The following is a 144,179-nucleotide window of genomic DNA, read 5'->3' as shown; positions in this document are numbered from 1 at the left end:
GGTTAATCTCCAACTATCCATTAATGGATGGCAGATATAGCCTTGGAGTACCATATACCATAATCCATTGAGATTATGGCTATTCTTTCCCTTCGGATGATTGCAGCTGTAAGTCTGTAACATGCCTCTATAATATGAGAATGTGAGAATTCCATGATATAGTCTACCAACCGAACTTTAAAAAATGGGTACATCACAGCGAACTGGAGAGAGAGAGAGAGAGAGAGAGAGAGAGAGAGTTCCTTTGCCACCTTGCTCACAGTTTCTACCCACCAACTTATTATAAGTCTGACTGACTCCTCCATTCCCTCCAACCCAAAAAATAGGTGGATGTGGGGAGGCGTCCAGTGACCGGCCTTCGCCTCTACCTTGAGGGCAAGAAGAGCAACCGCCTTGCGATCCACCTTCAACACCTCTCTGCCCTCCCTTCTATACTCCACCTCTCTGACACTCTGCCCCATGGTCACGGCCCTGGCCCTGGCCCTGGCCCAGATGATCTCTGTCAAGACCGCCGCTACTTCGAGGCCCTCCAATGGCGCCACTTCTCTCACATATGCACTGCTCCTGTGGACCGTGGAGATGATCCATGGATTGTGACTGGTGCGCAACTTTTGGTCCACAAAAACATCCTCTTTTTGAGGCTAAAATATTCGGCAGTCAATGCTAAGATTCGCCGCTCAGATTGGGAACGTTCGGAAGGTTTAGGGCATAAGTCAGGGATTTTGTCTACTCTGATCAGTACGCATTTTACCGGGGTGGCACGTGCTCCCACTCCGAGGCCTAGTGATGTGGTTGTGAACTCTGCGGTGTACCCTGGAGGACCACCAGTGCCAGTGAGGACCCCACGCATGCTTAGCTTTGTGGATGCGGCAGAGATGGCTCGAGGCCCTCAAGATGCTCCCGGGTATTGGGTGGTTACAGGTGGTAAGCTTTGTGTTGATAGGGGGCGGATTTCGATTAGTGTGAGGTATTCATTGCTCACCATTGTGCCTGAGGTGGAGGATGAGGAGTGAGGTGTCTGGGTGTGACATTCTTTGGGGGTTGAGAGAGAGAGAGAGAGAGAGAGAGCATAGAATTGCAGATAAGGGAACGTAGAGTAGGGATTCCTATGGGAATTGTAGGAGAGATAGGGATGTAAACAGTGAGGATATTGATGGCGTAATGGAGAGTAGACATGGATGGGATTGTAGACACCACCTAGAGGGAAATGCGAGCAGCATTGCTAGCATACGGCATGATGGGGGTTGGATAGTGCCACGGTTATTCTGGAGAAAGTGCAAGAGCTGATACATCCAGGTATTTTATTTCTTATTCCTGGTTTGTGTTTTCGGGTAGGTGTTGTGTTCTTATTAGGGGAAAAACAGGAGATGTTGAAGTGATTGGGAAAGGAACCACACAGATGGGCATGTATAAGAAAATGAGGGAAATACTATGGGCATTATCAACTCCGAGAGGATGCAAAAATGGAGATAACCATGGTTTGCTTTAAGAATGGTGGAAGATTCTATGTTAAGTTTGTGGGTGTTACGATTTCGTGCTCTGACAGAAGTAGGCAAAGGACTGGACGAAGTGAAAGGATATTGTTCATTTTGGTGTTTTTGGTGGGTTTCGTGTTCTGTTGTTCGATTATAACTGTGGTCGTGTAGATATATTGTTTGAATGTATCTTGAAATCTTGATCAATATGAGCTCTGATGTTGAATAGAATGCTTTTGTATGCTTCCATGTATTTATTCTATAGATTAGTCATTTCAATAAATGTCTTTTGACCAGTGATTTAAAAGGTAAACAGGCGGATTTGTAGGAGTCGCTACGTGCGATTTCAACCGGTAAGGGTAAGAGCTCTGGAAAGTTCGGGGCAATTTCAACCAGTAAAGGTAAGAGCTTTGGAAAGTTCAACTGGTAAGGGTAAGAGCTCTGGAAAGTTCGAGGCGATTTTAACCGGTAAGGGTAAGAGCTTTGGAAAGTTCGGGGCATTGTTACTCGTATGTCAAAGTTCGGCACTGTTGTTCGTACGTCAACGGGGTTCATAACATTTGAGTATTTGAACTCATCTCCAGAAATGGAAAGTTCTGGAAAGTTGTTCGTACATCAACGGGGTTCATAACATTTAAGTATTTGAGCTCATCTCTAGAAATGGAAAGTTGTGGAAAGTTCGGGGTGATTTCAACCAGTAAGGGTAAGAGCTTTGGAAAGTTCGGGGCATTGTTGCTCGTACGTTAACGGGTTCATAATATGTGATTATTTGTAGTGAGCCGCTACGGGGGTTCATAACACGTCACTCATAGGATTTTAACATGAGGTATACACCACACACCTGCACGTATATTAACAAGCAGCTACCACAAACAATTTATACTAATCAAATCTTCTCTAAAACTTCAATGTGGGATAATTCCCATCAAACAGTGTGCGTGCAAATAAGGTATTCGTGCTATGTGTATAAAGGTGTATATGTATAAAGTAATTATGTACTTTATGAATAACTCTCTTTCGTATGTATAATATATAAAGTAAATTACATATTTTATATGTATAAAATAAATCACATTTTATAAATACCTCTCTCTCATATGTATAATTGTTTATAAATTAAATATTTTATAAATAGATCTTTCTCTTATACAATGACATCTATCAAATGAAATAGTCTATAATTCTTTTTAAGATTAATTATATTTATTTATTTTTAATATTTAATCTTTTTAAAGATTAATTATATATTTATTTCTTTTTTATGATATACAAATATAAAGTACGTATAATATTTAATTACATATAATTACAAAAATAAAATTCTATATAATAATTTATAAAAATTACAAAATATATATGAAATTGTTGTTTGTTTATGTTAATAATTTAAATACAATTATGTTAAATTTATGTCAATATAATTATTTTTATATCCACTAAATTATTTTTAAATTATATGGAAGTTTTTTCTAATATTTGTAAAAATTCTATTAGGCTATTATCTCATGGGATTATTTTATTACAAGATTAATAATTAATTAAGTGGTTAATTGAGATTAAAAATTAGTACTAGCTCATAGGATATTAAGAAACAAAAAATAATATTAATTCTGGTTTATTGAATATTAAAAAATATTAGTTTAGAGTATATTTTAAGAGAGAAAAATAACACTAACTCATACCACTTTAGAATTTATTTCTACATTAATAATCAAATATTTTATTTTATTTATTTGCATTATAAATTGTGCTGTACTATTTTTTTTTACAGTTGTCAATAATACATTTTAAATTAGATGATATTATAAGATATTTTGGATTTGTTATTATTTGTATAATAAAATAACTATAAAATACAAACCAATAATTTCAATTTCAATATATAATATTATAGTTAGTTAGGTTGTAATAATTTTGAATTATAATTAGTTAGGTTGTAATAATTTGGGTTTTTTTTAACGGATTAGGGTTTTTCACCAATTCGAGATTTTGGTGGCCATTTTTTTATCGATTTAATCCATTCTTTATTGTAGTCTATGTATATACTTCATAACGGTGGTTTAAAAAACGGATCTGTACCCCAGATTGCTCTCCCTAAAAACCCATTCGGATGGGTGAATCGACGATCCGGATCGGGAATCGGCTGAATCGGTCCAATTATGCCTTAAAAAAATCTAAAAAAATTATTAAAAATTATTATAAATATTATTTTTTAGGAATCCAATAAAAAATAGACGTATTACATTATTAACTTTCATTTTTTTCATCAATTTGGAAATATTAAGATATTCTTTCCATGTAGGAACTTATGTTAACCATTAAATTTGCATCACATAAAAAAAAATCCTAGAATCATCATGGATAAAATATAAGAAAAATTTCGTATATAACCTTAATTTTTCTTAACATTGATTACCATTGCGTTATCATTTCCATTTATTTCCCCAATTCTTTTCTTCCACTACTAAAAGGTGTTTCAATCTGCATTTAATTCCAAAATTCTTTTCTTTGAAAATTAGCTCATCTGTTCAATTATATTTTTTGATGTTGAACTCTTAATATGATGGGAGAACTAAGAAGTTAGTCAAAATGAATATCAATTAGTCCGTACATTAGTAGGAAGATCCAAGCTTTAAGATGTTGAGGCACAGTAGGGTTAAACTCTCTCACCACCCTTTTATGGAAACAATTGTATAATGGAAAAAATGGAAAGGAGAAAAAATAAATATGTATTTCATTTTTTTTTTGTAGAAACCATCATTTAGAGCGTTTCTCAAAAGGAAAAAGTTTATATGCGGGCATGTTAGCATATAGACTTTAGCTATCCACAATCCAACTTAGTTGATCGGGGCCTTCTCAAAAGGATAAAGTTTATATGCGGGCATGTTAGCATATAGACTTGAGCTATTTACAATCCAACTTAGTTGAACGGGGCCAACCAATTTAAGAGGCTCTTCTCAAAAGGAAAGTATATAAGGAGATAATTTACCTTTGATATAAGATGGTCACAATTAATCTTAACCATTGGATGTAAAATTGGGTGGTTACATTTATTTAATTGACCAAGCTCAAGTTTAAAAGATATTTTTTCGAACTTTGTGACACACTCAAGCTATCAGATTTCACATCAAATAGTTGTAAGTAATAGTGACCTTCCTGTATCAAAAGTAAATGGTCTCATTATATACAATACCCTTTTATTGATAAGCTTTTTGAAAGTTCATCACTCCCAATACGTAAAATTGTAATGAGAATTATATCTCACATGCTCTGATATTCCAATTTATAAAAAAAGAAAAGAAAAACAAAGTTTATATAGTTACAACCATGCTAAGATAAAGTTATATTAATCTATCTATTTTATTTTATTTAGACTGTGTAAATTTGATATTATTTTAAAAAACATACTATTTTTATATAATTTAAAAGACGTGTTGAATATACACCATCCAACTAAAATAAATGGGATAAAACAATAATTTACTTCTACAAATATGGTTGCAATCTTATATAAACCACACAAAAAAAAGATATTATTTTTGTATAGATTGTATACTATAAAGATATCACAATTATCTACTTTTAATTGTTGAATGTAAAATTCAATAGATAAAAATATGCCACATCATTCAAAGAATTTTATTTTGAATTTTATGCATAAATAATGCTATATCCTCAACTACCCAATTTTAAATCCATCAGTTAGTGAATATTGGGATAGCTTGTATCAAAAGTAATCGTCTCATCATATACATTTTTGTTTCTATAAGATTAGGCTTATTAAAATAAAATAAAGCCTCCACAAATCAGGAAAGCACTTTGGGCACCATAAATCAACATGATGGCGCTTAAATAAATTCCCAACACAGTCGATAAAAGTTGAAGTTAAAATAATATACAAATCTTGCAAAACCATGAACATTTATTTTTAGGGTGAACTAGACGGTTTGAATAATCTATTTTTTTTCACAACCATAATAATTAATGCCCAGATGAACAATTTGAAAGTTCTTTGACGCTAAAACTGCAATTTTCGGTGAGTTTTGAAGCGATAATTTATTTATTTATTTTGATTGGTGCTACAGTGTCATGAAAAAAACACTAGTGAATTTTAAGTCGAAAGATGTCTTTTATCGAAACTGCTACCACTAAAATCCAATGTAACTTCCACCATTACGTTTTCAAGAGCCATTTCAACAATATTTTGACATTTGAAACGATTGCAGACCACATGTACTGCCTGTGGAAATTGCAACCACTCTCTCTCTCTCTGATGTTGAAATTCATGGTATTCAATCCAAATCCAATTAAAGGAAAATTGGTTGCTTTCCTTGATAACGGATATGGTTCTTAATGACAAAAGACCAACGAATCCCAGCCTTTTCTATCTGTAGTTCTATACAATATCTTGCCAAATGTCTCCCCTCCATCTCTCTCTCTCTCTATCTCTTTCTCTCTCTAAAGACCCCCTCAACAATCCCCCTCCTTTCTTGTACATATAAGTTTTATTCTAAGAGGCAAGGCCATTATCATGGGAAGGCCAAGAAATCCCTTCTCTATTACAGGGCAAAGGCGCAGGGTGTGCAATGAAAGTAGGAATGTCTTGACCCGGCATCACCACTGAAAAATCAATCGTGCTTCCAACTGAAACCTGCAAGTAACATCTCTTGAGATCATAAAGTAGAAAAACTAAAACTTGCAAAAATACAATATGTACACATGCAACCAGTGTTGGCGAGTCCTGCACGAGTTACTCGGGCTCAGCAGCCTGTTGAGCCTTGAACTAAAATCTTGGGAACCCGCTGAGTCCTGCAAGTTCCCAACGTTTTGTTGTCGGCATTTTAACGCTCAGCCAAGTCTCCACAGACTTGACTGAGAGTGGAGTTTCCTTACTCTGGCTGGGGATCCCTAGCAAGTCCTTTAAACACTGCATTCGGGCTGGGGATCCCTAGCAAGTCCTTTAAACACTGCATTCAGGCTGGGGATCCCTAGCAAGTCCTTTAAACACTGCATACGACCCACGTGACACAAGTACATGATGTGTGTTTGAAAAGAGCATATGACAACCTACATGTGTTCACTTTATGCATGCGCGTGAAACCCACATGACACCAGCGCACAAGACAATGTGACATATACAAACAGATGCTATCCAAAACTGTGCATTTGTGTGAGGTAAGGTCAATTACATTTTTAGATGAGGATTTATACAATGAGATCGATTACTTTCTACAAACACACACACACTTGACAAACCCGAGCCATTAGATGTCAATTAAGGACAGTGGGCATTATTGTTCCTCCACTCAAAGTTCGACTTTTTTTGTTTTTTTGATGAACTTCGAGTGGAGGAAAGACACCCCAGCCGTCCTTGTGGACAACTCAGACAGAGAGTGTGTGATGGGGACTGTATCAAAAAAAGGAAGATGTGCTCTCAAGTATACACAAGCCCTTCTAGACCCTCAGATGTGCCTATTTCTTGGGGCGAAAGGGGATAAAAAAAAGATGGAGCCAGAGATAAATGGTAAAACAAAGGCACGTTTCAAGTGTCAAGGGGGTATGATATCACCCATGAGGAAAAAGCCCCACCTACATAGGACACCAAATGCTTACCAAACCAGTATCATTCACCAACAATATCCTTTCTACTTCTGACCAAAAAACATTATGTTTGGCACCTAGCAGTGAAGGGCATTAAGGGCCCAAAATTGTCCGAGTTGGGTAGGAGAGTTCATGATACATGGACCCCCAAAAACATGGGTTTCTCGGGGTTAAAGAGGATTCAACTGTCAAGAATGGTTGCAAGAAAGGTAAAGTGTGTTAGCAGATACATGAGCCCACCTTGGCTTTTAACAGACAACAAATCTGAAAACCCATCCTAAATCACCACAAATGCATCCCTGCCTTAGATCTATAATTTTCCACCTCAATCACTGCAAATGCATTTCCTCCTTAGATCCATGATTTTGCACCTTAAAAAATAGTGTAGATATAAAGATCTCTGAAGAATTGAAATGAACAGAAATCCAAAATGGACTACTTTTCGACTCGTGAAGTTCTGAATCCAAATTCCATCTCTAAGATGGAATTTGGAAGGTGGGAGCACTAGAACAAGTGCATTAGCTGATGCACCAAAACCCCACCTATGGCTGTCCACTTCCGCTTGGTATACATTGACAGATAACAATTGTCTAAGCATTTAGAATCCAAAGAAATTACAACCAGAACTACCTCAATGAAAACAAGAATAAGAATGTACCAATAATTTTAGCATATGGGAGTCTAGAAAAATCTCACAATCAAGAGTAAGACAGTCATAATTAGGAGGGAGACCACCAATATGCAATCAATTAAAATGAGAGAAATAATAGCAACGACAGGAAATATACCAAACTAAATCAGTCCAAGCAAAAATAGTTACCCCTGCGTGTCAGAGAGAGAGTTAGCCATCGCTAACGACAATCCATTGCACTTAACGACTCAATTTTGTATAAAAAGCATGGCCGTTACTCGTTTATAAAGTCATGATCAACGGAGACAGCTTCTTTTGGGCCTCTATCCCTCTTTCTCTCTCTCTCTCTCTCTCTCTCTCTCTCTCTCTCATACACACACACACAAAAAGACCATTTATTTCCTTCATAAAACTTGAGGTTCTTTGGTGTTACAAGTGCTCATACTACTCTAGTAGACAAGTAATAAGAAATCGTTCGTTCTTAGTAAGAGGAGAAAAAGGAAAAAAAAAAAAACATTTGTTCCTGTCTCATTTCATCCTCAAGAGTATTAGGGGTCCAACACTATCTGCAGACAATGAAATTAAAATGTGCCTCAGACAAAAAACATAGTTTCACCATATCTCCTTATTGAGCCCCCTTTTCATCCCTTTCTAATCCAAAAATTACACAGTTCTATGCATTTCCACACATCTAAAGGGTTTGAATTGACAAAATATCCGCCACAACATATATTTAGCAAGCTTTCCTATAGTCATCATGCTTATCAACACAGGCAGCAGCACAAGCATCAAAGCAATCTCCAGCTTTTTACCCTCAGTGGTCCATTAAAAGCCCCGGGAGAGAGAGAACTTCTCTATTGCTTTCAAGATAAACAAGTTTAAAGGAAAATGATACTTTAAGAACATGAGAGATAGAGAGAGGTTTCTCTAGTGGCTGAAAAAGTAAGAGAAACTTACAGTGCATGGGTTGCCAAGTTTATCAAGCATATGGACTCGAGGACGCAATCCTAAGGATCTGTCTTCCCCAGCCTGAGAAGAAGGAAAAGGTGGTGGCCTTGGCCTTAACAGATGCTCGAAGATGGCCATTATAAGAAACATGGATATCAGAATGGCGGTGGCCACAAACCCAAAAGAGATTGCATTCACTGATGTGTCGAAATTCCTCCATGGAACAGCTCTATTGCCACTCTGAGGGCTTGCGCTCTCTTCGTAAGGCTTTGGTCTTCCAGACCTAAAGCCACTAATGGAGCTCGGCTCCATACCGTAGCAGTGGAAGATTTGATAAAGAGCTTCGCTCTGCCAACAAAAGCGAGAGATCAATGCCAAAGATATTGAATCTGTGTGTGTGTGTGTGAGAGAGAGAGAGAGAGAGAGAGAGAGCTTCTTGGTTTCATGAAAGGACATGGAACTTTTTAAAGATCCACTAAAACCATGAATGGATATACCATCCACTTATCTTGGTTGAATGAAGTGATATAACAGGGTTCAGAAGACCCACTCAGAGAGAGAGAGAGAGAGAGAGAGGGATGGTCACTTGGTTCCATGAAAGGATATAACAGGGCCAAAACATCCACTTAGACTATTGAAGAATATACTGCAGTCCAAATTTGTGCTCAGAGAGAGAGAGAGAGAGAGAGAGAGAGAGAGAGAGGAGCAGTGTGTTCAACGAAGGACATACCAATTCCCAAAAAAACGCTTAAATCGTGGCGTTCGTGGAGCCAACCTGTTCAGGAATATCAGTCCATTATCAGTCAAAGCAGGACCAAAGAAAAAAAAAAGTTTCATCTATAACTCGCTTAAACCAACAAATTCTCTAAAGAATTTACTGAACCATGTGTAGCCATTATAATCAGTCATTATGAATCTCTCACATGCTTACCTCAGCGCAATACCAATAAAAAAGAAACCAACAAAAGAAGAAAAGAGAAGAACAACTTACCTCATTTTTATCCACACCAAAAGGACATGAAACAATTCAACATTTCCTTAGAAACTCCATAACCCATTGTATGTAAGCTCAAATTGCAGACCCAACATCTCTGAAGTTCTCTTAAGCAGGCCTAAATTGATAGAGAGAGAAGTTGAACCAGCAATTATTCAAGACTGCATCATAAACAATGACTTGAATTTCAAACTATGGTGTAAGAACTAAGGGCATCAATAAAGAGAGAGGCTCTGTGCCGATCAGAGCAAAAAATTGTGGCCGCAAAATGAATTATGTATTAAGCCAATTATTCAAGATTCAAATTATGAACTAAAGGCACGTATATTGAACAGATTAAAAATGGTGGTCATACATTGAATTATATAGAGATTCTTTTTGGGTGGGTGGGGGAGTTTTTCAGTGAATTTTAGGCATGAGATAAAACTTGAAGATGATGGAATTCATGGTGATCATCAAATCTTACTCAAAGTGGAAACAGAATGATTTTCAGGGTGGAATTAACATAGTGGTAGAAGCAAAAAGCCCGACGCCTAGTGTCAGCCAGCACAAGCGGAATCAGAGACCAGTACTATATTAGCCTACAAAAGGCATACAGAAAAAAACCAGAAGAGAGAGAGAGAGAGATACAGTGTCAGCTAGCAAGAGGCAGTATCCAGGAACAGCACTATAGCTGCAGAATACAAGTATGGAGAGAGAGAGCTATTCAAGGGGTTACCAAAATACCCCAACTCTCCAGAAAGAGGAAAACCAACAAAACACAAGTTCTAGGAACACTCGAGAGGCAACTTTTCACGTGGCCTCCCCATGCTCAGAGAAAAGGATGAGTGCAAATACATGCCAAAACAATTTTATGGATAAGTTAAAAACATTGAAAAAGACAGTAAATCAGGACTACAATTTCTTCTCTCTGTAATACCCATGTACAGAAAATAGTAAAACTGCATATCTTGTAAAGTATTAAAGTAGAAAAATGAGGCACAGGCCATCCATCTGAAATTTATAAGTAACTCTGAAACATCCCCTCCCTTCCCCCCCTCCCCCCTTCCCTCTAACTAAATAAATAATTGTACACATAATATTTTACTGAGGAGAATGTAGAGAGGTAGATTTGATCAATGTTGAGGATCTTACCTATCTGCAAATGCAAGAGCAACAGAGCTGAAAGGGTAAAAACTTCATTGATTTCTCAATTTTCTCAATGCAATGATGACATTTTCTCTGTCAAAAGGAGAACACAACTTTTGTCAGATGCATCACAAAAAGTAAACCCTAATAGAACCCCACTTGTTTTTTTGACTGATAAAATTAACCACTGACTTAGAGAAGGGGGTGAACAGATAAAATATGATCTTGGGAGAACTTTCCAAAATAGATCAACTGATAATCTGTGGTTGTCAAAAGAAAACATATACAGGGGTTGTTTTTCTTGGAATTTGAGGTGGGTCTTTTGTCAAAGGCCAGATTATGATGAAACAATTAAGCAAATAGTAGTATTCTTGAAGGAAAATGTCCAATAACATTCAACAGAGAGAGAGAGAGAGAGAGAGAGAGAGGTGCATGGAATCATGAAGAAGTTGGAAAATGGCGTCACTGAAGCAAAAGTTACAAGGAGTGTGTGTGTGAGAGAGAGAGAGGGGCGGGGGGGGGGGGGGGGGGGGGGGTAATTATGAAGAAGTTCAAAGAAATGGCACCAAAGGAAGAAAAACTACAGTATCTCAGAGCTTCACCTTTAGCTAAGAAGGCATGAAACCAGTCCTTAAGATGTAGCACAAATCATTTCACTGTGAATAAACAAAAATGGTTTCCAAATTCAAAATCACAGTAGAAACCATGTCACTCTGCATAAACAAAAATCTTTTCCAAGTTCAATTCAAAGGATTATTATCTTCAACGTTTTGAGTTTCACTTATTTAGGCAAAAAAGAAAGAGAGGGGCTTATTCCTCAAAAAAAAGAAAGACAGGGGTGTTGCTCAGATTAAAAAATGGGGTGTTTGGGGATCCTTAAAAGAATAGAATGGGGGCATCTTGTAGCCTTCTCATCCAAGAAAAACATGAAAATAAAGCTAACTATCAAAGAAAAAACAAAGAAGAAAGAAAAAGAGAAAGGGGATTCCTTTTGTTCCAATGTTGCTACGAATCTCTCTCTTCTCTCTTCTCTCTCCTAGGGGCTATACTTTATGAGTTTTCATCTCTCTCTCTCTCTAGTTTCTTGTACATGCGTTTAATCATGGTCAATAAAATACATCCAAATTCTTGTTTCCATTTTCCACAGTTGCTTCAAACACTAGGGCCCAGGAATAGAAAAGGCAGGAAAGAGGAAGTGATAGAGAGAGAAGCTCAAATAAAATAGAGAGAGAGAGAGAAAGGAACCTCTACAAACTCAAATAAAAGAGAGAGAGAGAGAGAGAGAGAGAGAGAGAGAGAGAGAGAGAGAGAGAGAGAGGAAGGAACCTCCACAAACTCAAATAAAAGCAGTTCTCTAGCTTTCATGGATTCAAGCAAAAAAATCCAAAGTCCTGAACTTGCATGGATTCAGACAAGAAATTTTTTATGCACCCTGTGTAAAATAACACTAACAGTGATAGCTAATGTTAGAGAGAGAGAGAGAGAGAGAGAGAGATAGAGAGAGAGAGAGAGAGAGAGAGAGAGAGAGAGAGAGAGAGAGAGAGAGAGAGAGAGAGAAGTGTTTAGCTGAAAATACCTCCATATAAACGTTAAATCAGCAAACCTCTATGTTTCATGGAATCAATCATTCAAACAAGAAAACCAAACTCCTTTAAATGCAACTCTCAGAATAATAAACAAATAACTAAATATCAAACCCATGGCCCAAAATCTTTCATTATCCAAAGCAGTCACATTTGCATCAAGGAAAATAAACTTTTTGCAATAAAACAAAGGAACCCAGAAAGTAAAATACAGAAAATAAAAAACCCAGATGAGAAAACAAAATAAATAAAAAGGAAAAAGAGATATAAAAAAGAGAGCATGTAGAAGACCTCACTTTTTCAGATTCTCGTTGAATAACAGGGCTTAGAGTGGTCTAGTGTCTACTTTTGCACTAAAAAACTTGAGAAATTTGAGTTCTCAAGGATCCCTTAACCAGGAAGCACGAGTCTCTCTCTAGGTCCTGTTTGTTTCTCTCTCTACTTTCTCTCTCTAGCGCCTGCTCCTGCTCCTCTCTGGTGTGAAATGATGCCCCCAACCAGAAAGCCCTTTTGCCTTTTTCAGGGATTTTCTCTCTTTTTCTTTTAGGAATATATTTCTCTGTTTGTTTGCACTGCTTCCCATAAGCCCAGCAGGGGTGGTCACATGCTCCTCTAATGATGTGACCACCCCTCTCTCTCTCTCCTTCTCTCTTTACAACTTAAATGTTTGCCTTGCGCTTAGAACCCAGGTCTCTTTTTCTCTCTCTGGAAATGAAATCTTTGCCTTGCACTTAGAACCCCTGTGTCTCTGTTGAAATGAAATCTTTGCTTTGCACTCAGAACCCCTCTCTCTCTAGAAATGAAATCTTTGGCTTGCACTTAGAACCCCTTGTCTCTCTCTTTCTCTATCTTGAAATGAAATCTTTGCCTTGCACTTAGAACCTCTCTGTCTCTCTCTTTCTCACTTGAAATGTAATCTTTGCTTGCACTTAGAGAGAGAAAGTGCAAACTTTACCCTCGCACTCCAAGGAGATGAACTTCATGGCATAGTAGTGCAATGAAATGTAGCCTCTATGACTATGGTTTTGCCTTTGAGGGGATGGAGCTCTAATTGGGAGGAGAGAGAGAGATGTGAGCTCTTGGTAGTATGAGAAACTGGTTATTGTTGTTGTCTTCCCTTAGAGAGAGAAAGACGTGAGCTCTTGGCAGCGTGAGAAAGTAGCCATTGTCATAGTTTGCCATTAGAAGAGAGAGAGAGAGAGATGTGAGCTCTTGGTAAGTGGCATTCTCTTATGAGATTAGAGAGAGAGATGTGAGCCATTGGTAGTGCGAGAAAGTGGCCATTGCTAAGAGAGAGATGTGAACAGGTTGGTAAATCTTTTAGAGAGAGAGTTGTGACCATGTTAAGGAATCTTTGCCTGTACTTAGAGTGAGAAAGTGTAAATTACTTGACTTTTACGAGCTTGACTTTAAGAGAGAAAGCGTGGTAGAAAGTTCTAGTAAAGGGAGAGGGAGTGATAGAGATGTGACTTGCCTGTTGAAATCCTTCAATCCTAAACACTAGAGGAGTAAATTATTAAATTTTAACTGCTGAGATTTAAGAGATGGAAACAACGAGAATGTACTGGTAGAGAGAGAGGGGGAGGGGCACTTACTAATTATTAAGACATAAGAAGACTTTGGAGTCAGAAAATGTCATATATATATATATATAGCCACATGGTGAGAGAAACATAAAATACAAAAAAAATTACAAAAAAAAAAAAAAAACACTCTAAAATGGATATCTATTCAACTTACCCACGTCAATCTTTTATCTCATTTTTTTTCTCAAAACAATATTTCTTCTTAAAAACCTTTAAACGCAAAAAGGTGTTATTTTTTTTTGAACGAAAATGCACTCTCCGTACACACCAAATCAATTCATGGGTCCCAAGTAACGTACTTCTGATAATGCCGGAGCGCTGTGGCTCAGACCTGCATTGCCATATCGCACATTCAGAATGCCGAAGCGCTTGTTTATACTGCCGAAGCGCGGTCCTCCATCGCTGGAGCGTTGTAGATCCAGAAACTTCATTGCCGGAGCGCGTCTTTGCACTACCGGAGCGAGTTTTCGTAATGCCGGAGTGCTGCGGCTCAGACCTGCATTGCCGGCGCACATTCAAAATACCAGAGCGTGTGTTTGTATTGTCAAAGCACATGTGAAAACAGGAGAGAAGAGAGAATGCTATGTGAAAACAAACAATGATAGATGGGTTTGGGGGTTATTTACGAGGAAAAGTTATTTGAGGGATAAAGTGAGAGAAAAAATTGGGGTGGGGTATGTTGCATGATAGTCCATTTCAAGGTGTTTTTTATATTTTTCCCTAAAATACGACGAGCTTACTAGATCTTTATTCTGAACCTAGAGTGAATAAGTGTTAATAACGTTTCACTAACACTATAAAAGATAGAGCGAGAGAGTGCTAAATATGATATGTGCACCGCAAAGATACTGGGGAAATTTACTCGAATATCTGTTTAATTTACTATATTAAAAAATTATCCCGATAATATTGATATCATGTTCATATCCTTTTTATAATTTTTTTCTTTTCCTCAAAATGCCCCTAGCTTTGGAATCTGAGATTTTGAAGTTTTCTATCTTTTTTTGTAAACTCTAGAAAAAGCTTTGGATTTTCAAAATCAAGAGTCTCTTTCAGATTTTTTTATGTGCTAATACATAGAAAAAAATGGATTAGAGTTTTTTTTATGGCAGCCAAAAAATTTAAGAAAAAACTTTGCCTTTTTAAAATCAAAACTTATTTTTGGATCATTTTAGTTGTGCATCAACCAAAAAAATTGAATTTTTAAACTAAGAAGTATATTTAGTCCTCAAACGCAACTAAGTCAAGATTAAGCTTTGTTAAATTTCGGATCTTCAAAATCCAAAATCTGAAAAATTTGAGAAATTTGTAAATAACAATACATAACATTTGAAATATTACTCTAAATATTACGTGCCTTAAATAAAGAAACTTAAAGAAAATGATAATAAAGATACGAGATTATAGATGATTGAAAAAGTTGGCAGGTGTGGACTAGTTGCACTTTAAACGGCATATTCTCAGTGAGTGTAATCAGTATAGCCTTCATTTTCTGTAAATGACGATGATACCCCTTGTTTGTTTGTTGAGATTTGATAATGTATTGAGTATCCTAAATTTTCACAGTAAAATTTTAGCAAATTTATTTTTAAAATTAATTATTGGCAGAATCGGGTGATTCCAAAGTTTTTTATTCTAGAATCGTCTGCTTCTGCTTCCGATTCATGCCCAAATATAGAATAATGGAGGACAAGCAATTTTTTGAACATTACAACGAGCGGCAAAAAAATCATAGTTCATTGGAATCCTCAATGTTTAATAAAAATCATTGAGGTCTAACTGAGAGGGTTTGGTTCTTGATAGAACTGAATGGTAGGATACTATTTGTGTAGTTGATCTCAAATAATCGGGATAAGGCTTAGATAATAATGATGATGAATTTTTTTTTCTTATATAAAAGCACATTCACAAACTGACCAAACAATTTGCTCCATTAACAAACTTTTTCAATAAAATTTAGAAAGTCTTTTGGTATGAAATATAAGTCCCTCAAAAGGTTTATGTACTCTCTTCGTAATGGTTCATGGTATAATCTCCTATAAACTAAATGTCCTTGCATTTGTCCAGTTTAAAAATTGTGACCGGGGATTCAAACCAATTACCCACCAGTTTCGAGTTAGATTTGCCCATTCGACAATCCGGGTAGCCTGTTTCAACCAATTTTTTTACAAAAAAATTAATTAAAAATTTGAAACAAAGTTTAGAATAGTCAAATCACTTTGAAAATAATATTTATATTCACTAACACGAAAAACTAATTTTTAAGGGGTATATAGAGCAAGCAATGGGTAGGGGCCTAGGCAGGGTCAGGTTGGATTGTGCTGAAGGGGCTTGGCCCGGACCTAATATACTCAAAAGAAAAAATAAGAAAATATGTTAAACATAAGATCCGAGCCAGCCTTTGTCATGGCCTTGAACTAGACCCAGCTCTCGAAACATATTTTATGGCCCATGCCCTAGAAAACTAAGTCAGGTCACCCGGGCCGGGACAGGCCGGGCTGCCACATTACAACCTTGGGGTAAATTGTCTGGGTCCCAATTCCATTTCCAATGGGGGAATTTGAATGGTCCCCTTTGAAACCCTGCTTTTGTTTGAAGTTACAAACGAGTTACAATTTTAAACGATTTACGATTGCAATCTCTCTCTATATCTAAACGATTTACAATTACAATCTCTCTCTATATATCTATCAATTCATATCCTCTATCTTCAATATTTGACTGTGGTGTTGTGTTTTCTCTCTTCTCCCCAGAAAGAGCTTTTCCAGTTTTCAAACGATATTATTTCACTTGAGCATTTGATTCTCTCGGCATAGCGTGCTGTTTCTTGATTTTACAGAAGTTGTCCTATGTGTTTTCTTTTCAAACTCGAATTTATGTCATGAAACCAAGATTCTTAAACAGGGACCTATGTCACCCACCATCTTGATATTTTATGTGAAAAAAGTTTGTATTAGTGGTCGACTTTATACTTAAAAAAGTAAGGTCTACCGAAAAATCACTCGAAAAAGGTTGTTTTGATGCTAGAAGATATTCAAATTGATCATCTCGCCCTCATGGTGTATACATCATCGTCATCCGACCCATATCATGACTATTTGAGACCGGCTAATTCATGATAGGGATGTGATAAAAGTTTTCTGTTGACCGCAAACTTAACACACCCCCCTCCTTTTGCATTGGGGCTTAGTACCGGCAATGGAAGAGTTGATAATATATAGATATGAAAAAATATGTTTTTCAAACACATTATCTTGATTTTTCATATTCAAGATTTTTAAGTGTTTATAGATATGTTAAATCTGTATCATTTTTAAAACTTTAAATTTCATAATTAGAGGTGGATATAGATTTTTAAGTTGTTCATAAAAACTTTCAAAACTAAAAATATATCTTCCATGTTACTTTGATTGTTTAAGATTGACACCACACACAAGCCATACCTTTTATACAAATAACATATCTTTCTTAAGGAGATTGCACACCATACACTAATTTGAAATGACAATTTATACCGCAGTCATCCTTATTATAGTTACATGTACAATATACAAGGACTTAATATCCACCATCCACTCGAAAGGTGAAGATCATTGTAAGGTTGATTGACATGTACCTCGAAACTGTAGTTGCGTGCGAGTTGTACAATGCTATACACATGATGTGTATAAATTATTTTCTATTTTTTTACATTGAAACAGTGTTATGAATAGGTTTTGGATCAGTGATCGGGATTGATTCAAATATCTAGGTAAAAAAAAATCAATAAATTGATAATATTAAGGGATTTTATGGCGATCAAAATACCAACCCATCAATGCAATGCAAAAAACTTGCATTATTTGCCCTAAAAATCATGCTACAAAATAAATCATTATCAGAACTTCAGATATGTTTTTTTTTTCAAAAAATCCATGATTATTGACATCAAGATGATCAACTTAGTAATTTTCTGGCAAGATTTGATATTAAAAGCTGTCGTCCTACAAAATACTTGAGTAAAAGCAAAATAGCTTCCAATTTTACAGATAAATATAATTCTAAAGCATCACATGGTAAAGTAATTTTGGTAAGGGTGATCTGGTAGATTGTAAGAGCGGTGGTATTATGGGAGATATGGCTAGAAGGTAACAGGCGGATCTTTGAGGGTGTGGCTTTGAAGCTAGAGATGGTGAAATCAAAGATAAAAAATTCCATTTGGAGTTGGTTCTCTACAACCAAAGTAGGTTTTGGAGTTACAAAGGTGGACGTGAAAGTAAATTTCCACAATCTGATAAATTGAAAATTAGTGAAAGTGAGACAAAGGGGGGGATGGATACCACCTGTTATAGACAACATGAAATTAAAATTTGATGGTAATTCATTGGGTAATCTTGGTCCTTTAGGATTTAAAGGTATTCTTAGAAATTCAGAAGGAGGTATTATCTTTTGCTATGTTGAGCCTTGCGGGGAGGTTAGGCATTCTTAGAAATTCAAATCAGGTATTATCTTTTGCTATGTTGGACCTTGCGGGGAGGTTGCAAGAGAAATTTTAGAGAGAGAGGAACTCTTGAGAAAATAATTATGCCCCATACTAATCTTATGGTGGTTCTTTCATTGTATATATAATAATACAATGGTGTAATATACATCTTTATATATTATCATATGCAATATACACTTTCTTATACAATATGCATTTCTTAACTTGTTACTTTCTTATCTTTCCTATCTTTGCTACAATTTATGAATTTTATTTCTATTAATTACTGCCAATGTTATAGAGCTTGAGGCGCATGAGCAAAGATTGCAGTTGATAGTTCAACGGGGTTTGCATACACCATGCATCTTTGAAGGACATTCCCTCAACGTCGTTAATTGGTGTAACCTAGGCCTCCTTGACAATTGAGAAGAAAATGGATAAACAGCATGGATCAGTGTGCCGCATTACAGATATCTTTTCAATATGTTTATAGGGAGGCGAATGACATCGCGGATGATCCTGCAAAGCGAGGAGTTCATGTACATTCTCTTTCTATTTATGATGTATTCATCTCTTGAGATGTGGTATTCCATGATTGATTAATAAAATTAAATAATATTATCAAAAAGAAAAAAGAAAAAAAAGGAGTCGAATAATTTTGTAAGTCGGACCACGGGGATGTCGTGAGAGGCAAGCACCCATATGATCTGGACCACCGAGATAAGGTTATCTTTTTCCTAGGCAACAACAAGAACTATTGTACTTGAATATAGCATCCAGAATAGGTATTTACAAAAGGTACGAGTTCCTTCCATTGCATGGCGTTAAGCAGTTGAGATGTCCCAAAACCATTATTTTAAAACCCGACGATTTTCTGATATTTTTGATCTAAATGGGAATAGATTGAGACTAAACCGATTTTGGGATGATATGGATCCAAGCCCCGTACCCCATAAAACCCCCCTCTACATCTCTGACGCATCGATGAAGAGCTTATCCAATGTTTTTTTTTAGCTTCACTCTAAATCTCCACCCATGAACCCCTATTCTATTTTTATTTATTTATTTAATATTTTTAGGATCGTTAATTCGAATCGATTTAGGTTTGATCTAGATTACCGATCCAACAATCCAACATTAATTTATGGATGAATGATCTACCCTAACAGTCTGAGTTTTAAAACATTACTAAAAAATCAGTGGCCCTTTGATCTTTATTGTATCAACTACGTCAACGTAGTGTTCATTTTCTTTGATTTATTGAATTTATAATCGTTTATTTTGCTGCACAAAAAATGCTATAATCAATAGACTTGCATGGCTAGTGCAATCCCGTAGGGGCAAATTATACACATCCCTTGGACAAAAGACCTAGGGTTTTTTTAATCCAAAATTTTGGGATCGACTTCTAGAATTATTATTTGTACTCATTTCCATTCATATTTATCCCTTATTGTGTTACGATCCAAAGGCAACATAAATAATGTTGGCGATTATTTGTCTTCTTCCAAAGTTTTGTATTATTGAAATTAGCATTTGAGTAAAAGAGCTTAGGGTTAATTGGTTAGTGCTTGATGATTTGCAACGCCATGTTTTAGGCTCAATTCATATCTAAAGTAGGGGAGTTTCTACCAAAGGTAAGGGACTCTCCCCCACTTACTCACCCAAAAAAAAAGAAGCATTTTACCTTTGTGTTTTATTCCAACGTTCTAGGATCTATCCTCTTTCATTGGCCTAAATTTTATGTACTTCTACAGGAACATATCACTCTCTTAAATAAAACTTTATTTTGGAGTAATTTTACCCCATCTAGAAGTATTTTTAAAAGTAATTTTAGGACAACAAAATTTAGAAATGGATTATCTACAAAGAATATTTATCTTTTGTACATGAAGGTCACATTCATTATTGTCTCTCATATTTCAAAATGGGTATTGTATGAGTATCATTGAATAGACACAAAATTTTAAAAAAAAAATCTCAGACTTCATGGCTCACCCCAAGCCTTCCAATTTGACATCTAATGAATGAGAATGATTGTGACTTCCATATACAAAAGATAAATGGTCTCTTTATAGACATTCCTATTAAAAAAAAGAACCTTGATAACATAGTCGCTAACCTCCAAAAAATAAAAAAAAAATTGAAATGTAGCCAGTATGTGCTAAAAAGAAAGGGTCTTGATTGTTAGGGTTGAGTGTTCGGAACTCGAAACATGTTTTTTCTAGAAAATATTTATTTGGTGATTCTAGAGTCTGTTCCAGACTTTCTTTCAGATCGAAAAAGAAAAACATCCTTCTCATGTGTATCCCAAGATTGGACATTGTATTTTCGAAAAAAATAAGAGTGCATATAGTATGCTCCCATGGCAGCATAATGTATGTCTACTCCGTCGGTCAAAAGACCTACTTGGGATGATTTATTCAATATGAAACTTTGGGAACATCTAAAAATTATTAGATGATCATTTTCGAAATAAAAAGAATTTAGTTTTGAGTTTTCTAACACTTAAATCTCCCCTTCTAAAAATTGGACGGCCTCTATCCAATTTTGAGACTTTTTTAAGTGCATATATAGGGAAATTAGGAATTTTTATTTTATATTTATATTAATCTATGGCTTGAAGGTTACATCCCGAAATTTTGGAGTCCTAAATTTATTCCTAAATGGAGTATCCAAGGGAGTAACTGACCAATATACTCCCACGTAAGCATAATATCTTTTGGAATGAAATAATGCAGTAGTACTTATCATCTCCTAGGAATGAGCAAATGTAGGCCATACAATCTCACATGTGTGGCTCACCATGCAACACACGTGTGAACTAATGACCTAAAATAGATGCCAATCCTGTCCTTTAATAATGAAAAGGGAAGAGGAGGCAAAATGAAAAGTTTTATAGTGATGTCTTAAGGCTCCTCTTTCATAATTTCATTCACCCTTGTCTGGTGACACCCTTTTGTTTGAAGCAAGGGGGTTTTCCATGTGAAGAGAGACAAGGGAGTTAATGAGTTGAGGAGTTGATATGGAGGGGGAGACACACAAGGCCCTACCTTTAGTGATGGGGAGTGAACAACTTTGATGTCTTCCTTCTTAAAACAATGTTCTTCAATTAAGACATGAGAAATGTTTTTAAGAGAGAGAGAGAGATGTGTGTTTGATAATGGGAGTGATGGTGCTTGTCACATCTTTTAGGTGTGTGACACTTTCCTAGTTTTGTAACTCAATTTCAGGAAGGTTGTGGTTCCTGAGCGGCCCAGGATGCATGTGGCCGCCGCCCCTGCACGATCCGTTTTATTAAAGGGCCGGCGGCTACTTTCATCCCGGCTGTGCGAAAATATTTTCCCCTCCAGAAATAGAAAATCTTAAATGGTCTGAAAACAATATCCTAGTTTTTTTTATTGGTGATATGTTTTTTCTTTTGGGTTAGGGCTTGTATAAGGTGTCAATTTTAAACAATCAAATTAAGGTGCTTTTCCAAACTCTATCAAAAACATTAACGCTCTAGTATTGGAAGTCTTTATGATTGCTTGAAAATCTATCTCTGGTGCATAACAAACATATCTATGTACACTTGAGAATATTGAAATACACGATGTAGGTAATATGTTACAAGATGCACTATTTTTTAGACTCTAAATCATTTTTTCTTCATATTCATGCATTTTGAGGTCAGAATAATCGGTTCAAGGGTTTTCAAGCATCGGAAGAAACTATTGAAATGAGTTTTTAAGGAGTAGAATAGTTTTACAGAATAAGGTTGATGCCTACATAAAAGTTTCTCTTTCTTCCCCCCTCCCCCCCATTTTTATTAGAAAATCTCCACTATTAGTCACTTTTTGCTGATAAGTGATGTTAGATTCCTGAAATTGCACCCTGAGAAGCAACTGTAAGAATTTTATTCCCACAGCCGAAAAAGTGGGCGACCAAACAAGGCCAAAAATTAGTATCATAGTTAGGGCAGTTGTCATAGTTATTTTTACTCGTTGTCTCGAGGTAGTTTGTAAAATTTAGGTAGTCCATTGATGGCTATAACCCATGTGTATGAGTTCAAAGTTCAAACATACACAAAAGATTTTTTTTTTTTTTTCAGAAAATATTTTGATAGGGCTCCTATCGAAACAAGTAAAGTCTCATCTCAAAACTCATTGAATATTGCAGTTCGGGTGTCAGAAAACCTTCAAATCGATCATCTTAACGTTGGTTGTGGGGAAAAATAAAAGATTTTAAGTCTTAAAAATAGTGTATATTCTAACATATTATCTGGACCATCCATTTTTCCCTAAAAATAAGTGTTTACAAATTCACAAGATCTATACTATTTTTTTAGCTTTAAATTTACCGAAAATTGATTTTAGAGCATCATGGAGATTTTCGATGCCCAAAATACTTTCTAGGAGAGGATTCATTGTGAGCTTTACTATGTTTTCATAAAGAAAGAACGATGGAAATGGCGGGCAAGAAAGGTAAGAATTAGATGGTTAAAAACTTGATGGCAACTTTTATACTTGTTATGGTTTGGAATGCAAGCCTTTGAGGTGAGTCTTGGTGGTTAAGGGGGATTAATTTTAACCCATGCGAGAGAGAGAGAGAGAGAGAGAGAGAGAGAGAGAGGTGATGTGATGTGATGAGTTGATTACCATTGAGACTAAGAAGTGCAATTGAGGCCAAGGGCCAGGGGGCGTGATTGGAGGAGTTGATTATGACCAAAAGTGGAACGGTGGGACTCACATGCACACATACATGCATGTGTATGTATATATGTGTGTACACTAGTTGAAGGGCTCGCCCCGCGCCCTTATCATATTTGGAGAAGCCGTGCGCCATAACGCCACTATAAAATGCAGTTTTGGCACTAGAAATACTTGTGATGGTCTGCAAATCAATATTCACCCCTCAATATGAAATATGAAGCTCCAAAAATTGTACAAATCTAGCAAATCGGTCAACACTTGAAATGGTTAATTAAAAAAATGTGCAATAATATTGACCATTTTTGTAGATTAAAATCCACCTTATTTTTATCTATGATTTTCGAGCTTGAGATGACTAACTTGCTAGTTTTTGAATGCTGGAACTGCAATGTTTGGTGAGATTTTAAGTGCACTTTTATAAAACTGCAACTCTAAATAACATGTTCCCCAATAGGTATGGTTATACATATATGCATGCATACATTCCTACATGCATGGCTGCAAGTATTTACATGTTCATGTCATCAACATTCATATGTATACATATACACAAGTGCAAATATATTATCGAGACACACAATACACAATGAGCAGAGATTTACCCCCCTAAGCCAGTCCTGAGTGATAAAGTCTCAAGTTTTTCCAAAGAAAACCCTCATAGAAACACTCATTGCACTTGCACTCTCTGCTACTGTCACCTTAGCATCATGTTGAGTTTGATTGAGAGGCTTAAAGTAGCTTTTGAAAAGAAACTTCCTTATTAATCAAACCCATATCTCCAAAGAAAAGAAAAGTTTCTCCACAGAGATGGATATTTTTCTAAGAATAGGCCATTTCATGAGGTGACTCACACTATCATCTCAAGAGATTTTGGACAGGGGTATCACCAAGAAAAGCCCTATATTAAGAGAATTAAATGTGAAACTTCATGAAAACCATGTCCATGCATATAATTTTATTAAAATCTATTTTGACTTATAGAAAACCTAAAAAATATCAAAATATCTAAGGGGCACCTTCCTTGTACTACAAAGCAATGCACGTTTCTAAATTTTGCTTGGAGATGTCGTTCTGGTGTTGGAACCTTATGATGGCTCGAAAATCAATTTTCATACTCAGTTATAAAATTTAAGATCCCAAAAATGTTATAGCTAGAGCAGATCTACAAACAATTGACAATCTTGCGAATAGACGGTCTAGATACCTTGTTACAAGATCCACCATTTTTAAGACTTGAAATTCGTCTTTTCATCATATTCATACATCTTGAGGTTGAGATGATTAATTGGAAGGTTTCCAATATCAGAACACTCTCTTCTAGAGGATTTTTGAGGTGCATCTTACCTATGTATTTTGTAAGTGTGATGTTGCCACCTTAGATAAAATTTTCCAATATCTCATTAAAAAATTGCCCCTTAGATTGAGTAGGCCAATTTAACATAGAAACTAGGAAGTATGAAATGTTTACAATGCATTCTCAGGCACACCTATTCATATGTGGTCCCTTTCCTTAGATCTATCTTAGATATGGGTTTAGGATATGAAACATATCTAACTCACTCTAGATATATTTTCATTTTAGATCCATGTTAGTGCAGCAGAAAAAATTGTGCAGATTTGATGATCTGCAAAGCAAATCAATGGTCAAAAAATGAAGTTTAAAATAGTCTATTTTTAAGGAACAAAATTGATTTTTTTTTATATATAATTGGGATTATTAATATACAAAATTTAAGGTCCAAAGTTCAATTCGAAGATGAATTTTGGAAGGGGAATGCATTTCAATGGGTGTGTCCACTGACACACTTAAACCCCACCCATTATAGAAAGAACTTCTTATAACTTGATTACTCAACCTAACTAAAATTTAGTTTATCAAGTGAAAAGAGAAAAAGTTGAATCTAAAGGAGGGAGATTAGAAACCTTTTCTTAGTGTCTTAGAACCTTACATCTTTCAGCCCCAAATTCCTCCTAAAAGTCAAAATTTTCTTAAATGTGCCAAAAATTAGGCCCCTGAAAGCTAAGCCAACAAAATAGATTTTTGGGTTTGGAACTAAATATGTGTGTAAGCCAACAAAATAGATTTTTGGGTTTGGAACTAAATATGTGCATGTAGGTGTATGGACTTCTATTTCTAACATTAATTCGTAACTCTTTTTTTTGAAATTAGTTACTATGAATTTCGTTCACCCATGACCAGTTACAAGGAGGTTCAAGAAGAAAATGATGCAACCACCAACGAATGTTGGTGCATACCACCCTTTGCTTAAGAATCAGCTTCCATATTAACCTCTCTAAAACAATGAGATAGCTCAAAACAATCACTACTTAAAATAAAAAAGATTTTGTAAAAAATGCTAACTAATCTTTAAGGTGACTTCATTTCTCCTTTTGCAAGATATGTTTAATCATCTTTTGGCCCTCGAGATTCTTTATTATATTTAAACCTTCCAAAAGAGCTATTGCCTCACTTTCGTTCATTGTTGTATGTCCACATGGTCCCGAATAGGTGAATTTATAATTACCCATATGATTCGAATAGTACCGGCATAACTTATTGGGCTTGGGTTTCTAATCGAGCTTCCATCAAAGTTGAGTTTTAAGCAATTTTCATGAAGAGACATCCAAATAGCATTTCGAACCGATCTGCCATTATTAAACTTAGCAATTTCAAATGGTTTCTAAAAAATATGTGACTTTGGGATAAACTTATAATCTGTGTTTGTTGTAAACCATTCAGCTGATGTAACTCTTCCTTCTAGAAGCTACGAAGCAAGTTAACTCGTCCTTCACGAAGCTGGGAAGCAGGGCTTGGGGTTGTAAGATTGCATTTATGTACTGAGGCTACTACAAAGGAAGTATGGGCTTACCAAAGCTACCGCAATTCTACAGTGTTAAGGAGCTCAACTATCTTTTTCTAGAGCTACAAAAAGATGTTAAGGAGCTCAACTATCTTTTTCTAGAGCTACAAAAAGAGGTGATCGGTATCGAAGATCATGAAGGTTCATAAGTGCGATGAACAATCAACGAACTCCTATTTTTTTCATTCAAAGAACCTTCAAAGCCAGCTTGTGTAGGTGATCAGGCGGGTTGGTATGAGTTCAATCGTTAAGCATAACGAGGCTAAGTGCGAGTTGGATTCAGTCTCGCTGAATCGCAATGAGTTCAGTCGTTAAGCTAACATTTAATTGGGTTTGGAATTGAGAAAGTGATTCAAGGGATGGCTACAGCAAACTACCTTTTCCCAATAGTGATAGTTCTTATCCTACACCTCGAGAGTAGTTTCCAACTGATAAACTCTTCCACCCTTCCTTCTTGCGCTTGCGCTTGCTCTAGCGAGTGATAGTTCTACAAGGTAATGGCTCAGGTGTTATTGGCTGGTTGTACAACTACTAAAGCTATGCTATTTTGCTATTTTGCAGCTTGAAAATTGCTCCTAAAGTGAGCTAATATAAACTATCAACAAATTAAAACCAGGTCCGTTATTGGACTATATTGATTCGCTAAGCACATCATTATTGTATAATGTGTGTAGCCCAATCTTTGTTTTTCAAATTCCTAATTAACCTCCTGACCCTTTCTATATTGTCATTTTTTATTTTTTGTTTTGAAACGACATGCTTGTGGACCCTCTTCAGCTAAGACACGTGGCAACGTTAATGGGCTCAATTTCAAAAGGGAACAACATGAGGAACTTGTTTGTTATTTTCAAACAAAGTTGAGAATTATTTTCCCAAAAAAAAAAACAAAGTTGAATCGGTTCTTGCTTCGTACTGTTCTTTCCACAATCCTCCCTACAATTCCCTGTTGCTAGTGCTTCCCTACACTTAATCCTCGGGTGAAAGAGTCACTAGGGAACATTGCTTTACAATCACTAAAAGAGTATTATTGAAAAGAAAATTCCGATTTTGAGTTTATAAGCACTTAAGATTTGACCATCCAAGAATTTAATGATCTATATTCATTTGTTTGAGGCATATATCATTGCATGTAGCTTTTATTTTCCCTTTCTTTTTTTAGTTATATTAGGTTGAGCAGTTCAAATCCCTAAGCTTTGGGATCCTAAAAATGCTCCTAGATAGAAATTTACCTCAAGGGGTGAATGGATGAGATGCACTCAGGGGTGGCAATTGAATTGGGTCGACCTACCAACCCGAATTAGGTGCAGTTCTAAGTCCGGTCCATGTCTAGGTGTTGGACTGGGTGGGTCGGATCCGGATTCAAATGACTTTAACCTAACCTGGGACAGGGTTTGGGGTCTTGGTCTGGCTTGGACCCTATTACGTTAGGTTGTGTCCAAGTCAAGGTTAACCCGACCTGCTATATATAAGTAAAAAATGTGTAACTATATAAATTAAATAATATTAACTGTATTTCATGTGGTAGGCAAATCCTATTTTTTTAACTAGCTTCTTTACTCGCACTTGTCCATTAAATACATAGAATAATTTTATTTATTTCTAGACCCAGATCTAATTCACCTGTCGGATTAAGCCCAGGTGACTTGGACCTGATCTGGTCCAGGTCCAAATTAGACTTAGTCAAGTTGGGGTCAACCCAAACCCGCCTCGACCCTTTCCCACCCTTATATGCACTACGGGAGCATAAAATATTACTTAAATATTAGAAATGTAACATAAAAATTGGAACTCGGACGTTAGGAGGCCATTGTTGGTTGCTTCTAAGAAAGTACTTGGGGAGAGCTACAAAACAATGGTCATTGATACCCATGACTTTAATAAGTTATTTGGTGGTGGTGGTGATGACTTGTGGCTGTTCTTTATGATGAAATTAAATAGCTTTTTAGTTTTTATATTCTTTTTTCAAAACTGGAATATTTCTTTCAATTAATATAATTTAAGTATTATTTTAGCCTTGGCAAAAGGGAATTTTATATAAAAAAAGTCCTATTTTAATTTTAAAATTTAAAAATAGTCTCTTATATTTCATATTTTACACTCAAGTCCAATTCTTTTAGTTCGTATCATATATTTTACTTTTATTTTTCCATACATCAGATTTTGCTCAAGTTTGGGGTGTCCGTTCTTACCATTATGCTATGTAAAAAATATAAAATAATTTGTAAAATAAAATTTACAAAAATACCAATTAATCCTGTAGGTGTATTTTTCTCATTTTTATTATATAAATATTTTTAAAATTTCTTTATATATGTTTGATACTAAGAAGTATAGATGCTCCAAATTTGAGCTTAATATAATGCATAAAAAAAAAATTAAAATACACCATAAGCTCGTCTTGAGTGTAAAAATATAAAATATAAGAAATTATTTTAATAAATGTTTATAAAAATTTCCCCAAAAATGGAAATTTTATGGAACAACTTGATCAATTTCTCCAACTTATCAATTTCTCAAATGCTAACAAGCTCCAAAACAATGTCATCTGCTAGACAATGGCTTCCTCATTACCTGCGACTCGAAAGCATCCATCATTGGATGGTGTAGTCCATAGGTCTAAGTTGTTGAAATCTTTCTCTCTTTTTCCTTTTTGTTTTTCTTCATTTTTTTCCTTTTTTTTTTTGGAATAAATCACAAGGCGAATCAAGAGATCTTTGGATATACCATGTACAAACACATGGACCAGCCCCCCAAAAATATGTTATACAAGGATCTTTTTTTGATCTACAAATTATCGTATCATCCTCAGATTTGTTACATTAAAAAACTTGTTTTGGAGCTAAAAGAATTGCTCCAAATCAATTCTCCCTGAAAACCTATCCATCCATTTTGATGGAGGACTACTTTAGGATATTAAGAGCTACAAAGCAGTTTTTGAAATTGAATTTTTATGGGATATTAACGCTAATGTCCCCATTTAATTATCATAACTAAAGCATGGTCCGATTTTATCTATTTTATGCCAAAGTCATACTTTTCCTACCTTTTTATCACTTTTTACTGCATTATTCAAAATAATTTATATCCATCATAATCCATGGAGCTATCAATCTTACTTCAAATGGCTAGGAAAGAATTTTTGAGGTACTTGTTTCCCTTTCTCATCTATATATGGATGAGAGTCATGATAAGCAACAAATTCTTTTTATTAAATTGTTGCTTAATTGTGTGATTCTTCTTGCTGAAGGGAGCCTTCATGTCATTATCAATCAAAGTATGCCTCTTTCTCAACTTGAATTCGGAAAGAAAAGAATCACTAACTATTACATTGGTTTTCTAATTAAAACTACATGAGTCTTAGCAGGCGTAAAATACAGTGAATATGGAAGTGTGACCGAAGAACTCAATGAATTTTCTATCGAATCCAGTAAATCTAGAAGCAACGTCCTAGATCAGCTTAATCTCATCTCATTGTTGTACTCCCTCGAGCGACAAATTCTTTCAAAGAACTAGCTGCTTTAACTCTTATGTGTTTCATCTCATCATTATCAACCAAACTTGGTCCTTTTCTCAACTTGAATTTGGAAAGACAAGAATTACAATATGCTGCACTAGTTTTCTGCTTACCTCTTCTTTTCTTCTTGGTACTAGGAATAAGAAGGCTTCATCTGAGATGGTCTTTTTAGTGTCATTGGTAATAGCAGTGCTTCCTATTGATGTCATTTTGTGAGGCTGTCCATCCAACTAGGGTTCATGAAATCTAGGTTTTCTCTATGAGTTGGGTTTGAATTGGGGTGAGTGCCTTCTCCTAGTGTTTATGGTTCATTCTTAAAAGTGAAAGCATGTCTAATGACAAGAGTGATGATACTTCTTTCTCCAAAATGAAGCCAAACAAAATTTAAATTATATTACGTAAACGATCTAACCAGTAATAGCAGTTGACAAGGGACTGCAACCTGAAACACGATCATTACCCATTACTGAATTTGATGGTTTTTTAAAAATTTCAAACCAATGATTCCCAAAGGCCAAAAAGAATAGTCAGTGATTCTTACATTATCGAAAATTGAAAACTCAGAAGGTCACTGAGTCAATAGTTGCGGTATATGAAAACTAAAACATGTTGCCAATGGCAGCTAACATTGGAGAGCAATCTACCATTTCAGGAAGCAATTTTGTTCCCATTGACTCTAAATGATTGCCTCATATGCGAGCTTTTTTTTGAAGAGAAGCCTCCTGAGATTTTAGTTTCAGGGCATATGTATTGTTATATAACCGACCCCAGGGAAAAAGCTATGATGATGATCATGATGCTATATGCATTGTTGTGTTTTGTTACCTATCAAAGAAGATCTTATAATGATCATTAAGGAAATCTGATACACAATTGCCAAGTCTTTATCTTTGGAGGTATTAACTTTAGGAATCATTTTGTTCTTTAATTAAGAAACCACCAAATGCTAAAAGCGAAAAGAGTGCAAGAGTGGGAGAAATTTAACTAAAAAAGTAGAGTTTTATTTGAGGTATCATGGCAGATTAACTCTCCTCCTTAGATCACCCTTCTGCTCATGAACTCCAGGGTTTCTTCTCTATTCAGTTTGAATCCAATCTCTTTCTCAACTATAATTACAAAAAATAGGAATTACCATCTATTGTACCAATTCTCTGAATAATTCTTCTCCCAATAATGGGGATGGAAAGGCTATCATCTGAGATGATCCTTTCAGTATCATTAGTAACGATAGTGCTTCTTGAACATTGCAAAGCTCTCAAATTTTTAGAAAAAAAAATTTCCGCCCACCTCTATTTTCCTCTCTCTGCTCACAAATTCTAGGTTTTTTCTGTATGAAGTTGGTTCTAATTGGGGTTAGTGCCTCTTCAGGATATTATGGATTACTTGGGTTAAAATGCCCAAGGTCAAGTGTGATGATACTTCTTTCCCTAAATTGAAGCAAGTAGTAGAAACCCTAGATTTCATGAGCAAACGAGAGGAAACCATTCATTCCATGATCTGAAACCCTAGATTTTGTGAGCAGAAAGAGGAAAACCCTCTTTGCGCTCATGAAACCCTAACATTTGTGAGTGAAATAATGATGTGAGGACGTTGTACTACTCTTGATTGGAATGGAACCTACGACTAGTGTCTTCACAACCCCAGGTTGGCCTCGGCTCCTCCCTCTTTTTTTCGCTTTTTTGTTTAAGGGATGGAGTAGTTCAAACATTATATGTCTGAATTGACTAATTAATTAGATGTCTAAATCGATTAATTAATGAAATAACTTATTCAAATATCAAAAGTTCAAACTATCTTTTTTTTAAAAAAAAAAAAGAAAAAAAAAACAAGACAAGTAGATGGATAAGATGTTTTATTTCTAAAACGATTCACATACCCAAAAAAAAAAAAAAAAAAGCAATTTGGAAGTTCAATATCCAAATTGCTTTTTAGCTAAAAGATTAACTTTCATGTCCACCATCCAAACCGGGGCTAAAACAAGTACAAAAAATTATGAAAAAGCAAGACTGAAATGTTAGATATTATGACTATTTTTTAATTATAATAGTAGAAAGAAAGTATGCTATGAGACACGGTATGCATGCGTCTCCTGAACAAGAAATGTTCCTCTTCAGGATGGACTTTAAAAAGAGGCACCCAACCAAAATCTAAACAAGGGGTACATGAAATTAAAAAATATCATTTTCATCATCATAATATTTTCTCAATTAATTAAGGTTGCTATATAAATAAAATAAAATAAAATAAATAAACTTTAAAACATCTTTTCTTTTATAGTCATGATCTCCATAGTCTTGTTTATAGATCCAACAAAAATTGGATCTAAAATCCATCCTTTAGGTGGATTTTGGAGAGGATACACCTGGTATCATCTATAGTAGGGACTTCAACATAACTTTCCCTTTTGTTAACTCTATTCATGATGATCCAAAAAAAATGATGTGCACACCAATAAAATACATGAAAAATTATATAATGAGATCATTTACTTTTGATACAAGGCGGTCACAATTAATTTTGACTATTGGTTGTAAATTTGGGTGGCTGCATTTATTCTATTGATCAAGTTCAAATTTCAAAATAAAATTTTTCGAACTTTATGGTACACCCAAACTCTCAAATTTCACATTGGATGGTTGTAAGTAATTATGACCGCATTGTATAAAAAATAAATAGTCTCATTGTATACAATCCCAAAATACATTATGTTTCCTCCTACCCTATCAATCCTTTTCGAGTGTCATATATAATCATGATAGCCTAAAGATCATTTGAGAAAGGAAATGAAAAAGAAATTGAGGGGAATGGTATCTGAGCATAGGTGGTTAGGGGATTGAATGCCTCAACATAACCTCTCCCCCTTTATCCCCACTATTAACGTATCAAAAAGCAAAAGGAAAAAGAAAAAATTAAATAAGTTTCATCCTACATTTAGAACGGTCGTTCATTTAAGAGAATCGGATCCTAGGTTTTAAGAATCCCCCAATTATGACTTTTAAGTGCCAGATCATGTGATAAAAAAGTCCCGAGCGACCACTAATATTTCCTAAAGGTAAAAAGATCTCATGATCTAATAGGAGCATATTATTATTTATTCCCTCTTCTAAATCGTAATTTAGGGCTCTAAATTTGGGATGTGACCATCCAAGATAACATCTCAATATTGAACAAACATCATTTGCAATCATTGAAATGTGAGATCTAAGTGCTGAAAAACCCAAAATAACATTCTTATTTTCAAAATAATCAGTGGATTGAAAAATGGTTGAAATTTATATAAGGTGCCCTATTTGCAATGTAGAAGTAAGGGCATGGTTAAATTTTGCCTCGAGATATAGTTTTAGTGTCAAAAACCTTGGATGGCTTGAAAATCCATTCATATAAGTTGTAAAATTTTAAAGTTAAAAAATAGTATAGATTAGATCTATTAACACTTGAATTCGTTTGGTTCAAATAACTTATTACAAGATGTTCTACTTTTATGATTTAAAATTTTACTACCTTGATATCCATACACCATGATGTCGAGATAATTAAATAGACGGTTTTTTACCCTCAGAACCTTGTCTTCTAGAGAATTTTTTGGTGCACCTACTAATAATGTCACCTTATATAAACTTTTCAAATAAAAACTATTGAGGGCGTGTTCCCAAAAAAAAAAAAAAAAAAAGAGTGCAATATGTTTCTGCGGGAGCATAGTATATATTTGCTCTCGCCCAATAGTTAAAGGGACGTATTTTCGTCCTTGATCCCTTTTCTTATTCCCATATTATATGGGAATGAGCGGAGAGTTATTCCTTCGTCCTTGAACTGAAGTTTTCGCAATTAGTTGACCGGAAATTGCAAAAGCTTAGCCGGAATCTTCGAAGCTTGGCCGGAACTTACAGAGCGTTGCCGGGAAATTGAGAAAGATGGCACTGGTCTTGATGTGTGGTCAGCCTTGCAGCGGGAAATCGACAGTCGCTCAATCGCTCTTCCGGTTATTGCTCAGCGAATCCTCTCAGCAAAATCTCTGTAACAATAAAAATGTGAGAATCATTGACGAGCCCTCTCTGCACTTGGAACGAAATGAAAGCTACAAGGGTATACAGTGCACCTCTCTCTTTCTCTCTCATCAACTCTTCATCTTAATCTCTCTCTATGGTGAACAAGAACTGTGGTCTCTCTCTTCAATTCTTCATCTTATTCTCTCTCTAGGTTCCTCTCTAACTAATCGACAAATTCCTCTCTGTCCATGGAACTCATTGTTTCCAACCTATGGTTTTCAAGTTTCTAGCTCTCTCTCTTATGAACTTGGGTTTTCTTCTTCTTCTTGTCTTTTTTTTTTTGTGGCTGATAATTTACATTCTATAATACCCTTGGTATTTGTTCTGCCTCTAATGATATGCCAGTTAATAGCACAATGATTTCATTTACCTCGATAAGCAATTAACTATATGACGTTTGTGAATTTGTGGGTTCTCTTTGATTGCTTTTGTTGATAATTGTATTCTTTTAAGTTGAGTGATACCCTATTCATCTGAGTCTTATTTCTTCATCAACCTCTTCTGAGATGCTACTTAGTATTAAATGGATTTCATTTCACAATATAAGCAATTCACGACTAAACTTCTATGAACTGATGTAGCATATTTATAATGTTGAAATTTTCTTTTTTTGGCTAATTTTAATATTAACATTTTCAAATTTTTTGTTTTAATTTTAATGGCAGACTCTCTCTCTCTCTCCGTGTCTATCAGATATGCCAGCAGAGAAAAACGTTAGGGGTGTATTGAGATCAGAGGTTGACAGATCCTTAACCAAGGATAGTATTGTTATTGTGGACTCGCTAAATAACATTAAGGTGAGATGGTTCTTCTTTAATTGTTCATACTTTTATTCTTTTTTTTTTAAACAAGATTCTTTTTGTTTGTTCATTATAGTATACCTAAAGGACTTTGTATGTATGTTCAAGGCCAAGGAATTAGCCAATGTTTTAGATAAATATTTCTTCAAAAAAAAAAACCATTGCTTTCCCACTGTATCTTCATCACATGTCGCATATGCAAATGACATGCTAAGGATTGTTGCTTCATGTAGTGCATGATTTTAACTCGCTCCTTCAATTTTATGGTCATTTGTTAACAACAACTTTCCTTCAAATTTCTGTATTTATATGGTTTGCAGGGCTACAGGTATGAATTATGGTGCCTTGCTCGAGCTGCTGGGGTAAGATATTGTGTGGTAAGTGTTGTTTTTGGCGGCTTGATTCTTTTTGTATTTATGGTAGTTTTACAAACCAGTTGAGTTGATCATACGTCATAAAGAGTTAATGACTCTTTTTGCTGTTATAATGTTATATGTTATTACTGAAATGGTGGAGTTGATAACCTGAAGTTTCATTTTAGTTCATACTATTTCTTTTTGCCATATCATTAGGTGAGCTAGTTTGCTGAGGTGTTGTAGAATTTTAATATCTTGTCCCGACTAGTTTAAGATGTCTGATAGGGAAGTCAGGCTTTATTTGGAGTGAGGCAGCTAGGTATGGGAATTTTCATCTCCCAATGGAAATATGCCGCCCCTTTTGTAAGGGGAGCATTTGGATGCAATCAGCCTACCCACGTTAGGCAAATTTTAGTCATTTTTATTTTGTTTTAAAATATATATGCATAAGATCTGTTGGATCAAATCTTCAAGTTCTTCTTGGATATTCATTAAACCGGCAAGGCATGTTCAGCTTTATGCCTGAGCAATGAATGCTGTTAGGACTGGACTAGGGTTTTAAGTTTTTAGTTGGTGAGGGCTCCAGTTTTGGTTGACTAGCTCTCTAACCTTCGATACATCTTTTAAAAAATAATAACAAATAAATAAAAAATTGGAAGAGTTCAAAGAATTCCGGCCCATTAGCCTCATTAACACCTCCTATGAACTTCTATCCAAGGTCTTAGCTTCCAGACTTAGAGCTGTCCTTGGTTGGGTCTTTTATCCGACCCAAGGACCATTTGTTATAAACTTCTATCCTGGACGGTGCCCTTGTGGTGCACGAATGTATCCATTCATGTCATCTTTCCAAAATCCCAAGGGTGATCATTAAAATCCACTGGGAAAAAGCTTACGATCACATGGATTGCAATATTCTTGACCAAACCCTGCTCAAGATGGGCTTTGGCAGTAGATGGAGAAAGTGGATCTCTGGATGCATCACCAACCCACATTTTTCTGTCCTTGTCAATAGATTGCCAAGAGGTTTCTTCCTGTCTTTTAGGGGCATGAGGCAGGGTGATCCCCTCTTGCCATTCCTCTTCTCTATCATAGCTAATGTTTTCAATCAATCTATCTCGGGCTTTTACCGAGCTGGCATGCTCAAAGGATTCAAGGTGGGTAGGGGGGACCAGAAGTATCCTACCTCCAATACGCGGACGACACTTTATTGTTATGTGATGCGGACCCCTCCTAAATTCACTACCTGAAACTATTCCTTAAATGCTTTGAAATAGGTACAGCCTCAAGGGTTAACCTCAACAAAACCAAGATTATGGGAATATTGGTCCATCTCCAAGTTCTCACATCTCTTGCAGAGTCCATGGGATGCAGGACTGAGGACTTGCCCTCTACATATCTCGGCCTCCCCCTCTGTTTAGGGAAACCCAAGCCTACCAGTGGAGCCACATTGTCGATAAATTCGACCTTAGATTGGCTGGATGGAAGGGAAGGTATTTGTTCCCCATCGGTCGCCTTACACTTATCAAAGCTACCTTAGCCAACATTCCCATATTTCAGATTTCTCTGTTCCTTATGCCTACCTCGGTGGCGGATCACCTAGAGCAACTCATGAGGAATTTCCTCAGGTCAGGGGAAGGGGAAAGTAAATACCATCTTATCTCTTGGGCTAGGGTGTGCTCACCTAACTCTCAAGGGGGTCTGGGTATCCGTAGCTTGAGGCTCAACAATTTGGCCCTCCTCGGAAAATGTTGGTGCCATTTTGTGACCCAGGAAAACCACCTCTGTCAGTCTGTGGTGCGACACAAGTACCGGTGCAATGCTTTGGAGTGGCTCCCTACCACCACGATCGGCTTAAATATCTTGGGAGTCTGGAGATCACTGCTTCGCTGCCTCCCCCTTTTTCTCAGACAAAGCTTCGTCTTCACCCCCCAGAAGGACATCAGGTCCTTTCTTGGTCCCACCTGTGGCCAGGCCACACCCCCTTCAGCGTGGCATGGGACCCTCATGTCTCTGTGGCAGATTGCTTTCAATTGTTGGGCCATAATAGGGTGTGGAATCCCAGCTTCAGAAGACCACTCTCAGATTTAGAAATCCCAGACTTCCTTGCCTTATCCACTATTCTCCACTCTGTTTTCCTCTCTGCCCAGGGGAATGACCAACCAATCTGGTCCCCAGCCCCCACAGGCACTTTTTCGGTCTCTTCATTCTACAAAGCTCTCCAACGCCTACCCTTTCTCAATCATCATCATTCCTTAGTGGCCAGAACCTGTTTTTCTCTTACTCCACGCATGATCCAAGTGTTCAGTTGGAACACCTTCTCTGAGAGAGCCCTTACCGTAGACCAGCTCCAAAGAAGGGCCACAAAATCCCTAGCCATTGTTCCATGTGTTTGGAGGATGAGGAAACAAACCCACACCTCTTCATCCATTGCCGGGTCGCTTTTGCCCTGTGGGGCCAGCTGCTCCAACTCTTCGGTTGGGTTCCCTCTGCTATCCCACAACTCATCCAGGCTTTTCTCTCTCCTCCCTGAACCAAACAAGGGATCTGCCAGTGGAGAGCATCCACTGCCCTACCACACTTTGGGTCATCTGGTTGGAGCGCAACTGCTGGATCTTTAGAGGGGAATCCTCCACCATTTAGACCTTGTTCCAAAAGGTGACATCCCTAGTCACATTTTGGGCAAAAAATAACAAGTCCTTCCTGCATTGCTCCGTCTCAGACTTCCACCTTAATTGGAGAAACCTGTTGTCCCTTGGACTGGCTAGGATCTCCCGTTCCTCTTTATGGAGACCACCTGAGCTGGGCCAAGTGAAGCTCAACTTCGACGGCTGCTCCCTCGGCAACTCTTGTCCTGCTGGAACAGGGGGTTTCTTCAAAGACTCCAGTGGCAACACCATTCTCTCCTTCTCTCTCTTCGTCAGAAACACCAACTCCTTGGTGGCCAAAACTCTGGCCCTCCTCATGGGCCTTTGCAAATTCGATCCCTCCTGGAGTAGCTCACTCGTTATAGAGAGCGGCTCAAAAAATGTCATAGCTTGGGCTACTAGATTGTCACCTTACCCCTGAAGAATGGCTCGCATTTTTTACGAAATCTTTCGCATATGCAGGGATATAATCTGTGGTCTTTTGGCTTATTTGAAGGGAGTAAAACACAGAAGCCGATGCCCTAGCTAAAGAAGGAGCCTCACAGCAGATTGTCACAGAGCCTTTGGATAACCTTTTTGAGATCTAAGCGTTCATTGTATCTCTTTTTGTATCGATGCTTGTATAGCATTTTTTGGACCCCTTAGGGTTTTTTTTATTGGCACACCGCCTTTAGGGTGTCCCATTTTTTGTACACTGTATACCTCTTAGCAATACAACAGTTAACACTTCCAAAAAAACAACGTTCTAATGGTACGACTAGCAGGTTCAACTGGTCTTTTCTAGCTCTCTAGTTTTTCTTGTTTTATTATAGGATTGGCTGGTTCTAGGCTAGTTTTCCACTTTTCCTATCCAATGGATTGTATTGGCTTTGTAACCCATTTAAGGACTGTTCCTTACGACATTTGGTTAGAACTGTTGGTGTGTAATAAAATGATGTGAGTTTTATTTTCAATTTGTACTATGCTACTTATTGATGTGCTTGAGGGTGCTTTATTTTATTTGAACTTGGACGTGCTTTTATTTTGATGTTACTATATCTTGCAATGTCGTGTCTACCTATTATATGTATATAATACATTTCTTTATAACATCTTTCTTGGAAATTCTATATATAATAATATTCTTAAGTCATGCGAAATATACTTAAGAAACTGACTTCTTGTGGTTTGCAAGCATAAAAAATGACAACTTAATTTAATTCAGATTTCTGTGATATTTTTCCTACGAATGCATGTTGGCCACCAGGCATATTGTTCTCAGTCCTCACGCTTTTTCATGGTTTTCCTTATGCACCTCTTCTTCCTTTATGTTGCAGTTATATTGTGATACAGAAGGAAGCTTTTGTATTAAATGGAATAAGGAACGTAGGGATACAGGAGAAGCTACATATGATGATAAAATGTGAGTACTCATTAGTTATTCTGATGGAGAGATAAAATATATATGCACAGATTAATATGGGTATATACACATACTCCTCTCGCTCTCTCTCATTAGCTACACACACACGTCTTTTTTGGCTAGGTAAAAGGGTTATCAAAGTTATACTGACTTTTATTCCAAGTGCTGAAAGATTGGTTCGATCACCACCCGGTCTTGATAACATGGGTATGGAACTTATAGTTACTGAGATAAGAACGCATTTTTTTGAGGAAGATTAACTAGTTATTTGTGTTTTTGTTGGTTCATCCTTGTGCATCCTATATAAAAAACATGTCCCTATTAAACGATTGTGTTTGTTTTTAGGAAAAAGTTTATATAAGGATGCAACCTTATAATGTAGAACTACGGATGCACATCAAAAATCCATCGGAAAAGGTAGTTTTAATGTTGAAAAACCTTTTGATTGATCATCTTGACATCGAGATGTATTTGACATCGAGATGTATGACCATGAAAAATAAAAAGATTTTAAGTCTCAGAAATAGTGCATTTTACAACATATTATCTGCACTGTCAATTTTCAAGATTTTCATATGTTTATAGATCTACTTGATTTTAACCTTTTTTGAAATTTAAAATTTTATAATTAGATATAAAAATAGATTTTGAGATAATCCTAAGAACATTTTACATCAAAATTATATACCATGATAAAATTTGAAGGTGCACCTTACCTCTACAGGTACGGATGCATCCGTATGCCAACTGCACCCTTGTTTTAACATGGAAATATGTGAATTGCTTAACAGAATGGATGATTTACTAAGGAGATTCGAGAAGCCTGATAGGCGCAACCGTTGGGATTCCCCACTTTTTGAACTACGGCCTCCTGAAGGTAAGTATTTCTATGTTCTTGCTTTTTTGCCAAGGATATTTTTTTTAGGGAAAAGTTTATATAGAGCCAAGGCTCTAAACAGTCAAATTAGAGCCTACCTCAAAAATTTCACTAGAAGAGATTGTTTTGATGCCCAAATATCCTCAAATTGATCTTCTCGACATCAAGATACATGGACATGAGAAAAAATGGATTTCAAGTTTTGGAAATAGTGTATTGCGTAATGCATTTTTGGACAGTCAATTTTCAAGATTTTCAAGTTTTCATAGATCTGTCGATCTACACTATTTTTGAAACTTTAAAATTTATAAATAAAGATAAAAATATATTTTAAGGCTATCACAAAGATTTCCAATGTTGAAACTACATTTCTCGACACTATTTGTAGGTAGGCTCTAATTTGATCGTTTAGAGCCTAGGCTCTATACAAACCGCACCCCTTTTTTTATATTTGTGTTTATAATCTTTAGCCGAGTAGTAATTTTTTCTTTAAGAAGCTTGTGTGAAAGTGTTTGTCCCTTTGGTAGTTTCAGACAATGCTAAGTCATACCTAGCCTTAGAAAAAACATGAATATGTTTGAATTGAGAAGAATGCTTTTTAGGTGTTTAAGGTGAACTTGTTGGTTTATATTTTGGATTTAGATGGAGAAATTAATAATAAAAAACAAACATAGTAATCAAATTTTTAGTCAATAAAATGTTTCGGGTAATTGTGAAAATCTCTGTAACATTTTATTCTCGTGGCTCTTTCAAAAATGGCCAAAATTCTAAGATTGCTGTTTTTGGTGCGAAGTGGTGTTACATGGACATTGACATGAATGTTGAATGGACATTGACATGAATGTTGTGGGTGTTTGATATGGCAACCCAAAAATCCCAACATGGCAGCACGTATGTAGAACAATATAAATATATGAAGAACATTCAAATTTAAACATTCACAATTAAAGGAACTTGAAAACTTCAACTTGTTACTGACGCGAGTGTTACGTCTGATGCATGTAGTGGGTGTCTGACATAGAAACCCAAAAATACTAACATGGCGACATACATGTGTAAATACAGAAATATACAAAAGAAATAAATACTATAAACAGTCATAAATTAAAGGAATTTGAAAACTTCATCTCGATACTACTCTTCGTGTTGGTTGCAAGTTTTGAGAGTTCTGATAAGGTGTCTGATCTTTTAAGAGAAATGTCGGGACTCGGCAATGTTTCTTGATAACTCTGATAAGTGACACCTATGAAAGAGTTGACAGATCCTTGACACTCCCATCAAAGAGTCCAACGGTCCTACATTTCCGCAAAAGGTTCACAGAGCTCTGGGCATTGCAGTCAAGTGTCATGAACTAATACAATATGTTGTAGGCAGACCCCTCATGTTAGAAGTGTCTACACGTCTTGGGGAGGGTCGGCTAGTGCCTAATTTGTTCGTCTTTGTGACATTTTTCTTACTTCTAAGGAAGTGGAGGAGTGCCAGGAAGCTTTGACATGGGTTGACATATAAGATCAGGGAAAAGGCATGGATTGAGTCACATTATGTATAAGTAATACTTTCATGCACCCTCATTAGTGGATATGATTATGGATGATTCCTTCTGTCCTGTCTCCTGTGAATAAGTCTACTCTCTCTCTCTCACACACATACACTTTCTCTCTCTTTATCCATTATAGTTGTACCAGATGCTTAGGAGACGAGCATTATCTGTAAGTGCTTTTGACACAAGCACATATGCAACTTAAAATAGGCACATGTATTTCACGCAAAGAAAGATGATATCGCATTGAACCTTACATAAGAGATTGGGGCGCTTTAGTGGTGTTGCAGAATATAAATGCTAAGTACTTCTTGACTCCCCATCTCCCTTGATGCAGGGATCACATTCGCTATTTTGAGAGGGTGAGAAGTTACTATCACGACATTCAAATATGCAGGACAAAACCTGTGTCATGAACTTCAATACATAATTTTAACAACGGCAAAGATATTATTGAACACATGTGCTCTGCTCCTTGAGTATTCAGTCTCTTCAACAGCCATGTACAGTTGATGTCATTCCATTGTTCTGTACTGATCTATGAAAAAGATTTCAACAAGTTGAAAATTAATGTTCCCTTTTCGGATATTCTTCTCTTGTGGCTCTCGTATAGTGATTCACTCATGTTTTGGTGCACTAAGATAAACACAAAGAAAGGTTTCGCAAGAAAATGGATGGACCTGAAAATTCATTAGATGTTGGCACTATTGAAGATATCCACTTGGGTTCCCTATGTAATAGTTTGGGCTATGAACCTATGATACATCATCTCAAATGCATATGGGAGAATGCTGCGAAGGCTTGCATATGTATTGACTAGGCTTTGCCTTTTGACCTTCATACCATTAACAAATGGTTTAAAAAAAAAACAAAAAACAAAAAATGAAAAACAAATAACAAAAGACAAAAACAAATGATGGTGAAGGATTTCATACACTGCTGTTGTGGAATAAAAGCACTAATGTATGTATACTCACAAGAATACAGCACCAAAATATGGACTAAAATTAAGAAGAAAACATGCAAAAATTTATTTATTTGTGTACTTACGGAATTTATGTTGTCAGAAGGCATTTTCAGGAGTTACTTTGATTGTGAGTGCAGGCATGGAAGACATACAAGATTTTTAATATTATGTAATCTGATGCATGGTGTGGCATGTGGCTTAGGTAACATGAAACCCTACATACATGCAAAACAAATACGAGAAAGTGCATGTGTTTGTGGAATAGATAACGAATAAACACATGATAAAGCTTTATTTACTTTCGAGTGAAGAGCTCTCAAGTGATCCAGATGTCATATTTAATTCTTTTTTCACCAGGATGTAGGGAATCCAATCTCTTCTATATGGAGAATGGATATACCATGAGATTTCATACATGAGACTGTCTCATAATACAAAACTTCAAGCCATAACGAGGACAATAGCAACAGTCGTAGATTTTTATCTAATGTCCTAGCAGTCTGTTCCATTAAATTAGGGTCCCTTCTTATTCTTGCAACGCGTGTCCACCCTTAACTCTAGCTTGATATTATAGTATAAGTATATATAATAAGATGTTAATAGATATTAAGGCATCTCGTGTATGTGCCTGTATCTTTTGATCTTATATTCCATGGATATCTTTGTCTGGTGCATGCATGCGAAAGCATGTGAGTGTGTGTGTGTGTGTGAGAGAGAGAGAGAGAGAGAGAGAGAGAGATTTGTTAGAAGAACACCAATGATGTAGAACTTGAAAATGGGCTGGCTTGTAAGATGTGGAAGTGCTAGCTTAGCAGGAGACTCTATATACTCTGGATGCATGTTAGTGTGTGTGTGTGTGTGTGCGAGAAAGAGATTTATTAGGAGAACACCAATGATGTAGAACTTGAAAATGGGGTGGCTTGTAAGATGTGGAAGTGCCAGCTTAGCAGGAGACTCTATCTACTCTGGATGCATGCCGTGTGTGTGTGTGTGAAAGAGAGAGAGAGAGAGAGATCAATCCATCGATTGTTCTGTAAGGAACTCAGTTCGAATAATGTGAGAGGCCATGTTCAAATATTTGAATGGAAAGACGCCCAATTGACTGAGTTCTTGATACTATTGGATCTCTAAATATGGATGTTTCCTTGGGGATTATGGTTCAGGAATTAAAATAGTCTGTGTATGCGCACGTGCACGCGTGTGTGTGTGTGTGACTTTTAGGCATTTTGTACATAGCTTTAGTTTGTTTTCTGAAACTTTGTGATATTAGCAGTTTGTACCAGCTTTCAAGCAAGCTTTAGAACTTTTTTTTTTGTGATAATTGAGCTTTATACATTTATTCCATGTTGTGATTAAGATATGTAAGAAGTTGTTTGTGATTCTGATAATTTTTTGAGTTTTATTTTATTTTCCAGATGAGATAAATGAATCATCTTCCGCCATTATAGAAGCCGTGTCATACTTAACAAGAAAGACAGATTCAAAGACCAAAGACATCCGTGTACTCCAGCCCACAATTGCTACTCAGTCTGTATGTCCTCTCTTTCTCTCTTTATGTCATAGGTTCAAATGAGAATAATGGTGCCTCTCATCTCGCATATGCTGTGTTTATTTAATTGCAGGTACGTACTTCTGAAGCCAACTCGCTTTATGAGATGGACAGAGCAACACAGGTACCCAAAAGCAAACATCTTCCGAATAATTTGATGTATTATTCTTTGAGTTCTCAGTGGCTTGGCCATTTCTATTTTTACTGGGATATGCAGGAGGTGATCAATGCCATTATAGAAGCACAATCTCAAGGGCTTGGGGGACCTGTTAATGAGGTTCATCTCGGCCATGAATTGCCGACCATATCCTTTTATTTTCAGAAAATGTTGATTTATTCCAAGCTATATGCCATAATTCCTCACGTGTTTGGTACGATGCACTGAAGTAGCACCCACCATGGTGCAGATTAAGCACAACTAGATGAATGGTTTGCTGAAACAAATGTTAATCCCCTATGCTGTACCATATTGTTATACACCAGTGGTTTATGGTTCACTTTTCCTCAATTTAGTCCTTTAAAAAGCAATATAGACAAGTCTTATGTTTTACTGGATACCCTACATACCCCTTCTTTTTGGAGCTCAGAGTTACTGCAATTTTCAGGATTGGTTATAATGTTTACTTTATGGGTTGAATTTGGGTTGGATTTATTGTAGTTAAGGGCAGCTAAAACATGTTTTTGTTACAAATTAGGTATAGCTGATGGGCATTTCTGTCATTCTGAATAGATCAGGTTGTTTAGAACCAATTGTATGATTGTGATAATCAGTCTTCTACAAAAGGGTGTGATTTGTATAAAGTGACAACCTAAATTACCTAATTTCTAATAGTAAAATTGTAATGTTCTACGCCATCTATTTTAGTTGAATGGTGTATATTTCATACGTCTTTTAAGACAATGTCAAAAAGGAATGTCTTTTAAGATAGTGTCAGATCTATATTGTTCAAATAAAGTACGAAGTGTCGATTACAGCAACCTTACTTATACAAGTAAGACTGCAACCTTATATAACCTTTTTCCTTTACAAAATATTACCAGGTCCCCCCAATCTTTTTTAGGTGTCGTAAATGCCCCTTTTTTGTAGACTCAACTTTAAATAAGATGCAGTTTTAAGATTTGGATAAGAAAGAATTGCTAAATTTGCATCTCCAAAGAGTCTGTGCTCCTTTCCATCACTTTTGCATCCAAACCTCATAATTATGATATTTCTTTTGCATAGTGACAGCCTCAAGTGGCATCTTTTTAGGAAAGTTTTGGATGGAGGACTGTCTTGAATATTGATAATTATTATGCCATACTCTCTATTCTTTCCATGCATACAAAGATTGATACTATGCAAAATTTATCTTTGTTTTGGTTTAGTTTGTTTTGAGATGAATGTTGAAGATTTTTTGCATATTTGAGACCTTGACTTGTTGATTGCACATTGACATAAGAAGGCCAGTTGGATTGCCGGAGCTCCGGCGTCTGCGTAGGACGTTCTTAAAATTAGCAGGTCAATCAAGCTTAAGTGGGCCCCCGCCGCCCTCCGATGCTGAGAGTGCAAAGAGAATGTTTGCCGATTATTTGAACCGCGAAATTGGTTTCGCATGAATTGATCGATTGGATCGTTTCTTTCGGCGTAGTGGTGTTTAGAGCATGAAGATTATGACCCTTGCATCCAAGCTCCAGCACGAGAGAGAGAGAGAGAGAGAGAGAGAGAGAAATTTATCATTTTCTCTTTTTCTCGAGATGTTAAAGATTTCCGAGTGTATGATATTTGAACATGGAGGGTGCTTGTAGGCTAGTATCGGCCAGTCTTGTGGAATTTTGATGAGGTTCAGGGAAGATAATTAGTAGAAGATAAATGGTCATATTTATTGAATTTTGTTTTGTTAATAGGTAAATATATTATGGTTTGCTTTAAGACATGGTTGAGATTGTCTTGATTATTCTGATTTCAAAATATGAAAGAGAAGTCAAAATATACATCGAGTCTCCACATCTTGTTAAGTATTTTGCTTGGGGCTTTATCTAGAGTATAACCATCTTAATTTTTTCTTAGGACATAGAAGGTTCAAGTTTTTTAAGATTTTGAAAATGCATATCCCATGGTTGTCTCTGAGGGAGAAATGGTTATTAGGTGTCAATAGCATGCTCACGCCGTCTCTCCACACTAAAAAAACCTTAGGAGATTTTTTTCTTTAGTGGAAATTTGCAAATAATCTTAGATTTACCTTCTTGAAAAAGAAAAGCAAAAGGGATTTCAAGCTCATGAAAGTCAATATTCGATCGGCCATCGAATGGTCTAGAGTCAGAGAAATAGGCTTTTCTTTGGAGCATCATTGGGGGGGGGCTTCAAGTCATTTTCCTTTTCTAGATTAATCATAGAGATAAATAAAAATGATTTCAAAGTTCTAGGGCGAATCGGATCCCTTTATTTAAATGTTTGCCATGTTGAAGGAGTTTAGTTACCATCCGCCACAAAGAGAATGTGTAATAAAACTGAAAAGGTCGCAATCACCTGGCCGTCTGATGTGAAATAAGATGGCCATGTGGTTCAAGATGTACGATTGATTGATTATGCTTGAAGTCCAAGAGATTTCTCTCAAACATCGTATGACAGCTTTGAGTGCTTGTAACTTTTTTGTATAGGTAGGTTTCATTGTATACAATACGGGTTGTTTTATTTTATATTGGAAAATTGTTTTATGCGGGCTGTCTGAAATGTTTTTTTAATAGAATTTTTATTTTTATTTTAAAAATTTATTTATTTTTTCGAATTCATCATCTCCATGTTAGAGTTTACATATCTTTAAAAATTAAGTCCCTAAATACATCTCAAAAATACATGTCTTTAAAAATTAAGTCCGTAAATATATCTCAAAAATAGATTTTTAAGATATTCAATTCTACATCTCAAAAATAATTAAGTCCATAAATCCATTGTCCGAACCGGAAAGAAGAAATTGTCTCCAAACCCGAAAGAGAAACCGTGTGATTTTATATTTGATTCTCTTTATATATGATCCTCTTTATATACAAAACTGACAACCACCATGCAGGTCACTAATACATTGTCAAAAATACTAAAGCCCACTAGCAAATACATTGTCAAAAATCCACCGTTCCATGATTTTGGATGACTATTCCATCTCATGAAAGTATAGTAAGAAATAAGTGACAAAATCCACCGTTCCATGATTTTGGTTGACGATTCCATCTAATGAAAGTACAGTAAGAAATAACTGACAAAATCCACCGTTCCATGATTTTGGATAACTATTCCATCTAATGAAAGGATAGTAAGAAACAACTATTTCATCTAATGAAAGGATAGCAAGAAGGGAGTTAGAACTGATCCCATCTAATGAAATGACCATCCCATTTGATGAAAGGACAACAAGAAACGGGAGTTAGAACTCTAATGAAATGACTATCCCATTTAATGAAAGGACAACAAGAAATCTTGTATTATCAGAGCAATTGGTTTTGGATAACTATTTTGAGAAATCTAATGAAAGGACTATCCCATCTAATGAACGGACAGAAATCTTGTATTAACAGAGCAATTGGTTTTGGACAACTTTTTTGAGAAATCTAATGAAAGGACTATCCCATCTAATGAAAGGACAACAAGAAATACGTCAGAAATCTTATATTAACAGAGCAATTGGTTTGGATAACTATTTTGAGAAATATTATTGTTTGGGATCCATCACAACTCGAGTCAGAAATCTTGCACTAACAGAGCAATTGAAATTGTCAGTCTTTAACACAGTGGAATGGCTTTTCTGATTGAAATTGTCGGTACAGTCGAATGGCTTTTCTGGTTTTCTTCACAATCGTGTATAAGTGGAGTTTCAAGGTGGGTTCGACGGCATTTGTGGAGGGAGACAATGTATCAAATTTTTTTTCGAAAGAAGGGGCGGCAAAGTGAGAGTGGCTGTATTCAGAGGAGCAAGAAAGCCAGGCAAATGAACCAGAGGCTAAAGCCGTGCCCCGAGACCTAAAAGTTCTAGTGGATTACCCAAAAAGTTCTAGTGGATTGGCAGTGTCAAAAGGAGATTCATATAATGCAATGAATTGGTGTAAGGGTGTTCAAGGACTGCATAGCATTTGATTCGCATCTTAGATGAGATCAGTCATCAGTGACACTGTCACAAAAAAAATGAAACACTTCGCAAGCATTTATTGAAAGAAGAATTTAGAGGCAGATACATTTGTGGCTAAGACTTTGGTTGTTGATAAATTTTAAGTGTACCATTTTCTATTGACAATATTTTGTATAGATCAAACATCAATTTTGAGGTGATTAGCAAAAAAAACTCCAATCTAAATTCAACAAACTAAATGATCAGAGAAGCAAGGAGAGATGAAAGGCATGCTGTAAGACAATTTACTTTTTAGTACACGGAAGTTAATATTGATTATTGGATATGAAATTGGCAGTTAGGGGTTTGATAATCGACTGCTCACAAAGTCTAATGCTTTTTAAGAACTTTGTGACTTCCCCTAGCTGTATATTATGTATTTAGAATTTAAGATCTACTTTTAAATGAGTAATTTAAAAAGAAATAAATTGAAATTTAAGTTTTTATTGGTATCTTGTGTTGAGGGATCATATATCCAAAGGAACATATTATCCATTCGTATTTTATATTATGAATATTAGTTCTTTGAGTTAATATTAGTTCAATTTTTGAAAGGCTATATCTAAATATTATAAAACTTAAAATTCAATTTTTTTATTTATAAAATAACCATCCACCAACTATTATGTGTTTTCCGAAATTTTATACTAAAAAATTCTACTATGTGTTTCAAGACATTGAGCATAGTATATGCACTCAAAAACAATTTTCATACCAGAACATGGTCGAACCACGCGCGTCCTAACTTTTATATATATATATATATATCTATATATATATAGTTACAAAAAAACCCCGCGACTTAACGTTTTTTACATTCTCCCCCAACCATTTTTTATCATAGCTTTTATCTTTAAAACTAATTTTTATAGCAAACACCCACGTCAAAAATAATAGTTTGAAGGACAAAAATACCCTAATCTAGAACTCAAACCAAAAGATGTCAGACCGCCTTTTAAAAAACGAAATACCAGGGTGGGATGGTGGCATTTTTGTGCCAGACCAAGATGCCATTGTACCGGGATATCTTATCCGTCTCTCTAAAAAATGAATATCTCCATAAAATATTTTCAATTCATGCTTCTTTTTTTTGTTTTTTTTCTCCACTCGGATCAAGCTGCCTACTTGACTTCTTATATTCATTTCTCCACTCGGACAAAGCCGCCTACTTGACTTCTTATATTCAAAGTGATTCGAGTATCTATTCCAATGATATTATTATTACCGAGGACCGCTACTACCAAACCGCTTAATCTGTGTCAGATACTATTATTACCTAAGACCTCTACTGCCAAACCGCTTAGTCTATAATTTTTCTAAAATATTAGAACAAATTAGGGAGAGAGAGGTGCTCAAATTAAGGTTCCTTTTGATGGGTTTTCATTACATCCGGTTTCTTGGCGTTAAGACGATGCCGTTTGGGTGGTTTCTTGGCGCTAATACGTTGAAGGTCACTGTTGCCAGAAGTTTGGGTGCAATTAGTCCCTGAAGTTTCGCCTGGATAATTCTCATAGCCATGATGGGCTGCTTCTTCTCCGCTTCTAAGTTTTGCATTAGAAATAGAGTCCTCCTTCACCCGTATTTCTCTCTCTTCCAAACTCGATCATCTTTCTCTCTCTTCAAATTCTTCCCTCGCCCTCTTTCTACCTTCTTCTGATAACCTCCCCCTCTCTCTACCTTCTTCTGGTAAATCCAATGCTCTCACGTTCCAACCCTGAACCTGATAACTTCAAAGAGTAAGTAAGATAGAAACATAAAAAGGTATGCAATCCCTCAATAAATCAAATTCATATCCTCTCTCTCTCTCTCTCTAAAATCTAAGGATTCTCAGCTGACAATGCAGTCCATCTTACTCTACAATGTCCTCAAAATATATAACGCAATGACTTCTAAAGGACTAGATTAGAATATCTTAAGAGAAAATAATCCTAACAATCAAATTAGAACCCACATCAAAAAATTCACTACAAGCTATTGTTTTGATGCTCAAATATCCTCAAATTGATCATATATCAAGAGGCATGATCATGAGAAAAAAATGGATTTCAAGTTTTGAAAATAATGCATATTGTACAGAACGTCATTTTTCAAGACTTTCAATTTTTCATAGATCTGCTTGATCGAATAACTATTTTGAAGCTTAAATTTAAAATTTTTATATGTAAATATCAAAATATATTTTTTAGGAAATAGTAATTCTCTCTCTCATGAAAAATTGATAGAAAGCACACACAAAACAAAAAAGAGAAAAACGCAATAAACTAATAAAGATCCCTGATCAATAAATTTAGCATATGAAGGGTAAAAAAATAAGAAAAATAATAAAAAGAGGAATTAAATGCGAAACACAATAAACTAATAAAGATCCCTGATCAAGAAATTTAGCATATGAAGGGTAAAAAAATAAGAAAAATAATAAAAAGAGGAATTAAATTGAAACACAAAAAACTAATAAAGATCCCTGATCAAGAAATTTAGCAAATGAAGGGTAAAAAAATAAGAAAAAGATGAATTAAATGCCAAGGAAACCAGCCTTGTGCATAAGATTTGAAAAAATATGGACCTTTATGTATTTTCCCATTAATGTTTTGTGTCCTTATGTAAAATTTTCTAAAATAATTATTATGAGAGAGAGAGTTTTCATATGAATATGTCTCTATTAAGAGAGAGAGAGAGAGAGATTTCATAACAAAGAAAGAGAAAGAAGCTCACGAATATTTTTTCTGATGTCCGGCATTCATGTCACTTGGTTTCTTGCCGCTGAACATCCCCACCGTAATTTCAGAGCAATTTTTCAGCCCCAAAGAATTTGAATTCATACCCAATTTCTTAGTAGTATGCATTTGATGATGAGATTCATCGTGACTCCTCTTCTTCTGTATTGTTGCAGTAGGAGGAAGGCAACTGTCTTTTATTTCTGAAATTGAATTTGAATTATCCATAGCCCGTCTTTTATTTCTGAAATTGAATTTGAACTATCCATAACCCAATTATTATTGCTGACCTCCTTCCCCTTCAATGTTTTTTGGAAGGCACCTTCTCTCTCTTCCTTGACCACCACCTTTTCTCTCTCTTCAACTGCTTTTCCACTCCTTTCTCTCTCTTCCAAACCCATTAACTTTCGGAAGCTAGTAACTTCAAAGTTAATGATCCTGTAATATTTATGGCCCTTCTACAAAATTTAAAGTTCATGTACAGGGGTTATTTTCCTGGAATAAAATAAAAACATAAAAATCAAGAAAAATAAAGGTTCTCTCTCAAGAATGAGCGACAAATTTTACTCCGACCTATTTTGTTACTTATATACTCTATTAGTATACAGTCAATTTCTTGAAAGAAAATTGTAAAATATTCTCCTATGGAATACAAAATCTATTTCTATAAATATAATGAATATCCCATTCAGGTGTGTTCCATAAAAAAGACGAGATGATTTGATTTTCATAATTTAGCCTTTGTACCTGGTATTGCATGGTGATCGTTATTCTTACCACCTACTATTGAAAATTAAAACAATTCATTTAATTAATACTTAAAACGATTTATTTCTCTAGCTTTCTTTTTTTCTTCTTCTTCAATATTAACTTGAGAGTCAGATGATGAAGACAGAAAGATACAGATTCAAAAATTTGGTGGGGAGAAAAAAAGATTCGTAACTGAACCCATTCTTCCTCTCCTCTAAAACAAAATAGGAAATTCTGAAACAAAAATTCATCTCAGGGACTACTCACATGAATTTGAGAATCTCAAATTCATCACCTCTTCAACAAGAAACAAACAAAAATACAGTAAAAAAATCACACAAAAAAATTAAAGAGAACAAATTGAAAGATGAGATACATTTGATACGTCTTCTCTCTTTACCAAAGGTTTCAAACATCTCCCACCTCTAACAAGAAGATTTATAATATGAAACAGTACTTGGAACGAATTATTCAAGTAGTAAATCTCATCAATAATTTATATGATGATTTTGTTTTAATAGCATATAATGGGATTATCTGATTAATGGGATTCCTTTCGATTATCTGATTAATGGGATTCCTATCGATTATCTGATTAATGGGATTCCTATCGATTATCGATTATCTGATTATCTGATTAATGGGATTATCTGATTATTTGATTATCTGATTATCAGATTAATGGGATTATTTGATTCTCTGATTAATGGGATTATCTGATTATTTGATTAATGGGATTATCTGATTATCTGATAATCGATTATCTGATTAATGGGATTCCTATCCTCTATTCAGTAGGAGTACCTGTGAAGTCGGACATAGATATCTAATCAAAAGTATATATTTAAAGTAGTTTTGGGTTTATCTAACTGCCACTGATTGTTCTTTAAATAAAGAAACTGTATGTGAAGTTAAAAGAAAAATTAACTTTCAGTAATAAGAAAATACGAGAACTGAAATATAATTTATAATTTTTTAAAATTTCAAATAATGGACTTATCACATGCCTATATTCCTAAGGTAATCGTTCACTTATCTTTAAAAAATACTGATACGCAAAAGGGTGTGGTTTCTATAAGGTTGCAACCCTAAACAATCCAATCAAGGTGCACCTCCAAATTTTATCATATCATGTAATTTTGGTGTAAACTTTTATTAGGATTATCTCAAAATCTATTTTCATATCTAATTATAAAATTTTAAACTCAAAAAATGGTTAAAATCAAGTAGATCTATAAACATATGAAAATCTTGAAAATAGACTGTTCTAGATAATGTCTTGCAAGATGTATTATTTATGGGACTCAAAATCCTTTTTTTTTTTTTGCCATATTCATACATATTGTTGTCGAGATGATCAATTAAAGGGTTTTTTGACATTAAAAGAAAAATTTCGATGGATTTTTTAGGTGCATCTTTAATTCTGCATTTTAAAGTTGAAACCTTATATAAACTTTTTCCTATGTAAAATGGTCATTAATTTTAGTATTCAAATTTAAATTGAGCTCCATTAAGGAAAACGCTATCATGAATTTTCTCAAATTTTCTAACATTTTCATTTAACATTGCAAGAATCCTTAGAAATAGAGACTCGCTATATGAAATCGATAGAGAGCAATCCGGGTAAGAATATGAAGTCGCCAAATTTCATGGGGTGCCCCTAGTTCCTATGGATGCCTCTCGGGGTGTGCAGGTCGTTGGGCTTCCACGATGGGCCTTGCGGTGGGCCGTGTTCGAGCAGCACTTTATGGCCTGGTCGAGTCACTCTTGTTATGCCCGAATTAGTTTTGGGCCTTTGTCTGCCCTCTCGAGTCCGGACCAAAAATTTGTATAAAATGCATTTTTTGTTATTTTATTTTTTCTGGTTTGGGAATCAGTAGTTCTTAAAAATGACATCCACAAATTTTGGACACAAAAAGGGGGTCCGTATTACAAATTGGTTTATTAATTTTATTTCTCAAAAAGGAATTTGTTCATTAATTATTCCTAACTTTCAAGGGGTACCTCTTGAAATTTAAAACCACTTGATGGGCAATTGGTATTCGTTTCAGTGACCTTATTGGCCTTATTTTACCTAGAGATTCGTGTCCCTTTCATTGAAAGAACCTATTTTTAAGGATTTTTGGAATTGAAACTCCTTATTTTTAAGGTTTCTTGAAATGTTTTTTTGGGTAAATATTTCATGAAAAACTATTAAATGATAATATTTGCGTGAAATAAATCGTTCATGAGTCTTAAATATTAATCCATTTCATTGAAACAGCCTATTTTTAAGGTTTCTTAAAATTGAAAATCCAGTTTCTTGATCTCTGTTTTTTAGATGAATATTTCTCGAAAAAAATATTAAATGATAATAGTCACGTGATATAAATCTTTGATGAGATTTGTTACTAGAATAATTCGTTCCAAATATCTTCTATGAGTCATTTGAAGTCCATGTTAGAGAGAGAGGAGGTATTCTGATTCCAAAGAGAAACAAACCAGTAAGGTTTCTCATATTTTTATTTCATTATTTGTACTGATAAGCTCTTGTTATTTCTTTAGAAAACATATAATAATGTTTTCATTTCCATTTTATTCATTGATTTTACAGATTTGATAATACAAAAGGCAATAAGATGATCAAAAAACGAAAATCGGAGACCACAACAAAGTGGAAGAGAGAGAAGAGGTGAAAGCGGAAAGAAGTGATGAGAGAGAAGTAGAGAGAGAAAAGGATGAAGGAGAAAAACCATCGAAAGAAGAAGAAGAGGAGGGACTTCTGCGCTTCACGTTGAAGTGGGTCGACAACCATTATGTCTTTCAGCCGTACGATAAGAACACGTGGGTCAATCCGAAGAGATACGATCGTTCAATGGATGCGTCCTTCAAAGCTTGATACAGTGGCCCTTTACAAGATCTTTTATTTTCATTTGAATTCCTATTTGTTTGGTACTATAATTTTTCATCTATGGATTTCTTGGATTGATTAACAAAAGATGTAAATCCATTAGTGTTGAGCTTTCTTGGTGGTTCTCATAGAGGTGGAGAGAGAAGAAACATGGTGTGAGAATGAGGATGAGAGATAGAGAGAGATTTTATCCAGGGTTTGGTGGCCATGGGGTTCCCTTTCTAACTTCTTCAAAGAGAGAGAGAGAAAGAGGAGCATTCGGGATGTGGGAGAGGGTGCGCAATAAATTTTGGGCTTTTCGGACTATTTCAGGCCCAAATTCGTGACCGGACTTGCAAGCCCGGACCCTTAGCGGCCCAACCTTATTTATCTTTATTTATGATAATGACGAATTTTCAATTTCAATTAATTCGTTGTGTTATAGATTTCCCTGGTTAGAATGAAACATCGGCTCCTTAGGTATTGCTCTCCATTTTCTAGAGAGGCTGAGAGGGCAAGCTAAGAGAGAATTATTTATTTAATTTTTTAGGTAGCTCAACAGTAAAACCATCATAATAACCCGTGACTGTTAGATGTGAATTTAGGTGGATTGTGGTGTGCAATTGCATATGACCAAAGTTTGAGAAACTGTTTTCCTTGACTGCACACAAAAATGACAATCGCCTAATTTTACATCTAACTATTTAGAGTAATTGTGACATTTTTAAATCAAAGTTAAACAGTTTTGTGGCAGCTTGCCTTTATCTCAAAAAAACCGTATTTCAACCCATTTGTGCTAATCCACATTCTACCCGTCCTTTTTTTTAGAAAATAGTAAGAAAATTTGAAGATATGGTCATTCAAAACCTCAATAAGGAAGATAACTCACGTCACTTTTGAAGAGTTAAATGAGTGATATGAGACTAAAAAATAAACATTCGTTTGACTACTTAAATTATTTTATTTTGATTTTGTATCATCGGAGTATTATCCCAACTATTCAAGGTCGGCTTCATAAATCATGTTCTATCATTCCGCTCTATCAAGTGGATATTTTAACATTGAGTAATTATAACAAATTTCCCTTTTTTATGTTATTAGAAGAAAAAAAATCTTAAAAAGTTTAAAACCTCATTCATACATTTTTTTCATCAATGTTTACATTTTATGAGCTAAATTACCTTCCATGACAGTCTGTTTTTTTTTTGGACAAGCGTACGTAACTTTTATTGATCAAAACTCAAAGCCTCAGTTACAAAGATAAAGATAAAGCAAACAAGCTAATGGCCTGCACCCCTTCTTTACCCAAAAAATCTGCCCTATCATTAGCTTCCCTATAAATATGGTTGAAGGCCACCATTTGATTCATGTATAAGTCCATCACCTGTAACCAATACTTTTTCAAACTCCAAGGATGCTTACTTTTACCCGAGCACCACTCAATAACATTCATAGAGTCCCCTTCTTCTTCCTAGCCCATACTCGGATAACTCTCCTTCAGCAATTTGACCCCTGGAAGCACCGCTAAGATTTCAGCATTATTTGCAGTTGCACTTCCACAAGGGCCAAAGAAACAACCTAACTCCATGCCCGACAAATCCGAAATGGTGCCTCCAAATCCCGCAGGCCGCAGATTCCCGTATGACCTACCGTCAAAGTTTAACTTCACACAATCCCTATTAGGCGGTATCCATACTCTCCAGATAGTAGGATGTTGCTTTTGGATAAGCATCAATTCACGTAGGTTAAGCAAAACATCAATCTTTGATATACTGAGACCTTCATTGATAATGGACAGTCAAAGCCAGACACTACGTATAATCTTATCTTTAATACAATCTAAATCCAAGGCTTTACAATAAAAAACTCTCCTATTCCTCTCAAGCCACACCTCCCAAAATATCGATGCTTTGAACAGTTGCCATATCACCACACCTACTTTTGGAATTAGGGGGATGGATAATTGATTAATTATACGAGCATGTTGTTCAGGTAGCGGTAAAGCAACACTTATTAGCTAAACAACCCACCTCTATAAAGAAAATGAGACTTTGCAGTGAAAGAACAAACGATTACCCATCTCCTCATCTTTTTTATACAAAATACAGCAATTTACAATGAGCTTACCCCGATTTTTAAGATTATCCACAGTGATAACTTTATTTTTAGACAACGTCCATAAGAAAATTTGAATATTGTGCAGGATGCGCCACTTCCAAATAATTGTAAGGCTTGGTTCTGCCCACCTAATCCTATCATGATTTAACAATAGATAAGTTGATTTCACCGAGAATACTCTATCAGGAGCAAGTTCAAAAACTACCTCATCTTCATGATCAGGGGATACATACACCAAAGCTAGCTCCATCAGCATCTCACAAATTTGTGAAAGTGTACTGTCAGGAACCCTATTATAAATAAGCTGAATATCCCAACCAATCATTCCTGCTGTAGAAGGAAAATGTCTATTTCAAAGAGGAGATAGAGACAAAAATAGCTACTCGATCATTACTTTTATCTTTTTATATCATGGCTGAAAAGAGTAAAGTAGAAGGAAAAGGAAAAAATGTGGTGCATGAATCTGAACACAATACATCTATGAAATTATCTTCAACCCCCTTCAATGGTTTAAACTATGTTTTGTGGGCCAGAGTCGCCTCTCTTGCTCTTGGTACAAGGTCAATCAAAACTCAAGCATATTAATGGAAAGAAAAAAGCTTCAAGTAGTAATGACCCTGAGTACGAGGATTGAGAAACAAACGATTTACTTGTAATGTCATGGATATTAAACTCTATGGATCCTAAAATCACTGAAATATTTTCTCAAGCTGAGAATGCTAAGGATCTATGGGATTCCACAAAAGAAGCTTATGGACAACAAAACAATATTGCTCGGATTTTGGAATTAAAACAAGAGATATATCAAACCAAGCAAAGAATAAGACGGCTACTGAATTGTTGGGTATTTTGAAACCGATGTGGGATAAATTATCTATATACTACCCACCCACTACTGATATCTCCACTATTCAAAAGAGAGCTAAGCGGGATAAGATCTTTCAATATCTTGCTGCTCTAAAACCCAAATTTGAGCAAGTAAGGAGCCAAATTTTGATGTCATATGAACTGCCCAGCTTCTCATCAGTTTTTTATACTATATTACGTGAAGAAACCAGGAAAAGAGTCATGAACGCTAAAGCAAAAATTGAAGCTAAGAGTAGTGAAAAATCTGCTATGACTGTTATTAAAAAAAAGGTGGAAAACAATAAGAAACCCGCCTATAGCAACTTTGAAGGGAGATCTTCAGGAGGATATCGTGGCAGAGGGAAGGGTCGACCACCTTCCTGTTATGACCATTGCAAAGCCTTTGGCCATATTAAGGATAGGTGTTGGATACTCTATCCTCATCTTAGACCTGCACTCGACAAGTCTTCTGAAAGGCTATTCGCTCAGAGTGCTTCTTCTGATACTCATATTTCTATTGATAAGCTTACCCAAATCCTTCAACAAATGGGTAAGAATGGTGCATCATCTTCTCATGATTTCTCTTCTGATCAAGGTAATCAGTTTGCTTTCTTGTCTTCTTTGAGTTCTAATCTTTATACTTGGGTGATTGATTCAAGAGCAACTGCCCACATGACAGACAATCCTTCTTGCTTATCTCAGTTTCAAAAGGTGGTCAACAAAACTCATGTATCAATTGCCAATGGTTCTTTAATTCCTGTTCATGGCACTGGAAGAACAAATTTCTTTTATGAAACCCACAATTCTGAGGTTTTTTATATGCCTTCTTTTCCATCCAATTTGTTGTCAGTTAGCAACTAACTCATACTTCCAACTCGGATCACTTCTCCTAGAAGTAGCAGAAATAAATCTATTCAAATGACAAGGATTTTGTTTTTGTTTTTGTTTTACAGAACTCATATATTGCTTAATCTACTCTTTGATCGCTTCAGGAACATTTTTATGAGGGGCAACATCCCCCTTAGGACCTGCAAAACCGGTTTATGCCTCCTTTTGTATCTTTTTCACTTTTACCATTTGGATTCAGGTTATATCCATATTTTCAACCCGGATCTCCACTTCGACTAGATCCTGAAGAGGACATTTCATAATAAAACACAAAATCTAAAAAATAAAGTTTTGCACTTACTTTGATTGGTCGAACTTTCTAGTGTTAAAATAATAAAAAACACCCTCTAATAGGATTATAAAACTCCAAAAGTAATTCAAATCTACCTAGGTGATATTTGGATCCGTTTTCTGTAACTTTGAGAAACACTTCGATCCAATGAGAGTCACAAAATTTAGGTTTCTTAAGGTTTCTTTCTCTCTAAAATGGGTTCTTGTGGGTTTAGGTTTCAAATGAACCTAAAACCCATCCTTAAAACCCTTTTATGTTTAAAAAAAATCAATACAACCAAAAAAAAAAAAATTCCACCCCTAGGTGGCCGTCCAGGGACTGCCGTTCAGTTTAGCCGCCTAGGCCTTCTGGATCGCTTAAGAGCTGGGCGGTTCGCTTTTTTGAACAATGGTATATGTGCGACTCTGATGAGATATGGACACAAAGGCTATAAAGACTGAAACAATTTTGAGTTGCTCGCAGGCCTGCAAGCTGCCTAATAATGAACTGTAGCACTAAAGATATTTCTGAAAAGTCATTATGAAGGAATAAGGATTTGTAAAAGTTTTTGAAAAACAGTGGGATAGCAAAATCTCTTGATTATAATCGATTTTATGAGTAAATATAAGGAATTTGTGCATGACTTGTTCTAAATGACCATTTTTGTGCTGCAATTTCACTTCAACCAGATTCTGAAAGACCACCTTTGTGCTAGAAATGCGCTCTAACATGCCATAAATTGCTGAAACTATTCCATTACTTTCTGTATTTCTGCTTTTCCTTGAAGCATCATTATCATCATCATCCCAACTATTTGGAGTCGGCTATATGAATCTTGTTCCTCCATTCTGCTATATCAAGGGTCATGTCCTTAGCAAGACCAAAAGTCACCATATCTCTTCTCACTACTTTCATCTTTTTCTCTTTTAGAGTCTTCGACTCTAAACCAATTTGCCCGTTCTAACCGGTGTTGTATTAGGTCTATGCTCTATATGACCAGCCCACCTAAGTCTACTTTCTTTATCTTATTGCTTATTGGAGCCACCTCTAAGTTCCTTTGTATGTATTCATTTTGAATCATACCTTTCTGTTCTTTCCTTGAAGCATAAGTTTGTAAAATATTAGAAACCAAGTTCGATAGTTCTTTAATGGTGAGGAACATATAAAAATAGGAGGTCTCCATGGAGTTTGCTAGAAATAGGCAAGTACACTTTTCTAAAATTACCTTGAAACATGGCAAAGAAGATATATCTTTTTAGGGATCTGAAGGATCACAATTCACTGGTTATGATGTTGATGATTGCATCCAGTTACTGGATCCCTTTCAAACCGAAGGTTTGGGATCTTTAGGATGCAATGTCATTGTAGTTTTTGTGTGACATCTTTATTTTTGAGTGCCCCTTCTAGTTATTCACTTTTTTAGTTTTCAAGAAGCTTTGTTACCACCCATAATGATTAAAAAGTTGATATGTCTGCTCACTGTTTCCCCTACTTGGTTGGTGTTGTGTTTTTTCATTTATATGATTTTCGTTTTCCCTTTTTCAAGGTAAATGTGTCTTGTAATTTTACCTTTAGTTATTCTATTTATCTTTCTTTCCTTGATATAACTTCCTCTAAACATCGTAATTGTAACTTTTGTAACTCTCACCAAACGGCAATGAAATTTGGCTTTTCTTATATACTCTATGTTACTATTACAGTTTGAAGATCTGCCAATACTTTGTGAACGGCATACCACATCAAAACTATCGGCTTATGAAGATCTCCAAAGTATAAAATCTATGGGTTTCAAAGGAGAGGCATTGGCCAGCATGACCTTTGTTGGCCATGTTACTGTAACCACAATTACTGAAGGCCATATGCATGGGTACAGGTGCAATTTCTTTCTTTCATGAATATTTGTGTTTGCTGGTTAGATGATAGTGTTTATGATCCTCGTTGGGAATGATATTCTCTTAATTCGTCTTTTATTCAGGGTCTCATATCGAGATGGAGTGATGGAATATGAACCTCGGCCATGTGCAACAGTGAAAGGAACACAGATAATGGTAGTGATGAATTCCACTATGTTTTTGGATAGTCTTTTATGATACACATGAATTTTGTTTCTACTGCTCTGCCTCTTACCAGTAAATATTTCTTATATTCAATCCATTTGTGGCCCTTGCACTGTATTTCTTGGATGGTGTTTTCATGCACTGTATCTTTTTTCTTTCATTCAAAGCAGTTCCAATGCAGCTCACAATTTTCTCATTTCCAGGTTGAAAACTTATTCTATAATATGACTGCTCGAAGGAAAACTCTGCAGAGTTCTAATGATGATTATACAAAGATAGTAGATTTGATTAGTCGTTTTGCAATTCATAATGTGGATGTGAGCTTCTCTTGCAGAAAGGTTGGCCTCAATCATTGATGCTAGTTTTAGGATTTTGTATTTTCCCATTAGTCAAAAAATAAGCATGAATGACTCTCAGTTCTGTAATTGAGACAGCATGGTATGAACAGAGCAGATGTTCATCCTTCAGGCTCATGTTCAAGGCTAGAAGCCATCAGATCAGTCTGTGGACTTACAGTTGCTTGTGATCTAATGGAAATCACTGCTTCTGACGATGATCCTTCTAGGTATATATTTAAGATGAATGGCTTTATCTCCAATGCCAACTACATTGCAAAGAAGACAACCATGGTTCTATACATAAATGGTATGTTGTGTCTTGATAGTCTTGCTTTTATTGTTAACACGAACGGTCATTATCATTTGCTTTCGTCATTTTTTTGTGCTAGGGAAAGTAAACCATAATGGACTACGACATCTAGTGATCCAAAGGGAGTGCACTATCCATTACTGATGGCGGACAATGAATATGAATTGTATTGGGGTCCACTACGACATTCACCGCTGTGCATTTAATCTCTACCATTTGTCATCTAGAATGTTGGTGGATGACCCTATGGAGTACTATCAACATGGTGTGCTGCGCCTTTGTTTTATGGTCAATATGGGTTGCAGAAAGGAATTAATTAAGCTTTGTTGTGAATCGTAATGCCAATACACGATATAATTCCTATTGTCCCAACTTTAGTAGTCTTGTATTTGATTAAGCTAAAATATTATGAGCTCTAGTGGCAGCATGTTGTTAACTGTTCATTCACTCCTCCAGTGAAAACCCTATGTAGGAGTATTTGTGAGACCCCAAACTTTAGGGATGTTATATAAGTAAAGAAGAAAATTTGCAAGCACTCCATATGTGTCTGGAAAAACACACGTCCTATGATTAAATAGAGAACATCCAATATTTGACAGTCGAATCTAAGCATTTAGGAACTAAAAACTCCACTTTTTTAATACTTATTGAGTGATTCTACAGCGGATCTCAATATTTTAGATAAAAAAGTCTAGGACTTTTGCCCGAGGGAGTAAGTGTGTGGTGTGCTCCCATGGAGGTACACTCTTGCTGGAGTACACTATATGTACTCTTTGACTAATATGAATATAATAGTTTTGATTGGATTTAACCTCCTGAAGTTTGATTTGTTTGCATTTATTCTAGTTTTTATTTTCAAGCATTATCCTATTTATTCTACATGAGAACCTGGATCTGTATTGATGTAATTTCATTTCATTTCTAGCTATGCTCTCATTTAATGGGCTTAATTAACTCAGGATTGATAATGTATGGACCAATGACGCTAAATGTTTACAAATTTGTCCTGTTCATTGCATACTTGGGACACATCTTGGTTGAGTGCATGACATTGTCTTCATCTCTTGATGATGCTATCTCCTTCTATTCATAACATCTACTCCACCCTAATCTGGTGTTGTTATAGAGAGAATACCCCAAAGTGGTCTTCTCTTCATGGACCTTCTCTCATTACTGTTTGTATAAACAACCTTTGTGCAAAACTGCAACCCTACTGAACCAACATAGAAAACTTCAAATAGGATAGACTGATCACATTACTAATGAGACACTTTTGAGGCTATAGGAGCAAAAGAAAGGAGAATAGTCGTACTGTATCCTTGAAAAGTAGTTCTAATACAAATAGAATTAAGGTATAACTGAAGTAGTAAAATATAATGTGTTTTTTAGACCTGGAGCTGTGTATGGAATTAGTGCCTGGCCTGGTTGGCTAGGTGAGTGTGCTTGGTCGATAAAAAATGGTCTGAAAAAATTCTAAAAAATCATAGGAAAATTAAGAAAAATGTAAAATTCGAGAAAAATAAAAAAATAATAGAAAAATTGTATGTACATACTAGGAAAATTTAGGAAGCTTATAGATACTGAGGGTTTAAACTGCGAGAGTTTCAGGAACACATTTAATAGTCCAAATTGGAGTATATAACACTAATGATATTCATAGGAGCAATCCAAGTTACAAAGATACATGCAGGACCCGATCTACACTCAATATGAATGACTAGAAGGTTCATATGCATCTTGGTCACGGTCACGCAGACTATCTCGATAATAATTCTGGAAGGACTCCAATGCTCAGAACGCCAAGGCTTGTCTAACCCTTGTGCTTCTGCTCACCTTGCCGCTTGTGCTCCCTCTGTCACCATCTTATGGTTTAGTGGTCTTATCATCATCATCTCCTCGTCCATCTTCCCCATACTTCTCATCTTGTGCACCTCCTCTTAACTTGTGCCTCTTCACTTCGATCTTCCTATTGGATGGGCCTTGACTCTACTACCAACCTCTCATTGAGAAGTGGTGCCTCCACTTCCACCAACAACTCCTCAGCCGGATCTTCTATACATTGATTTGAACTCTGTGGATTTAGCTTTCTTCCAAGTCTAAGAAATTTGTTTGATTTCTCGCACAATCTGGGTAAAGACTTGTGATAGAGGGCTCAAATGCAGCCCTGGGGTTGTATTTAGGGGCTTAATACCCCTTGTTGGCTAAAAAATGCTTAGTTATTGTTTGTCTAACCAAAAGGAAAGAATAATCAGCTGAACCCAACGAATCTTTGTTGACTCAGCTATGACCGTGGACTCGCCCGAGTCTGGCCAGGAAGCAGCCGGGTTCTTACAGGGACCCACTCGTTTCTGAACTAGAGGGCTAGTCCCCTAGTTCGGAACCATCTCAACCTGGCAAGCTACCAAGGTCTAGCGATTGGGTTGAGTGGGAACCTGAATCTCTTTGTACAATAATGCCCTCTGCCTTAACATGGTCAGGTTTGTAGTCATGTAGTGTCGGGTGGAGCATGGCATTTCTCCAAAATTTGGAGGTAGTGATGCAGGGGATACAAGTTCTTAGGAAGATAGTAGGACTGCATCATCATGTAGCTGGATGCCTTATTTGTGTCTCTTGCTTGCCAAAGTGAGGTTTAGTTCTTCTATCAGATAGTCGACCATAATAATCTATAGTGAGGCAACTTATAAAGTGAATCCCCAAAAGTGAGCTGTGTATCAGCTTCATTGGCCGTTTCTCTTTAAATTAATTTGTTTATGATACATTGACACTACTTGCCTTATTTCTGTTACATACAATGATTTGGGTTCTTTTCACTTCATGATCATTATAGGGTTTTCAATTGCTTCTAACTATCTGCAGGTTTATCTTCCTTAGATTGCAGAACTTTTTTTTATTAATTATCATGTGTTTGTTGCTTGGATGCATTTTTACATGCTGATATAAATGTGGGTAATCATTTTTTTCCACGTTTATACAAACCAGAACAGTCTCAGTTATCTCATATCTACAATATTTGTACTTTTATATTTTGAATTTATGATGTTTCTCCTGACAAGGACCATCTTTGTTAAAATTTCATCCGGTGAACCCACCTTTCATTTCTTGTTAATATTTGCTAGTCTGGTTGCTCACTTGATGCAATTATATAATATGGTTGAGTATGCATAGAAAAAAGGGTGCTCAAATGTTTCTTTATGGAACTTCTATTGGAATTGTCGTGCTACATCGAGTATTACTTATTGCTGGATTCTCATATTTAATAAATAACATTACTTATGCACTGGGTTTGGATAATATTTTTACAAATTTTTTATTCTTGAATATTAGCATTTGACATTGTGTATTTTTTGCAAATTTTGTTATTCTTGTGATTGAGAAATCTTACTTCATTTTCTTTCTTGTTTTTGTTCTCTATTAAGCATCACTACTATCATCTGGCATTTTATGTATTTTCTACTTATCACTGCTGCTAGGGGCAAGGAAATATTGTGATGTTTTGATTCATACTCACAGTTTATTTCGTTTTTCATTTGTTGCCTCTAATTGTTCTTTTCACCACAAGTAGATTAGTTGAATGCACAGCTTTAAAGCGAGCTATCGACATCATCTATGCTGCAACCTTGCCCAAAGCATCAAAATCGTTCATCTATATGTCAATCATATTGCCATTTGAGCACGTAGATGTGAATGTACATTCTCCCAAACAGGAGCTACGATGGTTGCCGACAAAATGGATATAATCTAAGAACATTCAATTCCTTGAGTAGGACTGTAAGGTTAGAAAGCACTATTAGGACTTTCTTTTCCATTGCATAAATATGAAGTTTTTACTCGTAATCATTTTATGAGGATCTCTGTAGTTCCCTACCCTAAAGAAAATATCAAGCTTGAACCTCGTGAATATTGTGTATGTACGTGAGCCTTTTGAATCACGAAAAGATCGTTGAAAACATACAAGGGGCAATCAAATCAAAGCTGATGAGCTCTAACACAACAAGGATGTTTCAAACACAGGTATGTTTTATAGAAAGTAGAAAGTTGGCATGATATATTTGTAGATTAAATATTCTACACCATACATATTTTGAGTTGGTCTTTTTTGTGTCCTACAAGTCTTGTTGTAGGTCCATGCTCTGTTGTTCTTTTATTTTCATAGATCAAGCAAACACTTTCTCACTTCTAGTGGTTGAATCTGTTGATCTTCACAATTGTAACTTTTTTTTGTGTTTTTGTCTAAAGTTCTTTGGAGGGCTTCTGAATTGTCGTAACATGGAAATGAGGCATCTCTCTGAGCATTATGAAGTTGTCAATGTCATTGCAATTCCTTAAACCATTAAACCATTTGTGTTTCTCAGCTCTCCATGTGAATGGAGCCCATTGAGGTGCTTTTCTGAACAACAAATGCCTCGAAATCTTTGATAGCAAACACCTTGCTTAGATATGATTTAAGATCATCAATCTCCTTCACATTGTTCTCTATCACAACAATATCATCGACATGCATAATAAGGGTTGTAATCCCAACACTATTTTTCTTTACAAAGAGCTTTTGATCTGTCTAACTTCTTCTAAATTTCAGCAACACATTACTGAATTTTCAAACTATGCTCTAAGTGACTGTTTAAATCTATAAGTCTCCTTTAGTTTCACACCTTTTTTGTCTCCCCTTGATCTAAAAATAATCTAAAAACTTGGAGCTATGGCCATATAGATTTCCTATTGGATGTCTCCATGCAAGAAAGCATTCTTTACATCTAGCGGGTGGAGAGGCCAAGATTTATTAGCAGGAAGAGAAAGAATGATTCTCACAATGTTCAGCTTAGCCATTGGAGCAAACATTTCTTGGTAGTTTATGCTAGGAGTTTGAGTGAAACCCTTTGCAACCAATCTAGCCTTATACCTTTCAATTGTGCCATCAGCCTTGCACTTCACAGTGTATATGCACCGACATCCTATGACCTTCTTCCTTTTAGGATGGTTGGTGATTTCATATGCATTTTTGCTCAAGCGCTCGCATCTCATCACTCATATCAGCTTTCAATTGAGGATGTGAAACGACCTTTGGAACATAGGAAAGTGTTTAAATAGAAGAAGACATGGATTTATATGATATAAAGTTCCCTATAGGATGTTGAGCACAAGAACGCTTACCCTTGCGTACAACAATGGGTTAGTCCACATTAGGATTCTCAGAGGATTCCTGATTCTGGGTTAGCATTCGGGGTATAATCATGGTGACCTTTGGGTTGTACCATCTTCTTTCTCCTGATATACGTCTTCAACTCCTTCTCATGGTGTACAACATTCTTTTGAGATACACTATTCTCTTCAAATAAATGTGGTGAGGGAACAACAAAGGGAACCACATATGTGCTCTCTTCACTAAAATGTATCTTGTTCTTTCCTCTCCCTAAAGAGAGCATTCATGACCAATAGATGAGAAGTACATAACATATTCAAAGAAAGTAACATTTATGGAAGCATAACTGACCTTGTTAATAACATCATAACACTTGAATCCTTTTTATGATATGGATATCCAAGGAAAACATATTAGACAACTTTGCCATCAAGCTTGTCCCTCTGTGGACCAAGTATATGGACAAAACATATTCAACCAAGTGGTAAAGTCTCACCACTCAGAGCATTTTGCCTAAGTGATTCATATTCTCCATTAACTCCTCTCGGAAGATAAAAAATCTTTCTTTGCTTTTTGCACAAGACAAGATGAGCATTGTATAAGTTGATAATGGCTCATTTATCCGAAAAAACACGAAGACAAGCATAATAACTTCCATTGACAAGTCCCTTTGTTTGAAACTATTGATTTGTTGCCCCAGCTTATAGATCTTTGCAAAAATTTTCTTTTGGGAATAAGTCTTAGAAACGACATCAGATATTTCCTTAAAGGCATTGTAATTCATAAGAGTTTGACTCAAATTAGGTTGTATGGAATACAATGATCAATTCATAATTACCACATCATTGACTTCCCCTGTCTGCATATTTAGGATCCTTGAGATCTGGTTTTTCTACTCGACCTTCAATCTATCCCAACTTTTTCCTTCTACTAAGAAATAATCTAACTCACCTGGCCCACTCCAAATAATTTGTGCCATCAAATTTAATTTTGGTAATTTGGAATCCAAATTGCTCCATATTTGATATTTGCTAAGACATCTTCTACTACGGTTGAGATTTGGTTACACCCTCGGAACTAATCAGTTTTCTATCAAACACATGATCTACATCAAGAAATCACCAAAAGAAGTCTCCTTGATCAACCCAATTATTGTTGGAAAAAACTGGGGTTTTAGGACATGATGATTTCATCTAACCATACAAATGACATCAGCCATAAATCATATCTCCACACACCTTTTGTTCGATGCTTTTGTCTTTTCTTCGATGCTCTGATACCAAGTTGGAAGTAAACAAGGGCAAATCAATCAAAAAAGAGAAGAAGAGAAAAGTAAAATGAAGTTATTAAAGAGTAGTAAGAGAGGGAAAGAGCAGGAAGAAGGAAAAGGAGAGAGAGAGTGTGTCGTGATGATCTAGAATGAGCATCATGCACCTCCTTTTATATTAATAAAGTATACGAAATTTCAATAATGCCCATGAAGAATGAAATAGGACATATACATCCTAAACAACAATAAAAGATATTTATACCCTCATATATATCAATAATTATTTATTTCCAACGTTTCTTAGTTGATATTAAAGACGGTTCTCAGCCAATGAAATATGGCCTCATTTAGCGTGTAAGCTACTTGATTTATTTCTAATGCCATCATGTTCTTCCTCTTTCACTTTTATGATTTGCATATCCTTCAACATGTAAAATATGCTTCATTTATAGTTTTCATTATGAATATTATCTCAAGAAGTGTAATTTCTTGTTTGAAAGAGAGCTTATTGTGACATTTTGAAGCATGGAGAGGCCAAATTTATTTATTTTTTAATAAATAGAGGCAAAATTTTACTAAGGGAATAATATCAAGAAAGCATGCATATAAGAAATGGAAATGTAAGAAAAATGGGAATCACAATTATGTAATGCCTTCAAAGATTTTTTTAACTTTGGAAACATGTCTACGGAGAAAATGAACCTTGCAATGGACATTTGTGTTACCCAAGATTTCTATGGGAGCATTGGACAAATTTATAAGTTTATGCAAAACCTTAGAAAATCCTTTAATGTGATTGCAAACCTAGGTGGAAACTCTAGCTTCAATAGAGATGTAGAAATATATAACACAAATAGCATTACCTCTTTCCTTTTGGCTGGAAGTAAGTCTGACATTTTACTTATGTCTTATTTTGTGCCAATCAACTTGATATTAGTGGCATGGATACGTTGTTAATTCTTGTTTGAGATATGTTCCTTGAATTTCCAAGTTCAGCCTCCTTTGGCACCCATGTAGAGGTTGTGGAGAGAGAGACGCCAAGGTTTGGTGTGAGAGAGAGTGTGTGTTATGTAACGAAGCAAGAATTAAGAACCGCAATAATGCACATTGTAAATGCTAAGAAGAATAACAGAACCACATCAGGGATACAAAGAAGAAAAGTGGCTTATAAAAGGATTAGCAATGAGTAGTGTTCATAATCACATGTGTGAGATGGTGAGTTGTGCTCACATGGCATTGGGATTCACACAAGATTGAGAAAAGTGCACGAATAGTTGTTCCTCTCATAGAGTTGAGAGCTAGTTGGTTTAAAGGGGGGAGTCTTTTAGTTCCCGATATATTGAGGGATTCGTATCCCCATCAACGATTCCCAGAGCTAGTTGGTTTAAGGGGGGAGTCCTCTAGATCCCAATATATTGAGGGATGCATATCTCAATCAACGATTCTGAAGGAGTCCTCTAGATCCCGATATATTGAGGGATTCATATCCCCATCAATGATTCCCAATCCATATTCTATTCTGATCCGGACTACCAAATTTTCAAACCTTAAGGTAAACAAAATTTCAAAGAAATTATCCAAAAGATTTACATCTTCCAATGCAACTTATCAATATAAACATTGGATTAATATTTGCATATATTCACTAACATTGGATTAATGTTTGCATATATTCACTACCAAATTTTCAAACCTTAAGGTAAACAAAATTTCAAAGAAATTATCCAAAAGATTTACATCTTCCAATGCAACTTATCAATATAAACATTGGATTAATATTTGCATCAAACCTTAATGTAAACAAAATTTCAAAGAAATTATCCAAAAGATTTACATCTTCCAATGCAACTTATCAATATAAACATTGGATTAATATTTTCATATAGTCACTAACATTGGACTAATATTTGCATATATTCACTAAGAAAGAAAGTAATGAATAATCGGGTTCATGAGAATGGTCTATCTCAATAATAGTTGACTTTCTATCAATGAATGCTAGGAAATATGGATACAGCCTAAATCCCCACTAACTTACCCAAAAAAAAGAACACTTTAAAAGAAAGTAATGAATAAGCGGATTAAAATCCAATAGAAACACGTCAGAAAATGTCACATTAAAAACCCAACCAGAGTGAACAATTACACAGAATCCATTTGTTTCTCTAGCTCACTTTCCATTTGTATGCACTTCATTATTTTTATTTTATTTTTTGCTCATTTGAGATGTGAGTCAATTTTATAACGATCAACATCCTAAATGTGAGCAATCAATCAGATCTTTCCTTTCTTATACATAATTGCGAGGACAACTTTGTTCTGATTAGCTTTCAAATTGAATGATTTGACTACTTCCATCCAACCTGTACTTATAACATAGGCATTGTTGTGAGCCTACCATCAAATGTTACTTCAATGTTACTTCTATCTCCGCTGCCATCCCTTCATTATCTACCACCAACATTTTCAATGTCACAGGCTCCCTCACTTTCAGATCATTTTTTGGTTTTTTTCTTATGAGGTTCTTTAGACTGGCAAATGTTTTGTCTCTTTCCACAACATTATCTTCTCTTTCACTTAAGAGTGTCCTCAGATATTCAATTTCACTATTTCTAATCATCGAGCGAGCTTGATGTTGGCGCATATCGCTTGTGAGCACTTTTGCGAACCAAAATTCCGGCCAATACTTCGACATGAACGCAGCTGCTTATCAAAAGCAAATCAGAAAGAAAAGTTTAATTAATTCATTTGTGGAAATTCATCAAAATATACCTAAGAGTTAAAACTCATTTCATTTGAAATGATATTAAAAATCCTATAAAGAAACACCTGATCATAAATTTGAATGGATAACTCATTAAATACTTATACACACGTACAATAGTTGTTCTAGATCATTTTTGTTTGACCTAGGGTTGGAAATGCCATGCAACTTCATGCATGGAAATGGATAACTTTCCATGAATTCATCCATTTGGAGCGAGTTGTTTTTAGCTCTTTTCTCAATGCAATTCAACTTCATAATGAATTGAATAGAAAAACTCATTTTTACTCATGCAAAATGAAATAGACACGTGTAGAGTGATGTTTTGTATTCTGAGTAAATAGATCTGTTACGGTAGAGTCAAAAGGATTCGATATATCTAGGACTTGGATATATCCGTACAAGAGTATTTCGGTAATTTATACTATCTATCCGGAACAGATCCGTAAATGGGTATATTTATCTGTAGTATTTTGGATTCAATATATCTGAGACTTAATATATATCCGTATAAAGGTATTTCGGTAATTTATACCATCTATCTGGGACAGACATATATCTATACATGCGTATTATCCATAAATCGTTATTTTAATAATTTGTATGAGAAGGATATATATCCGTACAAGGGTATTTCAATAATTTATACCATCTATTTGGATAGATGCGTATTTATTCATACATGGGTATTTTGATAATTTGTACGGGACACTGTATATTATAGAATATATATATTGTAGAGATGGAGTTCCTTTTTAGGGTTAAGGGAAAAACACTATATATATCCGTACATGGTTATTGGGTATTTATCGGTATGATAATTTGTACGGGACACTGTATATTATAGAATATATATATTGTAGAATATTGTAGAGATGGAGTTCCTTTTTAGGGTTAAGGGAAAAACACTATATATATCCGTACATGGTTATTGGGTATTTATCGGTATGATAATTTGTACGGGACACTATATATATATATATTGTATATTTATCGTATATTTATTGTAGAGATGGGTTCCTTTTTAGGGTTAAGGAAGGGAAGAGAAAGGCGTGAGAAAGAGAGCGATTATAACCCAATAGAATAGGGTTATAATCTCCATTGTCAAAGCTCTTTGGGTTGTGGTTGGTTGTTTTTCCATGGTCAAAGCTCTCTCTAGGTTGTGGTTGGTTGTTTCTCTATTGCCAAAGCTCTCTAGGTTGTAGTTGCCTTACTCTATTGCCAAAGCTCTCTGGGTTGTGGTTGGTTGTTTCTTTATTGCCAAAGCTCTCACTAGGTTGTGGTTGGTTGTTTCTCTATTGTCAAAGCTCTCTAGGTTGTAGTTGGTTGTCTCTTTCATATTTGTTTGTTCTTTCTTGTTTTCATGGAATGTTTTTTGTTTCGACATATAAAATGCCTAATACTTCATGTACTTCATGTTTTAATGGATTGCTTTTTGTTTTTACTTTTTGTTTCCACATAGAAAACGCCTAATACATCAAATCAATTGAAAGTAGGGCATACATATTATAAGACAAACCCTTCCCCATATCAGAGAGGAAAAATTACGTTTTAAAAGTGGTGATTACGGACTGATACAATTTTATGAAAATATTACGCAGTAGTACAAGCAGTAAGATAAAGATCACGATATTTGCACCACGTGCGTTTTTCTAGAGAGGGTGCATGACCGTTTTTTTTCCCTATTTTCATATCGCTCATCCCTCCTAATGTTTTTAAACTAGATGGTCCGATATCGGATTAAAGTTTTTCAAAAAGACAAGAAAAATAAGCCCATCCAATATAGCAATATCGACGGGACCAACCCTCCCATAAACCTTTTCAGGTCTTATGTGTTAGTCTTATGTGTTAGATGGTCTGCCAGACCACAAAGACCCAATGTACCACAAAAAAACCATTAAAATTTTAGAAAATTTCATGAGGCACCACCTTATGTTACTCTCTTTATGTAAATTTTGGCCCATCAGACCATATTCTCAACAAAAATAAATAAACAAAAAAAAAAAAATTTATAGTGATCTAAGAGTCTAAATCTAGTGCCTACATTTCAAAATTTTTTAAAAAAATATATATGATATTTGCAATGAAAAAAAAAAAAACTTAAATAGACCTATGTGTCATATTTCTATAAAATTTTATCAGTTTGTAATTACATATTTAATTTAAGTATAGTTTTGTGCCAGACCACCACCACAAAGTGTTGGATGAGTGTATGCGAAAATATGTTGGCTTCATATATGAGCAAGGATATTTTGGTCCTCCAAACAATTACTTTTTGACCTAGTAAAAGTTAGTTTGCAGTAAAAGTCATGGGTAATGGTATTTTCATCTTCCAAAGTATTAATTTTTGACTTGGTAATAGTTTGTGGTAAAAGTCATGTATGGGCAATGGTATTTTCATCCTCCAAACTCTTACGGAAATGGTATTTTCATTTTCCAAACTCTTACTGTTTGACTTGATAATAGTTTTCCTCCAAACTCTTAGGACAATGGTATTTTCATCTTCCAAACTCTTACTTTTTGACTTGATAATAGTTTGTGGTAAAAGTATGTATAGGCAATGGTATTTTCACACTCCATACTATTCCTTTTTAACTCGGTAAAAGTTAGTTTATGGTAAAGTAAAAAATGATAGATAACGGAGATGATAAAGAAAGTTTGGTCCTAAGGGGTTTTTGTAAGAAAGTTTAGTCCTAAGAGGTTTTTGTAATTAAGATAAGTGGGAAGATTGTACATAAGGTTTAGTTTTGGCTTTTCGTTTTTTTCTTTTTTGTAATTTTCATTCTATAGAAATTACTATGATAAACCTTAACCATAATAATATATATGATAAACCTTAACCATAATAATATATATGTTGACTGCAGAAACCGTAATTCAAATCAGAACGTTAACCTTAATAATATATATATGTTGACTGCAGAACCCGTAATTCATATCAAAACGTTAACCCTAATAATATATGTGGTCAAATTGAGATCAAAACCCTAAGCACTTATAATGAATTAGCAGCATAAAAAAAACCAATTAAAATCAATATACTTATTTAGTCTCCTTCAATGCCCTAACATATTTTGTAATCCAATGTGTTTTCTTCGCTAAACAAACTTATCTTCAACTTTTAGTTCTTGAATGTTATCCTCAAAAATTAGCTAATGGTTGAAGAAAGGTTATCCTCACATTGAAGAAAGGCTTACAACAAAAATATTTAAAAAATTAAAAACTTATCACAAAAAAAATATGTGATTCCAAAGCCTATCATATTAAAAGCATGTGATTCCAAATTAAGAATCAAATATGCGCAAAAGGTTTTACAAGTTTATACGTCCCATGCACTTAAATTTAAACTATACATTAGTCAAATTGCTATTTGCATCACTTTTTTAGAATTTAGAATCCCCAACGTTATTTTTTGGGTCAACGATCCACCCCACTGGTTCAAGTTTTCAAACACTGGCTTGGTTAGGCCTGGATTTACCTCGCCCGAGATCCCGCGAGGACCCGGGTTCAATTGACCTCCTCTCGAACAATTGGCATCACCTTACGAGCGTGTATGCAGCTCGTATGTCACGTGCAGATATGTATGTCCAACTGTGAGATGATTTTAAAGCGATGAAGAGATGGACTCAAGCACCTACCTCATTGCAGTTTGAGTTGATAGGATAAGCCTGGGCTATTGCCCTCTTAAATCAATGAACGAAAGCCCTCTAGCTATCCAGCAGTATGGTTTGAATTCGACCCTCTCTCTAAACTCAGCACCTCACCTCCAATCTCACTGAAAAACTGCTAATGAAATCTAAATATAATGCATTCCTTTAAGGTGCTTCTTATGGATATAGTTTTGGGGGTAGAGTAATAGGAGAAATAAGTAAGAGAAGAGAAAGAAGAGAGTGAGAATAAGAACTTGATTGGGACTTATTTAGAAATGAGAAGATGATGATGATGAAGAAAGCAAAGTAAAAACGGGTGAAGATATGACCCATAGAAAATTTGACTGCCTCCCGGTGTAACCTCTCCTAAGATGTATTATCGGAGACAAGAAAAAACACTAGGCTCGAAACCTTGGTATCCTGAGAGTTTGGAAAGTAGTAGAGTTACAGGATTGAGCTTATAACTATGTTATTAAATCAAAGAGCCCCCTAAAAGTGATTACGGGAGAGAAGAAAGTAAGAGAGAGAGAGAGAGAGAGAGAGAGAGAGAGATGAAAACCTCTCACAACCCGAACACTATGTAACTCAATGGTTAGAATAATGAAGGGTTAGAATTCTAAAGAAAGTTAACCCAGGATGACCCCAACCTGAGTAACCGAGTGTAAGAGAATCAGTGTCTCTTATGACCCAACTTTACTATACGAGCTGATAGTTAGAGTAGCAATCCGAGAGTTAGAACCCTAGGGCACTATCTCAGGACGACCCTAAATCGAGTGCTCAAGGATGAGAGAAGAGATGAGTAAGAAAGAGAATGAAGAAGTAATGAAAATAAGAGATGCGAGTAGAAGAATGAATGATAAAATAAGAAATGGCATGAAGACAGATGAATGAGAAGTGAGCGTGTACGAGATGAGAGAAAGATAGAATGAATGAGAGAGAGTAGATGAAGATAGATGAGTTTAGAGAGAATGGAGTAAGAGAGACAGAGAGAAGAAGTAACAAGATGGGGATAGAGAGAGTAGAGAGGAAAGAGATGGACCCACCTATGGCACGGGTCCGTAAACTAATGGGGGGAGAGAGAGAGAGGGACAGAGACGATAAAGAGAATATGGGGGGGATAGATGGACTTGCCTATCGCGCGGGTCCGTCAACTAATGGGGGAGTGAGACAGATAGAGATGGTAAAGAGAGAGAAAAGATAGAGGGGGAGCTAGACTTGCCCAAAGCACGGGTCCGTACATCTAGGAGGAGAGGGGCGATAAAGAATAAGAGAGAAATAAGTAGAAGGGAGAGATGGACCTGCCTAGGGCGCAGGTTTGTCAACTAATGGGGAAATGAGAGAGAGATGATAAAGAGAGAGAAAAGAGAGAGAGTTGAACCCGCCCAAGGCACGGGTTATGCATCTAGGAAGAGAGGGGCGAGAGAGAATAAGAGAGAAATAGGTAGAGGGGAGAGCCGGGCCTGCCCCAGGTACGGGTTTGGTTTAGATGAGAGAGAGAAATAGGGAGTGAAAGAGAGTGAGAGTGTGAGGGGACGAGAAGGAGCTCGAACCCGCCTTGAGTAAGAGAGAGAGAGATTGGGTCCGAGAGAAAGAGTGAGAGAGAAAGAGAGAAAGAAAGAAGAGAGATAATAAGAGAAAAAAGACAGAGAAGAAAAGAAAGAAGAGAGGGAGAGAGAGAAGAGAGAATGGACTAAAAAAAAGCTTGAGCTTAGGTACGCATCCATCGGTCCATTTGCATGCACATGAGAGAGGTCTTGGTCTTGGTGGGTCAAGGTTGGGTTATAAGGCCCAGGTGTATAGCTTAGATGGGTTGGGTTCATATATGATGTATAAGAACTAGTATGTATGGTATAGGATGAGATGTAGGAACTAAGATGTGTAGAGTACGCTAAGGTATAGTGTACTATGGTGTATGGTGTAATACGGTACAGAGTATAGGTTAAGGTGTAGGATAACTAATGTAGGGTGTAGGGTGTATGGAGTAGGATTGGAATCTATGAGTTCTAAGGTGTATGGAAGCTAGGAGTTATAGGGAGTATGGGATTGGGAGTTGGGGATCTTAAGGTAGTTGGAACTTTTGAGTTCTAGGGAGTGAGGGGTTCTAGGGGTATTTTCTCTCTCTAAAAAATGTTTCTCTCTCCTCCAATATTGAGTCTTGAATTTAAAAGCAAAGCAAAAGAACAAGCAAGAATTTGATTGCAAATGACCAAGAATTCAATTGAGTTCAAGAGCTCTCAAGAGTTCAAGAGCTCTATTACAAATGACTTGAGTACCTTATATAGAGCAATCATAAAACAATGGTGGAATACTCAAAAACTACTAAAAATATTAAAAAATACACATTTTATGATTTAAAATATTAATCATGTTTTTGGACCAAATGACCAAAATAACCCTAAGCACTTTTTAACAAATAAAATAACCATTTCTTCCTGTGGGGCCTCTTGCCACTGCTAGGCCTCGAGAGAATTTTTGGACACTTACGATGGTAATCCGGGTGATCAATCATCGTAGAATCGATGCTTGAACCATTGTGCACGTTTTGATACCATTTGATAGTCTTGAAATGGATTTTTTAGGAACAACCTAAAATATGACCAAGTTCTATAAACTTATGATTCTTCGACAACCAATCCGGCACGATCTATGACTTTCCAAGCCTTCATTTTGACCACAAATTGAAGAGGACACTATTATGATAATTTTGTGATAAATTTCATCCATTTTAGTCTTCGTTTGAGTATGTTTCAATTTTGGAAAGTCCTCGGAAAATGAGATTCCGATGACCGTAAAAGTATGTCATCTTTGACTTCAAAATTCATGTCATTTGCCTCCAACCATTCAAAAAAATTATATCGAACTGTAGCTCTTCGAAGTACGGTCGCAACGAGCGGATACTTGTGACGATCCGACATTGGGATCTTAAGCTATGGCATCTCAAACAATTTGATGTTCTTGTTTTGAAATTTTGAATTTTTATGTTTCGAGCCTATCTTCTCCTAGAAATTCTCTTATTTCGTGTCATATGTCAAAACGAGCAGGTCATCGAGATCTAGCTCGTGTCTGAATTTGAGCTTAATTTGACTCAAAACAAGCAAGTTATGAGCATTTGAAAATCATCCCAAAATGAAAAAAAGCACAATTTCCATAAATGCAAACTGGTTCACCGAGGTTGCACTGCAATAATGTAAAACCCACATTTTTATAATAAGTTAAGCCCCGAATGGTATTGGAGGGTCCGATTTAGGCGAAATTTGGTACCTGTGGGTTTTTCGACGTTTCGGAACCAATGGAGGTAGTAATATGATACTGTTTTGAGACCCAGAAAATGGGGTTATAGTTATATGATCAATTTTCAACATGATAGGAATTGAATTTGAAAACCAAGTTTCGTCCTGATCATATCAAAACTTGTCAGAACGCGACGAAACTTTACGGGTATCCTTAAGATATCCAAAAAGATACTCTCATGCAATTTGAAGTCATTCTGTCACTTCTTCAAAGGCTGCCCAATTTTAAGTTTATTGCTATCGTATTTTCGTGGTCTGGCGGCGTCTTGGGGACCGACAAGATCAAGTTACTACTAGCTCTCTCCCTATTCGCCTCAGGTATACAAGTACATAAAAAATGATGTATAACATGACTACCATTTATGAATTGTAATACCCTAGATCATATTGTCCAAGTACACCATAGGATACACTAAACCATACTCAACCCCAAATCATAGTCCCACCTGAACTGCTCGAGAATATGCCAAAGATCCAGATATCCCATTTTAGAAAGCCAAATATCCTTAGAAATCCCAAACCATTAGGTTAGAAAACTAAATCACCCAAAATAAGGCAAGTTCCTAGAGAGTGAATATTACAAGATTTGTCAAACCAAGTTTTTTTTTTTTTTATCAAAATTGGCAAGAAAAGAAAAAATATTAGAATTCAAATCCTAGAAAAATCTATATAAGGTGGTATTGCAGATAGGTGCCCAGGTTCTTTCTATATTTTCTGCTTTATTTTCTTTATATTGTCTTCTTTTATTACTTTCTTTAATTTTATCCTCATTTAGTTTTATTGCTTTAGTAGTAATGTTAGTTTTGTTTTCTTTTATTTTTTTCGTTCTCTGATTTCACACTACCTAAGGCAACTCGGTCATCAATTTGCAAAGAAGCGGTCTTGAAGGATGATTTATTTGTAGATCAGATTTTTTATGAAACCCACCCCTCTTGACTCTTTAAATATTAATTTTAGACGCGAGTTTAGATAAATCAGATTTTGATTAGTCTGGGTAGTTTCAAAGTTGCATGTAAACATATATCTATCTTATATCTTTTGGAGTCTACAACTATATTATATAACAAAATAAAGTGTGGAGACACATATCTATCTTATACCTTGTGCAACCTCCAACTATATTATATAACAAAACCAAAAGATATACAGTATTAAATTTTTTCAATCTATTACATCACCTATGTGTATGTAAAAGTATTGCCTAATTTGTTCCTTTAAAGAAAAAACTGTATACATGGTCCATAAATAAATAAATAATAAAAACCTATTTAGTAGTATATTATGTCTGTAAAATTTAAGATATACTTTTAAATGAGTAATTAAAAAGACAAAAAAATGAAATTTTAAGTTTTTATTAGGATCTTGTATTGAGGGATCATACTATCCATTTGTAAGTTATATTAGTTCATTTAGTTATACAATTTGTTACCTCATAAAATAGGCTCATTTTCATTCTCTCTAATTTTTTTACTTTTGGAAGTTTGGCTTTTGCATATTCTTTTATTTATGTTTATTTCATCCGTCTCTTAAATGTTATATACTATATAATGTACAAAACTATGTCCATGTTTTTTTAATGTTGATCCCTACGTTATTGTACTTAATAAAGATAGGAAAGTTATTGTACTTAATAAAGATAGGAAAATTTACGTGCATATTCGTTATAGTTTCCGTTATTACGGCTCTACCGAATAGTTTTGGTTATTATCATCGTATCCATTTTGTTTATGTCAAAACGAAATTTTAAAAAAAAAACGACTTTACTTTATTCAGTTCTTGAACAACCGAAGTATTTTCGGTTGTTCAACAACTAAAAATACACCAATTTCAAATAACCATTAATTATTCTTCCATAACCGAAAAAAAATTTCTCTCTCTTGTGAGGTATTTTTTCTACCTCTCTGAAGTCATAGTTATTCGACAAAATCAAAGGGGAACAACTAGTTTGAGCCCCTAAATTTAGGAAAAATCTTAAAGATTATGAGATTAGAAGATTAGGAGAAATATTGTAGGGTATTTTCTCTCTACCTCTTTGGAGTCATGGTTATCTGATAAAATCAAGGGGAATAGCTAGTTTGAGCCCTAATTTAAGAGAAATCTCAATGATCATGAAGTTACCCGAAACAAAAAGATGCTCGTTGAAGGGGAGAGAGAGAGATTAAAAAAATCATTTTTATCTATGTAATGTAGAGAGAGAGTTAGAGAGAGGATACGCAGACCCATGAGAGAGAAAAAAAAGAACCAAAAATTTAAAATTTTATGTTATTCAACCACCGAAATTGCCCCTGTTTTCGGTTGTTGAACAACCGATAATACTTTGAATTCAGTTGTTCAACAACCAAAAAAGGGTAAAGTTGTTGTTTTTTTAAAAAAATTCATTTTGACATGAAAAAAACAGACACGGTAGTGATAACGGAAACAATTTGGTAGAGCCGTAATAATGTAAACTATCTATTTCCTCCCACATGGCAAAAAATATGCTATATTTATATTTTTTGATATCAAATTTTGGGGATGGAATATTTAAAATACCCATTTTGTTAACAATGCACGGAGGAAACAATAGCGAGAGAGAGACGATTTGACTTTCATGGAAAAAGATGTTCCAGACAATTCAAATAGTGAAATTGCATTTTGCTGATTTCTACTAGATGTAATCCAAACATTATACACTATATTTCAAGAAATGTCAATTCCAATAAATACCAATTCCAGGATACATTTGTCTACATGATTGAAAATCTACGAAATCAAACTGGCCCTAAAGAAAAATAACTATTATCAACATTTTTCATGTATAGGCGGGGATCCCATTTTTCGAGTCCTTATGTGAGAAATTATATATATATATATATATATATATATATATATATATATATATATATATATATATATATATATATATAATTCAACAAATATGAATTATGGAAGGATTATTGGACAAAATATGAGCTCAAGATAGAATCTTGATATATCTTAGACAGTATGCATTTTTTATGTTAATATGGGACAGATCAGCTTCATTTGATCATAATTTTTTTTTTTTTGGATTGGGCTCACTTGGCTTTTTTTTTTTTTTTTGGAATGGGCTCATTTGGCTCGATCTATTCAAAATTTTAAATTGACAAAGTAATCTTAATTGTTTAAGATTCCCAAAACAAGGACCATTTGAGAGTTTTTGAAGAAATAGATGTGACAATTTGGAAATTTTTGGGATTTGTTTTGGAAGAGATACTTAAGTTAAATGGACCTTAAAAAATAAAAGAAAAAAAATTGGATAAGGTACATGTAGAATTAAGGTTGCACCTCAAAAAATCCATTTGAAAATTAAGGTTGCACCTCAAAAAATCCATTTGAAAATGTTGTTTTAATGTTGAAAAACCTTATAATTGATCATCTTGACATCAAGATATATGAATATGAAAAAAAAAAAAAAGATTTCGAGTCCAAAAAATAGTGCACTTGCAACACATTATCTAAATCGTCAATTTTTAAGATTTTCATATGCATATAGATCTACTTGATTTAAACTATTTTTGAAATTTAAATTTTAATAATTAGAGTTGGAAATAGATTTTGAGACAATTCTAAGAATTATTTACACCAAAATTACATCTTATGATAAAGTTTGGAGGTGCTCTTTGATTGGATTGTTTAAGGTTATACAAACCACACCTAAAATCAAAATTACATTGATAAATTAGATACCGAAAATATTTACGATACAAAAAAAGGTAAAATAGAAAAAAGAAAAAAAGAACAAATAGAAAAAGGCTTTAATTGTTGGGAGAACTTTATAGAGCTTAGGCTCTAAACAATCAAATTAGAACTTACATCAAAAGTTTCACTAGAAGAGGTTGTTTTGATGCCCAAATATCATCAAATTGATCATCTCGACATCAAGATGCATGGACATGAGAAAAAAATTGGATTTTAAGTTTTAGAAATAGTGCATCTTGCTACACATTTTTTGACCGTCAATTTTCAATATTTTCAAGTTTTTATAGATCTGCTTGATTTACACTATTTTTTATGCTTTAAATTTATAACTAAAGATGAAAATATAATTTAAGTCTATCACAAAACTTTATAGTATTAAAACTATATTTTTTGATACTATCTTAAGGTGGGTTCTAATTTGATTGTTTAGAGTCTCAGCTCCATACAAACCGCACCCCTCATTTGTTCCAATGTCTTATATCCAGAAGTCTTTGATGGACAGGAAGCGGTGGAGTCAAATGGGACCAAAGTAGCCGAACCCATTCTTTCCTTCTCCGTCTATAAAATGATTGGGCGTTGATAGCGCTAGTGAGCATACTCTCCGTAAGGATCATAGTACACATCTCCTGATCACGGTAGTATTGCAATTGGGTTAAGAATTCGGAGTAATTTATTCATTGGGGTTTTGTAGAGGGGAAGCTTTATGTGTGTTATATGTGATCTCCCTTCTTAGTTGTTCGATTTGAAATCGACGATTATGATTCTTCATGCCACAATGTCAAGCTAAACTTTGTTTTATTTTTTATTTTTATTTTTATAAAATATTTTTATATTAAAATTTGGGTGTCCTATCGTAAAATTAAAACAAACCTAGAAAAATAAAAATAAAATATATTTTTTATGAAATAAAGGGTGTGGTTTTTATAGAGTTGCAACCTTAAATAATCCAATTAATGCGCACCTCTAAAATTTATCATAATGTATAATTTTGCAGTAAAAGGTCTTAGGATTATCTAAAAGGTGTGGTTTCTATATGGTTGCAACCTTGAACAATCCAATTAAGGCGCACCTCCAAAATTTATCATAACATATAATTTTGGTTTAAAAAAATGTTAAGATTATCTGAAATCTATTTATAAAATTTTGAACTCCAAAAATGATTAAAATCAAGTAGATCTAAAAACATATAAAAATATTGAAAATGGACGGTCTAGATAATGTGTTACAAGACGCACTATTTTTGGAACTTAAAATCTTTTTTTTTCATATTCATTAATCTCGATGTCGAAATGATCAATTAGAGGGTCTTTCAAAATTAAAACAATATTTTTCAATAGATTTTTGAGGTGCATCTGTAATTCTACATTTTAAGGTTTTATATAAATTTTTTCTTTATCTAAAAATCTATTTTCATATCTAATCTAAAAATGGTTAAAATTAGATCTATAAACACATGAAAATCTTGAAAATAGACGGTCTAAATAAAGTGTGGAAAGAAAATGCACTATTTTTAGGTCTCAAAATCTTTTTTTTTTTTTTTTAATTCATACATCTCAATGTCGAGATATAAAGTAGGGGGTTTTCCAATATTTAAACAACATTCTCTGATGGATTTTTGAGGTGCGTAATTCTACATTTTAAGGTTGCTCAAACTTATATAATTTTTTTTTTTTTGGACCAAAATAATCCTACCAAACGTATTATGGTAATTTTTGTAACAATATATATATATATATATATATATATATATATATATATATATATATATATATTTATTTATTTATTTATTTATTCATTTATGATGTGTGTATACCCTAAATTTTAATTCAAAAAGATTTGTAAAATAAAAATAAAAACTAAAACGAACCATCAAGATCTAACGGTTAAAATCTGGCTTGTGACATCGTGACTCACGCTATCTCATCCATCTAGTCAAATCTGACCGGTTAGATGATGCGCCACATATAGTTGGTGGGGTTAGAGCTTTCCCTCTGTGGAGTCCAAAAAAACCCTAACCCTAAGCCCCGTTGTAAACCATATAAAGCTATAAACGAAGATAGAGGCCTTCTCTTTCGTAGAGTACAAAAACCCTAACCCTAAGCTCCTTTTAAACAGAGAGACGCTTGCAACCCTAATTTCTGCCTCTGTTCAAATTAGCCTCTATTCATACATTGAACACTCAAAAATGAAGTACGTCGCTTCTTATTTGCTCGCTGTGTTGGGCGGAAATGCACAGCCCTCTGTTGATGATATCAAAAAAATTCTTGGATCAGGTGTCAAACTAAATCTATGGAACTTTTGATTCTCTGATTTTTGCTACGTTTAGCTGTTTTTTTTTTACATTTTAATCCTTTTTTTATTTATTATTTCTCTCTGCAAATCTAGGTTATTCTATCTCTCTATCTGCATCTCTCTTTATAAACCTTTGATTCTATGATTGTGTAAGGGAGTTCTGATGTGTGTGTTTTTATTTTCTCGCTTGTAGTTGAATATTTGGATCTGTAAATGTAGATCCAGTCTATTTTCTATTATATGCTTGTTTGGAGGAAGTTGCGACTTCTAATGACCACTCTGTGTCTTTCTGATTACTGCTTCTATATGCAAATCTTGGTTATTCACTATGTATATATTTTACATCCTGGAGAGTTAGGATTTGTGATTGTGCAAGGGAAAATACGCGACTTTTTTTTGTTGTTTTTCTTATCAAAAATTTGATGCACGAATTCTATCTGCAATTTAGTCTCTATGCCTTTTTTTTGGCTTCTGAATTACGTGATGAGCTTTGCACTGTTTATTGCTGTGGTATTTTTTTAATGAAATATAGGTTCTTTTCTTTCAGGTTCACTCTTTTTTAGAAGTTAAACATTTACTGTTTCTACTGGGAAATCTAGGTTACTATCTCCATTTGTGACGATCCTATAAATCACGTCACTCCTTGTTTTCTTTGGCCTTTCATATTCACTGATTCATTATATGGGTTTGTTTTTTCGTTGTTTATGTAGTTGTTTTTTTTGGATGCATTTGGGGATTAGTTTTGGGTCGCTCGGTGGCCTGTTCATTCTATATCTCTGAACCATGAATTTGAAAAGGAAAGTAAAAATCCCCTCGCTTGTTCATGTACTAATTTGTACACTTAGGGGGACATCAAACCCCATTTATCTCCCAAGGCTTCCAAAAGTTGACTGTTGTTTTCGTAAGCACCACATTCATAACCAATTATATTCCATATTTTTCTTAGGAAGGACAGTTTCTATGCATTGCCCAGAAATAAACTATAAGATCCAAACCCAGTTGTTTGCTCTGACCCACACAACGAAATACATGCTTGTGAACTCTGTCAGAATCTTTACTTATTCTGAGATATGAAAGGGTAACTCAGTGCGACCTTTCTTCAACACTCATGATTATTGATAAAACTCTGGTTCCTTTGGTTGAAATAACAATATCTGCATAGTTTATTGACAAATGTGAATAGGCATGGAGGAGCATCACAGAGTAATAGGGTGGTTGTTTACTAGGTCTAGACAAAAAGAGCTTTAGTTTTCTCTCCCAAGCTAATAAGCTTGCATGTGGAGTCACTCAATAACTAGGACAACAGCCTTTGATGTCTGTACTTTGTAGCATAAAAGTTTGTCTATTTTCTTTTATTTATATATATAGTGTTTTTGGGCTTTAAAGGTCTAGAATTAATATCTGTTCCTGACTGAAAGGTAGTAATGAGATCTTAATATAATCATGAGGGATGTCAAATCCTGAAGACGGTCCTTACAGTGATATTCATCAAACAAGTGACAGATTGTGACAAGGATATAGAAGTTCATCTGATAAGAGTCCAGTTGTCTGGGGACAATACAAGGCCCAGAAACTGAAGATATAATCTAAACACAGCAAATGAGTTCCAAAGTTTTATGATTACAGAGTCTATAGGTGAATTATAAGTTGAGACTAGGTAAAACCGACAAAAGAAGAAACCGCAACCTTCGTGAATAACCTACCAAGGTCTTGCGTGGGCTCAATGGCCTTGGAGAAAGATATGATAAATCTAGTGCATGCTACGAGTAGCTCTTTACTGTCTGGTCACCTTCATATAAATAGGCTTCTCAGTATTTTACTCTTTATTTTTCCTTAAATATTTATTGCATCAAGCATTGCCTTTTTATCTTATCTTCAATTTTTATTTACTCTGCCTTGTTGTGCTTAGGTGTCATTTATGTTACTCTTAGATTCTTAATCAGGTTGTATAAAAGCACCAAGTTTTACATATCTACTTCCAGAGAAGATAAAAATTCCATCTTAATCTCATTAGATATGACCTTTTCACATTACTCTTCACGTATGAATCACAGGCAGTTGCACATTGATGATTGTGGGGGTATCACACCAATATTTCTCTCCATAAAATTTATATACTGATGAAGAACCAGAACAATAAATTTCACAGATTCCCATCAAATACAAACATGGAGAAAAGCAAAAAAATATAACAGAAGGAAGCCAGAAGGTGTTAAGATACTAATCTTTGAACAATATCTATGAGTTAAAAAACATGAAAAAAATAGCATGAAGGAATTCATATATTGAGGAGATGGGGGCGTGTCTTTTCCTTTGCCTCTTAATCCACTGCCCTTGAAAGATATGGTTATCTTAGCTATATTTTATCAAAGTTTTACTATATAATTCCACTCAGCATTCAGATAAGTTGCAAAATCCAAATTAGTATTGCACATTTGTATTCCTTTGACATAAATCATCCAGAATATGATTGCGTATTTTTTTTTCCATTATTATGAATCATCTGGCTTTTTTTATGGAGAATATATTTGATCTTCCAATGTATGTTGGGTACATAATGGTTTTAGATTCTAATGAATGATTCTTCTTGATATTTTACTGTCTTTTTCATTCAAGGAATTGTAAGAGCATCTTTGCTATGTTCTTTTCAGGATTTAAAATTGTGATTTAGACTTTGAACAATGATTCTTATTGACCTCCAGCTATTTATGTTATTCGTTTTTCAAGAAATGGTACGTTAGTGTTGGGCCAATGAATCTTATCAAACTTTTGCTGTGTCATGTTTTTATTGCTTTCTGAAATTGTAGTTGGAGCTGATGCTGATGAAGAAAGGATAGAGTACCTTTTATCGGAGGTTAAGGGAAAGGACATCACTGAATTGATTGCTTCTGGAAGGGAGAAGTTGGCATCAGTGCCATCTGGTGGTGGTGGTGGTGGTGGTGTGGCGGTTGCAGCTGCTGCACCTGCCAGCGGGGGTGGCGCTGCTGCGCCAGCAGCTCCTGAGGCGAAGAAAGAGGAGAAGGTTGAGGAGAAGGAAGAATCAGATGATGTAAGTTTCCTCAAACTCGTATTCTATATTATCACAGAAACTACCTTTGTTGAGTGTGAGGAATAGGTCTTTTCTGATTATTAAGAAGGAAAAGAAATAGGTATTTTTCTCTATTTCAAAAGTTGACATGGTTATGATAGAGCAATGAAGAAATGTTTTATGAGTTTTAGGTTCTCTTCAAACTGATATTCTATTGTATATTTGAAATCTATACAACTAGACCATTTAGCTTTTATACGACGAGGTCTCAACCACTCTTGTCCCTTGAATTACAAAATGGGTGGTTGTAAGAGTGTCATTGAATAGACACAAAGTTCCAAAAAAAAAAAAATCTAGGACTTCCAAATAAATCAACTCTTTGTGGACAGTCCCTTGTATATTTTTACAAATTTATCAACATTTGTTGTGTGTGAGAAATGGTCTTTCCCACTGGCCCAAAACAAAAAGAGAGAAAGAAATGTGCAAAAAATTCATAAATTGTGTTTGCTGGGTAAAAGTAATTTTTATTTTTACTTGTGATTGTGTCATCACTGATGTTCTTTTCTGTGTTGTGGAAAAATGTGCAGGACATGGGTTTCAGCTTGTTTGATTGAGGGAGTGGAGGCTGTGCAGGACCTGTTAGAAGTCCTTAGATTTTCTTTATTTTGCATTACTGAATTTTTGTAGTTGCTGAGAAGTGAGAAACCTGAAAAAACTTGAATGTTGTTCCATAATCAAGGGATTAAGATTTTTGGTGAACTTTTAGACATGTAGGTCACTGCTACATGAAGACAGGATTTTTCTTGAGTTCATTATTTTTATATTAGTCCATTATACAATGCATTAAAATGTTGATGATTTTCTATGCATTGATAAGCTGAGGTTAGGGATGAGCATGAGATGATGATGTGACTATTTGTTTGCATGGTAATACAAGAGGTTCAATGGTGGCTAAAAATCTCGATCTCTCTGCAGTGTAAAAGAAAAGTTCTTCATGTTACCGGGTGTTTAGCTCTATTTTAATTAATGCTGGGTGAATTTGGGAATTTGGAGTTTTTTTTGGGGGATATCGTCTGGGTGGATATGTCGGTTTAGGGTTTTGAAACATTTTTTTGGAGCCCCCAAGCTGATTGTCTCCGAGTGCATTTGGAGGCTTTCAATTGTATGCTATGAGACCCTTTATCTTTGGAATAAGGAGGTTACAATTAATCCTAACAAATTAGCTTAAATTATGTCACACAGGCTTGAGATTTTTTTCTTCTTGAACTTTGATAACACGCTCATCCTTCTGATTTTAAATCTAAGTGTTAGAATTATCTATTTGTGCAAAGGATTGTGTACTGTGAGGCGATTTATATAAGGTCACAATTGAAACTAGGATGTTAAATTGGATGGATTGGTATGTTTTGCAAAGTTTGAAAATATCTTTTTGAACTTAACTCTTTTTGTTTTTATTATTATTATTATTATTTTTTTGTGGCTGCTCTAGTACTTAGCACTAAACGGCCGAGTTACTTGGAGTAATCGACTCAGGTCACTTTCTACACAACTGGGAAAAAGTAATACGCGAAGCCTCTACGTTAGTGGTTCATCATCCTCGGCCATTCCTTGTTAGGCTTGCTGAAGGGGCGCTCAAGGGCAAATTTGGGTGGCCTTGAAATTGTCCTCATTGAAAGGTATTATACCCAAATTTGCCCAAACATGGTGTAAATGATAGTGTTTTTTAAAATTTACTGTTCTTACTACTTTTGAATTTCATTTGGATGTTCTTTGATTAATCATGTTTTAAATATAATTTTTATATTTTTTTAGAGTTGTTTTGTATTCGATTTACCAGTTACTCGGACCCGGCCTTTGGCCAGTTGTCGAGGCCGGTTTGATTTTTTCGAACACTGATAAGATGCAATGCATATGGTGTTCCATCTTTAATATGATCTCCAAACCAGTTTCATGGTTGCATGCTATGAAATAATGAGCTTTCCTCTTATAAGAATGCTTATACTATGTTGGTCCAGCTAGATTCATCGTTAACAAAGCTGAATCATGATTTGAAACAGTGGACTACATGCAGTATTTTCTGACCCATATGAAGTTTGGAGAGTCGATGGTGACCAAAAAGCACATGTATTGTGGACAATGGTGTTAGTGAAGAGGGCAATGGCCAAAACAATTTACTGAAGGAAAAAGTTAAAATATTGTTGCGACCTTAAAATATAGAATCAAGGATGCACCTAAAAAATCCATCAGGTTGCTTTAATGCTGAAAGACCTTCTAATTGATCATCTCGACATCGAGATGTACGGATATGAAAAAAAAAAAAAGATTTTGAATCCTAACAATAGTGCATTTTGCAACACATTATCTAGACTATCCATTTTCAAGATTTTCATATCTTTATAGATCTGTTTGATTTTAACTATTTTTAGAGTTTAAGATTTTATAATTAGATATAAAAATAGATTTTCAGATAATCGTAAGAATTTTTTTCACGATAAAATTTGAAGGTGTGCCTTAGTTGGATTGTTTAAGTATGTAACCTTATAGAAACCGCACCCTTTACTAAATAATATGATAAATCAATGTACATAAAGGTTTTCCAAGCAGGATGCAATAAAACAAAAAGTGAAGGATGCAATAAAACAAAAAGTGAATACTAAACTTGCATATTGAAATGGAGGGGAATATCAAGATCTAGAGCACATGATTAGCCTTACCCGAGTACATCATATACATAGAGAGATAATATTCTTTCCCCATCTTAAAATGTGATTGGATAATGTATCTCAGATTTGATGAGTTTTGACTCTTCATCTCTAGACGTCCGTATTTATTAAATATTTTTCTGGGGTAAATGCATAGTTATTAAATTGTTCATCAGCTAAAATTGTGTAACAGGATAACCAATAATCACATCAATTCACATACAAAGGACCAAAGTTTTGAAAGATTTTTGAAATAACACTTTTAACATTTTTCCCTTAAAAAAATACCAAGAAATAGGTAGTAAAGATTGAGACTCACATCAAAAAATGCTAATTCTAAAAATTATCCCTTCACTTGCAAAATACATAGCTGAGTGGAAATTCAAGGACCTTGAAGTACAAAATTAGTGACATTGGAAATGAGAAATGGTGATTTTGAGTTACTACGTGATGCAAAAAGAGTCCGGAAAATTAAATACGATTTGGCATTGTCAACATATAACACGACTGACTTTTGTTTGTTGACATGCTCTGAATATCACTGGTTTTCATAAACAAATATGTATAACTGATTGTATCATATTTGTTTCGATTCGGCCAAGCCGCAAAGTCACTAGTGTCAACTATTAAACCTAAAGGGGCAAATGAGCTGGATTTGGGCCAGACAAGCCAAGTTTGAGCCAGGCCCACTATCTTAAAAGACCGGCCTGGCCTTAACCTGCCAAAGGGGCCCTGGCACAAGCCCGACCCTACTTGTGTTAGGTAGCCTAGGCCAGCCCTACGAATGGGGTTGGATGTAGAAACGTTTTTCTTGTTCTTTAAATTCATGGAAAACATAACAAAAACTGTCTGGGTAGGATCATGACACGTGTCCTGACCGGTTTGAACAATGAACTTGGATTTTAGGATTGGCCTCTCCCTCTCCCTTGGTCCAAATTTAGTAGCTCAGGACCCGGGTTGTTCCGGGCTTGTTCAATTTGTTTGGAATCAAAGCGAAACCAATCCAACTCCAAAATTTGCTTTAATGGGTCAAATTACAAAGTCCGCAATCTCCTGCTCCTAAACTGAAGCGAAGAAAATTTGAAAATTTCCAAGAAATGTTTTTGGAATCATTCTTCATTCTACCACTAATATTGGTATTGACAATGGCGGGGTGCTGATTTAGAGTTCCATTCCTACCAAGGTTCCAAATCAAACAAAAAAAAAAAAAAAATCCAAAAATATAAAAAATATGACTTCTATAGCAAAAGTTGGATAAAGTTCATAAATTCTTTTTTTTTTGGTTTTCTTTGGCGAAAAACCCCGGTCTTGATTTCTATCCAAAAATCTTAAAATTTGTATAAAAATAAGGAAAAATTAATAAAAACATCCCAAATTATACCTTCCCCCCCCCCCCCCAAATCTTTTCCCACTTCTTTTTGGTAAAAACCATCTTTTTTAACTAATACCCCCCAACTGAAAAAAGTATATTTTGTTTGACAAAAATATCCCTTCCTGTACCTTGAACATACAACTAAATCCTTCAAACGCCAATAAACCTTTCACCGGATTGAGTTTCTAAACTACCGGAGTGCTTATGAGACAACAATATGCCGGATTGAATATCTAAAACACCGGACTAAACCCACTCCAGTAGTAACATTACCAAAGTTATATTACAAATCACCGGTCTGCACATTAAACAAATCGCCAGACCGCTCAAAGACATGATCTGACTGACCCGCCAAGAACGTAATTGTCGGATTGAAGCTTCAAAACTCCGAACTATTTGACGTAGCCATATTCAACTATGCCGGACTACTTCAGTGTATTCGCCAGAGTGCCGGTGTTTCCAAGAAGCATATCGGCGGGGTGATGCGGTGAATCGCCGGATTGAAAAATTTCCAGGGAGGAAACTGTCGGTTCGATGTTCTTCATATGCTGGAGTTGTTATTTTACAGTGAACTACCCGCCGGAGCAAGTTCACTACATGCCGTAGTGCATTCTAATGGTGTCGGAGTGCGTTTTACAAGTGCTGGAGTGCCTATTTTACAGCTAACTATTTGCCCGAGCGAGTTCATCAATTGCCAGAGTGAATTCTAAAGATGTCGAAGCACGTTTTACGGGTGCCGGACTGCCTATTTAACAGCGAACTATTCTCCGGAGTACATTCCATACGTGCCGGAGTGTAAAATTGGTAGGTTAAAAAGGGAAGGGCAAACTTGTTTTTTTTTCAATTTTTTTGAGATCGGTGGGGTTGGGGGAGGGGGGTTAAGTGTTTAGATAGTACAATTTGAGGCGTTTAGATAGTACAATTTGAGGCTCCACACTGGAGCCTTTTAACGGATATGCAACACAAGTTCCCAGAAAATCCGAAGAGCTCTAGCATGTAAAGTTCATAAGTTTTTTAAAATCAGGTGTTACCAAGATTTTTTTAGGGATTCCTCTCTAGTAGTTGTTATCTTCAACCTGCTACATGTATTTCACTATTTAGATTTTTATTTATTTATTTATTAATGTTTTTTTTTTTTTTTTTTTTTTCAGATTTTTAAATTTTCTTTCATTTGTTTGTGAGAAGAAACTCCAGGATATTTGGAAAAAAAAAAAAAAAAAAGACTTTTTTTTACAAGATTTTATTAGGCCTTTGTTTTATGGAGGTTTATCTTCAATCTACAAAAGTATTAAATAATTCTAGCCTTTTTTGCTTGCTTCAAAAAAAAATTATCGTGCTTTACGTTTCCTGAAAATCCCGATAGAATTTCTTTAAAAAAAAAACCAATATTTCATTTTCTTTTGCCAGAACTTTACAAAACGACATTAGAAAATACTTCAAAAAGTTCAATTTGTTGAATAAAAATATATATACTACCTTTTAGTTATCGATTTTATAAGAAAATACTTCAAAAAGCTCAATTTGTCGAATAAAAATAAATATACTACCTTTTAGTTATCAATTTTATAAGTAAAATCTTCAAGTATTAGTATAGTTTATCGGTTGATTTACATGACTTTGTGAACATAAATTGTCTACTTTCTTGAAAGTTAATATAATAAACTGATCCCCCTTACCCGTATGCACACAAATAGACATATATGCACCCATTTTATTAACTTCATTTTTTGAGTCAAAACCTAACCATGTTTTTTCATCCAAACCTTTGGCAGATTTTTTACTCCTTTTTTGGATCAAAGTTTAATTGACACTGAGTTTTTGGTTCTCATTATATTGTGACTACACATATTGTTAACAATAACTGGAACATAAAAATGTGGTATCCAACTACAAAGTTGTGGCATGCATGAGGTTCATGGTTATTATGCCCAAAGAAATTTATTAAAATACACCTAAGAGATAAATTGTTTAACATTAAATGGGGTTTGTATAAGGTGCCTACCGTATACTACACAAGTAAGGCGCACCTCTAAATTGAAATTTATGTTTAACTCTAATTATGAAATTTAAATTTTTAAAAAGAGTGCAGATCAAACATATCTATTACCATTTGAAAACTTTGAAAATAAACGATCCTGATAACTTGTTACAAGATGAACTATTTTTAAGATTTGGCTGTCTTTTTTTTGTCTTTATATTCATTCAGCTCAAGGTTGAGATCATTAATGGGAAAGTTTTCCAACTTCAGGACACTTTTGTCCATCGATTTTTTGAGGTGGACCTAACTTCTTTAGTACAAGAATTCAACCTTATATAAATTTTTCTTTAATATTTTATTCATTTAATTTTAAGAAGACCATCAAAATACACCTCATCATGAATTACATCATCATGAATTAGAATAGTTGAAATAGAAAATATTATATTATTAATAGGAAAAAGTCTATATAAGGATGCAACCTTATAATGTAGAACTATGGATGCACCTTAAAAATCTATCGGAAAAGGTAATTTTAATGTTGAAAAACCCTTTGATTGATCATCTCAACATCAATATGTATGGCCATGAAAAATAAAAGATTTTAAGTCTGAAAAATAGTGCATTTTACGACATATTATCTACACCATCCATTTTCAAGATTTTCACATGTTTATAGATCTACATGATTTTAACCATTTTTGAAATTTAAAATTTTATAATTAGATATAAAATAGATTTTGAGATAATCCTAAGAACATTTTACGTCAAAATATATACCATGATAAAATTTAAGGCGCACCTTACCTCTACAGTTACGGATTCATCCGTATACTAACTGCACTAGTTTGCTAAATTTATAATAAGGAAAAAGAGCTCCACCCAGCACTTAAAAGACAAATTACATGCATCGATTCCTAAATAAAGGAGTGGGCATTGATGCATAATATTCTGTTTTGGACACGGTTTTTATGATCCCTGGGACTCATATGTGGAAATGAGTCCCCTCTTAAAATTCTATATTTGAGATGGATTTTGGACCTAATTTTTAAGGAATGTATAATCCCTAATTTTTTAGGTTTAAAATCTAAAATCTTAAAGATGAATGCAAATGGGTGGCCTCTCCTTAAGATGGATATTTTATGCATCCAGGGACAAATCTAAAAATACATGATGCATTTCACCTGTGGTATTCTTGCTCTATTTTTTTTATTTTTATGGAATGTTTTGGTATTCTTACTCTTTTTTAGTCAAATTTTAGAAGGAACAGCTCAGGTGGTACCTGCTAGAAAAGTACCATCATTTGTAATTTTTACTATTATTTATTTATTTATGTAGGTACCATCATTTGTTTTGAGTATGGGTGGACTTGGTGATACAAGTTGCATCATGGGTTCCACTCACAATGTAGCTTCTGACCATTTTGTTGAGCCATGATTTAGCTCATGTCTCTCTCCACTACTGCACTCATAGCCGTGGGAGTGCACAATTGAGAGAGAAAGAGAAAGAGAGGGGGGGTTTAAGAAAAGTGAAAAAATGGGCTGCCCCTGAGGGATCATACTGCCCCATTTGTTCCAGCTAGGAGTATTTTTAGGACCACTAATTTTACGGAGGCAATCTCTTTAATCTAGTGACAAACTTTGTTTTTTTTTTTTATTATTCAAATCACCCATTTTATGTGCATGAGACAAATAACATCCCAATTTTTGTAGGGCAAGAATGTGCTGAAGAACTCAAAATTCTTTTTTTTTTTTTTTTTAAATAATCATAGGGTAGCTCTCAGGTAAATCCAAAAGTTTCATATAAGAAAAAACCTTCTTAAGTAGTTATTTGGCTTTAGGGAATTAATATACAATATGCTTTGATGCGGGATCATGCTTATGAAAATGAGACTATACGTCAATTCCCTAGAATTTGATCCTCCTTACATGCACAAAACTCGATCTGTTCATAAATTTTACAGGTACCCATAGACATTTTTCAGACAGATGACGACTTTGCTCTTTTAACAACGGGATTCGGTTAGTTACTGTTGTATAGATATCGACATAGATGTTGATGTCTAACACGTATTGAAGTGTCCAATACTTCTTCGAAAAAAAATTAGACAGCAAGTGTAGGCAATGCTGACTAAAATGTATCCACTCAAGTATTATCGAGCACTGGTCGGAAATAAACGGCAATTTGAGGAACAAAGAATGACAATTAGGACTAAAGCAGTAGTATATTTATCTTTATCATAAACTTTCAACCATCAACCTCCCTAACACGGGTATCATTCAAAAGATTTGTTCCAAAAGCTTATGAATATATTAGTATAAATGGAGATAAAAAGTCCTTTGCTAATAAACAAAAGAAGACTGTGGATGATGGAGATGCTCTGTGCACAAAAGTTGTGGAATGACTTTAATATTTACATTGTAGTTTGATAATATTAACAACAATAATAACATATAAATACCAATAATAGCAATAATAGTTGTACCTATTCTTATTCTTCTCTAATTACTGACAACAGTAATGATAATATTGTTGCTGCTAATAATCATTAAAATAAGGAGTAATGTTTCATGTGTAAGGGCTTGTATTGTCTGTGTCGTTATTGGATGGTGTATATGCCCCCCTTCTCTCTCATTTATCTCAACAATTGAGACTAATCTGGACTTAAGCATGATTGGGCGATGCAGATGTCAGGGCTCAAACAACAATTCATACAACCCTGCCGCTCAAAACCTGGGACCCTATTATAATTCAGAAATACTTATTAGTAGTATAATTATGATCAATAACAATGGAAATAATAACAGTAATAATAATAATGACAATAGATTTGATGATGACTAAGCATAATAATAGAGTATTAATTTTCTTATTTCTTAAGAATACCATGTAGAGTAACATGGGAGGACAAGTGAACATATGCTTGAGAATGGGACCATCAAGCAAATGGCAAGTGGGGGACAGGGTTCACATGACCTCCACTATCACTTGAAATGAGTGGCATGGGAAGTCTTAGAACAAGGTCAATACATAATCTCCAACAATAATTAAACAAACTTACATAAATACAATGTGCTTTCATGCCTTGTTGACTCCACAGTAAATTCACACGTGTGGTTCATGACGTGTCTTGCCATGATGGCAGTGGTGGAGCCCACTGAAGGTTGAGGGCCCAGCTTTCGATTGGCTTCATTTGTCGCCTCGTTTTCGAGAGATTGACCCTGATATCAAGAAAACTAAACCATTGATTTTAGGTGCAATTTTCATAGAAATGCAGCATTACAATATATGATAGACTCTAAAACCAGCTCGAAATTGCAGTGTTGGTGGTAGAAACCCTAAAGTTCTGTTTTTGCACCTGATTATAGAATTTGAAGCGCTTTGTGACCACTCGAAACAAATGATAAAAAAAACTCATTACACGATGAGCTCTTACTTTTAAGCCTTGAGATCTAATTTTTTTTTCTAGATTCTAGATTGTTGAGGCTGAGATGATGATATTTGACCCACAAATTCTGCAGTATTGGAGCTGTATTGATCTTTCAAAAATTACAGTGCTGCTTTATATAGCTGTGACCCTACGTAATATTTTCCCTAGATTTGAAGCTCAAGAGTGGGACATAGCCCAGAAGAAAACCCTTCACTCAAAAGCATCAGCAGGCATCATTGACAACTGGTGTGCCCTAAAGCTCTAAGGTTTCTCCCTTAGGCCCCTTAGGCTCCCCATAAGGTTCTTGTGGCAATAATCCAAGATATAGTGAGACTGGCCTACATTTGGAAAAGAAACAAGAGAAAGGCCCCAAAAATCCTCATTCTCTTTTGTTTTGTAATCTTGAGTGATATCTCACTACATAAAAAATAACCAATAAGCCAACAATTTTTGGCCCTCTAAGATGATTTGGGCTGCTCAGTGTCCCACTTGTGCTTTACATGGGTTGAATGTTAGTGATGATAACATACAGAGTGGAAGAGCTTTATGGGTCACCTACTATATAATAGGGCATCATTGTCCAAAGTATAGGCCAACTATATTCCTAGAGCATCATACTTGGGCCCTTTTGTGTACTCATGCATTCATTTTTTGTGTATATTTTATAAATAATTTTTTGAACAAGATTATGTGATCACTTTGAGGTGCTTTTAACTACCACTAATTGTGAGGACAAGCCCTTTAGGCAGCTTCCACAGATACTTCCTTGCCCTATAAGCCAAATGTGAGAGAGAACATATTGGGATCCCAAATGTTTGAAAGCAAGGGAGGGAAGAAATTTTGTGCTCTTGCTTTGTGTGTCTTTCTGCCCCATTCCTTTCACTTTTTGTCATTTCCTTTATCCAGTCCAATGCCTCATTTCCTACTTCCATTGCTTTTATTATTATGGTTCTAAAGCAATAATTCAAAATTTACTAATAATACTTTGGGTAAAGCTCATTTCTCTTAACCCAGAGTTTACAAAGTAAGATCTGGACTCAGACTCGCCAGTGGCCTCAGCCTGGGTGCTCCCAGTTCGACTCCAGTGAGATTGACACGAGCATGCAATTTTTATCTAGAAAAAGCTAAATACATCAAAAATTGGGAGACTCAAGTGATTACGGAGGTTTTCAACTTAGAATTGCCCGGCTCTTGATCCGGGCTGACTTGGGCGAGTCCTGAATTGACCCAAGGATTCTATAAACAATCCTTATCCTTATATTGGGATTTATGGGAATAAATGTGGTTATAAGTTCATGCTACTTGAGCTGAAGTCATAGAATTGATCCTTGGTTTATTCCTCGTGTTTGACTATTTCAATTGTTGCCTTTTGGTTTTCCATTTAGTGGGTGCTTAAGATGAGGTTCTAACTAGATGCTAGTTACTCATGCCTTATGCCATAGTTGTTAAGCTTTTGTGCAAAATACCTTAACCTAGGGGGTCATAACAATGTGAAAAACAAGAGAAAACAAAAAAAGCGGCAAACAGAATGAAAAGGAATAGCACAAAAAATTTCCAATATTATATGGTGTATCACTGAAATGACTATCAATGAAAGTGATCAGTGGCTTTACTGTCGCAGCTCTGAAATACAAGATGCTTCTCACACGATCACACAAAAAATATTAATTTATGGGTGAGATTAGTTAAAAAATGCCCACCTTATACCATACAAGTAAGGCACACCTCTAAATTTTGTAAGAAGGTATAGTTCCGGTGTCGGAAGCCTCACAATGACTTGAAAATCTATGGTCATATATGATTATGAAATTTGAATTTTAGAAAGTAAAAACCCTATAGATCGAGCAGATCTATAAACACCTAAAAATCTTGAAAGTAGACAATCCAAATAATTATTTACAAGATGCATTATTTTTTAGACTTAAAATTCTTTTTTTTATATATCCATACATCTCAAAAATCAAGATGATCAATTAGAAGGTTTCCAAACTATAGAACACTCTTTTTTACTAGATTTTTGAAGTGCACTTCACTTCTACAGTATAAAGTTGCAACCTTATATAATTTTTTTCCTTAATTTGGAGCCAAAAACACACCACAAACTTTTATATTGTATCAAACCCTAAATTAACCCTAAAGAACAATATCTATGCAAAAAACCAATGGACACCCATATTCATAAAAATATAAAACAAAATAAGAAAATACTAGAAGGAAAAACCTAGATAGAAAAAGCTAAAATTTAATGAAATAAATAAAAGGGGGAAAGGAAAAGGAAACAGCAAAAAGCCATTCCTGCCCTGTTCTTCAAGAGGGGTACAATATCAAATGGCCATGGAAAAGCAATGGTCGGTGCTCTCTCTCAGTGTTTGGTCAGTCCTCAACACGTGAGATTACATGACACTCGTATAAAGAAATAGTTTTTGTTGATCACACAATGCTCCTTAGGACTTTCAAGGGAGGCCAGATTTGCTCTGGACTTCTAGTATAAGGACAACTCCTACACTTTCTAGGCACTTGTGTCAAACAGGGCATCAAAAAAATGGAACCCAATCCAAAAGAATGGACCCCAATAACGAGGACCCACAAGTTAATCTCATAGAAAAGAAGCCCAGTATGTGGGGGGTTCCACAAGGAGCACACCATAGGTCTTTGGAGGCTTTTCAAGAGGATTTTTTAGGTCATCAAGGGTCCCACTAAGAATAATCCATGAGGGTAGTAGGAAGCATCCTTGAGAGTCCTAGAGTTAAGCCTCTTAGGTTTGGGTCACTAGGGACCTGGTTAGAGGAACCATTTGGAGGAACCCCATGCAAAGTAAAATTAGGGCAATTGGGCCAAGTGGGAGTAGCCCATAATGCTAGGGTAGAGGACCGATTAAGAATGGACCTAGGGGCAAATTTTGTCACTCCAAAGCGAACCATGACAGTGATTTAAGCGCATTAGTGGCACACCTGGAGGAACCCATATAAGCACAAGAGTCACATGAGAGGAGCCCATAAAGTCTATTTGGGTACCCACTAGCAGAACCCTCCAGTGTACCTATAGTACTCCAAGAGTTGCCTTTTGGGAAAGTGAATTGCACAACAAGATAGCTCCACTAAGGTACCTTAGACCCAGGGTATCCTTATCCATAAGGGCACCTAGGTCCATAAGAAAGAACACTATAATGGCACCCTAGATTATTAAGTAAGAACCCTAAGGGTTGGGTGCAACTATATCTTGAATTCTACAGTGTAACCTAGTATCTATCCTATGCTAACCTCGGGCCCTCTTGATCCTTGCCATCAGTCAGGGGTTCGGTAGGCCCGCGATCCGTGTGTTGGGGAAATGTGGGACCAGTATAGGGATGATTTTGGCATATAGATATATCAATTTGAGAAATGTGGGACTATCATATGGATATTTTGGCATATAGAGGTATCTATTTGAGGTTAAATTAGGGCTCGAGCCGATATGTATGGCCTTATACTATTTGCTCAATTTCTCACATAGCTGACCCGTGCCATTTGAACCTATGAAAATCATTGCTCGTCTTAGCCTGTAAAAATGTAATCAACTGCATAGTGCATTTGTGTTCTATATTCTATTTTCCTTCTAATTGATTTGTGCTATTGTTGTTCATTGTTATTTTCTCTCTCTTTTTCACACTTTGATCTCTAAACCCACAAGAAGGAGCTCCTAAATGCCCCAGGCCCGGAGCCTAAGACAGAGGAGAATGAATGTGCACGTAGGAGAGGCCACATAATGTGCACCTGTGACTTACCAAAGGGGGACTGACCCTCCATTTTCCAACTACATGTGTCCACTATCAGCTCTTGGAGCTTCTTCTTAACCCATATGCAGCCTTCCATATTCGTAATCAAAAGACCTTCCCAATGCCCTTAAAGTGGGTCAGATGGTGACCCCTCTCAAAAGAGGTTTCATTAGGCAGTGTAGGGTCAGGGGTCCTTGGGATAAAAGCCACTTTGAGAGATTGACACTGCAATTCAAGTTCATACAAGAGCACTCTTTTCCATGCCTTAGATTTCCTTTTCTTTTATATTTATTAATGGAAGTGGGAGATCTAGACTCATATTTCTTTTTTGCTTTGCTTTGCTTTAGACCATTCCTAAAGCATGCATTCATGCCCTAATGGATGGTCCCTTTGGCTTTGGGGAAGGTAAGAGAGGGAATAAAGCGATAAAGCACATTTGATTCTCTCACTTAAATCACTATAATATTAACCTTGTGTTCAACGGCTTTGTGAGGTTACGAAGACGCATACATGCATCTATGTGTTCTCTCTCTCTCTCCCTCTCCATATATATGCTTTGAATGGTAAAACCTCTCTCTCTCTCTCTGTTTGTCTAAATGGTAAAACCTGTCTCTTTCTCTCTCTCCATTTGTGTGCATGTGTTTATACATTTATTTTTTTTCCTCAATACTCTAATGTCTACACTACACAACACCCCCTCCCACCCCACAAATCTCTCTCTCTCTCTCTCTCTCTCTCTCTCTCTTTCTTATCTCTTTCTCTCTCTCTCCCTCTCTCTCTTTCTTATCTCTTTCTCTCTCTCTTTCTTATCTCTTTCTCTCTCTCTCATCTATCTCCAATTTTCTTTTTCTCCGAGCAACATGGAATGTTTTAACTTGTAAAATCAACATAAAATTTTCTTATTTGGCCATATCTAAAATCAATATTAACTAATGGAAAACTATTTGATAGGGCTGCAGCCCTATCAAAATAAGTAAAGCCTCATCTCATACTTCATCGAAAATTACAATTCAAGCATTGGAAAACCTTTAGATGGATAATATCGGCTTGAACATTATGGTTGTGAACAAATTTAGGATTTTAAACCCTAAAAACAGTGTACACGGTAGCAAATTATCTAGACCATCTATTTCCCCCTAAAAATAGGTATTTATAGATCTACAAGATCTGTACTATTTTTTGAGTTTCAAAATTTATTCTTGGTGTTGGAAATTGATTTTAGATCCATCTTGGAGATTTTCATTGCCAAAAATGCTTTCGAGAATTTGTGGTGAGGCTCTATTTTGTTTTCACAAAGCCTAGGCCTTATAAACTTCATCCTGGTTACATGTAAAAGCTAAATGATTATATGCTCTATCGGGAGTATACTACCTATTTGCTACTTTGGGTAAAACCCTATTCAGGATTATCTTTAGGACCCTAAATTTTGGGATGTAGCCTTATCAACCAAACGGCCAACCTCAAAAAAGTAAAAAGAAAAAAGAAAAAAAAAAAAAAAAATTATGCCCTATGAAAAAGTAAACTTAAGATTGAACAGTGCATCCAATTCTTGAACAATCATATTTAAGTGTTTAAGAAATTAAACCTAGACTTTTTATTTCGTAAATAATCATCTCTAAATCCAAAATTTTAGATCGAGAGAAGCCGCCTTAGTAGGCATTTGCTTGCGAGAACATGTGTACAGTTTGTCCCTGCACCTGCAGGACTACAGTATGCTCGCTCTCTAAATGGCCTAGTTTTTTTTTTGGGTAAGTAATAAATGACCGAGTTGTTGAACAAAATGTGAACTTCTCTCTGCACAGTGTTCACACATATCTCATTGTATTTCAGATTTTAGAAAAAGTCTTTCATGAGATCATTGGTCGGTTTTGTGGGTGCCAAATTAGGGTTTCTTATTGTGCCTTTCCCTACATAGCACGAAAACACTTACGCATGCATGATTTCATGCTATGCATCCCAGCATGCACTCATAGCTATGCATTCACTTAAAAAGAAGGCATATCTTTTGTCATGGTGATGCATTCATAGAGCAAACATTTGGAAAGTGGAAAAATACCAAAATCGAAACCCAAGTAAAAAAACATGAAAATATCACAAAATCTTTTAAAATTAAGTTATTTTATTTTTACAGCAAATGAGGTCACGAGATAGAAAATATATGGAAACTTATGACCTCATTAAGCGCATAAACTTTGATAGAGCAGAATGGCGGATCAGGATTCGTGTAGACGATCCCAATTAATTGGAAAAAAGTTATGACGATGATGATGCTTTTATTTTACATTCTAATTTGAAACCCAATATTGTTCAATTTTTAAAGAAATAAAATTTACTAAAATTCCTATTTCATTCTCAAAATTAAAAATAGTCTTGTATATTTTATATTTTACACTAGGAGTCCCAATTTTTTAGGGGGCATATTGTATTTCAATTCTCGTTTTTTTTTTTCCTATATATTGGATTGAGCGTAAATTTAGGGAGTTGAAATGTTCACCATCCCACATTTGCAAAAAAATGCTGAAAGTTATTTTAAAGAATATAAGATTGTAGTTTTATTGTTTTAGTTTAACTTTACGATATTTTAAATATTTTATATAAAATTTGAGCTTCATCAAATACATAAAAAAAATTTAAAATTAAATACAACATTTACTATATAAAATGAAATTTATGCTTGTATAAAATGAGACCATTTATTTTTAGTACAAAGAGGTCACAATTGCTTACAAATATCCGATATAAAATCTAACAGCTTGGTTGTGTCACAAAGTTCGAAAAAATTTCTTTTGAACTTTAAGCTTGGTTAATGAAATAAATGCAATCACTAATTTCACATCCAATAGTCAAGATTAATTGTGACCACCTTGTACCAGAGGTAAATGGTCTCACTATATACTTTCTCAAATATAAAATAGGAGATGCATGCAATAAGACAATTATTTTGATACAAGGAGGCTATAACCATTATCGGCTTGATGCGAAATCAGGTGGCTAGAGATGTGTCATTGACTAGACACAAGGTCCAATATAAAGGTGGCTAGGGATGTGACGGTGACTAGACACAAGGTCCAAAATAAAAGTTCTAGGACTATGTAATACACTTTGAGCTATAAAATTTCACTTCCAATAGCTAAAGATAATTGTGACATCTTTATACAAAAAAATAAATATCTCGTTATATACAACCCCTATAAAATACATGGGACTCCATACATTTCAAAAACAAAAAATATTTTCCTATTAATTTCCAAAAAAATAAATTGTTTTTGGCCTTGTCAAAGAATGTCCCTTTGCCATTTTTTGAATAGTTGGGGGTGCTTTTGATTCTCAAAAAAGAGGGCGAGGAAGCCGGGGGGATAAGGAGATGCTTTACTTTCCTAATTTCCACTTTAAATTTCTGTTAGCCAACGGCTTTTTCCAGCACGCCTCTCTTTTCTTTCTCTTATTTTCTTAGCTTAAAAAAGCAACCAATTACATATGCAACTTCACATCTATCTCTCTCTCTCTCCACTTGACAGCTCTCTCTCTCTCTCTCTCTCTTCTCTCTCTATCTACACTGACAGCTCTCTCTCTCTCTCTTCTCTCTCTATCTACACTGACAGCTCTCTCTCTCTCTCAACAAAGAAAACCAGATACATAGTCCCCCACACTCTATTTTACAAGTAATTCTCTCTCTTCTGATAGTTGAGAGAAGAAAACCAGGCATCTTAATCTAATAGAAAGTGCAAATTCTTAGCTTAAATGTGAAGCTTCCTTAAGATGCATTTCAGTGATAAGCCATTCAACTTCACAGAAGTAACAAAGATTCCTCTTCTTTTCCACTGTGTTTCCAATAAATTAGCTCTCATTCAAGTGTTTAGACCTCATCCTCCTTGTCTTCTTTCAAGACCAAAGCCACAACAAGTTCCAGAAATTGACATTCTCCACCTTTGTGTTCTCCATAAATTCATACCTTTTCAAGTGTTCAGGCTTCACCCTTCAAAGTTTGTCTTGATAGAGAAATAATGATGCCCATTTCTGCACTTCTCACTGTTCTCTCTCTTGGGTTCTTCTCTCTCTTCTTCTTTGTGTCTTCTTACTGAGGCCTTTTCTATAAATTGTTGCCTTTTCAAGTTCCTAGGCTTCCGTCTTAGGCAAAAATCTCAGAACCTAAGTTGTATACTCTGTTTTGAGATAGAAAAATGGCATCAATTCTACTCTTTTCACTACTCTCTCTCTTGGGTTCTTCTCTCTTTTCTTCGCCTTCCTCTTCTCTCTCTACTGATGCTATGATCTTAACTTCTCTCAAGAAAAACTTCTTGTATACTGACCAGGCATTGAACAGTTGGGATTTGTCGAATGGAGATTCAATCTGTTCGTGGGCTGGAGTAGGCTGCGAAAGAGGCAGAATGGTCTCCCTAGACATCTCAAATTTGAACCTCTCAGGTTCTGTTTCACCTGAAGTCTCACAATTAGACCACCTGGTTAACCTCTCAGTCTCCGGAAACTTGTTTTCTGGTGAATTTCCGGCCAAAATATCCTCGCTTTCGAGCCTTCGATATCTAAACATCTCCAACAATTTGTTCAATGGAAGCTTGGATTGGGACTTCTCAGGCCTAAAGAAACTCGAAGTCATCGATGTCTATAATAACAACTTCAAAGGTAAGCTCCCTTTGGGTCTTTCATGGCTGAAGAATTTGAAGTATCTAGACCTTGGTGGCAACTATTTCTATGGGACCATACCTCCAAGCTATGGTAATTTCTCAGAGCTTGAGTTTCTCTCTCTTGCTGGGAATGATCTAACTGGTAAAATACCAGGTGAGTTAGGCAATCTCAGCAATTTGAGAGAGCTTTGCATGGGTTATTACAATGATTTTCAAGGTGGAATTCCATATGAGTTTGGCAATTTGCTCAATCTCAATCACTTAGATCTCTCTAGTTGTGGTCTAGAAGGCCCAATCCCTGAAAGTTTGGGCTCTCTCAAGCTTTTAGACACTCTGTTTTTGCAGACTAATTCTCTCTCGAGTGCAATCCCGAGACAGTTAGGAAACTTAACTGCCTTGATAAATCTAGACCTCTCTAACAATGCATTAACAGGAGAGATCCCACAAGAGTTCTCAAACCTCAAAGGCCTCGCTCTTCTGAACCTTTTCATGAATAAATTACATGGATCGATCCCTGATTTCATCGCAGAATTACCTAATTTGGAAACCCTAGGGTTATGGATGAACAATTTCACAGGAACCATCCCCAAAAAACTTGGCCAAAACGGGAAGCTCGAGTCCCTTGATTTATCGACAAATAGGCTTACTGGTCTGATACCTTCCGGTCTTTGCACTGGTATGAAGCTTAGAATACTGATACTGTTGAATAATTTTCTTTTTGGTCCAATTCCTGAGAGCTTGGGCTCTTGCTTGAGCCTTTCTAGAGTGAGAATGGGTCAAAACTACTTAAATGGTAGCATTCCTGATGGCTTCTTATACTTGCCCGAGCTCACTCTAATGGAGTTGCAGAACAATTATCTCACTGGAAATTTCTCGGAGAACGGTGACTCAAATAGGAAGCCGGAAAAGTTGGGTCAGTTGAATCTCTCTAACAATTGCATTTCCGGGTGCCCTCCTGTTTCTCTCTCCAACTTCTCAGCTCTCCAAATCCTTTTGTTGGGCGATAATCGATTCTCCTGTGACATTCCATCAGAGATCGGAGAGCTAAAACACATTTTGAAGCTTGATCTCAGCAAAAATCAGATTTCAGGTGAAATTCCAATAGAAATAGGAAATTGCTTTTCATTAACTTACCTTGATTTGAGCCAAAACCAGCTTAGTGGCCAGATTCCAGCCGAAATTTCAGGAATTCGAATACTGAATTACCTAAATTTATCGAGAAACCATCTTAGCCTGAACATACCAAGGTCAATTGGCTCCATGAAAAGCTTAACAGTGGCTGATTTCTCCTTCAATAATTTCTCAGGAAGGTTGCCTGAATCCGGGCAATTCGCTTACTTCAATGCCACTTCTTTCGCTGGAAACCCACTTTTATGTGGTTCTTTACTGAACCCATGTGAATTTCCCTCGATTTCTCAGGATTCGAGCAAGGATTTCAAGATGGTTTTCATATTGGGTCTCTTGGTTTGCTCCCTGGTCTTTGGAATTGCAGGGATTTTGAAAGCTCGATCTCTTCGAAGGTCTAATTCTCTCTCATGGAAACTCACTGCATTTCAAAAGATTGATTATAGCACAGAGAATATATTGGAGTGCTTAAAAGACTGCAATGTTATTGGAAGGGGAGGAGCTGGTATAGTCTATCATGGAGTTATGCCTAGTGGCGAAGAAATTGCGGTGAAAAGATTGTTGGGTTTCGGAAATCACCATGACCATGGATTCACAGCTGAAATACAGACATTGGGCCAGATCAAACACAGGAATATAGTGAGGCTATTGGCCTTCTGCTCAAATTCAGAGAGCAATTTGCTGGTTTATGAGTATATGAAGAATGGGAGCTTGGGTGAGTTCCTCCATGGAAAGAGGGGGAGCTTTTTGAAATGGGAATTGAGGTATAAAATAGCAGGGGAAGCAGCAAAGGGACTGTGTTATCTTCACCATGACTGTTCTCCATTGATAGTGCACAGAGATGTGAAGTCAAATAATATTTTGTTGGATGGGGAGTATGAGGCCCATGTTGCAGATTTTGGGCTGGCCAAGTTCTTGCAGGATACTGGAGGATCAGAGTGCATGTCGGTCATTGCTGGATCTTATGGGTACATTGCACCAGGTATTGGAAATCATTTGCAGTTTGTTTTTTTATTTTCTCCTGTATTATTTTTGTCTTTTCATTTTTTGGTTTTTTTTTTTCCCATAATTGCATTGCATTAGTCTCTCTATCTCTCATGTTTATCAGTTTCCATCTCTCTCTTTCACTCAGGATTTTTCCTTTCTGTTCTCTCTTTTCACTATGCTCTCACTCTCTGACTCTCTAAATTGGAGGAGGCTTAGGCACGGTGATAACTGCAAAGGGTTTATGTACGGACATTAAATTTTTTTAAAAAAATACAAAATGCTCTATTTATATGTGAAAATTATAAAAAAAGGTTGATTAATCTATTTTTTCTCAAAATTACCTCTCGATACGAGGGCATTCTTAAACCGATTTTTTTTTATAACAGGGCATCGCGTTAAAGCATGGGGTATTGTCCTACTAAAAATACTCTAAAAAATAAATAAAATTTTGACCGTGGATTCCTTATATCGATGGACAATTTTGTGCCCGTAGATAAATTTTTTTTTTTTTTTTAAAATAAAATCCGCACATAAATCACTCTAACTTCAAATTTTGTTCTCTCTCCAAATATTTGACTCCCTTTTACCATTTTTAACCTTTTTGAAAAGAGAAAAAGGAAAAATTCTAGAATTTCTTTCCTAACGGAAAAAAAGTGTGCCAAACTTGTGACAATCATTAGATCGGCGATTAGTACAATGATACCGATTAATTCCGTGTTGCAGAGATCCAAGTTTCAATTTCTTTAGAGAGAGAACACACGGATCAACGAAGAAGATAAAACAAAAAACAAAGAAGATTCGGGTGCTCTCCTTTTAAGAGATTTAACCATCTCACAAGTAAGTTTTTTAGAGAGAAAAAGAGAGCCCATTAAAAAAGGGAGTAAAAACAAAAAACAAAAACGATTTGGGTGCTCTCCTTTTAAGAAATTACAGTCTTCCAATGAAAATTTGCAGGTTTGCACTGTTGCCGTGCTCTCTCGGTGTCAGATCCCAACACTCGGAATCTGTCGCAGAAAACCATACATTCCCATTCCCTTCTCTTTTTCCTTTTTCTATTATTACAGTCTTGCCTTGGTGACCGACACCTTGATGAACACTGTAGTTTAAAAATTCATTTATATTTGATCTTTGACACCGTGTCCACGGGGTTCCACATAATAGCATGGATGCCCCCACCTCTCTCTCTCTCTCTCTCTCTAGCACCATGACAATGGTGCCCCCATGCCTTCTCTCACTCTCTCTCTCTATTACATGGACTTCTCTCTCTCCTCTCTCTATATTACATTTATGACCTTTCTCTCCTCTCTCTCTTTCTCCTCTCTCTCTCTATAACATGGATGACCTCAATCTCTCTATTACAGAGATGCTTCACTTCCCCCTCCTCTCTCCTCTCTCTCTATCACATGGATGACCTCTCTCTCTATTACATGGATGACCTTTCTCTCTCCTCTTTCTCTCTTTCACATGATGCATCACTCCCCCCCCCCCCCCCCACACACACACACGTACAATCCTCTCTCTTGCACAGACATGCACACATTTTCCAGACTTCAACGACCCAAAATAGAATCCTTGATATCAACAATGCTTCTTATTATCATGCAGAGTATGCCTACACTTTGAAGGTGGACGAGAAAAGCGACGTGTACAGCTTCGGTGTCGTGCTCCTAGAACTCATCACCGGCCATCGGCCAGTCGGGGACTTTGGAGACGGTGTCGATATTGTCCAATGGGCCAAAAGGACGACAGGAGGCGACCGGAGGAAAGTAACCCTAATCCTAGACTCAAGACTAAACCAAGTTCCCTTAGAAGAATCCATGCACCTCTTCTTCATAGCAATGCTGTGTGTCCAAGAAAATAGCATAGAGAGACCCACCATGAGAGAAGTGGTCCAAATGCTCTCAGAGTTCCCAAACCCTAAACCACCTTCTCAGACCTCCCCCTCCGATCTCGGAGAGATCAAAAACCATATTATTTTGTACACCCACTTGCAACCAATAACTCGAATTCTTCAACAAACCTCTTCTTCAAAGACTGGAGAGCCAAAGAACCAAGACCCTGGAAAGATTCAACTTCAACCTCCTCCAAATCTCTTAATTTGAAGAATCACATGCATTTCCCCTAAGTTGGGGGATGTTCAAGATTGCCGTTTGATCATGAAAATTCCCGAGCTTAACATCGTAATCTGATTGATTCATAATTCGGTTTCGAGATTCCTTGGGAGTAAGGTCCTTTCCATGGATCTACCATGAAAAAAATCGATTTGAAGGTTAATTTCATCATATCATGGACTAAGTTAGGATTAGAGCTGTTTTTAGGCATGATCCCACCAAAATTTGTTGCTAAGGGTACTTTTGTCATTTGTGTCGGTGATAGTGGTGTGATAATGAGAGAGACAGAGAGGTGGGGTGAACTCAGTTTGAGTTTAGAACATGGGAAACACTCACCCAAGGAAGTGGTGTGTGTTATTTTGTACCATATTGTCCTTTGATTTTCCATTAAATTTGTAGAGTATTTTCTTAGTGTACACTTATATAAAACATTCATATTAGCAAAATGAAGTGTGGAAATGGGTGATGGCATTGGTGAGGAAATGATTTTCCTCAATTGTATTTGATGGCAGTGAGAGAGAGAAGCTTTGAGAATGTTTACTTTAATGAGCTGTTGTAATTGGTGTGAAAATGAAGGAAAATGGTTTGATAGAGCAGCAGCCCTATCAAAATAAGTAAATCCTCGCTTTATAATTCATTGAAAATTGCAATTCAGCTATTGAAAAGCCTTTACATCGGTCATCCCGATTTGAACATTATGGTTGTGAAAAAAATTTGGATTTTAAAAATAATGTACATCGTAACAAATTATCGAGACTGTTCATTTTGTTTTAAAAATAAGTGTTCATAGATCCGTAAGATCTGTACCATTGTTTAATTTCAAATTTCATTATCGGTGTTGAAAATTGATTTTAGAGCCATTATAGAGATTTCTATCGTGAAAAGTACTTTTCGGATGAAGAATTGAGATGCGGCTTTATTTTGTTTTCAATATTATAAAGCCTAGGCCTTACAGAAACCTCATCCAATAAATTAATTACGCAAATGGTAGACATGTAGTGCCTGGTATCAACACAATTAATCTCTTTTTGTTGATGAAAAATAGTTGACAATATGCATGGAGAGAGAGACTCAACCCACCCACCCATCCATCCTTCTTGATTAACTCAGTTTCATTCAGAGAGCATTAAGAGAGTAGGTGAATCCGTGAGAGAGAGAGAGTTTCTAATCCAGTATCATGCACTAATCTGACTTATTTAATGGACATGGTTTTGACATGGTTTTTACGAGTTGGCGAACTCATATACAGATATGTACCCCCTCTCCATAATCCATTTTTAAGAACTTAATTTTTTTGGGAATATATAATCTTTAACATGAGGTGCATTAGTATGTAAGAAAAAAAAATTAAAACTTTTAAAATGATAGTTTTCTTTGTTCAATTATGTCAAGGGATTATATACAATAAGACCATGAGGTCACAATTACTTGTAACCATCTAACGTAAAATCTAATAGCTTGAGTGTGTCACAAAGTTCAAAAAAAAAAATTGAATATTGAGCTTGGTCAATCGAACAAATTCAGCCATCCAATTTCACATCCAACAATGAAGATTAATTGTGACCACCTTGTACAAAAAGTAAATGATCTCATTGTATACTGTTCTTTATGTCAAAATATTTGTGGGACTATATCGTACATTCATTCCTTTGGGTAAAATTGTGCAGGAGTAATCATATGACCCTAGGAGTATACTGTATATTCACTCTTTTGGGTAAAATCCTGTGCAGGAGTAATCATATGACCCCATATTAAAGTTGTAACCTCCTTAATAGAAAAAGAAGTGTACCTGCTCTCTATATGCCTAAAAATAAAAGTCTTAGGATTGTAAACAAATATTTAAATTTTGGACTGTCAGATCTATTGTTTTAGACGTTCTTTAAGGTTAGCGGCCCATATCCCCACTGATTTAACAAAAAAAAAAAAAAATCGAAAAAAGATAAAGTGGATCCCAAACTTTCAAATCCAAACATCTCCTAAACGGGGCTTTTACTGACGGAGGAACAATATTGTGCTCATATAATGATTTGGATCCGAGTTTTTGAAATCCAGAAAAATCTTATAAGTAGTTGCTTTTGTAGTAATGAGAAGGTGTACAATGTGCTCCTGCAGGAATAACTTGTATTAACATGGCCTAAGCTTTTTCCCTATAAAATTTTCATAACATGCATGCTATGTAGTATCATGATCTTTGAGTGGGCCTCATAAGTTGCAACTCTCTTTTGTTTTGTCTTTCTTTGTTTGTTTCAATTTCAGTGAAAGGAATCAGAGTTGGAAAGTATTCTTGCAATAATCAACAATTAATGAATAAAGTGCAAGCATGTTTATTGATAATTTGTAACATTATCTGATGAACAATCATTAGTGTTTAACGAATTCATTCCAATAAGACACACCCCTTGACTCAAGTAACTAGTTGGGCCCTAGAATGGTTATCAAATGCATTTCACCAAAGAATTATGTACTTCTCATGATTTCTAGTGTGCCTTTTATTGGACCAAAAGAAAGTAACAAAAGTAAAACATGGCAAAGAAAATGTGGCGAAATGCTGCTTTTCATGATTACTAATTAGGGTTTTTGGGCCAAAACACCAAATTTAAGCATGCGCAATAATCATATGCAAAGCATGACTTTTCTTTGATTGTAAGTTCTCATGGATTAGAAAATCAACTAGCCTTATATATCAGATTGGCTACTGTCATGATATAAGATCTATACTTACTAATTTATTTTTTATAAATTTCTTTATATAGCCATATTTTCTAGTTTTGAAAATTTATGTTTTAGGACACATTTTGTGATTTTTGTGAGAGTTAGTACATATTTTATGATTTTCATGAGGGTAGATTTTTTGAAAGGATTAATTTCCAAATTTATCTATTTTATTGATCGTGTTCTATTTATATCAATTCGCTATTCTTTTATAACTTCATATGGTACACGGGGTAAGCATTCGAGTTCGACTGGTTATTTTTGAAACAGTACGCAGGGATCTTCTGGAAGAGTTGCTCTCTCTCTCTCTCTCTCTAACCGTAACTATTGGAAAGAGTTGCTCTCTCTCTCGCTGGCTTGTGGTCACTCTGCTCATCGCTAGATTGTATAACACCAATTAGATACCGAAATAGGAGCCTGAATATAACGAACCCGCTATGGTCATGATCTAAACTGGTTCAAAAAACAATAGGCAAGTATGAATCGTGGCATGAACATGAGAAATAAAGCATAATAACACGCATATAATACAAACACTAAAATTTATAGAAAGGCTCTATCTTTTTGGCATAGCAAACTGAAATCCACTATATCAATGAGAGTGACATCACAAATAGTGGAACACGGACTTACCTCAAAATATTCAGTCGAGCCACCCATTTTGACCAACTCTAGCACAACCCATCACTTGTCTTTATTTTACGGATAAACTATTAACAAAAAATAAAAAATAAATAAAAAAAATTGAGAACCGAGACTTTATCTCACTATAGAAAAATGTCACACAAAATCTCCATAAGAATCACCTGTTTTATAAGAAACCGGCATATCTCTCTCTCAAGAAAGTCTCATGGCATTGTTTCTCAACTTGAGAAACTCTTCTTTCTAGTGGCCTTGCCTCTGTGCAGGAGGCCCCTGGCTCTCTCAGGAAGCTTGTCCTTCTCATAAGGCCCGCATATTCTTTTCCTTATTTTCTTGTATATATTAGAAGTACATACCAAATTAGAAACTCCAATGGATTTCCTAATTGATTTAGGAAAAATTAACCACATCAATCCCTTAATATGGGATTTGCTTATTGGTGATATTGTATGCATCATATCCAATGCAAAGGAGATCAAGCAAATTGTATTCAACTTGGATAGATGTAAAGTCCTAGGCTTGGATGGGTTCCCAGTGGCCTCATTCAGAAGTTCTGGCAGCCCATAAAGGGGGCCTCATGGTGGTGTTTTCGTAATTTCATGAGAGGGGATATTCAAGACAACTATGAATGCCTCTTTCATTGCTATCATACCTAAGAAGGAACTTATCAAAGTCCATTGACAATATCTGCTACATTAGCCTAGGGGTGGCAATGAACCAAGAACCGATTTGGGACCGGAGCTCTAGACCCAACCCGGGTCAGGTATGGGTCCAAAAATATATTTAAATACATCGATATTTTAATTTGGGTGTTGCTTGTATTGGCTCTAAACAATCAAAGTAAAGCGCACCTTCAAATATTGTCGAGAAATGTGGTTTTAATACTGAAAATCTTTGTGATAGCCTTATAATATATTATAATATTTAATTATAAAATTTAGAACTTCAAAAATAGAGTAGATTGAGCAAATCTATGAAAACTTCAAAATCTTGAAAATTGACGGTCCAAAAATGCGTTACAAGATGCACTATATCCAAAACTTGAAATCTTTTTTCTCTTGTCCATGCTTGATATCAAGATGATCAATTTGAGGATATTTGAGCACCAAAATAACCACTTTTAGTGAAATTTTTGAAGTGGGCTCAAATTTAATTTTTTAGAGCCTCGGCTCTATATAAACTTTTTCTTTTTAATTTTTGAGTCGGGTTCGAGTTCGGGCCCACGTCCCACATTATATTATTGGGTCCAAGTCTGGTGACTTTGGATCTGTATCTAGGTCCGTGACCCATAATAGTTTTTCGGATCCGAGTCTAGGTCCAGCCAGACCCGGACCCGAACCTGGACCCAACCGATCCGTTGCCACCCTACATTAGTCTATACAAGATACTTCTTTATTACTGTGGTGCTTACTACTAGATTAAGGACTGTCCTTGGCAAAGCGATGTCCATGCCTTGGGCTGCATTTGTAAAGGAGATGTAAAATCTTAAAAGGTGCCTGTTAGCAAACACATGCATTTGTTCGAGCTATATGGACAAAAAGCAAACATTATTTACAAACGGGATTTGCCGGACAATAAGTTTGGCGGTGATTATCATTAGGGAAAGTATAAATCACTGTTGACCATTAGATTTGAAATTGGGTGATTGCAGATGTGTCATTGATTGGGCACAAGGTTCAAAATAAAATTTTGTAAAATTTGTGACATCTCAAGCTGTTGAGTTTGACATCTAATGGTTAAGAGTGATTGTAACCATCTAGTATCAAAAGTGAATAGTTTAATTGTATACAATACCTTATCAATAAGAAAAATTGTTCCATGAGTCAGAAGACACATTGCTACATTTATGTCCCCCAAGGTATAAAGGATCCATCTTAAAGATGGAAGCAAATGAGTGATCCATCGAAAAACAGTGAAACTAATGGTCCATATGTTTTTTTATAAAATCATTATTTTTAATTTTAAAAATTTATTTACTTATTCATATTCATGATCTCCATGTTAGAGATTATATATCCTTAAAAATTTGGTCCAAAAATCCATCTCAAAAACATATTTTTTATAGGGGACTCATTTCTACATGGACTCATAGAAGCCGTGTTTAATCATTAATAATGAGACTTGTGTATTTCGGGAAGCAGTAGTGTCATTCGATCGTCAGATGCCTATCTCCAGCCACTTCTCGATGTTGATTAATGGTGCTCTAAAAGGTTTTCTTTTAAGGCTTCAATAGGTATAATGTAAGGGGACCTCCTCTCCCCCTTTTTCTCCATCATTTGAAAAATTTTTAGTAAGATGATATTAGTGGTGTTCAATAAAGCATGACTATTTGGATTCGAAGTCTCTCACTTCAGACCAGTTGTGTCCCATGTCCAATGTCAAGATGGTATCACTGTATATTGCAATGCCTTTGCAACACAAATGTGAAATTGAGGTGGTTTGAGAGCTGCCGCTGAACTTATAAAAGACCAAAAGTTTCACTTAGTGAGTTGGGATAAGGTTGGTAGGGACTGAGGATGTCAAAGATGATGAACATGGCTCTTCTTGTGCAATGGTGGTGAAGTTAGGGGGAGTCCAACTATCTCTACAGAGAGGTAATCCTAGGAAAAAATGGCAATGATGTGATGGTATGGCTTGCAAATGAACAATCACGATGCAAGACTCTCAGGACCCTGGAGGGCTATCAACTAGTGCAGGAACACCTTCATTGAGAACAGAGGATCCATGGTGGGTGATGGGAGATGGCATGGACCCAGTACTAGTTAGGCCAGTGGATTGGTGATCATCCACTTTGTGCCCAATTCCTAGAGATTTTCGGCATCGATCACATCCCCTAGTTACAATGCAAGATGTTACTTTAGGGAGTGACTTTTGGTGTTGATTAGAGTTGCAGCACCAGAGACTTCGAGATGTAGAATAAGAATGTATTTATTTGCAGAAGGACCTTTCGGGCTTTTACTACCACCCTACCAGAGAAGACTCTCATCAGGGAGCTGGAGATTGGAAGTAACTTTTCTGGTAAGTCATGTTACCTATTATTTGCAGGTCAAGGACACCCAAACACGACTGCATGTTTGGTTTGGATTATACAGGGGCCACACAAGGCGTAAGCATGTTATTGGCTCACAGCTTTCAAGGCAACCTATCCCAAATATTCGCCTTTTATTCAAGCAAGGAGAGCAGTTGATGAGTCGTTCGTTCATGTTCTTTTGCTAGAAAGTTGTATGAGTGTTTTTTTTTCCATGTTTGGGTGATGTTCATCATGTCAGCTCACTTTATTCCCAATGGATGTCTCTCTCCATTATACTATAGAGTTCCTCATTATTGGCCATGATCTAGCACCTAAGGGTAGAAGAAACTTGGACTCCACTTCAAAGTCTCAGACATAGAATGGGTAAAGTAGAGAATGGAATTTGGGAGGTATTCTTCCTCAAATTTCTAAGCCTGTTTCATTGAGATCACCCACAATTAACATACAAAAAAAAAAGAGGTTAAACATGTATATGGACCACACCATTGATTAACAACATTGAGCTAAGCTTTGAAACTTGGCTAGCACATTGTCATTGAAGGAGATTCCTAAAATGGTATTCGATGAACCACTCGCAGTACGGCTTGCCCGAAGGACTGCATTCATAAGGTCTTGTATAGAATATCCAAGTTGGATATCCTTTTCATACACTTTTATAGAGAATCCACCACAGAGGCCCATACGCTTCCGAGGGCAGCGAGGGAACTTTGAAGCCCGAGCTCAACAATATGTATTTTTTTATTTTTACTTTCACTAATAGGCGATAAGATGGCAAATTATAGACTTCGGCGAGTTGATCATGTATGGCACGGACCCAGTACAACACCTATTAGAAGGTGCGAGTTAGTTCCAGTGGAAGGCTAAAAAAAGAAGAGGTAGGTCCAAAATGATATGATTGGAAGAAGTGAAAAAAGATACATGGACTTATAGTCACTAAGGGTATGATTCTTAATAAAGCAACATCACAGGCTATGATTCGTGTAGTCGACCCCAATTAATTGGGAAAAAGCTTTGATGATGATAACTTTTTTCTTCTTTGTAGATTTTAATGCATATATTTAGTTTTGCATGATTTAATACAGATTTTTACATCATTTTTCACAAAAGCTATTTGAAGTTAAATTAGAATGTACATCACTTTTTAAAATTAAAAAAGGGAAAAAAACCAAAAAGGTAAATTATATTTTTTTTAAAAAGGAAAAACTAATTAGATGTTTTTTTTTAAAAAGGAAAAACCTAAAAAGTAAGGGTGGCAATGGACCTGGACTCAATCTTGGCCAAGTACATCCGACACGGGTTCCGATATGGGTCCAGCATTTGGACCCGATGGGTCGGGTTCGGGTCTAAAACCTGGATCCGTACACTATTCGAGTCTGGGTCCAAGCCCGATTAGACCCGACCCCGTACATATAAACTGTTGGAGATAAAATACTTTAAGTCTTATATGTTTCAGTGTATTTAGGATCATATACAATAAGAACATATAATCATTTTTAGCTATTAAACAACAAAATAGATGGTTTGAAATCTAGTGGTTGGTGATTGTGACCTTGTTGCCTATAATATAGATATATGATAATATAAAAAAAAAAGAAAAGAAAAAAGAGTTTATAGTGAGGGTGTCTATGGACCCAATCCGACCCTGGACCCGATGTGATAGACCTGGGACACAACGAGCATGAGTATGAGTCCAAAACCTCGACCTAAATACTATTCGGGTTTGGGTCCTGTTCGGGACGCGACCCGTCGCCAACCTATCTGAAAGGAGCACATTCGTAATTTAGTCACATCACAGGGGTATTTACGAAATATTCGTCCCGACTTATCATCCGTGCACCCTTCCGCTCTTTCTCGAGTGTAATAACCCGACCAGGACGACGAAGCCTCAGTCTTACTTCCGATCTCCTTACTCTCTCTCTCTCTCTCTCTCTATCCCTTTTTTTCCAAAAATGGAAACCCTAGTTTCCCCCAAGTTTTTTCTAGGATTTTCTTCCACTTCAAGGAGGGTTTCTGATAACCCCTTCCTAATTCAAAGGTCATCTCTCCTTGCTCTATGTGGAAAGAGGAGGGTTACTGGTTGTAGAACCAGAGTTATTGTGGGAGCCCTTGGTCATGGTAATGGAGGTTCCAGAAAACCTTATAAATTCAGTAAGTTTTCAGTTTGGAACTGGTCTCTTTGACCTATTTGTATTTCTGCTTTAGCCAAATGATTCAGTGGTAAAAAAAAGAAGTTGCTGATTGCTGTTTAGTTAAATCATTTTCATTTGTTTGCAGTTTAAGGAAGGTTTCCTTTTTTCGTTGATTCTATTGATCATCACTGTTCTTGCTACTGTTTGTTGTATAACAGTGCTATCTTTTGCTTTAGTGATTATCTTAGAGTTGTAAGATTATATGACTTCTTTTGGTCTATTTATTTCCTTATTTTTTATCTCGATTGTCTGATGGATAACAAATATTTTGGTTTTTGGTTAAATATTCTGGTTAGATGAAGCTTGTCTGTCTTGTTTGAATTCCTACTTTATTTTAATCGCAACAAAAATAACTTGATTAATGTTTCAAGTTGTTGTTCTTTTTTTTCTCAATAATTGATTTTCATGATAATTCTATTAAACGTTAATTTATCTCTTGAATTTTCCCTCTTGTTTTCCTGTTTTAGTGTTAAATGTTTGGAATCTTAATTTTATATATGTGATATATTCATTGCCAAATTGATTCCAGTATGCAATCCAATAGCAACCATTTGGCAATGTGAATTGCTGGGGGCCTTTTAATTGGAGATGTTAACAGCATATCGTTTAGTCATTTTGCTTATCATAGGATGCAACTGTCATAGTTATTTGGTCATGTTAATCTTTCGCGTGAAAGAAAAATCTTGTAGTCCAATGGTCGATGCAAAATTTCACCGCTCAACTGGAGCATTATTCCATGTATTCACTTGCATTTCCTTACATTCAGTCCTTTCATATTCTCTATCCATATCTCTACAAGATTAGCCTTCTCTGTTTGCGCATTTCTTAAAACCTCTTTGTTCTCAACATGTAATAATGGGCTTCAACATTCAGAGTTTCCAAAGGGTATTGAAAACACTTTACATCATGTTTCAAAAGTGTCCCCCAACTCATATACTTGCATCTTGAGGCATTGATACTCTAGCCACATGAATTAAAGGGAAAGCAATGTATTTGGACCATTAAGGCTACTCTTTCTCGAGATTGTCTTGCAGGGGAATGAATTTGGCATAGAACCTTCTCTTCTCCCAGTTCATAGTGTCCATACCAACACAAAAAAAAGGAAAATTTTTTTTTTTTAGTCATAATAGATAGATTCCACATGATTGAAGGCTGCCTAAGTCATAAAAAGATAGGCGCCTAGATATCTGGGCAATCCTAGAGTAGGGGGTTGGAGGGGGAGTGGTGGGGGAATATGGAGAGAGAGAGAGAGAGAGAGAGAGAGAGAGAGAGAGAGAGAGAGAGAGAGAGAGGGAGCATAGGTTCCGTGTGTGTGTGTGTGTGGGTGAGGCCTTTAATTGAACACTTGGAGGTCGTGTTTTTCCTTTTCATATATGTGGAGAGGGAGAGGGGAGGGGGTTTGCGTCAAATACTTGGAGGTCATTTTCTTCTTTTTCTTCTTCTTCTTATATGTTGTGTGTGTGTGTGTGTGTGAGAGAGAGAGAGAGAGAGAGAGAGAGAGAGAGAGAGCATATGGGTCTATGGGTGTGTGTTGGAGAGAGAGGCCTCATATTGAAGACTTGGAGGATGTATTTTTCTTTTTGTTCTTTTTATATGCAGAGAAAGAGAGCGTATCGATTGGTGAGAGAGAGGGAACTCGCAATGAACACTTTGAGGCCGTTATCTTTTTTCCTTGATGTAGAGTGAGACACAAGAGACCAAGAGTTCCATGTTAAGAATGCAAGATTAGGAATCAAAATCTTCTGTTGTTTTCCTTTTTTATATTGTTTTTTTTCATTTTTGCCAAGGCAGCTGCCTAGGTGGGCACCCCCTAGGTCCATGCGGTTCGCTAAGGCCTCTTGCTTTTTAGGCACCAGGGCGGCTGAATATTTGAACACTGATATGTTTCACTCTCAAGGGCATCGGTTATGGATCCATTAGCAAGTTCAACTTCACTAGGAGCAGGAGAAAAAGACAAGAAACCAGCTTTCTTATGGTTCATATGACCAATAGCCCTTGAATTAGTGATCCAAGATGTAGAAGAGGCGGAGTTGGAGGCATAGTTCGCAGTCACATATTTACTTGGCTGCTCTACCATTTTTTAGAGTTTGAGTGAAGCCTCAAGAGCAGTCACTTGGTGTGTAAATCTATGATCCCCCACCCCCCCCCAAAAAAAACAAAAAAAACTAGATACAATATGGTCACTTGCATTCCTTGGTTTCGGTCTCAAGTTGTGGATGCACAAGTTCCAATAGTGCTCTTGGGGTTGTGTCCTCTTCCCACAATGCGAGAATATGAGTTTCGCCTTTTTGGTGGGAGAAAGTGGGGAGCGATTTGGTCCTTTTGTACCCAGTTTTTTTTTTTTTTGGCTTAAAGTTTGTTTTAAAGGCTGATCTTTTAGAATGGATCTTGAGTTTTGTCCTTCTGCAATAGCCTTTCTACTGGCCTCCCCCTCACATGATTAGAGACTGGTTCAAGAGAGGGCAGCTTGTCCTTTCCTAGAACTTGTGGTATTTGAAGTTCACAGTCAAGATGTGGGCCCGCAAAGAGCTCAAAGATCCTTTGTTGCTCAGCCTGTTTTTAATGTCATCAAAGGTGGTATTAATAGGCTGATATTGGTCTAGTTCTTCCCACTTATGCACTAGTGTCCCCAAGTTTTCATTTGTAGTCATTTCCCCTTGCTGCAAACTCACTATTTTGTGATGCATTTATAAATCCTAGCCATATCATCTCGTTACGAGTATGTCTTGGCTACTACCTCACATATGTCCTTTGTAGTCTTTAGAAACAACAACCGCCTGTTGATACTTGGCTACATGGAATGAAGGAGCCATGCCATTACTGTTTAGACCTCATTTTCTCGTTCATGATGGGGATCATTTGTGGGAAGCTCTTTTACTTTTCTTGAGATATAACCCAATTTTCTCCGGCTTCCTATGACCATTTTGGCAAATTGGGACCATTCTAAGTAGTTTGTCCCATGGAGCTTAACTGTAGTGATTATCAATCCCATGTGGTTAGGTTGACTGCTTCCCAAGGAAATATTATGCTTGTTATTTGACATTTTTGTTCTCTCTTGAAATTGAAATTTTTTTTTTTTTTTTTTTTTTTCAGGGTACTAATTCCTTAGTTTCAAAGTTTGCAAAGGTTATATTTTTCTAGTTTGTTTGGCAAGAAAGGTATGAAATATATATGTGATTTTTGTGAGTAAAAAAAAAGGTTTGGTAGTTTCTTTTTTAGCTGGGAATGGAAAGAGTTTATGATAACACCTACTTATTGGTAAAAGAAAAACGAGATTATCTTGATGGAAATGTGAGGTTGCTGGAAATGAAAAAGAGTTTGGGATAAAACTTACTTATTGCCGAAGGAAAGCGAGATGATCTTGCTGGATATGTAAGGTTGCTGAGACACCACAGCTTCAATCCTAAGAAGAAACAAAACTCATGATTTTAGGGTCGCTGGAAGCAATTGATAACCTAGGTTTTCAAGCTGTGCTCTAATACCATGTTAAGATGGAAAGAGAAGAGAGAGTAATAGTCAAGCACAAGATAAAGTAAATATAGATTCTTTCCACTCTATATAAATCGTGGGGCAATGTGCCTTATGTATACACATAGATCCCTATAGTAGTTACAATATAGGCAGGTCAACATGGATAGGTTTTTGCAGCCATTATGCATGACTGGGAAAACAAGAAGTCACCCAAATATAGTAACTGTTTCAGCAGGAAAATCTCCCAAATATGGTAGAATGTTATAAACATTATCACTACTTGCAGGTTCCCATAATGGGCATGAAGCCCATGCAGGTTTCTTTAATGGGTGTGCGGCCCCCAACAGTCACTGCAGGTTTGAATGTCCTAGATGAAAACAATATCTCTACTTGTTTTTTCTGTTCTTTCTCTATTGTTATATTCATTCTGTTTTTTGTTTTTTCTTATCATTAAACTCCCATGTAGCACATGAGCTGACTTTAACGTATTTTCATAATGACATGGATGTTAGAAATGGATTCTTTTGCAAGCATTTCGTCATCAAGTACTCGTGAAGAGGCAACTTCAATTGGAGTTAACCCACCTTTTACAGCGCCTCCCCCTCCATCCTATGTGTATAGTATTTTTTTTCTTTTTCCCCCAATTCCATCATTAAGTGCTATATTGCAACTTGGAATTTTTTTTATAGCATGGCTGTGGTATAGCCCCATGTCTTTTTTATTATTTAACATTTATGGGCCGTTTCAGTGCTTAAATTGTTTATTATCCTTTTGTAGTGCTTAAATTATCTATTGTTGTTGCGACTAGGGGCTCACCTCTTTTTTGGATTGGAGTCGGCGTTGGGATCTCAGCTTTGTTCTCATGGGTGAGAAATAAGTGTTCACTCATTTGCTTTTGTTGATAGCTTGATCGTGGAATTCCAATCCTGGATATTGTTCTTCACCTTTACAGTTTTGAATTTAAAACATGGTGTACTTGTTTCAGGTTGCAACTAATTTAAAGGTGAGCTTATTTTGGCTTTTTAATGTTCACCAAGGTACGTATTATTTGATGATTGATTTTGTTGAAAGATTGGTATCACGGGATCTTGGTCTTCTTTAAAATATACCATTGAATTTTTAAAGGAACATGTATGCTGTATTGGGTTTTGCATCCAGGCTATTGTTGTTTGTTCTCGTCATTGTGAAGCTTTTATGTGCATATAGTCGTGGTTTCAAGTAGTAAATAAGAAAGACGTGGAGTGTTTCATCCTTACATGTGGCATGCTCAAATGACAATGAATTATTGGAAATCTTCGAATCTCAATTCTCTCTTATTCTCTCTCCTCCATTGGCGCTCAATCTTTTCTCTTGTCTGCCACTGCCTGATTTCTCTTTGCTATGACACCTCTTTTCTTCCATCTCTCTTAGTTTCTCTCTGTTTTGTTCTTCTTTTTTCCTGTTATCGGTTTTTCTTCTATAGGTGTTGGTCAATCAAGATTTTATCTTTGGGTTTCTGTTAGTCTGGGAAACGTTAGGACTTTTGGAGGAGATGCATGGGGATGGAATGATGGCTATGTAAATAAGAACTAAAAGAAAATGGTTTTAACTTCTGCTATTGATTTCAAAGTGAAATCCATGCGAATGGAATGATAAAGTAAAAGAAGGATAGAATAGAAAATATGATACACATCCCACAGATTTGGAACACATACATTACATCTATTTGCTTCCCCTAACGGATGTGAACAGTAGTCTAGCATTTGTGTTTGGACATTAGCTGAATTTCATTTCTTCGAGAAATGTTACTGCTTTTCACAGAACTTCTGTCCAGCAAGCTCTTTATGCACAAGATTTACATCACCTTGACTCTACAGGAGTATACCCCTTGTTTCAATCTATGCATAATCTATATCTATGTATCCATTAATAAAATTGGTCACTATTAACAAAACTGGTCATTAAGATAGAGGACTTTGAAACTCTTGCTTTGGCCAAAGAGTCAACTTCCACCAATTATGTAAAACTCTATATCTCTACCACCTGAAAGATCAACAATTTTTTCGTTTATCTTAATTGGTGTCTAGGGCATTTTCCTTTCTGCTTGCCCAAGCAATCACATAAAAGATGTGGCTGTGTAGAATTCCAGAGTGTAAATTCAAATTTTTTCTTGTTTCCTCTATTAATAGCTGGAATTTTTGTTTACAATTGCCGCAATATAACAGAGAAATAGAAAGTTAAACTTATTATAGTCTAGGATCTTTAAATCTTATGCCTAAAAAAACGTTTGTTCAACTGAATTACAATACTACTTTAGGAAGCAAAAATTAAGGCAAAAACAGAAGCAAATATAACTAAATAAATAAGGAAAACTTACTGACTTTTGCCTAGGGCTACCTTTCTCGGGCTTATTACACCTCACACTTGATCACTTGATCGATGATGCACTTGATCATTAGATCGTGTTGAACCTGCTAATCTGAACTGGGAAATACCTTTGGAACACCCTTATGTGAAGCTATAGGTATTCAGAGCATGATGCACGGTTAGGGTTTCTTAGACCCTTTTTAATCCTTGGGGCATGCCACTGAGTGGCACCGCTTAGCTTTAATCTAGGGCCGGGTGCCCCCTTTCTACCCTTTTGAGTGGTTCCATACAACCCCAATGTGCTTGTGAGGGTGGCGTGCCACCTAGAGATGGGAGAGAGGAGCTAGAGAGAGAGAGAGAGAGAGAGAGAGAGAGAGAGAGAGAGGGCGTGAAGAGGAGAGAGAAAAGGAGAGAGAGAGAGAGGGCTAAAAAAATGTAGAAAATGTGAGGGGGTTCCCCTCCGTATATAGGCCCCATGGGCCCTAGGGTGTTTTAATCAAATCAGGACACACAATATCTAAAAAATATTTAGGTAATCTATGAGGTGAGAGAGAAATAATCTGAGCCATTCATCTCTAAAATCTGCTATCATGATTTAGGGATAATTTTAGGAACTTTATTTCTTGAATCTTTTGACCCATATCCACTTCTAGACTTTTAATTTGATTTGAATTCTAATTAAAGTAGAAGCCTTAATCGAAGTAGGAATCCTAATCCAAATAGGACTCCTAATTCATTTAGGCTCTATTAAACAAACTTTGTTAAAAGTTTTAGTTGAACTAGGAGTCCTAAGTTTAGTAGGACTCCTAATTCAATTTGGACTCTGTAAATAATATTTTATTAATATTTTAAATTTAATTGGGGCACTTTGTGTGTGCAAGACATGTGGCCCTTGTGCGCCCCACTTGCCACCCTATGTGGCCTACCCATGTGTGGGAGCTGGGCTTGTAGCCCCTCCCCACATGGATCCACCTAAAAATCAGGCCCCTATTGAATGGTAAAATATCAATTTTGCCCTTTGTGCTTTTTCACATAAAAAAAAAAATTATATAATCATAATTAAAGATAAAAAATAATAAATATTTATAAGGTTCTTAAAATACAGAGATATATCTCTAGAAGTGGATTGATACCAATGGGTCAAACATAAGTGACTATCAAGGTACTCCACCCGTGCCAGGATCCACGATCCACAACTTTCTTCTCAAACCAACCCATCAGGACTCATGATTCACAGTCGTGTGTAAGGGCTCATGATTGGTCTGTCAAACTTAGTCAATATAACAGTAGAATCATAGTCCTAATATGTTGATTATAGGTTCTTCCCTTGAGAGCAAGTCAGATGTACATATCACTATAGTGCAAGGGGGACTCTCTCCATGTACATGTACATGTATCCCTCTATAGGGTTGCTTCCCAAAAATGCGGCTATCATATGTACATATCATGTGGAAGTTTTGTTGAGGACTTGCTCCTTGCTCTCACAGGCCTACAACCACACACAGGAGACCACAAAGCTTTCTTGGCCTACAAACCATCCTTGGGCATCTCTGTGACTTCAACAAGAGATTACCCACTATCAACCCTCAAGATTAGTACATGTACCCAACAGAAAGGGTTTTTCGACATGGCCCGAGCCATAGACAGCCTAAACCTGGGTCAGTTACACAATTTTACTCTCCCATTGAAGTGTACAATTCACTATATTTATTTTATTTACATGCTCTCTGGGCTTTAAAGGCCACAAACCCCAACATCACAGGGGCAAAATCCTTTTCACAAATGACCCTACTCTATTGAGGGTTTGAGTTTCTCAGAACCACTAATAAGTTCTTACTGACATTAATTTTGTATATATGATGGCCATTTGAACTTTTGAGGTAATATAGGGAGAGAAGTAATTTCTTCATTTTTATTTTTCCCATATACGGTAATAGTGATATCACTATGCATTTCATTCATTTAAAACAGGATTTGGTGGCCATTTAAATGCCACTTTAGTTGTTTTCACATGTTGTGGTGGTAGTTAAAATTTTGAAATAAATATCCCATTATCTGATAAGTGATAAAAGAGCATGGTAGCACGGCCAAATGATCTCTTGTCAGAGCCCTGTTTATGTAGACTTGGAACCAAATCCTGTTAATTACTCTACTATGAAATCTATGGAGAGCCAAGAAATATATAGCACCCTCTGTTGTGTGCCTATCACAGAGCATGGGCATGCTACTTGATAGGCAACAGTAACATGAGATTAAGATTTAAATGAGATGTAGACGAGAAGAATAGTCTTTGGCTCACTGAACTTCAAAGTTCAAATATATAATATATTCAATGGCGTTGTGAACAACTATGAGATGTAGTATTCAAGGACTGGATGCAAAATAGCTTACAACAGTAGGCGTAAGCTATTTTCTGGTGTGTCATGGTTGAGTAACGAGTGAAATTCTTAAGCAACTCCTCTCTATTTATGAAATTCTTAAGCAAATTCTCTCCATTCGTAAGCAACTTTTTGTCGTTTTTGAAACTTTAGGACAATTGTTTTTGCAAATCTCCATAATATTTCATCTTCTATTGAGTTTTAGGTTACAATTCTGATTGAATGCAAACTCCACCCTCTTCAGTAATAAGGATGTTGTCTGGATATATTGTTTATCAATATTGGAAAGGTGATGTAGCTCAGAATGATCATGACCATTTTGAACCAAATGTACGTGTGTATAGGGAAAAATTATTGTCACTAAATTGTAAAAATTTGTACTATACTTGTAAACATTCTTTTAGATTATGTAGTGTTTTCTTTAGCTGACAATAAGGAGGTACTATCACGAGATTTACTCAAGTTTATGATGTATATACTATCTTCAATTCTCCATGGAGTTGTTGGCAGTTGAATGGAAGATGGTTCCGTGCATTTTAGTTTACCAGCCAAAGTCAGTGATTGCGTGGAATCCTCCTGTAGGTACTATCAATCATAATTTTGTTGGGTGTGGCTAGATTCTTTAGAAGCAGCCTGGGGGTTTGTCACTCAACGTTTTTACTTGTATTTGGGGCAGCTCGCCAACTATTTTTCCATAATTTCCGTTTGCATAGGTCAATGCATATGCACAAGCAAACATGAAAATACTTTGGTTTGTAAAAGTATGGGTGCATGAATATGTGTGGAGCCAAGTCTTCTGAACTGAATTCCTGGCCTTTGTTGCCCTTGCTTCACATCCAGAAAGCATCAGTCTTGTTTTTGGGGCTGATACAGGTGACTGCCTTAGCTATTAACTCAGGCAAGTGCTAATAGGCATAAGATATGTTTCTTGTTCTTATTGAAATACCTAATCTCTGGTTTAGATGCATCATTGCACTTGGAGATATTATGTAATATACATGTTTTTGTAGTTTCGCTGCCGCTTGTTTATGGGAGGCTCTTATGGCAAAAATCTTGCAGAAATATGCAATGCAGCAAGCTTTTAAGACAATGATGGGGCAAATGTCATCTAATAATAGTCAATTTAGTGGTGCTGGTTTCCCTCCAGGACCACCTTTTCCATTTCCTCCAACCAGTCCATCAGGTACCCCTGCTGCACCACCCACTCCTTTTGCCTCAAAATCTGCGGTAACAGTTGATGTCACTGCAAGTGATGTGGCACCAGCATCATCGACGGTTGAAGTCAAGGAAGATACTAAAACTAAGAAGCAAACCAAGACATTTGGTATGTATTCGTTCGCTTAAACAGTTTGCACTTGTCCTTTCAGTTATTGCTGTTCATATAGTGGGTTTCATGTGGAATTTGTTGAGCTTGCTCTACTTGGTGTTAAAAGATACATTCAAGAATTACGATTGAAACTTATGTCGGTAACAGTGTTTTAAAAAGGGCTAGGCAGCACCTAGGCGGTTCGGGGGGTCCAGGGCACCCAGCTCCTAAGCGGGTGCCTAGAACTTGGGCGGCCCAGTAGAAATTTTTTTTTTTTAAGGTTTTTCTCTCTCTAAAATAGGCTCTAATGGGTTTTAGGTTTCAAATGAACCTAAAACCCACAATTTTGCACCTTAAGTATTAAAAAAATGACCCAAAAATACCTCCACGAGGGGCATTTCCGCCCCGCTGCCGCCTAGACAGGTTCAGGCGCCTAGGGATATCCACTTTAGAACCGCCTAGGCGGCTGCCCAGGAGCTGGGTGGTCTGTTTTTTGAAACACTGGTCGGTAATTAAAGTACCTGGGGAATTATGAGCGCAATCTTATTTAAAATGTGTTAGAGCGCAATCTTATTTAAAATGAGTTGTGACTATGTGGAGCTCGTCATTGTTTCTCTTTTGATGAAAGGAGCTGGTTACTTATTGCTTAGTTTTTTTCTTTGCTTTATTTATTTATTTACTTTGTGCACAGAATTTGTGGATATTTCTCCAGAAGAGGTGATGCAAAACCGTCCTTCTGAACAGCCAAAGGAGTCAACCGATGGAAGTCCTGCAAAGGATGTCCATTTTGCAGAAGTGAGTCGATGTTAACTCTATTATAGGGCTCTGCAATGTATCAATTGATGTTCCTTGCTAAACCTGTTTAATTTTTTCATTCTTGTAATGAGCAAAACCTGTTTAATTTTGTTACGAAGGTTTCTCAAAATGGAGCTCTCCCTCAAACTGAGAAAAGTGTCAGTACTGAGAATGTTCAATCATCTCGTAAGTAACTTGTTTGCATTGGCAGATTATGTATGCTTATGTTTTGTTTCGTGGTAATGGTTCTCTGATTATAAGTATAGTTTCCTCTTTCCATGACTTGGCCAATTTAGTTAGAACTGACCTGGGTCCTATTTGATCTGGTCCTTTACCAAGTGGAGTCATAGTCATACATTTGGATTGCTATGCCGATCATGAAAGCTATGTGCTATGGATGAACTATCTGTGACTTAGATGAGTGAGTTCTGTCCTCCAGCTTTTGGATGATTAGAAGGGATTTTGATTTGGTTTACCTATGAGTGACTTAGTTGAGTAGTTGAGTCCCTCGGTTTTTGCAGTATTAGAAGAGATAGACTTTCATATATTGACATTTCTGATGGTTTATTATCTGCTGCTAATTTTGGAAGTTTGTAGTAGATATGAGAAGATAGTTGTAACGCATCTATGGACTTTGCGGTAATGTTGGTTGGACTTAAATCCATGAACTACAGCATTCAGCTACATTAATTACATTACTCGTTTCTCAGTTTGTTTTGTTATGGCAACTCAGAAATGTCAGTAGTCATGATTGCCATTCAAGCATTTACTTTTTGGCTTACTTACTGTTCTTTGATAGGTAGGGGCTTTTGTAAATGTGGTTTCAATACTAAAAATCTTTGTGATAGCTTTACAATATAATTTCATCTTTAACCATAAAATTTGAAGCTTCAAAAATAGTTTAGATTGAGCAGATCTATTGAAACTTGAAAATCTTGAAAATTTCTGGTTCAAAAATGAGTTACAAAATGCACTATTTCTAAAACTGGAAATTCATTTTTTTCTTAAGTCCATGCATCTTGATGTTGAGATGATCAATTTGAGGATATTTGGGCATCAAAACAACCTCTTCTAGTTAAATTTTTGAGGTGGGCTTTAATTTGATTGTTTAAAGCCTCGGCTCTATATAAACTTTTTCCTTTATTAATTTCAAATACCTCTTTTTCTTTCTGTCCTGAGCCATAACTTTATCAAAGGAAGAAATGTTTGTTCGTGGAGATCAAAACCTAAACACTCCAATGCAAAGACTGGAACAAAACTACATATTCCATTGATAACTCTCCCGAAACGGATGTAAGCAAGTTTAATGGCTTTTTGCCTGCCTTTTGTGTAATTGCAATTCCTGCACTAATAGACCTGGCTGGTTTTCCACTTCTCACTTTGATTTTGTTTAGAGAGTTATTTATAAAAATCGTGCTCATGGATTGTGATTGGTGCTGCCTTAGATAATCTCATAGGGTCAGGGAGAATGTTTTAAATGACTCTTCAGAGTGTTACATCAATGCTGCATTTCACTTCCTGTTTCAGTTTGTGACACATATTGAGCAGTTCGACTCTAAGAAGGCTTCAAAATATTAGTTGATTTTGAATATATTTCCTATAATTTTATATATTGGAATATGTGAAACACCTTTCACACTTGTCAAATGTTGACACATGTTAATGTTTCATATAAAACCGGCGCTTTTTATCCTGGAGTGTGTGCACTTGGTCCATGAGTTCATTTGTGAGTCAGTGCTCCAACGATGCTTTGCAGACAAGACATGGAGACGGCACACGAGACGATGTAATCAACTTTTCTTTAGGCATCGTGAACCAGTTTGTGATCAGTTTTAAATGAGTTCATCTGATACGCGGGCGCAGACAATGCCTGGTTCTCGCTAATTGTTTTCTGTTCTTTTCACTTGCTACTTATTTGTAATGTGCCAACTGGTTGTGTCAGCCACACATCGGGCTAGTCGGTGTGGCTTGCTATCCCTTTTGTTTAGCATGTCTCAGGAAGAATAGAATACACAAATAAAAAGAATGGTGGAAAGAAAGGCAATGCAGCACACGTCTGTCATTCTCTCTACCCTAGTAAACATGTCTGTTAGTCTGCACTCTGTGCATCTAGATGTACATTATTTTTTGTCTGTAAATCTTAATACTCAAATCAAAATAAAAATAAAAAAGAAGAAGAAATGCAGCCATATGTTGTACCAAAGTTCATCTAGATGTACATTATTTTTATCTGTAAATCTTAATACTCAAACCAAAAAACAAATGCAGCCATATGCTGTGCCCTAAAGATGTTTACTTATTTCCTTTTACTTTTTGATCATATATTGTCTACACAAAAGGTGACGAGACGAGCCTGTTCAATCTCAAGGTTTCTTTAACAAGGTATGCTCAAGTTTTTGGGCGGCTAGTCAGTGGGTGGAAACATGCCTTGTTCAGCTGGAGTTTTCCTAAGATGGCTTTAAATAGGATATTCATGGATGACACCCATCTAGACCTCTTTCCTGTGAGTATATAGGGATCCCTTTATTGCTTGCCATCTCAATGCTAGAACGGTGCCATATTCACCTGAAATGATCAAGCCCCAGTTCAGTGAAAGTAGAAGTGAACTCTTTTGAGTTTGTGGTTGTTGGTTTTGACCTTGATAATTCATACAGTGAGTATACCTCCAGTATTTATATTAGCAGTGAATTCTGGTTTACCGCTATTACAGAAATGGAGGGACCATGAGGTTTGTCTGGGTAGGATGAGCAGGAAAAGGTCGACTAGGTCAACAATGAAGAGAAAATGAGAAGAAAAAAAATAGGGCCTACTAGGTATCATGGAACACAATGTGCTTTTCAAAAAGTGGAAGGCGGCTTAGGTTGTTGCGTATGAGATGAGCTTGTTAAAATGGCCTGGAACTATGTTAATGGAGTCTGGACAGTCCACTTGGGGCAAGATCTTCACACAACATTCATAGGAGGCGCAAGGCTTAGGTGTCCATTGTCCTTAGGGTGGGCAGCCCTAAAGATGGGCAGCATTCATGCAGTACTTCCTATAGCACTGTTTGGTGATGGATGTTCCTCAGTTCATTCTTGAATAATCTCTCAATAATTCGTGTGTTTCCTTTTTTCTGTGGAGCTGTGGTCCCTTTTTTTTTTTTTGATAGGTTTATACTTACTTATGAGTTCCTGTTTGTTATGAATGTCGTTATGGTTTATTTTGGTTAAATTTCTCTCATCTGCTCGTAGAATCACACAAATATGTATGAATTTTGGCATAATTTCTATCCTATAACTTGTGGATGGTCTCTGATTCTCTTCAGACCCCTGTATACTAGTATTTCTTCATATATTGGTGTAACTTAAGTTTACATTCATTGCTTCTTGTTTATCAGGACCTGCTGATTCTGTCTTATCAGTGGAGGCCTTGGAGAAAATGATGGAAGACCCTACAGTCCAGAAGATGGTTTATCCGTAAGGAAAAACAAACTTCTTCTGTATTTCTCCCCTTGTGTTATTCAAATTTCTCTATTAAGATTTGCATTTCGTCCTTGCAAGCATTGATCTAAATCTCATCCTTACCCATCATGGAGCTAATTGTTTGAATCATTTTTGATGGCTAAGCTCCCTTTGTTGATGACACAGACCTCATCCACCCCTAATATGGTTTGCTTTTCTCAATCATATTGCGTTGTTCTCCAGTTCTCTCTAGCATCCTGAAAGCTTTCAGGAAACCGCTTATCCCAACTCATCACTACCTTCCGGGAAACCCCTCAAAATTTTAGTTTTTCCCTCTAGCATTAACTTAATTTCTTATCTTACCATCCATTATTTTCCATCCCATATTTCTGATCATCTCCTAGTTAAGCGCTAATCAGACCGCTTTAAGAAACTTTTGAAGATCCCTTTTGCAAAATTGTCCATATATATAACCTTCATTTTATTGTCTTTGTCTTAACTTATTTGAACCACTAGGTTTGGGTACTCAACTGAACTATCAGAAAAATGCAAAAGAAATCAAATACTGAGTACTGTCCTGTCTTTGCTGTGCGAATAGATGCTATTTTATGTGCAATAACCGTATCCACGTTATGCTGCGTCTTATAATAATTGGTGTTGCATCGAAATAAAAACTCCAAGTGGATTCTTTAAACAGATCTGTGATTGCATGTGTAATAGTTTGTTTATCAAAGTGATTGCATGTGTAATAGTTTATTTAGTTTGATAATTGGTATTTTATTGTTTTACAGCTATTTACCAGAGGAGATGAGGAACCCTGCAACATTTAAATGTAAGCCATTTGCATCTATACATGCTTCTATACCTCCATGGCACATATTATGCTTCTATACCTGATACTGCATACATATTTGTTCTATACTCTTACAACCTGGAAATAATGTGTTGGATCCTTTTCATACAGCAACTTTTGACTTGTTTCATTAATTCTTCAGGGATGTTGCAGAATCCACAATATCGACAACAATTGGAAGATATGTTGTATGTCTAGTTTCGCCTTTCTGCTTGTCTACCTCACTGTTATTGTCTATGTACAGATGATGCTGTTGATTGCAAAATATTTTGTGACAAATTATGCCCTGAGATGAATATGAATCATCTGTGTCTTGATTTATTAATTGTTGTCATAGATCAGCTATTTTCTACTCTAGGACTTCTCCGTTATTATTGTAGACGTAAGTGTAATAGAAAAGTAATTTGAATTTGAACTTGATAAAGATCCTGTTATGTGCAGATACTAATTTCTTTACAGTAAGAAAAAGTTGTATTCAGATAGTAGGTATGCAGAGCCGGATTGGACCGGCAGCAATACCAGGATCTAAGAAGCATATGTTTGTGACGCTGTGTGCAAGTCTAAATGGCATGCATATGACTACAAAACTACCTTTCTCAATAAAAATCTAAAACACAGGCTAAGGCAAGCAACAGAAAAATGGAAATAAAATGCTTGCAATGGTAGAAGAAAAGAACTTTCCTTGTTAGGGTTATAACTGAACCGTATGCACTGGGTGCATTGGACAGAAAATATGGTTCTTGGACATTACACTGTTTGAACTTAGTTGCAGGTGGCAAAAAATAGAAAAGAAAGGCAAATAATTTTATAAGTTAGGGGAACAACAAATGTCGGGATTTCGTAAAATCATGTTCATTCTAAACATAATGCATGCATTAGTCAAAAATTCAATCTATGGTCTTTATTTGTTTTGCTATGCATTATAAAGTTGCCCTCTGCTATTTTGTTGGAAATATGTTGTAAAACAGAGATCATGTTTCTAAAACGGTATTAGGGCCTAGAATTTGTTTTTTGATTGGTTTGAATATGGAATGGTGCATATTTCATAAGTTCTCACCATATTGTATATAATTTGTATAAGATTGCAGATCATCATCATCATCATCATTATTTTAGCCTTTTTCCAATTAACTGGGGTCGGCTGCATGAATCCTGGTTTTTCATTCTGCTCTATTAAAGGCTATATCCTTAGTGAGGCCATAAGTCCTTATATCTTTTCGGACTACTTCCAACCACGTCTTTTTGGGCCTACCTCTTGCCCTTTTCAGTCCTTCCACTCGAACAATTCGCGCCTCCTAACAGGTGTTGTACTTGGTCGGCGCCCGCCACACATGGTCAGCCCACGTAAGTCTACTCTATCATTTTATCGCCTATTGGTGCAACGCCAAGATTTTCTCGAATAGATTCATTACGAATTCTATCCCTTCTTGTCTTGCCGCTCATCCATCTCAATATCCTCATCTCCACTACACTCATTCTATGGGTATATTATTTTTGTTCCCCTAACATTCTGCCCCATGGAGCACAACTGGTTGTTTTTTATATAAGATTGCAGATGGAACTAAAGATTGCTTGGTGCTTATCGTGTGAACTTATTTTTATTGTAAGCCTATGTTTCAATGTATGCCTTTTTCTATTTTTCTTTTGCCATTTCAGACACCCCAAAAGCCTTGAATGCTGGTTGGATGTTGACACCTATCTCTGTGTTCATGCATGACAAGGGGTAATCACCAACAATGTCAGTCGCTTCTATAAGTAGTATAGTCTTCCTCCACTCTCAAGATGTCTTGACTCTTGGGAGCCTTGCTGGATCTTATTTATTAGGCTTATAAGCTGGAGCATCTAGTTCGCCGTTAGCATGTTCAAGGCAGTTGGAGCCAAAGTATGCCAAATTATCCTTGTAGAATGTGTTGGAATGAGAGTCATGATCATCATCATCATCATAGCTTTTCCCAATTATATGGGTTCGACTACACAAATCCTGGTCCACCAATCTGTTCTATTAAGTGCCATACCCTCAGTGAGGCCATGAGTCCCCATATCTTTTCAGGCTACTTCAACCATGTCCTTTTGGGCCTACCTCTTACCATTTTCAGTCTTTCTACTTGAACTAACTCGCACCTTCTAACAAGTATTATATTGGGTCAGCGCCACACATGGCCAGCCCACCGAAGTTTACTCTCTCTCATATTATCACAGATTGGTGCGACACTTAAATTTTCCCAAATGGATTCATTTTGAATTCTATCCCTTCTTGTCTTGTCACTCATCCATCTCGACATCCTCATCTCCGCTACACTCATTTTATCTCATCATGGTAATGGTAACTCCGTTGACTTGTATCTCTCACTCTCTCTCTCTTTCTTAAGTATGAGCGGTGGGGAATGTATGTCAGATTTGTTTCGAAACTACCTTTGTTCTTTCACTGATATTTTTTTTGTTTTAAACAATTGAATGATGAACATTTGTAGCCTTTATGGTTTTTTAGGGAGAACATTTATAATTCAACAAAGTGGAGCATTGGGTAAATAATTTAAATGTAATGGAAAGATAAACTGATTTTAAATTCGAGATTTTGGTTCCCATCCATCATTATATTGATATATATCTAAACCACATGCAAATATCTCTAGAGCTAGGCCTCTTTAAAATTAATTGAAAAATGACCTAATCTTTAAGTGCATATGGATTTGTTAATTTGATGAGTTGTCTTAACTTTAATACGAGGATCTCAAATTTTGTTTGAGATTATATGAACAATCTCAAATTGAGGCACTCGTCAAATGAATAAATTTATATCCTACTATTAAAAGAAAAAAAAAGGTTCTTTTTCAATTGATTGAATTGATTTGATCTAGAAATGGAGATTGTCCTTTCAATGGTTATTTTAGTTTAGAATGGGGGGATTGAGTATGTCTTAAGCTGTTTGCCAGCTATTATTTTGGTACCAATTTAATTTTCAATAGGAACCATATATTCGAATTTCAAACCAGCTTATCTTTCTTCTTGTGCTTGTATTCGTCACTTGTACTCCCATTTGTAGCAAAATCAGACACCATAGTTTCAAAAAGCGCTAGGCAGGTCCTAGGCAGCCTGGGGGGTCCAGGCCGCCCGGCGCCTAAGTGAATGCCCAGAACCTGGGCGGCTCAGTTGAATCTAAAAAGGATTCTACAGCTATATATTGTATAAAATATAAGAATTAGGTATTTAGGGCGCATAAAAATTCAAAGTGTACTACACATTAGCACACACTCCATAAGCATAACCATAAGTCGGTCCATATCCGACTAAAACTTAAAATTTACCAACCAAATTACCAAACCAAAGTTATTAAATACCAAACCAGTGGAACCACAAATCGACTATCCACAAGACCACAATACACAACCAAGAGGAAGAAAACAATAATGAAAGTAATACTTGAAGACTCAAAAGAATCTTCAGTAGTTCAATGACTAAATCAATGTTCAACAAAGTTTAATCATTATTCAACATTCATCATTCATCATCAGAAAAAGTAGGGTCAACTGCATTTGCATCATATTCATCGCCATCGGAGTCGTCACCCTCCTCGACATATTGTTCGTCGTCCTCCTTCTCTTCTGAATCTGCCTCTTCTTTCTCCACCCTCGTCCTCTGTGCAGAAGATTTAGTGGCCCTACGAGGGTCAGCTGATGTCCCTAAGCATCCATGACCATGTCCCATGTCAATTCTTCATGCCCCTCGACTTCTTCATCATCAACTAACTACTCCATAGCATTGTCCATATTTTTTGGTCTGATGGGATCTCTCTTATCCTCTTAGCAAACCTGTCCTTCAAGAACCAATTGTACTTGACATAGATTACGTCATTGAGCCTCTTTGATTTGAGCTTGTTCCTTCTCTTTGTATGAATTTAACAAAATCAAATTGAACCAAATAAAATCTATGGCTCATGTATTATTAATACAATTATACAAATTTCCCTTACGGCCTTACCCCATCAAAAGTACTCCAATTGCGCTTACAATCGGATGAGGAAGTGGTTAGGTTTAAAATCCGAATGGCCAACTTTTGTAAATTGGGAGAACTACACCCATGTTGGCTCCACCAATGGGTTGCAAAGATATAGAAATAGAATAAAATCATAAATAAATAATAGAATTATAAAAATGAAACTTGATTACTTGAACTTGATGAACTTAATAATATTATTAGTTTATTACTACTTGGATCAATTTTGGTCCGTTGCCTTAGCGCCATTGGACTCCCAAAAGACTTTAATGAGCACTTGTAATTTATCAGCTCATCAGCGCATATAATATCCCGGATATCAGGATCAGGGACTAGTACATCTACACACTTATTAAATCTAGTCATAATTGTGTCATTTGTGTGTATATCCCTTCAACATAAAGAAAAGCTGGGTTCAAATAATCACAAGCTGCATGCAATGGCTGATGTAGCTGTCTATCCCGCTTCTCATCAATAATCTCTCAAACAGGCTTGTAGCAGTTCTCATCATCATCAAATTTTTGGGCTATCTGACTTTTGCATTTCTCCATAGCCTCATATATGTAGCCCATAGAAGCCTTGTCACTATCATCCATGCGAATGACTTTACTAAGAGGAAAAAATACCTTAAGAGGACCCTTCACCCCTCGCCAAAAGGCCTTAGAAAGGATAATATCTCTCACCTTCTTCCCAATCTGATCCTTGGACCACTTGTATGCTCTCCAGTCATCCGAGGTAAATATCTGCCTCAACTACGCTCTCCTCGAATGTATGCTATCTAGGCATAAGTACCAAGTCTCAAATCTCATGACCCCAGGTCTCACAATCTCTTTCTTCTTTGTAAATCTACGCATCATGCTGAGGTGAGATGGTGGCTATAAATGAAATTTGTAACTGACTTTGCCTTCTTCGCTGCACCTGATATCTCGGTTAAACCGCCAAGAGCCTCAAGCATGAGGTCTATACAATGTGCTGCACGTGGTGTCCAAAAGATTCTAGGATAAGCTATGCCCAACAAATTAGCTGCAACAACTTTAGGAGCAGCGTTGTCTGTGACAACCTGTACAACAAGATGCTCCCCAACCTCCTTGATTCCCTTCTCTATAACTTGGAATATGTAATGGGCATCATGGATATGATCAGAGGCATCAATAGACCTAAACAAAACAGTCCTTAAAGGATAATTCACAAGCAAATTCATCTGATTTCTTCTCTTCTTATCACTCCAAGCATCAGTCATAATAGAAACCCCATACTGAGCCCATGCATCCTTCTTAACTTCTACAGCTTCCTTCGTGACACTCGTCGCTTTTTTCATAAGAGGCTCTGAAAGCTCATATGGGGTTGGGGTTTTCATCCTAGGCCCAAATTGGCCAATTGCCTCTACCGCAACATAGAAGCTGCTTAGGCGAGCGGTATTGAAAGGAATGCCTGCCTCATAAAACCATGTAGCAACATAATAAGCAGCTCTATCTCTCTCTTCCTTCATTTTATTTTCAATGGTGGTTTACTTTTTTGTTTTCTCTCCTGCAACCTCAAGATCAAGCCAAGGCAAAAAACTATCCAAAGGGCCTCTAACCCGAGGCTTCTTACTCCCAAAACCAGAAGCAATTACAACTCCCTTTCCCTTCCCTCTAATAATGGATTGTTCTATCTCTTGACATCCCTCCCGAATCCTATCCTCATCACTATCATCATCAGTATAATTGACCCGAACCCCAGACCTAATCTTTGCTATGGAGGCATATCTCTCATCTTTTTTTCATTTTTATCATACTAAAAAAATTGATTATTTCCTCTTTAACAACATCAGGAGTTTTTTTACATGGGGCAACATCCCCCCTAATACCGGCAAGATGTTTCTTGAACCGATTTATACTCCCTTATGTATCCTTCTTACAAAACTTGCATCTTATGCAATTTTTATCATTTGGATCTAGGTTGTAGCCATATTTTCAACCGGGATCACCACTCTTATTAGATTCCGAAGAAGATATATCAAAACAATACAAGTTAACAAGCAATAAAAAAATCACGTACCTTGATTGCTTAATATCCAAACTTCCACCTTATAGATGCTTCTAAGAATCAAAATCTTCTAAAAAACCCCCAAATAGATTTATAAAACATCAAAAATTAAATTTAATATCAATGAGTGATGTTTTAATCAATTTCTCATAACTTTGAGAAATCCTTCGATCCTAAAGAAATCACCAAAAACTAGTTTTTTGGGAGCTCTCTCTCTCTAAAATAGGCTCTAATGAGTTTTAGGTTTCAAATGAACCTAAATTGGCCCCTTAGTATAAAAAAATGGACAAAAATAGCCCCCACAGAAAGCTCTTGGCGTCTCTGGGCGAGACGTTGGACCTGGGCGCTGGGGGGTGGCCTAGGCGGTTTCTTGGGCATCTAGGTGAGCGCCTCAGAACCTCCACGTTTTTTAGGCGCCCAGGCCCAAAACCTTCATATTTTTTGGGCGCCTAGGCCAGGGCGATGCCCCCAGGCGCCCAGATCTACCTAGGCGGCCGCCCAAGCACTCGACGGGTCCGCTTTTTGAAACACTAGTGAACACATGACCCCAATCTCTCATACTTGATTATATAATATACATTCTCAAATAGTTGGATAGGGCTTGGATGATGATGTTTTAAAGTTTTGTTTATAGTTGGATGAAAAATGTTATACATAAAATACAATTTAAAATTACATGAATATGGAAACAATTACCCTTCTTGGTGAGAGGCCTTGGAGTTCTTTCCCAGGTTTCCCTAGAATATCTCTCTCCTATGCATTGCTCCGGAGGTTCCCTAGATGCATATCTTGTTGAGAATCAGATTTCAAATTCATTCTTTTATTAAAACAAAACGAGAGGAATGTAGGCCTCTAATGAACCAAATGGTAAAGACATGAGAGCATATAGCTTGCTCCCACAGGAGCACACTGTACATCTACTCCCTTGGGCAAAATACCTACATAGGAGGACTTTCTGGATCTGAATTCTTGGAATCCACTTTAGAATCACCCGATGAGTTTTTTGAGAAAAATAAAATTTGATTTTGAGTTCCGAGACACTCGGATCTGATCAGCTGAAAATTGGATGGTCTCCTTAAGATATTATTTTACTCTGTTAAATGTGTGTATGGGTCTATGGGTATTCTGAGATTGGAAAAGAGAGGAGTGTGTATTCTTTTGGCGAGACATTATGCTTGATTGCCTTCTTAGTATTCTCGTTTGGAACAATCGTTGTGCTAGGAGAGGCATCTCTGTCTCTTGCAGGGTATGAAGATTCATGTCATCTTTAAGGAGAGTCATGTCACCCTCTGTTTGTTCGTTCTCTCATGTCAATTTTAATTATCAGATCTGCACTAATATTCTCTTTACAGAGCTTCTCGTTAGAAATTTCATTCAGCGTTCATTTTTGTTTTGGGGGCTTGCAGCCATGAGCTCCTTCCTTTTTTTGCAATTCATCTAGCTAATTCATGTCGTTTCTTGGTAAAAAATTATCATATGTGAATCCTTGCTTAATTATGTCTCTTTATTCGGGCAAATGATTGAGGTAGTATTTTACCATGTTGTTTCTCGCTCATAATTCAATTTTATTACTGTTGGCATCAAATTTAAGTGAAGATAAGCCGGTCTAAAGTTCGTCATAAGTTGCCACAGATGATTTGGAATGAATATTTCTACAATTCTTTGATATCACCGTTCTCCGGGTTTTTTAATCAACATTGAAAGGGAGAGAGAGAAAGTGAAAAGAGAATTGCATGGAAAATCCTCTAACGAGTTCATCTTTTTTTCAGAAATAACATGGGGGGAAGCAGTGATTGGGACAATCGTATGATGGACTCTCTGAAAAATTTCGACCTTAGCAAACCTGAGGTCAAGCAACAGTTTGGTGGGTTGAATTATCCAGTGCTTTCTTCAGTCTTTTGCTTGAAGAGCTTTTCTAGGCATTTTAGTTAGTAGTTTTTATCATCAGTATTTGGAAGGCCAGACTGGTAGTCAAACCAGGAACAAAGGGTAGTCACAATATGAAGTGCGTCAGTTTCATTTTGGTCCAATGGCATTAAAAAATAGTAGTTGAACCACCTTTGTGGCAGGTCTGTTTGAATCCTGATGAAATGCTGGTCAATGCCATATCAATTCCATTAACAGTTGTGCTTTGAATATTCTTATTTATTATTTTGGCTAGGAATTAATTGCTTATCGAGAAGGAAATAAAACACATCCACGAATAAGTTCATGCATTTACATGTCTTCCCATGGGATAAATCATTTCGTAGATCAACTTGCACAGGAGAGTCTTTAATTCACAATTTTAAAAAATAAATATCTTCTTGTGCATGGACAAGATGTAAGATCCTACATACTAATCAAATGAACAAAAATTACATGTTTTTGGGCTTGTTCTTTATGGAACCAACCACGCAATATCTGATAAAGCTCATGTTGCATCTTCTAAATTACGTCCATTTTGCTGATACTGCCACTTACAGATCAAATTGGGCTCACACCTGAAGAAGTTATTTCAAAAATTATGGCAAATCCAGATGTTGCCATGGCATTTCAGAACCCGAAAGTGCAAGCTGCCATTATGGATGTATTCACTGTTCCGTGTTCCATTCTCATAATTTGAATGCAATTCTGAGTTATTCGCCCTGACGTCTCACCTTTTTTTTTTTTGCAGTGCTCTCAGAACCCACTGAGCATTACGAAATATCAAAATGATAAGGAGGTGAGGCTTTTGCTTCGGAAGTGAATTGGATTTTTTTTTCCGGAAATGTTACTTTGGAAATATCTGAGACTATATAGAACGAGCATGCTCACAAGAGAGAAAGACCGAGGGAGGGAGGGAGGTGTTCATGTGCATGTGCATGCATTTGGTGTGCATGTGCATGCATTTGGTGTGCATGTGCATGCATTTGGTGCATGTGCATGCATTTGTGAACGGCTTCCAGTAGTTGCAAGATTGATTAAGGACCTTGGGCAGTCCTTGTACTTGTCCTTGTCCTTGTCCTTGTCCTTTATGGCTTTCGATTTTGGAGTTTGAAAGATTTGAATTTAGGTTTCAAACCTTGAACTTTTGGGTTGTTCATGGGCTTATTGGTCTGTGAGGGATTGTAATCTTGATTTTCTTGATTGATTTGACTTAGTGAAAAAAAAAAAAATATCTTGATTTCTTTGATTGATTGAAAGCTTTGTTAATTGAAAATGTGCATTCTAAGTTATATCGCAGGCAAGGAGTGGGGAGAGAGAGAGAGAATGAGAGAGAGAGAGTCAAGGTATTTCCATCTAAATAATCCTTTCTAGATTTATTTAAGGCTTTATTTTTTGGAGATATAGAGAGATTCATTGGCCATTAGATTTGAAATCGGGTGGTTTAAGATGTGTTATAGTTGGGCACAAAGCCCAAAATAAATTTCTGGAATATTGTGACCTTTTTATCCATTGGACTTCACTTCCAATGGTTAAAGAAGATTATGACCTACTTGTACCAAAAACAAATGGTCTCATAGTATACACTTCCTTTTTATTTTTCTGTTAGTATTTTTTTTCATTAGCTTATGTTTGAAAATTCCCTCTTTATACTGTTCTTTCACAGGTAATGGATGTGTTCAACAAAATCTCTGAACTGTTTCCTGGGGTGACGGGTCCACCATGAGTCCATTGATACAGCTGGGTATTTTTCTTTTCTTTGATCTGTCTTTTATTTATTCTTCTTTTGTATTCTCTACTTTTTATTTCTTCCTCTTTATATCCTTGTTTGTTTCATTTCCTTTTTCAGGGGTATCGGATTATATGTATTTAATAGCCAATTTTGTAGTTCGTGTTGGTATTGGGTCTTTTTTGAAAGTGAGCTCACTAGTCTTCTCGTGCATCTGATCATGTGAAGATCTGGGCCCTGAGCAACATAATCTCCTGTGGTGATCAGTTATTTAGGTTGTATAGTAGTACTATAAATTGTCCTTGTTTTACTCTTTTTGGGTAAACTAGAGCCACTGAGGAAAACAAAACGCTCAAGTTTCTTTCATGTTTTATTATATATATATATATATGTATACATAATGCATGCATGCATGCACATGTGATTACATGATTAGATTAACTAAAATAATTTGTGTGGTCACAAGTTGCTCTTTCTTTTTTCCTTTTTAGCTTGTTCTTCTTCATGTTAATGCATTGTGTACACAAATGAGTGCATACATGTATACTTTCAAATTGTTGACCTTATTGAGTACTAGGCAAATAAAGAAAATAAAATCTGTGTTTCCGTTCACATTTTTATATGCAAAGACATGACTAGAGTACATAGATGCACTTGCACAAGGTTAAATTTTCCCATGTGAATAGTTGAGATGGCACCCTGACTTAGTTCACTGCTGGATCTGTGGGCTCAGTAATCAGCATGATTGTTTGTGTGCATCCGGTGATCAATGGCTCCGCAGAGAAGTTTTTGATATGCCCTACTGACCCATCCAATGGTGGTTGGCATCCCTCATGGTGTATATGGATGTTTATGAATCCCCCTCCCCTCTCAATCTCTCTCTGTGTTTGTGGGTGCATATACGTTTGTCAAGAACTTCAATGGTGAATAAGCGATTCCAAGGACGATTGATGCTGCTATGTACTCTTTAAGTTACAAAAATGTCTCAGGAACCGCAACTTTTACCCTTTTAAGTAACTGGGCATGTTTACAGATGCCGCATTACCTTAAAGAAGGTTTTATTTAGTTTGATTGAAAGGACAATTGAAACTGCTATTTATTAGTTTTATAAATGCCACAAAAGCCCTAACGTTTGCTCTCGTTAAGTTACAGCGCCTGGGCACATGCTGCATTAACGTGAACCAGGATTAATTTTAGTTTAGTTGTTTATATGCTAGTGGGGTCAGTTTTGGTTTCTTTGTTTGGTGTAGACTGGGTTGTGATTTTTCATGCAATGTAAGACCTTAATTTGGTTTGAAGAGGCAGAGAGAGAGAGAGAGGGGTGTGATTATTCACAGAGAGGGGTCTTGGTTGTGGTTGTTCGTGGAATGTAAGATTTTACTTGGTTGGAGAGAGAGAGAGAGAGAGAGATCCATGGCATGGATCCATGCCATGGATTCTGGGTTTTATCTTGCATATTATAGAGAGCTATGGCATGGATCCTTGGGTCTGGTCCTGCGTTGTGGGCCATGCACCATCTGCCTTCAACAACAAATGTGCCGTTGTGGATACACAATGGATGGCCTTTTGGGACAAAAGCAATATGCATTCTGTATGATATCCCTTCGAGCGCTGCCAAAAAGGTCAATCCAAAATAAAAACATTTAGTTTTGTAAGTTACAAGCACCAGTAAGCAATAAATCAGAAATTGTGTGATTAAAGACAAGAAGTCTACAAATAAATTTTTTTTAAATGCTATGACATATTTCAATATTTTAAATTGATATTTTATAATTGAGAATGATTGTAATTTTTTTGTACCAAAAGTAAATGGTTAGTTTGTTGCAAGGACTTGTGAGGATTTTTTTTAGACAATGTCTTTTGAGTCAAAATCATCTTTGGAGAGTTCAAAAGATTTCAATTAATATTTGTGGGTTTATTTATTATTTTTTCTTTCACTTTGGTACTTGTGAAAATTGTCTTTATAAATAGGGAAAGTATCTCGATACCTTTTATTTTTAAGTTTCATTTCATAGTAGACTCAAGGTTTTAAAAGATATATTGGGATATAAAAATTGTAGATTTTATTTCTTCTAAAATTTTGAGTTATTTTAAACCTTGTTTTTTACATCAAACAAATTTAAAAGACGTGCATTTTGTAAAAGTCATTTTTTCAAAGTTCTCTTTTTCTCTCACCTTGTATCTTTTTTCTCTCTTTTTCTCTCACCTTGTATCTTTTTTCTCTATTTTTTTCATCTTTAACCTCTCTTTCCTCCGGCTCTTTTTTTTATATATTTTTTTATCTTTTTTCTTTTTCTCTTCTCAAATACAAAATAAGTATATTAATAGAAAGAGAGGTATTTTGATAAACACACGAAAAGAGGTATTTGGTGGTAAGTGGTTATCGGGAGGAGAGAGAGGAAGGTGTTTGGATAAATACAATATGTTTGGATATGCATGAGAAGATGGAGAGAAGTGTTTGGATAAACATGAGAAGACAGATGGAAGTATTTGGATAAATATGGGAGAAGAGTGATTGAATGACGAAATAAGAGGGAAATATTGAAGTTTGGGGTATATAAATGAAGAGAGAGAGAGGAATGTGTTTAGAAATAGTATGTTTTTTTAACATTTGTTTAGGTTAAAAAATGGATTTAAAATGGCTTGGGAGTTGGAAGATATTTTTTGAAACTTTGAGTTTATTGACAAATAAAATATAAAAAGAGGATATATAAAGATATTTTTCTTATAAATATCCAAATCAATTTTGTCCGAGCAAACAATAGCATTTTAATGATTTGGCCCACTTTAAACACGTAAAGCGTGAATTTGGCATTTTTGTTATATTTTTTGAGAACGTATATAAGTGAAACTAAAAATTAACAGTGAACACTCTAGTGTTAATTGGGATATTATCACCTCCTTAATGGTTTTCAAGTGGTTTTTAGCCCCTTAAATGATCCTTGGGTGATGGAATAAAATGCACTCAAGAGAGAGATTATAACCTATTGATTTCTCTTGATTTAATTTTGAAAAGTATAGACATGACTATGAGTTGAAATATTTGAAAATTGGTTAAATATTAAATAATAGATAACTTAGGTGGTATGGATAAGTTTCCCATGATGCTTTCCCTTTCGAATTTTCTCTGTTGGAACTTGGAAGTACTACTA

The 144,179-nt window shown here is 35.9% G+C and overlaps 7 protein-coding genes and 1 long non-coding RNA gene across 33 annotated transcripts in view; 7 read left to right on the top strand and 1 right to left on the bottom strand.

The window, feature by feature from the left end:
- Positions 1–1,706, top strand: part of LOC18448447 (MAC/Perforin domain-containing protein) — a 14,162-nt gene extending 12,456 nt beyond the window's left edge. Inside the window, exon 7 of the mRNA XM_006858508.4 lies at positions 327–1,706. Within this exon, the coding sequence (XP_006858570.1) occupies positions 327–1,013 (687 nt within the window). The 3' untranslated portion in view covers positions 1,014–1,706. The remainder of the gene's footprint in view (positions 1–326) is intronic.
- Positions 1,707–5,782: 4,076 nt separating this feature from the next.
- On the bottom strand, positions 5,783–12,859 carry LOC18448446 (uncharacterized). 9 transcript variants are annotated; one of them, XM_088850962.1, is made up of 8 exons: positions 12,657–12,859; positions 11,380–11,433; positions 10,784–10,870; positions 10,116–10,230; positions 9,647–9,810; positions 9,386–9,430; positions 8,665–9,003; positions 5,783–6,126 (listed from the first exon to the last, which is right to left on the bottom strand). In XM_088850962.1, the coding sequence occupies exons 7-8, from the start codon at positions 8,965–8,967 to the stop codon at positions 5,986–5,988; spliced, it is 444 nt and encodes a 147-aa protein (XP_088707088.1). In that variant the 5' UTR covers positions 8,968–9,003; positions 9,386–9,430; positions 9,647–9,810; positions 10,116–10,230; positions 10,784–10,870; positions 11,380–11,433; positions 12,657–12,859; the 3' UTR covers positions 5,783–5,985. The 9 variants fall into 9 exon arrangements, with proteins under 9 accessions (XP_088707088.1, XP_088707093.1, XP_088707085.1 ...); XM_088850967.1 differs by having other exon boundaries at positions 9,647–9,767; XM_088850959.1 differs by lacking the exon at positions 10,116–10,230.
- Positions 12,860–33,123: 20,264 nt separating this feature from the next.
- Positions 33,124–45,568, top strand: LOC18448445 (KTI12-like, chromatin associated protein). Of its 8 annotated transcripts, none has more exons than XM_088850951.1 (9): positions 33,124–33,560; positions 34,217–34,320; positions 34,644–34,700; positions 38,641–38,726; positions 39,518–39,603; positions 43,526–43,641; positions 43,733–43,783; positions 43,877–43,965; positions 45,090–45,568. In XM_088850951.1, exons 1-9 carry the CDS (start codon positions 33,389–33,391, stop codon positions 45,253–45,255), a joined length of 927 nt encoding a protein of 308 aa, XP_088707077.1. In that variant the 5' UTR covers positions 33,124–33,388; the 3' UTR covers positions 45,256–45,568. The 8 variants fall into 8 exon arrangements, with proteins under 8 accessions (XP_088707077.1, XP_088707080.1, XP_088707078.1 ...); XM_088850954.1 differs by having other exon boundaries at positions 33,205–33,560; positions 34,189–34,320; XM_088850952.1 differs by having other exon boundaries at positions 33,205–33,560; positions 34,189–34,320; positions 43,841–43,965.
- An 8,074-nt stretch (positions 45,569–53,642) lies between these two features.
- On the top strand, positions 53,643–54,264 carry LOC148779949 (uncharacterized). The gene is made up of 2 exons (XR_016045106.1): positions 53,643–53,742; positions 53,853–54,264. It is a non-coding gene; the product is annotated as an uncharacterized LOC148779949 (long non-coding RNA).
- Positions 54,265–57,314: 3,050 nt separating this feature from the next.
- On the top strand, positions 57,315–64,693 carry LOC18448444 (DNA mismatch repair protein MLH1). Its single transcript, XM_020676050.2, has 6 exons — positions 57,315–57,902; positions 59,952–60,124; positions 60,227–60,299; positions 60,512–60,646; positions 60,743–60,957; positions 64,519–64,693. Exons 1-6 carry the CDS (start codon positions 57,315–57,317, stop codon positions 64,691–64,693), a joined length of 1,359 nt encoding a protein of 452 aa, XP_020531709.2.
- Positions 64,694–82,854: 18,161 nt separating this feature from the next.
- LOC18448443 (large ribosomal subunit protein P2w) lies at positions 82,855–87,065 on the top strand. The gene is made up of 3 exons (XM_006858504.4): positions 82,855–83,060; positions 85,887–86,128; positions 86,695–87,065. Exons 1-3 carry the CDS (start codon positions 82,973–82,975, stop codon positions 86,719–86,721), a joined length of 357 nt encoding a protein of 118 aa, XP_006858566.1. The 5' UTR covers positions 82,855–82,972; the 3' UTR covers positions 86,722–87,065.
- A 15,678-nt stretch (positions 87,066–102,743) lies between these two features.
- LOC18448442 (uncharacterized) lies at positions 102,744–108,655 on the top strand. 3 transcript variants are annotated; one of them, XR_016043660.1, is made up of 3 exons: positions 102,744–106,093; positions 106,822–106,935; positions 107,704–108,655. XR_016043660.1 is itself a non-coding variant. In XM_006858503.4 (2 exons), exons 1-2 carry the CDS (start codon positions 103,525–103,527, stop codon positions 108,198–108,200), a joined length of 3,066 nt encoding a protein of 1,021 aa, XP_006858565.2. In that variant the 5' UTR covers positions 102,744–103,524; the 3' UTR covers positions 108,201–108,655. The 3 variants fall into 3 exon arrangements, 1 of the variants encoding a protein (XP_006858565.2); XR_016043661.1 differs by having other exon boundaries at positions 107,053–108,655; XM_006858503.4 differs by lacking the exon at positions 106,822–106,935.
- A 7,871-nt stretch (positions 108,656–116,526) lies between these two features.
- Positions 116,527–142,172, top strand: TIC40 (hydroxyproline-rich glycoprotein family protein). 9 transcript variants are annotated; one of them, XR_967125.3, is made up of 16 exons: positions 116,527–116,742; positions 120,767–120,869; positions 121,063–121,120; positions 121,240–121,257; positions 126,038–126,302; positions 126,976–127,079; positions 127,199–127,265; positions 130,456–130,534; positions 131,311–131,351; positions 131,515–131,560; positions 139,163–139,257; positions 139,859–139,962; positions 140,050–140,097; positions 140,965–141,042; positions 141,148–141,302; positions 141,761–142,172. XR_967125.3 is itself a non-coding variant. In XM_011630304.3 (15 exons), exons 1-14 carry the CDS (start codon positions 116,544–116,546, stop codon positions 141,022–141,024), a joined length of 1,287 nt encoding a protein of 428 aa, XP_011628606.1. In that variant the 5' UTR covers positions 116,527–116,543; the 3' UTR covers positions 141,025–141,042; positions 141,761–142,172. The 9 variants fall into 9 exon arrangements, 5 of the variants coding, with proteins under 5 accessions (XP_011628606.1, XP_006858564.2, XP_088707074.1 ...); XR_016043659.1 differs by lacking the exon at positions 139,859–139,962; XM_011630304.3 differs by lacking the exon at positions 141,148–141,302.
- The last annotated feature ends 2,007 nt before the right edge of the window (positions 142,173–144,179 follow it).

This window comes from Amborella trichopoda, chromosome 11 (assembly GCF_054954075.1).
Source record: "Amborella trichopoda isolate Santa Cruz 75 chromosome 11, AtrichopodaSantaCruz75HAP2 v2.0, whole genome shotgun sequence".
Taxonomy (NCBI): domain Eukaryota; kingdom Viridiplantae; phylum Streptophyta; class Magnoliopsida; order Amborellales; family Amborellaceae; genus Amborella; species Amborella trichopoda.
This window is presented reverse-complemented; position numbering and strand designations above follow the sequence as displayed.

Bases quoted from the DNA above. Each gene is read 5' to 3' on its own strand.
- LOC18448442 (XM_006858503.4), top strand. From the start codon at position 103,525: ATGGCATCAATTCTACTCTTTTCACTACTCTCTCTCTTGGGTTCTTCT. The intron at 106,094-107,703 runs GTATTGGAAATC...ATTATCATGCAG, and splicing joins TTATGGGTACATTGCACCAG to AGTATGCCTACACTTTGAAG.
- LOC18448444 (XM_020676050.2), top strand. From the start codon at position 57,315: ATGAACGCTAAAGCAAAAATTGAAGCTAAGAGTAGTGAAAAATCTGCT. The intron at 60,647-60,742 runs GTTGGCCTCAAT...TAATTGAGACAG, and splicing joins TGAGCTTCTCTTGCAGAAAG to CATGGTATGAACAGAGCAGA. The intron at 60,958-64,518 runs GTTGTGTCTTGA...CACCACAAGTAG, and splicing joins GTTCTATACATAAATGGTAT to ATTAGTTGAATGCACAGCTT.
- TIC40 (XM_011630304.3), top strand. From the start codon at position 116,544: ATGGAAACCCTAGTTTCCCCCAAGTTTTTTCTAGGATTTTCTTCCACT. The intron at 130,535-131,310 runs GTAAGGAAAAAC...ATTGTTTTACAG, and splicing joins GTCCAGAAGATGGTTTATCC to CTATTTACCAGAGGAGATGA. The intron at 131,352-131,514 runs GTAAGCCATTTG...TTAATTCTTCAG, and splicing joins GAACCCTGCAACATTTAAAT to GGATGTTGCAGAATCCACAA.
- LOC18448443 (XM_006858504.4), top strand. From the start codon at position 82,973: ATGAAGTACGTCGCTTCTTATTTGCTCGCTGTGTTGGGCGGAAATGCA. The intron at 83,061-85,886 runs GTGTCAAACTAA...CTGAAATTGTAG, and splicing joins CAAAAAAATTCTTGGATCAG to TTGGAGCTGATGCTGATGAA. The intron at 86,129-86,694 runs GTAAGTTTCCTC...AAAAATGTGCAG, and splicing joins AGAAGGAAGAATCAGATGAT to GACATGGGTTTCAGCTTGTT.
- LOC18448446 (XM_088850962.1), bottom strand. From the start codon at position 8,967: ATGGAGCCGAGCTCCATTAGTGGCTTTAGGTCTGGAAGACCAAAGCCT. The intron at 6,127-8,664 runs GTAAGTTTCTCT...TGTTACTTGCAG, and splicing joins AACTTGGCAACCCATGCACT to GTTTCAGTTGGAAGCACGAT.
- LOC18448445 (XM_088850950.1), top strand. From the start codon at position 33,389: ATGGCACTGGTCTTGATGTGTGGTCAGCCTTGCAGCGGGAAATCGACA. The intron at 34,701-38,640 runs GTAAGTGTTGTT...TTTATGTTGCAG, and splicing joins CTGGGGTAAGATATTGTGTG to TTATATTGTGATACAGAAGG. The intron at 43,784-43,840 runs GTACCCAAAAGC...TTGAGTTCTCAG, and splicing joins AGATGGACAGAGCAACACAG to TGGCTTGGCCATTTCTATTT.